This window comes from Engraulis encrasicolus, chromosome 15 (genome assembly GCF_034702125.1).
Source record: "Engraulis encrasicolus isolate BLACKSEA-1 chromosome 15, IST_EnEncr_1.0, whole genome shotgun sequence".
Taxonomy (NCBI): Eukaryota; Metazoa; Chordata; class Actinopteri; order Clupeiformes; family Engraulidae; genus Engraulis; species Engraulis encrasicolus.
The window spans coordinates 6,183,496-6,300,202 of record NC_085871.1 but is presented as its reverse complement, the minus strand read 5'-3'; the positions used below and the strand labels follow the sequence as shown (position 1 = coordinate 6,300,202).

Genomic DNA, 116,707 nt, shown 5'->3' with positions numbered 1-116,707 from the left:
TAATGTGACAACATTGTCACATTAAAAACTTGTTTATTTAACTCGAGAGTTTGCGGCACTTCTCTCCTCCTGGAGGCCTTGGTCGTACCACATGTATCATGATTTACAGCAACATTTAAAAACCCTCTGCAAGAACACTTGATTTGAGGTGAAGATCATGAAGAGGTTTGCAAAGGAAGAGCGGGGTACAATGTCATCAGAGCTTTGCAAAGATAGCACGAGTTCTGAACTTCATACTGCTGCAACAACTACTACACCATGCCACCGATGAAGCAACATGCATACATGTACTGTATTCACATGTGTTGGTGTACCAACTGAGCAACTGCAGCTCACCTTCCAGGCATACACTGAGACCCATCCCTAGACCCAAGCAGCAGTAATGAACAATGGAGTAGAGTGAAGTAGAGTAGAGTACTGTATGGTACAGTAGTGTATAGTTCAGTAGAGTACAGTGCGTTACAATAGGAGACCATGCTGAGCATTGGACTCTATGAACCTGGTAGTCACTGTAGATGGGTTTGTTATTGTCCTGCTACTCTACATGTGCCGATGTCACAATAGCACAGAACCTCATATCACACTGAGTAGTACTCCCTGCACATGCACTGTAAATGTAGAGAGTAGGACCAACTGTGGCATTCACACAGTTACATAACAGCCATGTTACACATACTGTAACAGCACATGGGGCAGTTGTGGCGTAGTGGTTCAGGAGATGGACATCAGATCAGAGGGTTGCAGGTTGAAATCCCACCTGTATACTGACTATACACAAAGAAGATGTACACTTACCTGCTACTTAGGTACACCTTGCTGGGCTGGTACTTGGCTGGGTACTGGGCTGTAGCCTACCCCTTTTGCCATAAGAAGCCATTTAACTGTCTGCAACAATGTTCAAGTAGACTGGGGCATTGTAATGATGCTTGATTGGTACAAAGGGGCCCAACGTGTGCCAAGAAAACATCCCCTGCCGAAATTATATTTTTGTCTTCTGAATGGTCAGTATACAGTCCTCACCAGTTGTATTTGGGTGCACAATGACAATGAGCTTTTTGCACTTTTCTGATGGTTTTGTCCCTCACTCTTCCTTTGCAATATGTTCAACTTCTTCATGATCTTCAAGAGTTATATCACAGAGAGTTTTTACATTTTGCTATAAATCATGACACCTCTGATACAGTCTAGGTCTCCAATACCAGATGCAACAAAGCCCTGCTGCCTGTTCAAACCACTACCCAAGACCGAAGTTGGCCTTTAGGTTTGTAGATGATAGACCTGCTGGTTTTCCTGCAAGAGGGCCTGTCTGGGAACACCAGATGTGTCATTATTGACTAAACAAAACCACTAAATGAAGAGCATCTCAAAAGGACTAGGCATGGACCGTTGCTAGATAGGGCACCAGGCTGCCGCCTCTCTCTCTCTCGCCAATCCTTTCCTGTCACAAAATGAGCCATAAAAGACCAAAAAAAGTGGCCTAGGCCTCTAGAGGACATCTAATTGAAAGTAACAAAGAACTATTTTTCATCAAATTACATTTTAAGTTCAGTACTTTTTTGAACTACTTTACCTTTACTTGAGCAGATTTTGGATGAGTACATCATTTTTACTTACCCCTCGAGTAAGATTTAAACATATCGTGTCAACTTTTGTAGACATATTGTGTCATGTTAAATATGACTTAAAAATGTTCGGTTACTACATGTCAGATCTACATGTATCTTAATTTTACATGTGCTTAGCAGCAGAGATGGGAAAAGAGTTGAAGTTGTACTCAAGTGAGCGTAGGTCTATCTTTCTTAAAGGCCTATTGTATTTCTCACACATTTGCTATGATTTCGGTTGGAAGACTAATATCAAATGGGCCATTATCACATATGTTGCAGATGTTGTATATAACCTCTTGATGTATTGCATCACAACACTGATATTAGGACAAGTAGTCAGGATTCACGTATCATAACACAATGGAATCGCTGAGAAACTGTATCATTGATGCTGGTTGGTAAGGAAAATGCTTTACCTGCGTTGCTAGGCAAATAGGTACAGAAAATATATCATAATATCCCAGAGCTTTCATAATAACTCCAAGCTTTGATATGGTGTCTAATGAGCTATGATGACCAATTGCAGAATGGCCTAGAAGTGTTGCCAGTTTACCACTACATGGAACTGATAGAGTAGTGTGGGGTCATGTACAATGCGGTGTAAAAAAGAAAAGTGGAGTGGAGTCAGATATATTATGGTTACCACTCAAATTCATCTTCAAGGTTGAAACGTCTTGAGGTATTTTGGACATATAATTAAGTTTCAGTCATAACAACAAATTGGCAACCGTTGCTATGCAAATAGGTTACTATGCAAATAGGTACACCAAATACATATCTGTATACTATACAATCCAAGCTTTCATATGATATACAGGGCCGCTGACAGCCTTGGCTGGGCCCGGGACAAAGACATCTGAAAGGACCCCAAATTCAATACATACAATGTAATGAGGATCCAATTCTGGGCCCCGTCTCTCCCTGGGCCCGGGACAAGACATCCCTTTGTCCTCCCCCCCTGTCGGCTTCCCTGATGATATATAACAAGCTATGATAACCAACTGCAGAATGTCTCAAAAAGGCCTTGCCTCTTGACTATACGAGACATTAGCACACAAAAAAACAGCAACAAAAAAGTGGCATGCCTGATACAAGACTGAAAATTACCCCCTACAAATGGGATAACATAGTGAAAGGATACATTTTCAGATTCCTGATACTCGAGACAGTATTTTAGAGTTTAAAATAGGTCTCTCTGATGCTCCCTGATGCCACAGTATGAAAAGACAAGAGATGATATCGGCGAAAATGGAAAAAAATGTGTCTGAGTAAATGTTTGAAGAGCTGCAGGGAGGGCTATACTTAACCAAAATGTTCTCGAAAGGTGTCGGATGAAAGCTCAGAGTCTCCCCTTCGCAACGATACCACACATAACAAAATTAACCATCCCTATATGTCTTAAACAAGGGCCAGTAGAAAGACAGGCACCCATCTTAAAAACCTTAATTTTTGATGGGGGGGGTGTTACTTTAACGGCTGATAACCCTAACTTGGCTGTACTTCCAGAAGGGTTATCATACAAAAATGTTAACTTCAGACATGTATCTTTTCAAAAAATATAAGCAACCTTTGCCCCTCTGAGTGGTACCGACATCTCACCTGGCCCGTGGACTATTGAGATGGATAAGATAACTAAGCGACCGAGTGGGGGACCCAAAGCCCATAGCCTACTTTTGTACGTACCATTTCTGCAATTTTCATCAGAAAACCATGTCCTTCTAGGAGTTTGTCAATTCATATGCTGTGCATGTTGTGAGTTAATTATATGAGGATTGGCCCATCTATATGGGAATTATAATCAAAACATTTGTGCGGCCATGTATGACCCCGAGAGGATTATAATTTCCATCTCTGTTGTAATGTTCAAACTCTAGTTTTTATATTTTGTGTCTTGGGGCAGGCCATGGTCAGCAGACCTACAATATTTATAATATAAACATGTATAATATCAAAACATAATATATTATATAAATAAATGGGGCACCCCTGAGATAGCCAATCAAGCACATTGTGAGGGCATCCAAGTAGCATTTCCTCTATTATTGCATACTGGCTTGTTGATATCTTGGCACAGTGGTCCTAGACACTTGATAAGAATATGAAATGGAAGTCATCCTGATGATCAAAAAGGGAGGAAACAAGTTCACAGTGAAATCAATGCCGTTTCAAGACATTTCATTATGGTTGTACGGCTCAAGCATCAGTTGAATCATCTCTTTTCTCTAATACATATGGAAGACACCTCTTTACAGCTACAATGTCAATTACAAAGAAATTTTGAGTATGCAATCTTATAGTATGTTTGAGACATGGTTTTGTGTCTATGAAAGTTACCATATTTTCTATTTATTTATGCGGATGTAGCCTACGTTTGACTACCTTTTAGCAGAACAATAAAATATTCAAATTCACATTTATTTTGCTTTAGATGAGGGACAAGATTGTCCAAGATGTAAATTAATTTGAATGACCCCCCAAAAATAATGTATATACGTAGTGGTATTTCTATATAAACTCCTTGGGGTCATAAAGGACCCCGCTTGGTCAGATTAGTCGCAAGAACAGTCCAGTCGCTTGAGGGTTAACGAGGGAGAGAAATGTCTCCAACTTAATTGGAATGTGGATTGCAATTAGTCAATAGCCCTGTAGGCCTGTGTAGCCTGTCAGTAGCAGCAGTTCAGTAAAAAAAATATATAACAATTAATTAAAAAGTGCCCACAAGACATCTCATTGTCAATCTTTTAATGAACACAAAAATAAAATACAAAATATTAATCCATTATCACAATCTTTCAGGTTGACAGACAAATGGTGCACAGATCTGATCAGTGGTTTTTTTTTTTAATGTGACAAATTGCACTGCATCTATAATCACAATCACATGACTAACACAACATATTAGTCTCATATACACTATATCCTAAGTAGCCTATTTGCCAGACATTTTAATAACTGGAGATAAAGAATACTTTAATGTAAATGTACAGAAACACTGAAATGGATAACATTAAAAAATACAAGCCCTTCAGGTCTCATTTCCCTTAGGTCATCTGGGGTGCATTTCTCGAAACCATAGTTGCTAACTACATTAGCTACTTTGTTGTTCGCAATGCAATTTCCCATTGGCAACTACTGAAGTTGCTAACTGACTAACAACTACACTTTCAAGAAATGCACCCCAGGTCGCCTATCCAAGACATCACAATGGATGTTGGTGTAAAATCCATAGTCATGTGTCCAGTTTTCCTCTCCTAGCAGTCTGCCACACCGACAGGAGTGTAGCCACCTTTGTAAGTCACAGTCTGAGTCTGCCCCTCCTCTGGAGCAAACATGGCTAACATGTTCTCCTGTTCTTTCCTTGTCCTGGGCAAGTCTTCAGATGGGCGTATCAGCTTCTGAACACGCTGAGGAAAGCAAAACCACACAGCTCATTGAAACATTTGTTATGAACACCAGAGGGAATGAAGAAGACCAAGACCAAGTCCAGGACAGACAGAGTCAAGAAATAAGGCCGAAAAATAAGGCCTAGAATGAGACACTTAAATTTAGTTTTGAATGAACACCAGGGATCAGAGAGCATTTCAGAAAGCATCGCATACCAATGAGCATGCGTGTATTGACCGGAATTGTATTTTAAGCATAATGACCATATTGATGAAAGAGGAATTAAGTTATTCGGAATTAACAATGGAATAAACCACTTTATTCGTAAGTTTAATTCTGCATGACTTTCACTCAGAATTGTGAAGTGTTTGTATGATGTTATCAAAGCAGAATTATTATTCGGAATGAAATTGAGTTCATTTGACGTTAAACGTCACATGTAAATGAGGCCAATGAATTGTGAGCCTCACCTCCCTGAGAGTCCCATCAGTGGTGCTGATTTTGAAGAGCATCCAGAGCGGGATGCAGAGCATGGAGGCCAGACCCAGGAACCAGCCCACCATGTAGCCCCACCACGGGTACACATACTCCTTATTGTACTTCAGTGGAGTGTACTTGATCAAGGAGAACGCAAAAGTGCCCTACAAACAGACACATTGTGTACAAAATATTACTTTTTAAAATGTCAGCATTGAGGTTTGGATAAAGGAAAAATCACAGACATGAAACATACATAAGGTGAAATAAACTAAGCCTGTTCACACCTCAAAGTGACATCACAGACCACAGCATTTCATTTAGAAAACGTATGGTGGCCATTAATAGTAGATACAACAGGAAGTTAAGCAGCGCAGATCAGTACTCACAATGCAGGTAATTGGAGTGAAGTACATCCAACAGTACTTGATGAAGGGTCCTGGCCGGTATCCAATCATGTCCTCAATATTGTCATAGAAACGATCGGCACCTAGAATAGCATAGAGAAGATGTGATAATATCACATAACACAAACATGCAAGGGAAATAAAACGCATTCCACTGCTGTGGGTGAATGGATGGATGTATGGGACTGGATGGACGGATGGACGGATGGACGGATGGATGGATGGATGGATGGATGGATGGATGGATGGATGGATGGATGGATGGATGGATGGATGGATGGATGGATGGGCTGACAGGACAATAGTAAAATGGCCATTACGTTGCACCAGCAGCACCAGCAAAGTGTACCCCCACCAAAGTGGGACTGTGGCTGCGATGGTGAAAATGGATTCTGTCAGCTCCTCTAAACCCAGTGGTGGCTCTCTGACATATGCCATGTAAGGGATTAGCTGGGGGGGAGTTGTTGTATTTTCTTTCATTTATTATTTCATTGACAGACATACAGATATGACAGATGGCCTTAATTATGGACAGAGCCGTTGACTTACCATACACCCAAGCAATGCACACAGACTCAAAGATGGCCATGAAGAGCAGACACATCCCACTGGCAGCATAGTAGTCAAACAGCTGGAACACATACATCCCACCCTGTAGAAGAAATCAAAGAAAAAATAGGTCAGAAGTAACAATTATTTTTAATTGATATTAAAATGGAAATGAAATGTAAATCTAAATTAAATTGGCGTTAAACGTAATATGAACTATCAACAACCCTGTATGACAAGATTAAAGATAGGCAGATGTTTGATGGAATTAACCGTAGGACAATGACAGACCAAAAATTTATAATATGCAATTTGATTATAACACTGTTAATGGAATATTTGGCTTTATTTTATTACCTCCATAACCATGATCAGCCCCACCAAGAAGGAGAGAAACGACAAGCCCAAGAGGAAGAGTTCCCTCCGGTTCTTCTTGCGAAACAGAGCTGGGTACATATCCACGATGGCGGTCACCAGACTCTCCACACACACAAACTGGTGGAAAGACCACAAAGAGTCATAAAAGTATCTTGTCTCGAGGTATTGTTTTATGAAAAGTTTTTGTTTTTTTACCATGAGACCTGACATGGCTTTCCAAAGAGTATAGCTGCCTTCATTCCAGGCGCCATTCCTTCTACACATTGACCAGAACTGACAAAGCATCTTGAATGAGGTCATAACATCTTCCAGCTCAAAGAAGAAGTCTTGTTTCTCCCCGCTAAACTCTTTGGATAACATGACCTGGATTATAGGGGATATTCAGACATACCTGGCTGTCCAGCCCTAGAAAGATAATCATGATGAAGAAGCAGCATGCCCACAGTGTAGAGAACGGCATCATGGTCACAGCACGTGGGTACGCGATGAAGGCAAGCCCAGGACCTGTGGAATACAAAGAGGACGGGAAGGTTTTTAAAACTCACAGCAATTCCACAAATTGCAATATGTATATATTTATTTTCATTAAGACATTCAGTGAGTTGAATAAGAACATTTAAAATTCAGTTCAATGACAACACGGATGAGTAATGACAAATAAAATACAAACCAGATTCTGCAACTTCTGCAATAGGAACATTTTGCTCATAAGACATGAACCCCAAAATGGAGAAAATGGCAAAGCCAGCAATGAAGCTTGTTCCGCTGTTGAGGAAGCACAAGTACAAGCAGTCCCTGCAATACAAGACAGAGGAGAGATAAGATAAGTGTAAGATAAACCAAGTGTAAGATAAGACAATCACAACATTCAGCAAGCCCATGGAGACTCTCATACATTCAGGTCATGTCATCCAAAGAGTCTAGCTGTCAGCAACAATTCTTCTTCTTTGAGTGGTAAAAAGGAGTGAAATGTCTTTCAACCAGGCTGGACTGGTAATCTGGCATACAGGGCATTTTCCAGGTGGGCCAATAGTCCCCCAGGAGCAGATACTGATGTTTGTTTGTTTATTTGTTTTTCTCTTGGCCCACAGTTTAGAGGGGGCAACCCATTGGTCCATCTTCAATATAGACAGTGTGGACTGAGTCAAACAGGACATAGCCCAAAAACGGCGTATATGTGTGAGGGGTTAGTTTAAGCCAGAACTGCCCAGGTGTTTTTTTTTGTTCCCAGTCCAGCCCTGTCTTTCAGAGTCAAAGAAATCAAGTTGCGCTGAAGAATCTGATGAAGAGGTACATTCATTCACCCTTTAACAAGAAGCAGTCATTATGCTTGGAACATAAAAGTTGTTTTGAGTGCTCCAGTCATCTGGCCTCGTCTATTAGAAGTGGACCAGCCTGCATACTTCATTCTATATTCATGGACCGTGGGATTTGGGCTCAAGTGTCCTTCTCAAGCCATTCTTATTGTATTGTTTAGTCAAACGTTCTTTTGGCTCATAAAAAACATTACAACCACCAATGTGTAACCAGCATAATTGTGAGGCGAACCTGTAGCAGTTGCTGTTGTATTTGTTGTAGCTTCCCAGTGCTGTCAGGCATCCAATGCAGATGGCGTAAGAGAAGAAGATCTGGGTGCCGGCATCCATCCATACCTGTGCTGCCAAAAACACAGTGGAGCAGTAGGCAGCCTGGTCAATCATCACACCTCTTCAACTACTATGTAGCTCAAGTTCCCAAACTTTTTCTGATGGGACACCCTTTTGCTTCAAAATACCCCGCCCCCATTCCAAACACCAAGCTCTCTCCATTAATCTTGTTAACATTTAATTTGAAATTCAACAAAACATTTCTAATCATAGAAGTGAATACTCTCACCAATCAAATTATGGAATTTTGGTCAACCTGTGGCCCTTTTTGTGCAAAGTCAGAGAAAACAATTAGAGTACACTGTATCTACACAAGATGTTCACACTGAACGTGTCTTCTATGTTATAGTAAGTAAAAGTGCAGAAACCGTTGCCCAAACTAGTGCTGTGAGAAACTGAACAGTGGCTCCTGTTTAGAGGCAAAGACAGTAGCAACATGCTGCTTGCATGTTGCATAGTGTAAACATTTTGGTTGTATAATAGCTGAACGGAAATAGGGAAATGAAATGTTTCCTTAATCTCTGGTGACATACCAGAACTGCTTGGTGATTTCCTGTATGTACATACATTACAACAACACCCTGAAGCTGTTGCTTCAAGTACAAAATGCTGTCATTCCCTCTCACGCGACTTCCAAAAATCCAAAGGGTGGGGGGTTAAAGCTTAATTTGAGGGGTCATTCAATTATTAATCATAACTGTCAAAGAAACCGTGAATTGCAAACTAGCTTCTTTCACTTCATGCATTGATTAACCCACAGGCACTGTCAGTCCTTTTACAGCAGGCAATGGGGCACTGCACTTTGAAAATGCGGTGCGGAAACACTAAATATTGCGGCAAGGTGTTGCATGCTTTTTATATCGCTTTATTTGCACCATTTAACTCAGATATGAACTCAAAATATTTATACAGTCTGAAATCCCTAAAACCCGTACCCCGAGATTTGTATTTCAATTTGCCATACTCAGAGAAAATGTTGGCTAAAAAGTATGCAAATTAAATGAACAAACATGATCTGCACCACGTTTTTTTTTCTGTCGGCCCTGAGCAACATTTTATAGCACAGTGCATTGATGGCCAGGGCTTAAGTGCATGCCGTGTACCTGCCCTGGAGCCTGGTTTCTGTTCATTGGACAAGGGAACAGATGAGCACTTCTCTGGGTCTAGTTATGACAGTCAGAGACTCAAACAGTCTGTGCACAAATTAGACTTGGGGCAAGTTCTAAACGCCATGCTGCGCTAGAACTACACCATTTGCATATAATCAACATTACACTTTCATGCAGGGAAGTGTCCCATAGTATGTGTTGTGAAACCTACTTGGTCCTCTAAAAAATGTGTTTAGTAGTCTAGCATGTCTGACAGGATACATACAAGGCATTCATAAATTGGATCACGTTTGTGATGAGTTTCCCAAATGCAGTACATTTTTAACTGCATTTAAACAGTCAAAAGTATAGACATTCCATGCCTTTATTTGAGATGATGTCTCAATCCAAATTCTCAGGCTAAGTACCGCTGACCTGACCAGCCTGAGGGGCTGTGCAACCAAATCAGCTCAAAAGAAGCACTGTTTTGCAACACAGCAAGGCGTATTAAACACAGATGGACCAAGAGAACACTGTTTGTTTCTAGTGGAGAACCCTCGGGTGAAGATCAGCACCTGTTGAACTTTTAAATTAGATCTAAGGAACAATGGGTCAAAAAACCCCAGCAAAAGACAAAAAAACACTGCATACCAGTATTTTCTTTATTAATTGAAATGTTTTCATACAATATCCTCTTATGCGTCTTATCAACTGCCCTATTCTGTTGTCTATCTAGTCTATCCACGTATATGTCGTCTTATAGCATAAGCTGCTGTTGTCTCTGCTTAGCTGATGTAGGCCTAGTGCATGCATGCGTACAGTAGAGAGCGTAGGGAAATGCAATTTCACTCTGCCGTGCAATGTTTGTTGTGTGCAATCTGGCGATGTTCCTAAAATGAGCTATGGTTCTACTATACCTGTGGATCTGCCAAACGTCCCAAATCGGGAGTGAGGTAGAATTCAATGCCCCGCATGGCTCCAGGTAACGTGACTCCACGGATTAGAAGGACAATCAGCATGATGTAGGGGAAAGTGGCAGTGAAGTACACCACCTGCAGAAAAGGCCAAGGTTTAGTCTCCTTTGACAGACGTGTAAAATGTTACATGAAAGAAACACAGCAAATCTACAACAGTATAGGCAGATAATGTCACATTAACAGGCCAATGCATCACACTTTGTTGCAATAAGATGATATTATGCTTCACTTTTATATTGAATTTTATATTGACTTGTTTTCATTTGGTGGTGCAATTATGCACTTCTTAAACAACATACACAGATGTAAAATGTTAAATCTCACCTTTCCAGTTGACTTCACTCCTTTCCAAATGCAGAAATAGCACAGGACCCAAGCAACAAGGAGACAGAGAGCTAAATCCCAGTTTACGGACCCCATGTGATCAAGTCCTGGGGATATCCGTAACACCCTTCTCCTGTTGATATGCAAAAATTATTGAATCATAATTTATTTATATTCATAAATTATTGCTTGGGTACAGATCAGGTTAAATAGAATGATTACTTACTCCCAGAATTCAATGACAGGGGAAGTGGCATTTGCTGGTTGTGTTACGTTTTCATTTCGTCTCTGAAACTCCACACAGGTCTCTTGTAAGAAAGTATAATGCATAGTCATCGTATGTTACAGTGACAAATTGCTTATTTTCAAATCAGATCTTGGATTGGCCCACCATATATTGCCAACATGGCCTATTTCCTTTGCCCCTGGAGTATTGAACCAATGACAGACAAATACTATTATACATCAAACACTAGAATAAATGATCTGATTGGTTGTAATTCTGTGCTGCCGTACTGTATAGAAAAGGCACTTGATTTCACAGTTGCCGATAGCTACTTAGCATAATATTCGCTGAAGTTCAGCTACAAACTGTCACTCGATTCACTCAAATCGCCTCTTGTCGCTCAAATCGATTTGTCTCTTATGTCGCCAGCGACTCCATACAAAGTCAATTACTTCCGTTGCTGGTGTCGCTCCAGTTGCGTCTGGTGTATTTGTGCTATAAGACTGAGTGTGTAGGCTACCTGTATTCCAGGTGTTGTTGCAGGAGGCCCAGGGCAGATCCCAGGTGAAGGAAGAGTAGAAGTAGAATATCCCCCAGGCCAACACAATGATGTAGTAGAAGTTCAACAGGCAGACTATCACCTGCGTACCATAACCAAGACCTACGATCGAAACAAAGAGGCATCAAAAGCTGTCAACATAAATGTTACATGACGTTGAGATCCATACGTTTCCAATATAAACGATAAAGGACTTTTTATCCATTTTATTCATTGTGTTGATGTTTTGAGGAATATTTTTTAAGTAAACAAAGATTTTCAAATTTTTCAAATGAGAAATTAGGATGGAGGAATGACTGCTTAAAATACCCTCAAAGAGTGGGCTGATCTTCCTCCAACAGGTGATGCCCCCTTCACTGGTGAACTGACCAAGAGCCGTCTCCAGAAAAAACACTGGAACTCCACAGGTGAAAAGGAATATCAAGTATGGAATCAGGAATGCACCTGAAAAACAACAGAAGAAATGGAATGTCATAACACAATAATACATCATCAAGGCCCATTTCCATTTAAAATGTGGAGAGCATGGTCAAATGATTAGGGAGTTGATTTTCAGATTAGAGGGTTACGGGTTCGAATCCCATCCTCAAGAGTGGAAAAAATGTGAGTGGTCCCCTTACACTTTCATCCATGGCTGAGATGCCCTTGAACACAGAGGCGATTCTAGGGTCAGGTGGGGCCCCAAGTGAAAATGCAAAAGAGTGAATATTTGAACCAAAATCACCACTATTGTAATACAGTATGGGCTGTTATTCACTATCTAGGGGCTTGGGGGCCCCAAGCGGCTGCCTTCCTTGCCTGGTGGCAAGATGTGCCTCTGCTTGAACAAGCCACCTAACCTCATGTTGCTCCAGGGACTGTCACCAATTCCCTGTTATAACTGTACGTGGCTTTGGATAAAAGGCTTAGCTAAGTGTCAGGTGATGCACTGTAGTAGTGTAATGTTAAAATGTACTCATTGTTTCAAATGCCCCTGCAATATATTGGGTCAATGACCAGGCATTAAACATCCTCAAACGGCAACAGCACACCGCACCATGGCCTGAGGAACAACAGCTGTGACACTGCACTGGACACCAAAGTCCAAACAACAGCTGTGCATTTCTTGACTTGAGCATTTTTGAACTTACCCCCCAATGTCTACCAAAGCAGGGAAATCTAAAAGAACACACACGACTTGGGACTAACAACGCCAAGAATCCAACAAAGTTTGTGTCTTTCAAGGTTCTGTATAATAATAAACAAAACCTTAGCAATTAATAAATATGAATGTCTGTAGTGACGTTAATGTGATGCTATGGTGCATTTCTGGTCAGAGAGCTACAGCACAAACCGAAAGTGCTCAGAAACTGTTTCTTTGTCTGTGAAGGTCCCCTTCTAATTACACTATACACTATACACTATACAAAAAAGCACAAAAGACACACACAAAATGCATGGTGTTGCAGAGCGATATCACTCACTACATATGCAATTCACAGAAAACAAAACATCAGTAAAAATCCAGATATTGCAGCCATCCATTTACTGCATGTAAAAAGAGTCACAGTGTATCTGAAGCCTAGATTACACCACATATGCAGACATTTAAAAAAGGGATATGTTTTATTCGTTTACATAAACATGCCATGTGGATTTAAAAAAAATCCCTAAAAATCAATTTATTTGTAAACAAAAGGCCCAAATGTATTGCAATTACAAAAACAATATATTCAAATAGGCTGCACTGTACATGTAAACAGGGTCTAACAGTAAGGCAACAGTGACAGCCCATCAACAGTAGTATTTTATCATGTGTATAATAAAGGGCAAACCTCCTCCGTTCTTGTAACACAGGTAAGGGAAGCGCCACATGTTCCCGAGGCCGATGATAGAGCCAGCCACAGACAGTATGAACTCCATCTTGTTGCTCCACTGGCCCCTCTCCTGGATCTTGTCCTCTGACGGATCAGAGCTGCTCGCCAGGGCCATACTGTTGCTTCCATTTGGGACACCTGCTTTCACTCTGTCCCCTGCACAGGGACCAAAACAGTCAACTTATGTTGTAGTTTGTGCGGCAAACATTAATTGTTTGGCTGCAGAAATACACGTCTTGTGTGTGAAAATACAAACTTCACCAATGCAGTAGTATAGCATATGATGATAATAGCATAATAACATTAAATGAGTTAATTCAACAGTAACGATCAAGTGTCAATCACAAACAAACAAATCCTGGAAATACTGGATAAAATGTGAGCTGTAAAAAATGCATCTGTTATGCGTCTCACTCATTCAATTTAAACATTTTAAAGACTAGTCAAGAATAGTCATGAGCTTATTAATATTTCCCTGTTTCATTAGAACTCCTATAGTGTGTAGTAAGCACTATGGTCTTTTCAAATGACACAATGGGATTTCAAACCATTATGCAAAGAGCGCATTTTGAATGCATTTTGCAAAGAGTGTAAAACAGACCGGTAGGTGGATATGGTCAAAAAATGCAATGCTGTTTGATTTCAGACTTTACTCTTTTGGTCCTGTGATAGTGCAACAGCACATCCTAATGCATTTTAAGAATATTCAAGTCAGCATACAATTGATTATGTATGGAAATTACACTTACCAGCCATTATGCAGTAGCTCTGACTTCAGGTACTGGCAAGACATCAAGTGTGGTGTAGAGATGAAGAATTTTATGTCTCACCCCTGGAGGTGGGGGCTGTCACTCCAAATCAGGCCCAACCTTCAAGAGAGACACCAAGTGTGCTCCCTCCTGTCCTTCCCTGCTGCTTGTGCCCTCATGATGACACACGGATCGACGTCACGGTCGGATGATCAGTCACAAAAGCAATTTCAAAAGCACAGTTCAAAGGTCATTATATCATTTTTTGCAATTGGAATGGCGAATGGGGTAAAGGCCCCCAAAAGTAGCATTGCCAACATTGGGGAAACTTAATTGTTTTCTCCACAGAGGTGGGACGAGACCAAGACTAGAGGCAACAGGAAAGGATGGGAGGAACTAGTCTGAGCTTCACTCATCCCCCCTCCTTCTAGCCACCAGAGCACCGCCTTTCTTTGGGGCAGATGAATAGAATCAGTCATGTGTCAAGGATGGAAATCATGAATGAATCTGAGCGGTGACCGAGGTCACGTTGGTTTCAAGGCACCTCTTTTCCACCGAAACCTCAAACGGCAAAAGAAAGAGGTCGAGAAGTATTGTACAGTTATGTCAAAATATTCTATGTGCATCTTAAAAACAATTGTGTTGTAGACCAGTATGCTGCTGCTTTTGTGTTTATGCACACATTTCAGTTGAGGGTTTTGTTGTATCTAGGTAAAAGCTGGGTGAGGTGTGCATTGTGGCGCTAAGGACCACACTGACTTTCAAGTCATAGAGATTACAGTTAAGGGTATGCACTATGCATGGTGTAAACAACAGCTTTACAATTGACCAGTACCTTGTTTGTATTCTCTTGTCCTGTTTTGTCCTCTGCACGTGAGGGCAAGCGGGAGGGGTGTTCTTGCTTTAGTTTACACCAGTTAATGTCCACCCTCCAGCTGACCTGACACCAAAAGAACATTTTTTTTTTGTATCAAGCCATTGCTACACATGTCTAACTTCATTCCTTCATAACCATTATTTATTCAGGGGAGCTTGACCAAGTTTTAAGCTTTTAAGTTTTTCAGCAACACCTTGATTTTACTAATCATAAAAGTCATTATAATAAAATGAATTTAAAAAGTGCAAAGAGTACTTATATACACACACACACACACACACACACACACACACACACACACACACACACAGTACAGGCAAAAAGTGTGGACTCACCTTCTCATTTATGCACTCTCTTTATTTTCGTGGATTTTCATGCAGGGCATCAAAACTGTGCTTGAACACATGGAGAATTATGTGCTTACCAACAAAGATCATTCTAGCTGTTGTCCAACAGCAATGTCAGCTGTCTATCCACCTGACATCAACATGGCACAACTGATGGCCCCACACATTTCAATAAGCTTATTTAGTCTATTTTCAAATAAAAATGGCCAGTCAGTCATGTCAATCCTAATTGAACATTAAAGTCCTCCAATAACTCACTAGAATTGTAGACCTTGAATTCTGAGGCCTAAAACCTAGTTTATACACTTGCCAATATGAGCATTTAACAGACATTTTCTTGATCTGATATTGAGTCATAGCAAGTTACTTGGAGAGGTCAAACCTGTGTTGGAGGGAATCAGTGGCAGGGTTTTTCACTATTACTTTTACTTTTTGTATCACTGTTTCACCTAGAGAACCAGCTTCTGACCAAGTGACCCATTATCAGATCAAGAAAATCTCTCTTGAACTGCTTGTATCAATTAAAGTTGACTGGACTGACTGGGTATTTTTACTTGAACATAGACAGAAAAATAACCTTGTTGAAACATGTGAGGCCCTCAGTTTTGCTGTGTTGACATCACTGCTTGGCATTTTTTGGTATTTAATTTTTTTAAAATTTTCATTTGTTTGTTACGCACATAATTATACATGTGTTCATTCACAGTTTTGATGCCCTCCTTGAAAATGTACCAAGTTCTGTAAATAGCCACAAAAATAAAGAGAATTAATTAAATGAGAAGGTGAGTCCACACTTTTGGCCTGTACTGCATATATATAAAAAAACAATTCTTCTAAAACAATATATACAGTACATATACATTGAAAATGTGCTTTTAGTCTGGAATGTACAGTGTAATTTTGTACTTACTGGCAATGATGCATACATTCCACCATATGTTTACTACAAAGCTGCCGTAAAAAATAAGTAGCCAGGCAGTTATTCATTATATGTGTACATACAGATTTTGCACATCCCGGAACCCTTTCCACCCCTCTTTAGCCTCTAACGAGTTATTTTTCCCTCCCCAACACGATTTTAAGAAAACAGTAACAACATTCAGATTTTGTCACACAAAAATTAAGACTCCGACAAAAATAGTTCATCTGACTAAGAATATTTTAATAAAGAAGTGAGAAAAAAAAGCCACATCCAATCATTAATTTTCTTAAAACCTATTTACATTATAAATACCTTTACTACATACAATTGTTGTTGCAGTGCCTGCTGTAAAACAGACCCAGACACCCGTCTTGACAAACAGGTGAGAGAGGTGTGTGGTGTGGAGTGGAGTGGAGTGGAGGGGCACATTGTTCTGCTGTAGACAACAAGGAGTCATCATGATCACTACTAGGGGATGTAGACAACTGGTGCTGGAGCTCAGGGTGCCGCTTCCTATTCTGTACACTGCCATGGCACAGCAGACGGGGGACTGTGTGTGCGTGTGTGTGTGAGAGAGAGATACAGCGGGGCACAGACCACAGTACCAACAGGGTCACCACTTGACTCATATTTTAAAAAGAAAGTGTTCAGTTCCAACGTTCTCCATTCTGCTCTATGGTGATTGTTATTGGTAGGCTAAAGGGGACGTGTTCTGCTCAAAGCAAGCAAAACAAACAATAGAGCAGGTATGTTTTTTTTAAAGTCTTGAATAGACAGCCAATATGTACAAAAGTACCAGGGGAAAAAAAATCACATGAAGAAGACAACAAAAGAGTTCACGAGAGTTAACTAAAGGAGAAAAAAATTGGACATCCCGCGTTTTTGACCTGCGATCTGTCTGTCCCATGGCCTCCCCGTTCCCTCGTTCCATCTACCTTTCCCAAGTGTTCCTCCAACCATCTGGGGCCAGAGGCTTGGAGTCCTCCCGTTGCTTGGCTTGTTCCCGTCTTCTCAGGCCTCTCCTTACGAACCACCATGTCCTTCATCCATCCTCAGTGCCTGCCCGCCTGCCTGCCATCCTCCACAGCCTGGAGAAGAAGTCACTACGGACGGATCTCTCAGGCTGGTGGCAGTCTGGGACCCTGGGTGGGGGTCGGTCAGTGGTGGAAGAGGGGGGAGAGCTACGGGGCTATCTTAGCGTGAATCCTCCTCCTCCTCCTCCTCCTCTTCCTCCTAGGTTGTGGGAGAACTTGGTTCGTTTTCATACCCCCCTTCCCCACTAGCTGCTCTGCTGGGGGTCGGGATGAGAGTCCGTGGGACTGGGGACCGAGCAGACGACCGGCGCTGACATCACTACCGTTTCCATGGCCACCTTCAGCATATGTCCACCACTACTGACGCCGCTCATGCCACCGACACTCACGCCGCTGATGCCGGCCGCCTTGCGCTGGCACGCCATGCAGATGTAGTCCTCGGTCTCGGCCATCTCGCACGACACGCCCACGCACACCTGGTGGAACCACTCGTCACAGCCGCCGTCGCACTGCACCCAGTCCACCTGCCACACACACATAACAACAAACAAACATATATTGGTACATATTAAACATGTGGGTGAACACACAAACCCAAAGTAAAAAAAAAAAAAACATTTATCCATCTGCCCATCCATCTATCTAGCTTACTGTGTGTGTGTGTGTGTGTGTGTGTGTGTGTGTGTGTGTGTCTGTGTGTGTGTGTGTGTGTGTGTGTGTGTGTGTGTGTGTGTGTGTGTGTGTGTGTGTGTGTGTGTGTGTGTGTGTGTGTGTGTGTGTGTCTCTTGAGTTAAGGACTTCGACCATCTGACTCCCTACACCAAACAGAAAGACTGCATGACAACAGTGATGAAGGTAAAAAACGTGGAGAAACTGCAATCTTTAGGAAGCTAGCAAGCAGGACTGGTCTATACTGCCGTGCAAAACAAGAACGCAGTAACTCAAAATGGTCGATTTTTTTTTTATATCGGAAATGGGTTTTAAACTACCTCATTTGTCTTGTGTCAAAAAATGGTGGTCCAACACCGTCCCGTTTTGGAGAAAACTCATTTTGAAAGTGCAAAAATGACCAAAAAAAAGTTACTGCCTGTTGTATTTAAAGGTTATGTCGTACAAAACAAAAACGCAGTAAGTCGGCGAGTTACTGCTGCACGTTTCAATGGGACTGGTTTGGGAGTAGACAGTAATACTAGCCAAGAACGCAGTAACTCCTGCAGTAACTCCATTTTGTGGCAGTAATACCAGCCAAGAACGCAGTAACTCTGTTTTTTGTGGCAAAAAGACACATAAATTTTGTTTTTTTGGGTTTTTTTGTGTGCATTAAATTTCTATCCTAAACAAGCATTACCAGGAAGTGTCACCACCAATTTACCGACAACACAGTTGTTGCACCATATGGGAAACTTTGAAGCCTTTTTTCTCAGTTTGCCGCTTTCAGAGTTACTGCGTTCTTAGATTGTAGGGCAGTATACTGGGCTGATATGGTAAAAATATGAAAAAGACTAACAAAGCAACAGGTCCCAGGCACGCAGCAGTATATTGCCAGGAAGAAGGGACTTGATTAAAAAGCATTATTGCCCTGATGAAGACCATATATGTGGTCGAAACATGCTGGTATTTTAATTATGAGTACCCACAATAAAGAAGGCCTTTTTAATGTAGTCCCTTGTTCCTACCCCAAGAGCACCGCTTGGGACTGTTTGTACTACACTTGAGCGCCGGATTGACTCCTCTTTTTGTGGAAGACTATCGTTTATTCTTTTTGAGCAGTCAACACTAAATATCACACATCACATCGGCACTTCCATGGGCATAGAATCCTATGCTTCAGAGAGATTCCGTGAGAAGTCCATGAATCAGGTGATGTTCTTGACAGAAGATGAGTGATGGAACGTGGTAGGTACAGATTAACCAGAGGTTGTCACCAATAATGTTGTGTACTTTGCTGCCGTTCCCGTTAATATGTTATGTGTAACTCTCTTTAAGGTGTTCCAGTGTGTTTTCACATTCAGTTGTTAATTCCAAGTTTCGAAGAAGCACTGCTGACAAGATTTTTCTGTGTCAAGTAGGCCATTGACAAATGTATTTTAGGCAATGCCTTTGCTGGATGTGATATTGAAAGGTTTACATACACCGTAAATTAAATTTACAGTTACAGTTTTGATGTCCTTCGGCCTTTTCTTCAGCATGACAGTCTAGACATCAGGCAGACGTTGCTCAAATGCAAAAAAGCTGTCGTATTTGTATTTGTATTTTATGGAAAGGTACAATTTACTGTAGCCCACCAAATGTGTGTTCTGTAACATAGCATAGTGAGATGTGTTCAGCACTAATGCCCACTCAATAGTTTGTCTAATTAAAAGCATCTCCAGAGAAAAAGACCCTGCCAAGTATTCATTCTGCCCCAATGCAATTCACAGGTCATTTCACAACTGAACTGTTCACCATTAATATCATGATGATGGGGCTATTAACTAATAATACCAAAGCCTGAACAACTGCAAAAACTGACCTGATTGACCTTACGAGAAGAAGAGGTTGAAAAGGGCTACTGAACTCTGGTGACCCCTGTAAAACAGTATTCAGCTCAGCACTGACCAGCATCCACCGGTCCATTCAGCTCTCCTCTCGCATCCTCACTCCAGCAGAGGCACATGGCATGACTCGACAAAAGTGTGTTACATTTGCTGCACTTACACAAGCAACAACTAACGGTGCCTCATTGGACCAGTACTGACGAGAGACTGTAAATGGTTGCTGCATACCATCTAATAGCATGTGAACAAAAATGTGACTTCAAGCTTTCAATTTTGATTTATGTAATTTACACTCAAAAGAAATTACTCAAAATGAAGATTTTGTCTCATTAAAGTGGAGATGCCAATTTGTTTTAAGCTAATGGAAAGCAGTGGACATTTAATGTAAACATTGTGTAAAACATATAATTATAAAGGTAAGAATCTGCATTTTCCTGATAATGGTCACGTGGTAGAGTGCACCACCCGGTGTGAACGAGTTCTGGTTGGCCTGAAATCAACATTTCTAGACTCACCTTGTCTTTGCACGGCCGCTGGCAGTTCTTGGCCGCACAAACCGCGTTCTCGTCGTTGGAGTCCTCCGCTCCGGACCAGTCGTACTTAGAGGGGATGTCCAGGATCTTCTTCTCGCGCTTCTTCTCCAGCCCTTCCTTCATGGCCTCGGCCTTGGCCACCGCCTTCTCCTTCCTCTTCCTCTCCTTCTCCTCTTTGGCCAGCCGCTTGGCCAGCAGCTTCAGCTCGCGGGCCTTGTCCACGTTGAGCTTCAGCTTCTTCTTCTTGGGCTTTCCGCCCAGGCCGTCGGCACCCACGCCGCTCCTCTTCAGCTCCTTGGAAGACTTGGGGGATCGTCCGTCGCCGCCTCCTCCGGCCAGCAGGAGGTGCTGGTGCTGGTGCTGGTGCTGCTCGGCGCGCTCCAGCTTCCTCTTGCGCTTCTTCTCCGCATCCTTCAGCTTCAGCTTCAGAGGCTTCTCCAGCAGGGCATCCTCAGGCTGGTGGGGCAGAGGAAGAAAGAACAATCTATTGTACGAGTCGACGAGAACAATTGAGACATATTTGGGAAAGGAATATGATATGGCAGTACTAATGGTGTGTTCCAGAGCGGCAGAAATTTCCCAATATGGCTCCGGGAGTTAGCTACTTCCCACCCTGACACAACTTCACGCCGACAAAGGTAATGAGCAGTTTTGCAACCATTAACCTGTCCAATTCAATTCCATTTGTTCACAGAATAATTTCTTAGACCAGTGTTAAATAAAATAATTCCATCACTGTGCACTGCCATTGCTTTGTTTTTCAACCTGAGGAAGCCGGCGTACTTCAATTTGGCCCCAGTTTGCAACTTAAACATTCCGCTTCAACAGCCATTCCTATGCATTTCAGCTGATAGGAGGTGAGAAACAGCCCAGCTCATATCAGTCTGGAACACACCAAAAGATCTGACAACTAGGTTGGAGAGACAATAATTAAGACTCAGGGCTGTGATTGACAAAGACCAGAAAAGCAGCAATATAATGCAATGCATGCGAGAGCCTTTTCAGGTTGTTAAATTAGGCCGCCTTGGTATAATGACATGGTAACTGGTTCAGTCCTCACCCTAACCACTCCCTTCCTCCCTCCATTACTGAAGTGCCCTTGAGCAAGGCACCAAACCTCGACATTGCTGCAGGAACTGTAAATAATACCCTTCAATATCTTTAAGTCGTTTTGGATAAAAATGTCAGCTGTAATGTACGGCAAGTGTAATGTACTGACTGACTGATGAGGTCAGTTTAAAATTGCCAGCTCAGATGCAGTGCTGAAAAACCTGGCTTTAGCTAGAGTAATCCAGTACAAAGTTTCTGTTGTATCCATTAACAAAATACGCTCCATTAAGCACAATTTTTTAGCACTTAGCCACAGCACGCGTAAGTCATCACATTGGAGAATCAGACGAATGTCTGTGCATGTAGTAGGAGAATATTTTTTATTTTGGCTTATGCCATTTATTATATCTGAATATCAGCATACTAATCTCAATCTCTGATCTGTCTTCAATCTACAAACCCCAACTCCGATGAAGTTGGGACGTTTGGTAAACAGTGAATAAAATCAAAATGCTATCATTTTCAAAACATTCAATCTATTCATTAGATGGAGAATAGTGAAAAGACAACATATTAAGTGTTAAAACCGAGAAAAAATATTGTTTTGGGGGACATATGTACTCTTTTCTAATTTGATAAATCCAACACGTCTCAAAAGAGTTGGGACGGGGACAATAAATGGCAGCAAATGTCGAGGATGACTAAAAACAAAACAAAAGACAACACTTAACAGTTAAATACATTAACCGATGAGATGATTTTATATAAAAAACAGTGTTAATTCCCATCTTGGACATGATTTCACCAGCTTAAATGGTGGGTGTATTCCTTGTCATGTTTTGCAATGTTTTCCTTTCTGTAGTGCTTACAGTGTGACAGGTCTTGACAAAAAACCCACCATTTTATCACCTGCTGGTCCTTATGATGGAGCCAAACTGTTAAAACATAGCAGAGAATGCAATTTGACCTTACTATGTGGCAGTAATCGAAGATCTCCCTTCAAAATATAATGTATGAGTGGCTTTTCATGCTGTTTAAAACCCATTTATACCATTCAGCACTGTATTTAACTCTACAGATAAGTGAGAACATCTTAACCAATGCACTACTGCATCCGCATGCCATCATGGAGGCTGACTTTTGAAGCTAGCACTAACACAAGTTGGATGGTCCATTTTCACTGTAGCACAGGATGTGCAATGCTCTATTATTGTCAAAAAGAATGGACTTCTACAACTTCTGCTGACTTCTGTAAGCAAAGGACAGTTTCCCATGTCTTCTGGGTCTATTTCAAGTGAGCTCAGGTGCTTAGGAGAATGTTAAACCCCTGTATCATTTTCATGCATTAAGCATTCTTAATATAGTCAATTTTCAATAGCTCTAGCACTCCAGGAATTAGAGTGAGACTACAGCCAATATATATTTCATGATGTCATGAACCTATACAATGATTTTATTAACAAAAATATGTCTTATATACACTCAATCGTGGTAAATCAAAGGCAATTCAAAAATGTATGTAATAACTATGGTAATTATTCCCTTTGCATCTTTAATTCTGAGTGACTCAGCCTCTCTGTGATGATCTTATACCTGGACACCTATATTGTCCGTCAGTACAATTCATTTTGAAATGTTCTTCTTTGTTGTTTTATCTTATTTGGATGTTTACTAAATTTCACTGATCCCCGTCCCAACTCTTTTGAGACGTGTTGGATTTATCAAATTAGAAAAGAGTACATATGTCCCCCAAAACAATATTTTTTCTCGGTTTTAACACTTAATATGTTGTCTTTTCACTATTCTCCATCGAATGAATAGATTGAATGTTTTGAAAATGATAGCATTTTGATTTTATTCACTGTTTACCAAACGTCCCAACTTCATCGGAGTTGGGGTTTGTACAAAGACATCTCTCAGGAAAAACTACCAAAACAGTTAGAAGTGTAAACATGAAACAGAATAGACCCAAAATGGATTGTTATACAACACACAACTTCAATACAGTAGGTTACAAGCATTGTGCAAGCTGACCCAGTTTAATCTAACTGTTACGGTCAGTGTTTTGCTTAGAGACTGACCCAGTCACCAGCTGGCTCTGTGGGGTTTCCCACAGGAAGTTTATTCGGTGGTACATAGCGTTTCTCTGGGGAGGCGTGAGATGACAAAAAAGATCACTAGGAATTTATACATGTTGCTCCATTGAATTGTGTTTGTTTTCAGTTTACCATGCTGGTGTGTCTTGGCTTCATGATTATATCTACATTTCTAAAATGCAATTCTTAAACCCAAGACCACTGATGCAGTGCTCATTGTTATATAACTTTAATGTTCCAATGAAACCCACCATGTCTACACTTCCAAGTTTTATTGGAACAACTTAGGTAAGCTTTATGGTAAACGGTGGCCACCTCAACCACCCAATACAAGAGGAAGAAATATAACTCGGCAGCTGGCTAGTTGGACAGACTAAGAGAGCAGTATGCAAGAACCTGTATATTCTGTATAATATTAAAGCGAAGGCTCATCTACCATCTTGTTGTGGTGACCATTAAACAACCTGTGAGACGGTTAGTAGGTCAGGACACAGGGAAATGTTCGCTGTAGTGACTTGGACAAATAATATGGGGGGCATACTGATAAAGTGGCTCTTAACAGTACAACACTTGGGGAAGAAATGGCACTCAGATCTGGTTAGTTGGTCAGAGTCAGAGAGCAGTATGCAAGACAAACTACAAATTCTGTATTATGCCAGGGGCAATATAATGTTCCAACGCACCAACGCACACCAGAGTTTCTTTCAAAGTCATGGGATACTTGCTGAGGGAGACAACACGCTCCTCCTCCAAACTTCACTGGCATCGGATGACAAGTGTGGAGTGAGTCTGCCTAAAATCTTAGACCATCAGCTTTTTAAACCATGGGAGTTGGTCAATGGGTCAGACTCAGAGAGGAGTTCACCCAGAGAACCCCCCCTTAGCTCCACAACCTGAATTAATGAACTGGGGGGAGGCAGCCATTTAAATACACAACACTGAAGGGAGAAATATTACTCTGAGGGCTGGTTAGTGGGTCAGAGTCGAGAGCCCCGCCCCCCTCCCTCCTGCAGGTGGTTCACAGTTAAGCACTTTAGTTCCACACATAACTGGTCCTGCACTCCGGTCGGCTTGAAAACAGTATCTGAGAGCTGATTCGTGGGTCAGAGTCGAGCCCCTCGCCCCCCCGCTCCGTCTCCTCGCCCCCGTCCCCTTACCTCCATGACCTGCAGGAAGCGCTCCTCGGAGGGCGGATGCGTGGCCTGCAGGATGCGCCAGATGTGCTGGGTCTCGTCCAGGGAGACCTCCAGCAGGTCGCCCACCATCATCAGCTCCTGCAGCTGGGCCTTGGCGGCCGCCGACAGCTCCAGCACCGGGGGCTCCAGGCTGCGCGGCACCAGCGGGGTCTTCCGCGGCTGCTTGCGAGGGGTGGCCGCACCTGCAGCAGGACATCAACAACATTGACGAAACGTTACTGCAGGTAACTGGGCTAAGTCGCCGGCTGGTACACACACAGCTAATGCCCGTAAATTAATTAGGAATTGGTTAATTAATGTACGGCAATGAATATGCTTCTTAGATATAAACTAAAAACAAAAGAAAAATAATTCAATCCATACAATAGAGGCATTGGCTGTGGTTGCTCCACCCTGACTTGTGCTACAACTAAAACATTATTGACCCAAAAGTAACACCATTTGACTGAATTGATATTTTTGAAAATCAATAGGCACAATAAAAAATGGATACACTGAATAATGTAGCTAAGGGAAAATCTACAGTAAATTCAGAACTACTACTATTACAAGCATGTGAACATGAAACTGACATATTAATTACATGCCCCAATTACTTAGTGTGATTTAGCATATTTCAATACTCTCTGAAATCTATTGCATCGTATTTCTATATTCTTTTCCTTTTTTTGCGTACCATCACTGGCCCCACTCCTCCCATCATATTTCCGTGATCTACTTACTCTGAGCACATGACTTGGAGGCGGAGGAGTAGGCGTGCTCGGCGCAGAAGGAGGGCGTGGCCGGCCACATGTGGCTCACCACCTCCTCAGACTTGACGGGGATCTCCTCGTCACAGAACAGGTAGGGCTTCACCTCCCCTGGGTCCTGCACAACACATGATAGAAAGCCAGATTTGGGTCAACGGCGCTTTTTTGGGCTCACGCGTCAGGTGGTACACCCACAGCTAATGCCCATAAATGAATTAGCATGTTAATTGTCGTATCAGCTATAGGTTGTGAACTTCAAAGACGATTTGTGTTACAGCACAGCACAAGACATGACGACACAAACCACAGACATCAACGGCAGACAAACATCACACCACAGATGCACACACACACACACACACACACACACACACACACACACACACACACACACACACACACACACACACACACACACACACACACACACACACACACACACACACACACACACACACACACACACACACACACACACACTGGGAGGTACACTAAGAATATGGTTAAGTGATGAGCCAGTTTTAGTTAACCTAGAGGAAGTGGTAAACCTGCTAGTACAGGAGATATACCTGCTGCAAGCATCGTTCAGATAAGAAAATGGGGACGTTGGACTCTAGCAATGATTTACCTCTAGTCAAGGTTAACTTTACCTGGTCTACTACTGAACCAGCTTCTTGGTATACCTCCTGGTGTTGTGCTACAGTTAACTATTTCGACGGTGCTGATTGGCCTCCATACCTTCATGTCGTAGCCGTAGGTCTCCCGGATGTCCTCATCCGAGTCGGTCTCCTCGTCATCGTAGTCCACTGACGGCCGTGGAGACGTGGCCCTGCTGAAGCCGGCCTGCTGGAACGTCTGGATGTGACCCTGACGAGCGAGAGCCATGACACTAAGAGTTAGGCTAATCCCATTGACCTCCGTGTTGTTACACAGAGATGGCGGCTCATGGAGCCTCTATTACACAGATCGCCATAGACATGGTTCCGAGAAATGACTGATCATCGAACACAGAAAGTGCAGTAAAGGTAAATGTCATTCATTTTCACACCATCTTTGCCTGTTACGTAGTGGCTCTGTGTTGGTCTCTAACGAAAAGAAAGCCGCTGCCTAGAATTATTTGAATCTACATGAATCATTTCACCAATCCACTTCCTGTGTCACAACTCATGACAAGACATCACACACACTACAGCTCAACACTGAAGCACACTAATGGCGTCACTCCAACCAGCAATTCAGCAATTTCAACACTTTTTAGTACCAATATTTTTTATCTTTGTGTATTTATATTTCAACTTATATTTGGCGAAAGGGAGGGAAATAGCACAAGGGGTTGCAATATTTTCTATTTTATGTTCAAAATAGAAACCACGAACGTACAAATAAACGAACCCACACACACAAACTTGAACAATCACATAACCTCCTTGGCAGAGATTTTTTAGGAAAAAAAAAAAACAACAACTTCAGAGATCAAATCTGTGCTGGCTCACCTGCAGGTCTGGGTTGGCGGCCGCCTTTTGCAACTCCGCATTAATAATCTTCTCGGTCTTCTCTCGCGCCGCCTGCTCCACCATGCGCTGGCTGAGCACCGACAGCTTGGCCAGGGCCGAGGACAGCTCGTCGGTGGCTAGCGCCTGCCGCGCCCGGTCCTGCCAGCTCATGGCCCTCTCCGTCAGGCACTGCAGCGCCTCTCCCTCGGGCAGCCGCACCGGCAGCTTCTGCAGCGACACCAGCAGCGACAGGATGGTCTCCAGGCGAGGCCGCCGCGAGCGCTGGCACAGCGGGCACAGGAACTTGGACTCCTTGCTGGCGCTGCTGCTGTGCCAGCCGGAGGAGCCCAGCTTCTTCTGCGAGCTGGTCTTGGGTAACGGCACGCAGGCGCCGTGGAACCAGTCCTTGCAGAGCTCGCACTGCAGCATGAAGCCGCTGGCCGTGCGGCGGCACAGGCAGAACTTGACCTCCTCGATGCGGTCGGCCATGGCCATCTTGGCCAGGTTGGCGGCGCGCAGGGAGTGCATGGCCTCCACCTCCTTCTGCTCCTTGGCCTGGAAGGAAGTGAGGTCACAGGAAGTGAGGTTGGAAACAGTTCGTAGCTCTGACAAACCTAACACTGTTTTAACACAAGAGAATAACATCAAACACCAGACTATACTGTAGATTGTACATAACACTTTAATATTGTGTTATTTGTGATATTTTCTATAAAGATTCTCATTCATTCATTCTTATTCAACACTTCAGCTGTAATCAAGGGCATCATGGTAGTTGAGGCAATCAAAAAAAAAAGTTCCAGTGCCTACAGCTAAGCTATTGAGGAAGATTGAGGTTCACCAATATTGAGGTTCACCTGGAAGGCAGGCACATGGAAATATTGTTTGCAATATTTGTTAGCAATATTCATATGCTAAATTAGCGTCCAGAACGTGTGCACATCCAATAAAACAGGTGCCGGATCAAACAACAAACGCGAGGGAAAAAGAAGAAAAATCCACACATTGTTGCTGCTCACCGATTTCATTAACACAATGTTTTGACCTCACGTGGTCAGGTGTATGGTAGGTGATGAATATCGTAAGGTGACAGCATACACTGTACAAAGACCGCTTAAGGTCAAAACATGCGCATGAGCAGCAACAGCATGTGGATATTTTCCTCTTCTTCAACATTGCTATCCTCTGACCTTGAAGGCGGCCACCACGCTGGCGGGGTCTCGTGCAGCGGCGGCCTCGTCCAGCAGCAGGAGTCCCCCCTCGTCCAGGCCCGCCTCCCCCACCAGGCCCTCCAGCTCCAGCAGCCCGCTGCCTCCGCCGCCACACCGCTCCTTCTCCAGCAGCAGCTCCTTGGCACGCTTACGCTTGCTCTTGCTGTTGCCGTACACGCCGATGTCCACGCGAGGGCTCAGCACCTGCAAATTGCCAGAGGCGGGCGTCAAGTGAGGTGCACAAAATTTAGCCCAGTGCTTCTCAACCTTTTTTTAAAAAGGCCCCTTGGCCTCATCATGAACATCCTCTAAATGCTCCCTTGACCTCATCTTAAGCCTGCCAACGCCCCCCTTAGTATTAATAAACTAAATGGACTAATGGCGCCAAAGGGCAACGAAGCACCGGCCCCTCTCATTTCCATCCTTCTAAACGCAACGCCCCCTGGGGGGGGCTGTAGAGCCCTCATTGAGAAAAAGTAATTTAGCCATTGCTCTATACAATATCAAATGTTTCTACAGAAAAAAGCAGGGGAAAATGATAATATACCAGACCAAAATGATAGGCATCAAGGCATAGGCATAGGCGCTGCTTTGCATCTTCTGACCAAAAGACAAACGGTCTTCATCAGGGCATCAACATAAAGGGTCTATCTGGAGTGCTGACCTGCAGTAAGTTGTATGTGGAGTTCTTCTTGAGGAAGGTGCGTGCGGTCCTCTCCCTCCAGCCTCTGGCCGAGGCCACCTGGGACTCCACCTGGGGCAGGGACTCCAGCCGCACGGGGATGCTGCGGCCGCGACCCAGCAGACTCTCCAGCTGCTCCAGGTAGGCATAGTTGGTGCCATTCTGATCAACAAGACAGCAGACACAAGCGGTTGATACAGACCCATGCTCTTTGCAATAATTTACTCTATTTTTCAGGACATTGCACATTGATGAACATACACTTGTAAATATGCCAAATTGTAGCACAATGGCTAATTTCCATCTGGCTCCATTGGGTGTTTCCACATGAAATCTTTCCATGTGAAAGGCTAAAAAAAACCGCTCATCTTCAAAAAAAAGTAATACTGTGTACTATTACAACTGCTAACAAGGCAAGACAGAAATGCATACGTGCGCCATCCTACTAAATTCATGAAATTCCAAAAGGCACACATTTCAAGGCAACACGCAAATCAACAAAAATACGAATTTTAGAAGAGAATGTCAAAGACGATAACAGTACCTGTATGGCTTCCACTTTGCAAGTCCACTCTTTGGCTTTCAGTAGGGCATCCCTAAGTGCTAACACATTGGGGAGGTATGCAGGAATGTTCTTGGCTTCGTACACAATGCTTTCCAGAGTTACCATGCTGTGGCGAGGTCTGAAAAAAAAAAACATTACATGTTTGAATGATTACAACCTCGACTTGAGATGATGTGGGATGTTTTCTAAGAATAAAACTGAGGAGGATTTACAACAAGGATAAAATACTGTAGTAACCTTTGATACTGGACTTGTAAAAATGTTCACAGAGAACAGAAACAAACAAATAAAAAAAAACCCTGTGACTAAGAATAGGGGGCAGACAGTGTTTCCCTGTTCAGTAGAATTCGAACTCTATGCATCATCCCTCAGCTTGCAAGTGCATCACAGTGGGAGCATTCAGGCCGCACCTAAACACCGATCCGTCCGGTTGTGTTCACGCCACAGATATTAGCGTTCGCGAACCGGAAAGTTGGTTCACAATGCGAACCGCAAAATACTTATTTTTTTCTCTGCGAAACGTGACGACAACGTGGCCGTCAGCAGGTTCATCCGGGTAACACAGTCACGTGCGGAAAAAGTTCTGAGCCCAGTATGAACACAGGCGGTTCGCAAATAAGCACTTTAGTGCAGAACTAGTGCGGGCACCAGCACCGGTTCCCTTCTGGTCGGCCTGAAAACCCTAAGTGGGACAAACATGACTGGAAAGGAGAGGCTGGGTCTGGGCCTGCAGTGCGCTCCAACCTCTACTTTCCAGTGTTTTCCCTGCATGGTGTACACGTTACAACATCTTGTTCTCCCATCTCTCGGACACTGTCACAGAGTACTATACCAAACAATGATGAGTAAATAGAATACAAGTTCATTGAGTGTCACCTGGCCTGTAGGCAGGCGCGTGCCTTGTCCTCCCATCTCTCCGACACGGTGAGGATCTCCTGCAGCTCGGCCATGGCCTTCTCCACGGCGTGGTGCGGCGCCAGCCCCACGCCCGAGTCGATCAGCCTCTTCATGAGCTCCAGGGTGACGCGCTGCGGCTCGGCCAGCGTCAGGCGCACCTCGTCCAGCCAGCGCGCCTGCTGCAGCTCCTGCTTGAGGCGCGGCAGCTCGGGCAGCTCCACGTCCAGCCCGGCGCCCAGGTCCAGCAGGGCCTGCAGCTTGGAGGAGTCGGGGGTCTCGTCGGTCAGCGCCTCCTGCGCTCGCTCGTGGAACTCCTCCACGTTCTCCAGCAACTCCTGATAGAGATGGCAGCAGAGGGAACAGTGATTCATGATATTTGGCTTTTTGTTTTACAAAGTACAGTAGGGATGTCCATTGGCATCAAAACATGACATATCGAATGGACACAAATCACTTCATTTTCACTGGAATTGTATCCTATTTTAAAAAAACACAGCACTCCTTTATTTTCTGGGATCAAGGTATACATCTGCGTTGTGCTCATTCAATCTCCCTGAATGAATGAAAAATGCATTTTCCTCTTGACTCATTATTTTCTATTAATAGTACAGTCTGATTTAAAAATCGGGACAAACTAAGGAAAAGAAAAGTTATAGAGGAAGAAGTATGTTTAAAAGAAAGCCTACATAAAATCGCACCCACAGAGGACAACTGGATTCAACTAACTACTGCCAAAGCAAAATTAAACACTTTAATATCTGAAGAAATTCTTCAGAAAATGAATTTGACTAAACAAAAAGATTATGAATTTGGTAACAAACCAGGGAAACTACTAGCATATCAAATAAAGAAGGAGCAAGCGGAAAAAACCATAAAAGCCATATACAAGTCGGAAAACAAAATAACATACCATCCTCAGGAGATTAATCACACCTTTTTCAACTTTTATAACAATCTTTATAAATCACAACAGGCTCCTTCTGAAGAAAGCTTGGAAGAGTATTTAAGTTTAATTAAATTACCAGAAATTTCTTCTTTAGATAAGCAAATGTTAAACTCTCCATTTACAGAGGAAGAAGTACTGGCTACGATTAATACAATGTCCTTAAACAAAAGTCCAGGACCAGATGGCTTCTCTGTAGATTTCTACAAGGAGTTCTGGCCCGAGATTTGCCCAATCTTCATGGCAATGGTAAATAATTTCTGCGAGGAAAAGACACTTCCTCAGACAATGAACCTTGCGCATATTAGTGTCCTACTTAAAGGTGGTAAAGACCCCTTACAATGCTCTTCTTATCGACCTATAAGTCTTTTGGATCATGACTACAAAAATTATAACTAAACTCTTAGCTAGAAGGCTGGAATCTATCCTACCCACACTTATCAATCCTGACCAGTCAGGCTTCATAAAAGGAAGATATGCAGCTGACAATATAAGACGGACATTAAATATAATAAACTGCTTTAATAATCAGCAAAAGCCCTCTCTGCTTCTATCATTAGATGCAGAAAAAGCATTTGATAGGGTGGAACTTAATTTCCTTTTCTCTGTCCTTGACAAATTTAAATTTGGTTGATAATTTTATAAGTTGGATTAAAAGTATTTATAAGAGCCCTAAAGCAGCAGTTTATCACAAATGGGCAATGTTCAAACTTGTTCTCTCTAACTAGAGGAACCGGCAGGGATGCCCATTGTCACCCTTACTCTTTGCTATAATGATTGAGCCGCTCGCCACACTTATTAGAAGTAATAGTAACATCCGAGGCTATAAGTTGAATACTACGGAACACAAATTGTCACTATTTGCAGATGATATTCTCTTATATATTTCAGATCCGGAGCACTCAGTCCCTCATTTGCTAAGTACAATTAATGAATTTGGTAGATATTCAGGATACAAGATTAATCTTAACAAGTCCAATGCAATGTTTCTACACATGACACCAACTGAAAAAATGCTTGCCTCTAGTGGGTTCAACCCCACTCCAAAAGGTTTTAAGTACCTAGGCATATTCATTACCCCAGAATTGGAGAATTTATTTCAAGAAAACTATACTCCCCTTTCTTCCAAGGTCAGATCAGAACTATCAAGGTGGACTTCACTACCATTATCACTCTTAGGAAGAATAAATTTGATTAAAATGAATGTTCTCCCAAGATTTCTTTTTCTTTTTCAGATGCTTCCTTGCTCGCTCCCAGAAGATTTTTTTCAAGTTGATCAATAACTCTTTTTCTAGATTTATTTGGAGTAATAAAAAACCTCGAGTTAGTCTCTCTACTCTTATGAAGCCAGAAGCCTTGGGAGGCTTGGGATTACCGAACCTTCAATACTACTTTTGGGCTGCTCAAACGAGGAACCTAATCTCATGGATAACAATGAGACAAGAATCGTTGTGGGTGAATATTGAGTCAAAAATAGTTGAACCACTGACTCTTAGCTCCCTCATATTCATAAAACATTTTGAAAAAATTAAGAACATAGGCAAGTGTTTTACTGTCGTTAACACTTTACAAACTTGGAAAAAGTGTAGAAAGAAAATGAGAATATCCTTTGGTACCTCCATTCATTCACCTATATTTCTAAATCCAGACCTTAGATCCCAAGCTGCCTTATCTAATACAAGTCAATGGACTAATCTTGGTATAGTACAATTTAAAGATGTGTTAAATATGGATCTCAAGATTAAATCATTTATGGATTTAAAGTTACAGTTTAAGCTCCCAGATAAGCTATTCTTTAAGTACTTACAACTAAGAAGCCTTATTACAACATTTATTAAAGAAAGACAATTAAGGTTTGAATTAGCAGAAATAGAGGAGTTGCTATTTTCTTCAGAAACTTTAAAAGGGAAAATAAGTATATTTTATAACCTTATGACAAGAGAAGGCCCATCATCATTTGTGGGGCTGAGAAAGATATGGGAGAACGATCTAGGGAAAATATTGGATGATAACACATGGTTAAATATTTGCAATAATATTCATTTCCCTTTCACTAGCAATAAAATCAAAGAAGCAAATTTCAAATTTTTCTACAAAACCTATTTAACCCCTTCAAAAATGCACAAAATATCAAAAGATATCACAGCTGTGTGTCAAAGATGTAATAAGGCCGAAGGGACGTTCATACACATGTTTTGGGATTGTAGCCTGTTAAAAAACTTTTGGGGCTCAATACATTCATTTATTGAAGTAGTCTTGGGTAGACAGTTCGAACCTACCAGGAGTCTATATCTACTTAACGATACAAAGGCCTTAGTCCTAGATCAGTCAAAAAGAAGAATATTCATTTTGATTACTTATTTTGCAAAGAAATGTATACTTTTATTGTGGAAGAATGCATTACCCCCATCTTTCAAGACTTTTGTGGACCAAATATCTTCTTTTTTGCCTTTAGAGAAAATGACATTAGAGAAATATAACAAAGGTTATCTGTTTGATGAGTTCTGGTGCCCTATAATTTCTGGTTTGATAAATATGAGAAGGTAGACTCTAAGCCTTGATATTCCACATTATAAAGAAAAAAAAAAAATAATAACAATACTACTACTAATAATGATAAATCTTATGTTGGTTATTAAATATATGCACATTTTGAGATTGAAAGCAATGCCCTCCATACACATTTCTTTTACCTTTTTTAGTTTTCTTTATAACGTAGCCCTATCTTTTATTTTCTCAATATGTGTGTGTGTGTGTGTGTGTGTGTGTGTGTGTGTGTGTGTGTGTGTGTGTGTGTGTGTGTGTGTGTGTGTGTGTGTGTGTGTGTGTGTGTGTGTGCGCCCGCGCCCGTCCGGGTGTGGGTGTGTGTGGGTGTGTGGGTGTGTACGCGCGCACGTCTGTTGTGTGTGTGTGTGTGTGTGGACATATGAATGTATTTTCTGTTCTATGTAATCTATTCTTCTATTTTTATTTATTTATTTTTACATTTTTGGTTATAATATTTCTAACTTATAATTTATTATATGTATTGGATCATCCCTGGGTGTGTGTGTGGGGGGGTGGGGGGGATGGGGGGACATGGGGAAATAATCAAAAAGGACTGGTAAAGTATATAAAAGACTAAGAAAATGTATTTGCATAGAATGTCCTTTGAAATAAAAAGATTTAGCAAAATAGTACAGTCTGATGGCCATGGGAGTATGCCAGGGACCTGGCTAAGCAGTAATCCAGGTTAAGCTAACCTTGAGGTAGTGGTCAATCATTCAATACAAGAACCTGGAGTCCTTATTCTCTAAATCAGTGTTTCCCAACCAGGGGTACGTGTACCACTAGGGTTACGCGAGCACACTGCAGGGGGTACTTGGGAAAAATGTTATTTTAACAAATGCATGGAGCATAGTCACACTGCAATAGAAAAAGTGATGTAAAACATCATGGAACATGGTACTACTGGCACAACGAAAAGGTTTAGGGGGTACATGACACAAAAAAGGTTGGGAAACACTGCTCTAAATGACGACTGTGGGCTATCTAGTAGCAGATGCAGGTTAACCTAGCCCAGATTCATCTCTTAACCATGTTCTTGGAATGCTCCCCATGGTAGCTCCTGCTGGTGCCGTGAGTGACTGACCTGGACCTGTCGTGCTTGGCTGATGACACAGGGCAGCCGGAAGAGCTGCTCCACAAAGGCCTTCAGCTCCTCCACCGTCAGCTTGCTGCGCGTGCGGCTCACCTCGGGACGCTGCCTGCTTCACACACAAAGGCACAGCGGGAAACATCTTTTAATGGCGTAAGGTTCATAGTGTTAAATCAGCGATGGGCCGCATGGCCCCAGGAGCAGAAATACAGCACATCATAATTAATATTATTCCAGTCAGTCACTAATAAAATACACTGCTGATCCATGATTGTTCAACCATGTAACTATCAAAATCAACTGTAATAACAAAAACGTAATAATAATAAATGGATTCTGAGTCATCCCAAGAGATCGAGCTCAAAGAGAAAGCCCAGCTGCTAACAGCTAAAACTTTGGATAACATGATCGGGATGAATAAGAATCTGTTGCTCACAACTGCTGTGAAGAGTGACTGAACCCTAGAGGACAAAACGGTGCTGATAGTGAGCAGGGCTCCAAATTAACCCCAACCAACCGGCCAAATGCTGGTGAAATATCAGTTTGGCTGGTAGAAAAGACCAACTTACTAGCCACGTTGACCCATTAGTCAGTGTGTTTGGCTAGTGAGATTGACATCTAATACTATTAGCCATTTTGGGTGGTGATGGGGGGGGGGAAGAAGGTTCATTTAGGGCTGTGCTAGTGACCTGTGTTTCTGCTTGTGGCTGAGCAGCAGCTGCGCTACTGAGGAGCAGGTCTCGGCCTCTTTCACCATCTCCCGCAGCTCCCTGAACAGGTTGTTCTCCGGATACTTCCTGTCCTCCGCATCCTCCAGCATCACCTTCAGCTCAATCAGGTCTAAGGCACACACATTACATTACATTGCATTAGGCACACACTTTTATCCCAAACGACTTACAATCAAGGACATACTCATAGCATAGAACACTTGCAGATACAAAGTGCACAGGAAATATACAGACCGATAGGAGCAAATGCCAAATGTTTTTGTAACTACACACAACAGGACTAAAATGTTACTTCAATAGTTAGCCTGAACAATACATGTGTAACAGGAAAACAAATGTACTAGTGTACTAGCCTGAACAATACATGTGTAACAGGAAAACAAATGTACTAGTGCACTAAAAGGTAGAGGTTGTTTTACTAATATATCTCACTACTTTTAGGAAAACAGCCGTTTTCAGTGACCTGCAGGAGCAAACATGGGGTGTCAAATTGCTGCTTCTGAAGGTTGAAAACTGAAAAAAGGCAAAACGAACAAACAACCACAAGATCCATGTATTCGAAGTTACCCTTCTTATTCTTGTGATCGGCTGCCAGTGCCTCAGTCACCCTCTTGGCCCAGGTGTCATACGACTGGGCTCGAGACTTCACACCGTAGAGCATGGAGGGAAATTCCTCCAAGTCGTACCTGAATCTGCACAAGAAAGAGAGGAGAGTCAGCATTGGCTGTCAACTATTTTATATTTTACCAGTGTAGCAAAGATTTCAAGAATGATGTATTTAAATGCATATCATTTTCTATGTATTGTACATGGACCCATTATCTTTTTGAGAAATGTTGAGATGCCAGGGCACATATATTATCAGTTTAACAAACTTTTAAAAACTTCAATAAAGATATATTTTGGGCTTTTACACCTTTACATAGACAGGACAGAGATTGTGACAGGAAACGATTGGAGGTGAGAGAGAAAGATGAGAGAAGGACAGCACATTGACATGCGAGGGAAAATAAAGGCAGGCTGGTGTTTACCGAAGACATTTGTTGGTGAGCGGGCAGTCGCAGAGGTCGGCGGTGTGGTGCAGGCAGACGAGGCGCTCAGGGCTGCAGGAGCAGGTGAGGGCGGACAGGAAGCAGGTGGTCTTACACCGGTGGCACTGCCGCTCGTCGTCAGGCACCAGCTCAAACACCTCCTGCTCCGAGGACAGCACCCCCTGCAGGACACACAACACCATCACACAGAGAAGGCAGAAAATGGGATGTCTGATAGAAGATCCTGACATTCATCAAAGTCATTTTAGTCCAGTGATTCTTGACCTCCCGACCTCATCATAAGCATGCTACCACTCTCTAACTAACTCTCCTGAGGCCTTTATACATTCTCACAGGTAGAACTGACTGAAGAAATCTCCCAGTCAAAGAGGCAAATTTTCCAAGCTGCAAGAAGAAGTACAGTTGCCAACAACTAAACTGACTTCTGAATAACAAGAATCATACGCATTTCAACACCCCAATATTGACCAGATTTCAAAAACAGTCTCACCCATCAAACCTACACCATGTCAATGGTACGGTGTACTGGATACTCAATGACCCTGCTTCACACAAGTGTGCATCAAACGCTGTTTCAAAAAGTAAAGTTTGAGAAGGCCTGCTCTGCTCTTGCAGGACTATTCCTTTGCACTACCATAACTTACCAAACTCTGCAAATACGACCCATACTGTAAAAGCACAGCATGATCTTCAAATGTTGGGGACTTTGGTGCGCCCTACTCCACATGTCAGCTCTGCGGGAGACTCACCATGTCCAGGGCGGCCTGCCGCAGCCGCGTCTCCTCCTCCATGACGTCTCCCAGCTCCCGCACCACGGCGGCCGCCAGCTCCACGTCCAGGCTGTCGGGGTCAGCGGCCATCTTGCAGAGCAGCTCCTCGTGGGAGAAGACGCAGTAGCGATGGAGGCGGCGGTAGTGGGCCACACACTGACGACCCATCGGCAACTGCAAAATAAGAAACGGGTCCCATTAAGATTTCAAATTGAAAATGTATAGGTTGAAGATAGGGACAACATATTTTTATTTAACAGTGAATGTACTGTATATCATTAGGACGTTGAGTAAGTACTAAATAAATGAATTTAAATTGGATCAACACAAAAAAGATGTTTAAACATTGATATTACTGCAGATTTATCAGCCCCCCTATCTAAGGATTCATATACAGAAGGTTGGTCTTAAAAAAAATAATGTGATGATAAATCTGATAATTCATGTAGAAAGTCAAAAGGTGTACTAATTTGGGTTTCTTACAAATAATCTCAATAGCCAAACATACCCAGTCTGCTGTGCAGAAGTTGACAGCCTCAGCAAAGTTGTAGCCTTGATTGAAGCCGCTGTGATACGCCCTCGGGAAGGTCACCACAAACTCTCCAGCACACTGATTGGTTCGGTACACCTATTGGATGGAACAAGTTTCAGTGTTGAAGACAGCAAACGCAGCAGAGCACACATACCATAGTATCAGTGGCATTAGAAGTTAACACCCAGAAATAAGAACGTAAAAAATACTACCTTGTGTTCATTCAAGCCAGTGTACTAATCCTAATTCAGCACTAATCTCTTTAGATAGATGAGGTGCCATCACTGTGAAAGTTACAAACAGTACACATGACCAGACATTTTCTTGTCCATTTCTGAACAAGAAACACAGTCAATGGTCCAGTCCTTCTCAATATGGTGGTTTGTATTCAATATCTTGCTAAAACTCAATTTAGACGTTACTGTGTATCAGGGTATTGAATGGGGGGAAAACCCCTAAAAAGCTGCTTAACCGCAGGGAAATATTGTGCCCTCCACGGGGAGAGGGTGAAAAACCAAGGAACAAAGCTGGAGGAAACGACAGGAGGAACAAATTGAAAGACAAACACAGTTTGGGTACACTCCATTATCCTGACTCTCGTCCTCCACCCATGCTTGTGGCCTTGAACTTTGCTGACGCCCCGCCTCCGTGGAGAAAGCAATCAAGTTTCCCCGCTGTCAGCCTGGGCACAACAACATTTGGGGGAATTTTCCCCATTCAACATCTCGATTGCAAATGAGAAAATGACTTTTAAATTGCGTTTTTTTCTGAGCTATCGAATTAAAACTTTTTGTCGTCAATGACATGTTGTGATGTCATCAGGAGGCTACAAGCACAAAGGAGGACGGGACGGGAATTTGGATAATGGAAAGAACCCAGATGGTCATCATCATCTGGTGGTGACACTCACCGGTACGCCGTGCTCCATGAGGATGTTGGGGTTCATGATGGTGACCAGCTGGTGCAGCAGGTCCGGCTGAGAGTCGAAGAGTTCCGGAGCCAGCTTCTTCATCACTGCCTCAAGCTGCTCCGCCGCGTGAGCGGGAACACCGTACCACGTCTTGGGCTCCCCCCTTTGGAAATACAGGAAACAAGTGGGCAAATGTCAAACAACAGGGCTGATGACACAACACATTGCACCGTACCATCATTTAGGCTCCCTGTAGAGTGGAGTAGAGTGACATAATTAGTCCGAAAGGATACTAAGGTGTCTAGCAGCATATGCATAATACATTGCAAGGGTGATCAAACCTATTGCACACATGCATACAGCACAGGAAGAACGGGTATGGGAGTCTTGTGTGGGTCTTGTGTGGGAGGACTTGTGACACAACATACTGATTTGTTGCGTCCTCTCCAAGTAGGTGTATGTTGTAGTGACTGGCAATGTATCCCATCAGTGCCCAACAATGGAAATGTAGGAACAGACAGCACTTGTTGAAAGAGCTAAAACGCTTCAGAGTCCCGCCTGGACTGTGCAGATCAGGGGCGACGAACGCAGCGAAAGATTCAGCCTTTAATGTTCGATCAGGAGAGTGACCAACTGAAGCTGGTGCTTAGAAAAATCTAGACATTCCATTGGCTCCCTCCCGCTGCTGCCGAACCACGTCATAGGTCATTACATATTTTTCAACTTCTCTTTTGACGCCCTCAAAACTAGAGCCGCTTGCTGTTCCATACAAAGTAAATTACTTCCGCTTTCCGTTTTCCACACCCTCAACCGCCTTTTGTCCATTTCAAGGTTTCCAAAGGAGGACTATGCAAGGACCTCAGCAGTAAGCAACTGTCTGGCTTCTTTGAGCTTGAAAATCACAGAAGACAAATCTGCCTACTCTGAGACAACTCACCAGTGGAGGAAGTTGATGGAGTAGCTCCAGTGGTCCTCGATGTGCCAGCAGAAGGAGGAGAAGCACATGCCCACGTAGAGCCAGGGCACCTTCATGCCAGAGATGTCCACGTTGATGTGCCGCAACACCGACTGCTCCAGCACCGGCATGTTGTTCAGGTTCCAGCCAGAGTTGGCATACTCCTACACAGACAGGACAGGAACATGCTCAAAGATGGAGTTGGAGAAGCTGCAGTTTCTCACAGACTATTTGAAAAAAAGTGTTCAAACAGTGCTTGCTACTCCAATACAGAGGAACACATTTACACCTTGAAGAAAATTCTGAAGACACCGCACACTGCTTACTGTCAGAGCCGAAAAAATGAAGTAACAAAAACAACAGTAAGCAGTGTGTAGTGTCTTCTGAATTTTCTTCATTGTTCACCTTCTCCTGCCTCACGCCTTACGTTTTGTTATTGTTGATACACACAACAGGCACTTTTCCACACACAACCCGATCGTGTTGTGAGGAGCTTTGTGGTAGTGTTCAGCTCAGTCAATTTCCATCACTGTGTTACCCGGAGTGTGGTTGGAGTTACGTTTTTGGCATTGTCACGTTACAGTACTTTAACATTACTTCACGTTCACATAGGCCAACAGCCATCTAATCTATTCTCGGTTCAGAAAGCAGAGCTGTGCCGTGCCGTACTTTGCTAATCGAAAATCAATAAACGGCGGCCAAGTCATGCCGTGTCAAGCTGTGCCTGGTAGAGGACGGCAGTGGAAAATGGCCTAAAATCACCTGTAGTAAATCTCGGTTTGTTTGACCTTCTCAGAACTATTCTATTCATTCCTCAAAGGGATGTCCTTGAAATAATTATATAATGAATGATGTGGTTATGGTAACATGCCGTATTTAAAGAGCACAAGAACAGGCTACAGCAGTGGTTCTCAAACTTTTCCCATCATTCCCCCCTTCGGAGGGTCTGCGTGCTTCCGAGTCCCCCCTGATTTTACGATTGCTGCGCTGCGCAGCAGAATCAAAGGAAAGGTGACTGGTGAGATAAAACAAAGAGGGACGTGTGTTCATTTCCTATGCCACTCAAATTCATGACAATTTATAATATAATGTTGGTGGTGAGGGGTTAAAATGTATTGCTTATTAAAGAGACAGGAAATAATTTCCTTGGGGGAAAAAAACAAACAAATCAAAATCAGATCTCACATGCCCCCCCCTGCAATGCCTCCGCCCAATGGCTTGCGCCCCACTTTGAGAAACACTGGGCTACAGTATGTGGTGTGACCGCATTCCATGTATATATGAGAAACTACATCTACTTGACAAAGCACTACGTAGTAACCTCTTTCAGACTGTGACTTTCAGATTATTCATAAGTAAATGTCAAGCAGAGCACTGTACGGAAGCAGTACATCACATTACATTACACAAACTAAAGCCTAAATATCCCAGCCGTTCTCCTGAACTATATCCAATCAAGGCTTCCCATCTGTACCTCTTCATCTCCCAGTAATCTCCTCTTGCCGTCCCTGATGGGGAAGCCGCTGCCCACGTCTTTGGAGCTGATATCTGCCCCGTACTCCACGATCACGTCCTCCTCGATGCTGCTCACCAGACGCCAGAACTCCTTCTCCACCAGCTCTGTAGGGACCATCTGTGGACCACAAGAAATACTCAAAAATACTTCAACATTGTGCAATGGCAAAACATACAACGTAACCCTAGCTGACGTATGCTTTCATTCAACTGCGGCAGCCGTGGCCTAGAGGTTAAGGATATGGGCTTTAGGATCAGAGGATTGCAGGTTCAAATCCCATCATCTCACTCCATGGCTGAAGTGCAAGGCAACTATCCCCACACAATGATTAGTAACCCCAATACCCTGTGCTTAAAGTAACACTACGTCCATTTGGATAAAAGCATCAGCTTAAGTGTAATATGATGAAAGGTGATGTAACTTTCTTAATAACTGGTCAGTCTGAAGTTTCTCATTCAAAGAGTTTAACTGTAAGCAACTGGACTTCTTTGAGCTTGACGATGTTCATAATCGACAAAGAGCTAAAAGAAGTAAGCAAGTTGCTTACAGCTAAACTATTTGGTCAGTCAATGGTTAATGGACATAAATACCAAGGGCATCATTTAAAACCAACCGGGAATCACTGTTAGACGTATGACTGTTTAACACGGTGTGCTAGACTTGGCAATAAAGGAGGTTAAGTGTGGGCATGGGTGTTCCCACTCACGTGCACTGGCATATTGAAGTAGTCGGACTTGAAGTGGTCTGCCATCTCCCCAAAGCTCTGCAGCGAGTACTCTCGTACGGCTTGCTCAAAGCCAAAGGCCTCCCTTGGTTTACTGCATTCCTGGAAAACAAGTCCAGCAACCCAAAATCTCAATATTGTGGGTTAATCTGGTTTACCTCCTCATTGGGAAACATCAAAACAAAGGAGATGGTTTTTATCAACAGACAATGGGGATCAAGCAAACGCCTGGTGACACATGAGATTTCTAAGTAAATCCAGGGAGACTAATTTAGAGTACCAGTGAATGTCACAGAGGTGATTAAGACAAACCATTGTGTAGTGTGCCACAGAACACTTATTAGTCAAGGCTGGCGTGAGGGGTAGGGCACCATCAGACAGATGTGGCTGTAATCATTCAATATGAAATATGGTTTAAACTTCTTTAACATTTTGAAATCAAGTAGCGTATACAATATTTTGTAAAGCATATGCTTAAATTCCAATCTTAATACAAATTCTTTACAGGAGATCTAGTCAAGGTGTGAGGTGTTAGTCGTCAAGGTTACATGCTAAACTATAAAGTGCTGGGCAAAACCCTGCTGTGGGTGTCTCATTGGTGATTAGGATAACAGACGGACTAGACGGTTTCATCTGTAAATAGGGCGTACCTCTGCCACACACTTGGGGCAGCGCCAGTCTCCCTTGGGGACGTCCTGCAGGGGCGGGATCAGGCAGAAGGTGTGGTAGCTGTCATCGCAGCCGTCACACAGCAGGAGGCGGTCCTCCTCATCGCCCCGCCCACACACCAGGCACAAATACAGATCGATCTGGACGACAGTCAAAATGCATCATCAAATCAGTTCAACTCAGCTCAACACATCACATCACCCTGCAAGGCCCTTGGTGCATTTTTGATAATGCTTACAAATAAACTTGCTTTGACTGCGTGTTAAGGAACAAACATGGTAAGCTTGATAATCTTTCCCATTAACACTATCAAATCAATGTCCCAAAAACCTAGAGAATCTATTCCACATAGACTGTGTCAAAAAAATGTACAAGCATACAAAATGGGCTAGCAAACGATATACATGCAAATAAATGTGCCACCGAGCTAAGTTGAAATGCACCTAACAAACATGCTTCCCTTTCTGGAAATCCTTACGGTAATTAATACATCTTAAAAACTTACGAAGTTGACCTCCAATGTTTCTTTGCGTGGTCGCATCTTAATGGCAAAGGCTTGAGCTTTCATATGGCGCTGCTTCTTGAGGAAAGCATCATCTTTGAAGATAAATAAAAAACACAGCAATTGCATGAAAAATTAAAGTCTCATTTAGTAACCATTATCTTCAGCTAAGGAGAACACATGTTTTAAATCACATTTATTGAAACTAGACCATTTCTGTCCATGCAAACAGCTTTTACCCATGGCAGATTTAAGGCCTTTTTAACTGCTCTGGCATGGTATCTGTTTTTAAAGAGCCACATTTCCAAAAGACAAATAAAGATAACAGGAAGTAATGTGATAATGTATTACTTTTCTCATTCAGATAAGTTCATTTGGATGTTGTCCACCAAGGAAAGAGAGAGGGAGAGAGACTTACCAGCCAAGACTATTTCCAGTGCCCCCATCTTGGGGCTTGTGCCAAAGATCTGAAGGCTTTTTGGCTCCTTGTTTTCTCGCTATCGATATTGTGAAAAATGTGAGAATTTAGGACATTATTAAGTTGTGCTCGTCAGTGCCTCTACATGCAGCAACATTTTTATGTAATTTCACAACAAACTTGTGATTTCTTTTTCACACACCTCAGCTGGCAGGTGCATTGGAGATGACCCATGGGTCGCTCATCAGACATTCTAACCGGGTATAAAAACTCCGCCACACTGACCATTAAGCTTTTTTCTTTAAAACTTTTTTTTAAGTCTTAGAACTTAAACAGGTAGAGCTACTTGTTAAATTGAATTGCCTGATGAAGGTTGAAGACCGACACTTTGTGTATTAAAGAAAAAAGGACAATGTACGGGAGTTTCTCTATTTTGTCTGATGTACCTTCACAACATACCCAGTGTAAGTAGATAATGTTGCAAAATGTTAATATTATAAAAGTTTTCCTTAAGTGAAATTACGCAGACAGGAAAAAAAAAATATGGTTAACAACATAGAATGAAAATGAAATGCCAAAGTAGAAAACATCAAGCTGCAAGGTTCTACATGAATATGAGTCATGAAAAAGAACTAGGAACCCCTGTGGAACAGTTAACACACCCCGAATAGCCACTTAACTCTGTACAGCTGAAAGGAAATAAAAATGCAAAGACCAAAAGGAACTCTGCACTATGAAAGCTTCAGCTCATCAGTGTCACAGTTGGGCCTACACGCTGTGTTGCCAGTGGTTTGCAGCAGACTTTTGCCTGGCAGATTAGTCTGAGTGTTACACAACACAATATGATAATGCTATTACTCCAAATCACGTGCCTACATGACGACCAGAATGATCCCACACAGTCACATGGCAAAATGTGTGCTGCAATTTTCGCACCAATTAATCTGTTCAGCATCAGCATCCAGCAATGCTTTCTTTTTTAACAGTCAGTGGTGATATTGGTCAAAGAGTGGAAGCTGACGTCTTGTGAAATTTGCACTTTCACCATCACTAGGCCAACCTATTTAGAGAAAGTACATCTCAGAAAGTGCCAAAAAAGTACACTTGGTAAACACTTATTCACCACCAAAGCCAAAAGTCACATCTTGCATTGATGGGAAGGTAAATAAAACCATTGGACAAAACTGAAATGTAAAACAATTGGCACAGAAGTTCTCTCTGATTGGCTAATGTTGTGGTTTGCACCCACCTCAGATTTGAGCCGGCGCGAGCGTCTCTCGGATGAGGGCTGGTCCTTGCTCTGCGTCCGGTCGCACAGGCCCTCTTTACTGTCCCTGCACTCTTTCTCCCTCTGTTCCTCCTCCTCCTCCTCTTCCTCCACTCCACCCTCGATGCCCTCGTCCGGCTCCTCTGCCTCTTCTCCTTCCTCATACAGCCTCTGGATACCCTGAGGATTCACAGCAGGTACATGCACAGGGGAAAGTGTACATGTTCAACCTAGCGCATACCAACTCTGGTACTTTACACAGACAAAAAAACTTATGAGGGTAAGATAACCAATTTCAGCATTTGGCAAAGCAGTTAAGTTGGAATTGAAAGGGTATATTCCATTTGTCTTGGGAAACAAGAATTAAGACAGACGGAATCACGCCTTCTAACAAAAATAAAAAAATGAACATTTGTGCTTGCCCTTTCCAAGCAGGCATGTTTGTCATAGATATCTTAACGGGTCTGTGAGAGACAGGCACACATGGCATCTCTTTTGGCTTCAGCACTTATCATACAACACAACTCAATGCACAAAACACAAGCAGCAAAAGGGAACACACAACACACCAATGTGTCACAACACAACATGAAATCCACCACATCCAAGTATCAAACAATTAACAATGTGTGTTAGCGGCGGTTCCATCTAGCGGCTGTTGGTGGTCCTTACCGTGAGCGAGGCCCCGGACTGGAAGAGCTCGTAGGGATAGAGAATCTTCTCGAAGTGGGAGCGGAGCAGGGAGCCGGTGCCCTTGCCCGCGGGGAAGCCCATTCGACTGGCCACCTTAGACCATCGCTTCTCCTTGCACACCGTCTCAAACCCCCCTTCTGCTGAGACGATCTGTAGGAGTCAAACACAAAACACAGAGACACACGCAGCATGTACACACACACAGACACACATAAACAGACACAGACACAGATACACAACCTCATCACATACTGACAATTTTCCAAACAAAATCCATCATCCATCCAGACTACTTTTTTCGGTCTCCTTTTGCATAATGTTATGGTTATGAGACTGTTTGTATGGAGTGTTCTGACCTTGCTAAGCAAATACAAGTCCAGAATCTTCTTCTCCACGTGAGGGAAGCGTAGTCTGCAACCCTGGAGCTCCCAAAACTTGGCAATCTGATCCAAAAAGTTGAGCTTCACCCTGGTGAGTGCCTATAAAGGAGTAATGAGTGGTAATGAAAATCTTTTTAGAAACTACATTTCAACATTCTACATTTCAAGCGTTTCAGCTGTGTGTCAATCGGGGCATCAGAATTTAAAAAAAAAATCTTCTCAAATGTCTGTCCATGGCATTTGAACACTGAAATTTAGTCATTGTTCTATCACCTGTGTTTTTTTAACTGCACTGCATACCTTCAACCAGTAGCCTATACTCTTATCTGTGCGTACCCACACACAGACAGACACACACACAGACACAGACACAGACACACACACAGACACACACACACACACACACACACACACACACACACACACACACACACACACACACACACACACTGCATACAGTTCTAACAAAAAAGGGGGGAAAGGGACAGCATTACCTCAAGTTCATTGAGCCTCTGCACGCGAGGTGTAAAGCGGAAGTTTCGAACATCACAAGCAAAAGGAGGCTGCCAATCCTGAAGAACCACACGAGACTTGCATTATTGTCAACAACATGATGAGCAGATTTATAAGCAATCCATGCATGAAACACAAGCATGCTATGCTGCCAATCCTATTAAGGACATATTCTTACACAGTGTTAGCTACAGAGGCGTTATATCAGAAACATAATAAGCTTGTAACAGCCTTGGCAGATGTTAATGAAAAAAAAAAAACTTGGGTCTGCATTAGGGCTGCCGACGTCTTTTAAACGATAATCAGGCTACACGCCTAACCGCAGCCTGTATTATTTTCATAACAAAGTAATAAAAAGTCATTTAACCTGGCGATTTCGAAAATTCATTTCCAATTCACGTGAGACGCGAACAAAGGCACTTCATGCGTCGGATTCATAATTTGATTCATTTCAATACGGTATGTCAGGTTGCATACAAAGGCCCAATCATCCCGACGACAGGACAGACAGAATTTCGGCATTTGTTGCAGCGATGAAGTTTACATTTCCTGTTATATACAATACAAGTGTTTTTCTTCCACACGTACAACATCTTTATTTCATAACAAGACGATGTCATTCCGGTGGACTTTGAGAATGTTAGGCCGCAGTTACAAATGACGTAGGTCGACATAGCTCATGACTGATCCATAATAACCTACACAAAAATATCCTCTTCGACCTCTGGTGTGTTTTCTTTTGCGTGCATTTGAGATCTGGGTGGGTTATGTTCTAAGGCTATATTAACCTTAAGTATGGAAGTGTTACAAAATTGACATTTTGCCAAACACCTCGCTACAAATTGTAGCCTAAATATTGTTGAATGATTGAATATGTCGGAAGTCTTACCACAGGAGGTCGGATTTTACAGATTCCAGTCTTCTCAGCGATGGGTCGTATTTTGTTTATAAATCCTAAAGGATCTGAAAAATCTTCCCAACTTGGCTCAAAAACTGGACATTCCGGAGGAGGTACAAATTCAGTGTACATGGACATGATGAGGAAGGTTAAAAGGATCTTATCAATCTCACATCAGCGTTAACTTCAATAATGGTCACCGTTGTGGCTGTAGTTTCTGGTAAAAACTAATGATGAAATTCCACGGATTTGCTCATGATTCAGTTTAAAAATGAACTTCCATGACGGTAGTTGCTATTTTTTAAGCAGACTTCCATGATTAGGCCGTCGGGCTGATGAAGAAAAAACACACACACACTGCAGTTCAGGTCATGTCTGCGAAGTCCCACAATGCAGGATGCTTGGCAAGTTCTATCTTTGTCCAAAAAGATTGCAAATAAATGCAAAATTAAGAAAATATGCCCTTTAAAAGTTCTTGTCACTTGTCTTATTTCATCATAAGGAAGCTGCGGGCCGAGCAGTCAACACAACCACTCCCCTGCGCACTACGCTCAGCTAAAAAAAATAGCTAACGTTACCTGAGGCACAGGGCAAGACCGTCACCTTGTCCTGTCGATGCATTAAAAATGGGACGCATTTTATGCAAAGTGCCTGAAAATAGGGCTGTTAACACCATTTGGTTGTTATGATGACAGCGCGCTGAAGAAATTTCTCAACGAGTTTCCATTAGATTCCCAATAGCCCTCGATGTCAGGTCGACTATTGTCAACTACTTAGCAAGGCAGTCTGCTAACATTGCGTTGTTTGCCAGTGCCCGATGTTAGCCTGCGATGAATATACATCCATAAGGATCTCTCTTCATTAAAAGACAAATGGCATGTGGCCCTCTTGTCGATGCCTCTTCAACGTTGTCTGCTACTGGACATAATCCTCCTACACTTCTAGTTTGAGATAGTAAGCAAAAGGTTGCCTTGCCAAAGCAACTAGACTGCCCATTCATTGAAAAGTTCGCAGGAGGGCTAGCTGCGCAAACCAACTGTTTACGTTGGCTAGGTGATGTTAGCGGTCTTGCAGACAAAACATTTCACACTGTGCAAGAAACTCGAAGTGTCGATATATAGGACACCAAAAGTCAGTCCTACGGAGACAATTGCCAGTCCTCAGGGATTTTGTCACGCCTTGATATCGTGTCCTTCGAATAACGTTAGTGAAATGTTGCTAGCAGACTGTGGTCGTTTTGGAGACAGTCCAATCAGAGATAGCTGAAGTTAGGAAACGTCGGATGTCCCGTTGAATTTAGACGAATAGCTTGGCCTGTCCCGTTGATAAATCAAATGTTTAGATTTTCCGTAATGGCGCTAATGTCCCACGTCGTACCAGTGCGATATCGTATCTAGACAGCAGCAAAATAAACAGGCTAGTCAAATTACTTTCCCATCTCCACGGCTATGACCGAATCGGCATTCAGACTGGGACTCCCAACGGAGTTCGCTCCCGGACGTGCGGTCCCCGGTGTTTCTATCACTCCCGGACTTGCGGTCCCCACCCGATTATATTTCACGTATTATCATATACTGCCACATACAAGCAATTTAGGGTTAGGTTTAGGTTTAGGGTTAGGGTTAGGGTTAGGTTTAGGGTTAAGGTTAGGGTTAGGTTTAGGGTTAGGGTTAAGGTTAGGGTTAGAAACAAAAAACTAACATCAACAAGATAACTGGCTCCGTAATATGGCGGTGGTACCGCTAGTCTGGCTAGTGGGAGCGAGATGAAATGGGAGTGTAATGAGATGGGAGCCCCAGTCTGGGAATCGACCGAATCGCAGCCACTCAGATAGCAACCTATTTCTCTTCCGTGGTGAGCGCAAATCTTGACGTTGAGTCCTTGGGTAGTTACAGAAAAATAACTTGCGGATCCTTCCAACGCAATTCTTCACAATTCAAAAACTACATAGAGAAACCGTTAAAAATGCATTTCTTCTTCCATTTCTGAGGCGGCGCATTGATATTGCCAAGTGATGTGTTCCCACAGTGGGGTCAAAGGTAATACTTCCGGAAACAAATGGACACAAAAAATCGGGAAGGGTTTTTGCATAGAGGTCCTGGGTATGCTGGGTGATTATATCTATGACTTGAGCTTTGATTTGAATCTGTTCGAGCAAATCTGTCGCATTCTAATTAATTCAATGGCTCTGTCTCTTTAGTGTAGTTTTTAGTGTGTGTGTACACGCACGCGTTGTTATTATGGTTGTGGTGTGGTGTGGTTATCCAAGTTCTTTGGTTGTGGTAAGCGCAGAGCCACAGACTGTTACTTAAAGATATTTCCATTTTAACGACACAAGAAAAGTGCAAACAAAAGTATCTTGTGGCAAGGGAAGTGTATTTCTAAAAAAATACAGGTATTGGCGTGTCACCCTGGCCTCTATGTGGGGGGTTTATTTTTCGCATTTCTCTGTGTTTATAGTTTGAAGGTTTGGTCTATATCGGCGCCCGTAGCTAGTTACATGTATTTTCCCCAGCTGGGAGAAGTGGGTAAAGGCATAGCCTTTCTACCTATAGCCGTCCCACAGGCTATTCGCCCCATTATACAAAATTTGGCCGCAGTTCAATGGATTTGCATTAGGGGCGCTGTTCAGACAGAGCAGATTGGGGTTCCCCAATTGGGCTGGGGCTAATCGCCCACAATAAGTCCTCCCTAGCAGCTGAAACCTGGACATATTACGGTCGTCTCTGACTGCAAATTAAACATTAAAATTTAAAACACAGTAACATAGGAGTTATATCCGTCTAGTTTCTTACAGCTTCGACATTTGTGAGTCAGTCTTCACTAGCTTCTAGCTAAGGAAATGACGACATCCAATTGGTGAATGGGGAACTAAACCGGATGCTAACGTCGGCGAGACGTAGCCTAGCCACAAGCTAACTGACAAACGTGAGGCCAACAACTCGGCCGATCGTGATGTACGCCACAAATAGACCAATCGACCTCATATTTAGACACTACAATGTTGATTTCTGCCTTCGATTTTCATCAGTTAAGAAATCTAGCGTCGGATTAACACATTTTTAAGGTAGTAAAGCGAGTTGGCGCCATGTTTGTTTTCCAGAAACACCCGGGTAGAGAGCTCACGTGCAGCATTCTGGGTAATTGAGTTTCACATTATTCATGCACAAAATGCGTGTTTTTAAAAAAATGCAATGAGTTTAAAAAATCAAACCAAATGCCATTTGGAAGGGCAATTTACACTTCCTTTAGGAAAACTAAAATGAAAACCGGTGACCTTCCATATCGGACACATCAGTTGCGTCTATTGTGGAGCTTCATAGGACCCCCATTCATTCTGACGGCTCTCCTCTGCTTGAACATCGCCGCCCCGTGGACAGTACCACCCGGAAGAAGCTTCCAGTTTGGCCTCTCCTCTATAAATCCTCTCTGGTAAAGGCCTTTTATGTGTTCTGGGCCGTGATAAGTCATTGGGAAGCCAAGCAAACAGTCATTAACATACTTTGTTTAATACAGAAAAGTATATGCAATGATTATTTGCCGAGCTTCTTTACATTGCTATTTTAAGTCCACACAAAGCAATATGCTGTGGTTTGTAATGCGTGTTGTGTCTCGATAGTTAGCTTGCTGGATAGCATTAGCCACTTTTAGCCTTGGATGCGTTGTGACTGAATGAGTGTGTATTACTGTTTTGTGAGTTAATAAGCCGACAGTACACACGTATGTGTGTTTATACATTCGGTTGATTTGTCTCACCTCATTGGGAAAACCAGAGCGATGGCCACGAAATAGTGGCTTCGTGGAGAGATCACTTACAACCCACGAAATCGGATCCTATACCTCGCCTTCCAACAGCTTCATCTACCTGAGACATTGCTACACCCCGTCATTTGGAATCAATCATGGAAGACGCTGCAGAGAAAGTGGATGCTGATGACATTGTTATTATTGTTGAAAATGAAGCCGAAAGCATACCGGTTCAGGAGGAAAGCGAAAAGGCGCAAAGCACCCACAGTTTGATGGACTGCTGCCCTATCTGCAAGTTAAATTTCCACAGTAGAGAGCCGAAGCTCCTTCCCTGTCTCCACTCTTTCTGTAAGAAATGCCTTCCACCGCCCTCAAGGAACTTCGTGTATCCGAGTCAGATGGCCAACCACCACTTTCAGGAAGATCCATCAAAACCACGTAAGTCGTTGGACATTGTCAGAACATAGCCATCCATGGTGGATTTAGTGACTAATATCTTGTCCATCTCAACTCTCAGGATATGTTTTTCCACAATGCCCCCCCCCCCCCTTCACTTACTCCTGATGTTTATGTGTGTCTTGATGTCTATATGGGCATGAGTTGTAAACTGTCCGAAGAAGGCTTCCTGGTTTGTCCTCCCATAAGTTAAGTGACACAGCCAGCTTTCTGGAATATCCCACACCAGTGTCTGGATATGGTGCTCTTTGGTAGACACTCCTGGAGGTGACCAAAGCAAACTAAACTAGCAACAGAAACTATAGTTTTTGAAAAGTTGCATATACTGTCTTATCCTGCAGATTTACTTTTCTATTGTTGTTTCAATCACATTTCAAGACCGTTTCACTTTCAGGTGTCACACCCACCACATGCACCTTGCTGTTTGTTTACACTTACTTTTTTGTTTTGCTTCATTGGAATTTGTCTTAATTTTTTAGTGGAAACACTACCACACTGTACATGCCCATCTATTAAAGCAGGGGTGGGGAACCTTTTTTCGTTCGGGGGGCCACTTCAAATTCATCTGAGGACCATATGAACACAAACGGTGGTAGATGGACACTCCCAACTGAGATCGCTCCCGGACGTGCAGTCCCAGGTGTTTCTATCACTCCCGGACGTGTAGTCCCACCCGATTATATTTCACGTATTATCATACACTGCCACATACAAGCAATTTAGGGTTAGGGTTAGGTTTTAGAGTTAGGTTTAGGTTTAGGGTTAAGGTTAGGGTTAGGGTTAGAAACAAAAAAGTAACATCAAAAAGATAACTGGCTCCGTTATATGGCGGTGGGACCGATAGTCTGGCTAGTGGGAGCGAGCCGACAGGGGAGCGTCCTGCGTTGGGAGCGTCAATCAGGGAATCGAGGAAGGAGGAAGATGGACACTCCCAACTGAGATCACTCCCGGACGTGTAGCCCCAGGTGGTTCTATCACTCCCAGACGTTCTATCCCACCCGATTATATTTCACGTATGATCATACACTGCCACATACAAGCAATTTAGGGTTAGGTTTAGGGTTAAGGTTAGGGTTAGGGTTAGGTTTAGGGTTAAGGTTAAGGTTAAGGTTAGGGTTAGGTTTAGGGTACGTAACAAAAAACTAACATCAAAAAGATAACTAGCTCCGTTATATGGCGGTGGGCTCGATAGTCTGGCTAGTGGGAGCGTGCCGACCGGGGATTGTCCCGCGTTGGGAGTGACAATCTGGGAATCGGATAAAGCGGCCTCAAGGGCTGCAAGCAGTTCCCCGTCCCTGTATGAAAGGCATTTGCTAACTCTTTAGTTTAACACTGCTTTATTTTGTGAAGAAGAAACAAATATTCTTGCTAATTCAGGGTTTGTTTTTTGTTGTTGTTTTTCCTCTTGTTGCAGTCAATGTGATTCGTTGCCCAGTGTGCCACCAGGAGTGCATGGAAGTGGAAGTTCTGGAGAATTTCTTTGTAAAAGACTCTATGGAGGTGCCAACCAGCACAGTGGAGAAAACAAGTCAGGTGGGTAGCAATTGGTTTAGAAGAAAAGTGTCTGCCAAATGCAATGTAGAGCTAATGGTAGCAATTGCTTAAAGGACCAGTTCAGTCAATTTCAATATGCTGTATTGCTCGCTACCCTTGACTTGTCAGTACCGGGTGATGTCACATTTTTCGGCTAAGCCCTTTCTGAGATATGAGCTATTCTAATGGGGGTAGCGTTTGTTTAAAAAAAAGTAGCATGTGCCTAACATATATGTTAGGACACACATATGCCTACTATATATATATATATATATATATATATATATATATATATATATATATATATATATATATACAGTATATATATATATATATATATATATATACAGTATATATATATATATATGCCTCCAAATATTTTCCCAAAAGGTACCGCTGTTTGCTAGTTGTCTGCTGATGTAGTATAACCTTTCGGATGTTTTTGGGAATAAATAAAAATGTTTTTTGAAATGTAAACAAAGCGCTGCCCCCATTACAATGACCAAGATCTCGGAAAAGGCTGAAGAAGAAAAAAAAAACTTAGGTACTGACAAGTCCAGAGTAGTGTGAGCATTACAACTGCATGTTGAAATTGACTGAACTGGTCCTTTAAGCTTGCTTTAGCTGTATTGCATGCAGTGAAAGGAGAGCGTTTTCAGCCCACCTCGTCCCTGAACATCGTCGTCATATCACATCCCATCGTCTAATTTGCCTTTCTCAGCAGGTGTGTATGAGTTGTGAGGACAACACGCAGGCCACAGGTTATTGTGTGGAGTGCGTGGAGTTTTTATGCGTCACCTGCATCGAAGCTCATCAGCGGGTCAAGTTCACTCGTGACCACACCATTCGACAGAAGGAGGAAATGTCTCCAGGTACTGTACTGTTGCGTGGAGCTCAGAGTCAGACAAATGCCATTCTCAAACTTATGACACAAAGGCAAATATCAAACACGTGCTCCAGTTCCATTCTTTTTAATCAACACAAGTGAAAGTTGTACGTTTGCAAACGTTGAGTTGTGGTAAATAAAAGAATATAACTGGAGCAAGTGTGTGGTCATTCCACTGTGTTTTATTTTTGTGTGTTTTATTTCTTTGCACTGCACTTACTTTTTGGATGTTTGTATCACAACGTCTATACCATTCTCAAATATACAGCCTGTTCAGTGACCGTGGCTATGTTGTGTACTTTTTACATTAAAATAAAGTGTCATTATTGTACATTTCTTTACAGAAGCAGTGGGATTTTCAACTCAGAAGCCTGTCTTCTGTGATATCCACAAACAAGAACCTTTGAAGCTCTTCTGCGAGACGTGTGACCGGCTGACATGCCGGGACTGTCAGCTACTGAAACACAAGGATCACAAGTAAGTTACCCAAGTGTTCTTGCATCTGTTGAAATGTTGTAATGATATTTTTTAATGATGTCGAAATGATTGCGTAACTTGTGTCTCTACATTTTGGTTTCTGCAGCTATCAGTTTCTGTGCATAGCTTGTGTCTCTACATTTTGGTTTCTGCAGTTATCAGTTTCTGTGCATAACTCGTGTCCTCTCCATTTTGTGTTCTGCAGTTATCAGTTTCTGGAGGATGCCTACAGAAATCACAGGGAGCATTTAGAGAACATGACTCGGCAGCTACAGGAGAAAAGGAAAGCCATTGAAGACGTGTCCAATGCCATCAACAGTGGGTCAGTATCAGATATAGTCATATGCATTTTCTAACGAAATGGCCAGGTGACATTACAAAATATCCGTTTGACTTTGCTTCAGAGTCAAAGCTGACTCACTTCCAGAGTAATCCCTGATTCCAAAAAGTCAAGTACATTACTAAATGTGAGCCTTTCAATGTAAAAACATAGTAATTTTCGTTCTGTGGCATACTGAGAAAATGACAGTGACCATGCCAATGGAAAGGTGCAATAATAAAATATAGTCCTGTTCAGTTTCTCAAACAACAACGGAGAGACTATATGCTTCTAAGATATTATGGAATGACATTGTCAATCATGAACTTCAATTGTGAAGGACAAAACCCAGGTGTTTCGAAATATCAAGGATTCTTTCATATCTATTATTTGTCGTTCTCTGTTTGTAGTCTCCATCAAGTTGATGAAAACCGAAAAGCTGTCACCACAGAGATCAAGAAGTCAATATGCAATCTCATCATGGAAATCAATCGAAAAGGGAAAATTTTGGTGAATCAGCTGGAGGTATGTTTTCCGAAAATATAGCATGTTCTATCTAAAATGGGTGGAACTCTGCATTCAATACATTGAGTTTTCACTGATTCTGATGTCTCCTCAATTATCTTGTAAGTCGGCCATCTGGAATGGGGTGGCCTACAAAACTGATTCGGTTCACATAGCCCTAATTGTTATGGAGTATGATCATCGCATAATATTTGGTGGAAATCTATTAAAACTTTGGTGTGCAACCCATTTGAAAGTTATGTTGTGAACAAATGGCTGCTGTATTAAGGTCAGATTAGACTTCAGCAACTGCGAGCGTGAAAAGTCGCGTGGGAGTGGCCACGAACCAACATTGTATTCATGCATCTGCGAGCTCTGCGAGGTCCGAGGTCTCGTCGCGAGCCACATTTGAAATTGCGCGATTAGGCTACTTTCACTACATTGTAAGCACTGCGGTCATTATTAAGCAATGTTGCTTTCTATCCCGGTTAGCTAGGTATTTTCACACAAATTGCAAAGGCAATGCAGTGGTATCATTATTTACCCAGTCTGTTTTCACGAGCAGAAAATGCAAGCATGTAAAGACAGTTGATTCTGCCGATGTGTGTTTACATTCGGTGGAGGAACGGTAGTAAAACCGCAGGCATTGTGCCACGAGTGTTCAACTGATGCATTGTTTGTTACTTATCTTGTAGCTTCGTGTATTTACACACATTTACACACAAGGCATTAATAAAGTTTTTAACAGAATACAGCTCTGCTCTCGCAAACTACTGGCATTGCGCTGCCACAAGAACAGAACAAGGAAGTAGCGAGACAACCAATCATGGTGCCCTTTTGTCTGCGTACTCCGCGTCCGTCCGACGGATAGTTAGAATTTTTTCGAGGCGCTAGACGACGGGCGCAGAGCCTCTGAGAGGGGGGCGTGGACTCGCATAGACAGAAAACGGACGGACGCAGATTCTATGCGAGCGAAGCATAAATCTAGCTTAAGAAGTGTTGACCTCCAAATGTAACCAGTTCTTGTACTTATAGTGATGGCACACAGGATTTGGTCTGAATCTGTCCACCCATTCAAAAGTTATTTCACAAACAAATCTGTTACTGACGCAAAGTCACAGACTTGCATAGAGCTACACAACCACCCACCTCTGGCTTGTTGTGTACCAGTCTGCGGAGCCATGAATACAGGAATACTATCGGTCACACAGTCAGTAGATGGTTAAATGTGTTATGTGATCTCACAGGCTCTCACCAAGGATCATGAGACCTCATTGAAAAAGCAGAAGGAGGACGTATCCTCTCTCTCCAAGCACCTGGACCACGTCATCTCCTTCACCAAGTGGGCCACAGCCATCAACAGCGGCACAGCTCTACTATACTGCAAGAGACTGGTATGCACATACACATACATTTGCATGTTAACCTTTCCTTTTGGGTCTTCCTTTCTCATGTTGGATGAGCGTTCTTGGCCAGCAGGCAGACCAAAGCTCTTGTCTATGCTGAACTTTGAAAGCTACTGTAAGCAACTGTCAGTCATGGGTAAGTGGTCAAGGAGTCAGAATTCCACCCCAAAGGTTGCGGGTGTAACTCCTGAAAAGCCAGGTTGGTGGAGACAGTATTTAACCAATACTCTTCCCCATCCTTCTCCATGACTCAGATACCCTCATGATGGTACTGCCCCGCTGCACTGCTCCCTTGTGGTGTTGTTTCAGGCCGCCTCCTTGCACGGATGAGGCATGCAATGTAGTTTTGTTGTGTGCAGTGAGCACTGTGTGCTCTGGTGTGCGGTCACAACGACTGGGATTTTCCCAGCTGGGCTTTCATTATTAGTATTTGAATGAAGTGAAGTGGTGGAAATGGCTGTATAAAATAGTATGTTGACTTGGTATTAATTCATTCTGCATCACCTCTTTGTAGCCTGATGTTTTGGTATTTGCTGCTCCTGTGTCAGATGTACAGTAGTGCCTCATCATATTGTTAATGTCTTGATGATTATGATGTGTTGGGAACTATTCATCACGTCTCATGTCTTGGTGTTTGCAGATCCTGTGCCAGATCCAGTACCTCATGAGGGCCAAGTGCAATGCCTCCTTTGTTCCCCAGAGCTCGGTGCGCTTCCAGTGTCGATCCAGCTTCTGGGCCTCAAACGTTGACCTTGGTAAATAAGTGTGATCTCCTCAGCAGATAATTTCACTGAGACAGTAAGAAGTCTATCATTTATTATCTCTACCTGTGCACCTGACACGGCTGATCTCAGTATTACCGGTAATTATTTTATTTAGCTGATCTACGTCTATAATGAGCTGAAATGAACTGACCTCAGTAGGGCCCGCTGCCTCCGAAAATGTTTCGATCAAACATGCAGCAGATTTTTCCCTTGTAAAGCAGGGACTGGTGCCTCTGTTGTTTATTCATTCGCCCAATCTTCATTCCAGGCTCGCTGGTGGTGGAGAAATTACCCGTACCTCAGCACAGTGGGATGCAAATGTTCCCCAACCAGCCCAGCCATCCTAATCATCCCAACCATCCCAACCATCCCGGTCCCAGACTCGAAGGCCCTCCTGGTGGTTCCGGCGGAAACTTCCCCGGTGGACTAACCCAGCAGCAGCAGCAGCAGCAGCGTCAGAGCACGCTGGCCCAGCTCCAGATGCAGGTGGAGAAGCTGGCCCAGCACCCCAACCGCGGCCACGTGCCCCCAAACCACTGGTCCTGGTACCACAACGTGCGGATGCAGGGAGGACCTCCGCCCCCGGGGGGACAGCCCAGGCCCCCCATGCAGGGCGGATCGCCCTCCCAGATGCACCCCAACATGCCTCAGCCTCAGCAGGGCCGGAGGTACGCCGCTCCTCCGCCCAACACCAGGAGTCCCACCATGATGCAGAACCCAGGCTTCTCCCAACAGGTTAGTGCCGTTCCCAATTGACTGCGGTCAAAAAAGGGAAATGTTTTTAGTCGACTGCTGCAACTTCACACACCAGTTTGTCAGTCATTGGAGAGTTTGCATGTGATGTTGGTCTTTTTTATTTACTGTGTTTTATTATTTGTTGTGATTCATTTCATAGTTACAGTATATACTGGGTTTATATGGGGAGTCAAAGTGAAAAACATTGTATAATAAAACATTAGGATGTAAGAGTGAAAGTGCATGTATTGAACATGGAGCATAAGACACTCTGTGGTACCTCTCCTCTGACTGCATGTCTCCCCATTAGACTTTGCGAGGGATGATCAACTCCCCGACCTCCTCCAGCTTCCCGCCCAAGCCCATAGACGTGCTCCCAGGCACATCTCGATTCCCCCACAATGCACCTCCTCCTGGCATGGGACAGATGCATCAAGCCTCTCAAGCCCAGATGCATCAGGTGAGTGAGGGTCGTGTTTCCTTCATTACAAACCCCAACTTCATTGAAGTTGGGACACTAGGTAAATCGTGAGCAATAACAAAATAACACTATTCTCCATCTAATGAATGGATTGAATGTTGTGGAATAGTATTCTTTTTTTCATTCACAGTTTACGAAGTGTCCCAATTTCATCAAAGTTGGGGTTTGTATGTAGGTCACATAAAGGCAAAATCTGTGAAATATACTGAACAGTCAAGTCCATCCACCTTTATGTATGAGGGGATGGTGGAGAGTAACAAACAGACTGAACCGTTCATGTGTATGGGCAGCATGTACCAGGCATTTCCTTAGAAATCTTTTATTTTATTTTTTTAACATACTGCCCCGACTGGTGGGAGAGGAAATCAGCAGAGGAACTGTGCATTTAATTACTTAAATGTTTCTGCATTACCTTTGCGATTACCATGGAATATAGTATGCGCCCATTTGTGTCAATAAGCTTCTAGTTTCCATAAGCTCCTTGGAGATACACTTTGTCATCTGGATGGTCATGTCATGTCTCTTTGTTTTTCAGAGAAATGCAATGGAACACTTGAACAGAAGACCTGAGCACGCTGGTCCTCCTGGGCCTTTGACCATGCCCATGGTCAGACCCACGTTCTCCCATAACGTCCAGCCCACAGGCATCGATAGAAATGGTAACGTCCTCCTTTCTTATGTCCTTGCTTGGTACAATTGTATTACACTGACGTAGTTGTAAACAGGCACTTATTGTACCAATGTTTTGAAATCTTGTTGCAGCACAAACTCATCAGAGTTCCATCATGTCCGCAGTGGCCTCCACGGATGGAAAAACAGGGTACGTGAAGACTTTTTTTTTTTTTACTTCATTATGATGATAGTCATGTAACAATGTTGCATCCTGTCATTCAATTTTGTAGTGAACAGATTCACACAAGTAATCACAAGTGAAATACAAGAAACGTCAATAATATAATAGAAAACTTACAATTATGATGCAATACAATTGTGTGCAGATATTGTGCACACAATTGTGATATCCACTGTGACTTGGGAGTGGAATACTTTTTAGTTGATTAAAAAAAATGTATTTGTTAACAGGACTGTTTCCTGGAAGCGGCCTGAGCCCCAGCAGAACGGCCCCTCTTCTGCACCCTCTGCCAAGAGAAGGCGAAGGGCGTCACCTGGGCCCATCATCGTCATCAAGGACGAGCCGGAGGACGACGACGAAGTCAGCTTTGTAAGTCTGGTGGTCTGTTTTGAAAAAGCAAGTGAAATGTCAGTGTTGATGAAAGTACTTTTTATAATGCACAAATGAGGTTTTCAAAAAACATAACATGAGAAACAGAAGTGGCAACATTTAGTGATATTGCCACAGCACTTAACACTTTCCAGTCATCAAGTTCATTCGTTTTTTTTTATTTAGAGGGCATTCACCAAAGTTCCATATTCACCAAAATCTATTTTTTTTAGCCAAGCATTTTTACTTTACTTGGCCTTTATTTTTAAGGACATTTTACAATGCACATTAATGAACATAAGTACCGGTATGCAAATGTACCAGATTATAGCACAATGGCTAATTTCCATCTGGTGTCCAAAATAGGCAGGCTAGATGTTTATCTCTCATTGTGATGGAGTGACCATCACTAGGGTTGTGGGTGTGTTCTGAATAACATGCCAACGAGCCTGGCTCTTTGATGTAGCGGTCAGAGCCCCAGTTTACTACCCCAGAAGGTCTGGGTTCGAGTCCCAGCTGGGCAACTCTACTCCCTTCGCTACACTCAACTATAATTTCTCCCCATGGTCAGGTCCAGTCCAGCGTGAAGGCCAGTCTTCCAGACAGCACGGGCGTGCAGTCCCAGACGCCGCGTCAGGAGGAGTCTCCCCCAAATGAGGAGCAGCAGACACAGACTGAGACGGAGAAGGAGAAGGAGGCGCCGGAGGAGCCTGACGACGACCCCAACGAGGACTGGTGCGCCGTCTGCCAGAACGGCGGAGAGCTGCTCTGCTGTGACAAGTGTCCCAAGGTCTTCCATCTCGGCTGCCACATACCAGCCCTCAAGTCCTCTTCAAGGTATTAGCTCACACTTGACTCTTGATGATTTACCCTTCAAAGTGAGAAACGTGTGCAGAATTTCAACTGCTGCTGGACATGTATCAAAGAGGCTTTGATACATTTTCACAATCTTGACTTAAGGCTCTCACAGCTTGACCCAACATTTGGATTTGAGGAACTGAATTGTTTCGCTTTTTAGCTAAATGTCATCCATTTTATTTTTTTGAAGACGCTGAAGTCTTAAATGTCTTGTTCTGTTATAGTGGCGAGTGGTTTTGTTCGTTTTGCCGAGATCTGTCGACTCCCGAAATGGAATACGACATTGAAGACAAATCCAACACGGTGAAGGAAGAGCCAGGTTCTGAAGCCCTGAGTCCTATTGATAAAAGGGTACAAATGATATTGCCACTTGCATTTCTCACATTTCTATTCAGGTTTGACATACAGTATCATGTATTAAGTAGTGTGTTGTTAACGTTATTTATTGTTGACCATTTTAGAAATGTGAGCGGTTATTGCTGCGTCTCTTTTGCAATGAACTCAGCACGGACTTCCAAGAGCCCGTCTCCCCGTCGGTAAGTTTTTGGAACCTCTGTATCGCCTCTGGGTACATCTCAATACAATCCTCTAGTCATTTCTTCCAGCCTTTACCCGTAACATCATCTTAATCTTAGTGCGATACATTTCTTTTCAATATATAAAAAAAATCAGGCTACTGAATGAGAGAAAAGCCCCATTTAAAAATCTGCTGTGGGTGAGGAATGAGACCAGAGGAACTGTATTAAGACGTATCCTCAGTCTTCTGTCTACCATGATGTGTTCTCTTGATTTAATTCAGTATGAAATCATCTTTTTTCAGACAATGCCAGAATATAGCGCAATCATAAAAACTCCCATGGACCTTTCGGTGGTCAGACGGAAACTGCAGTTGAAGCAGAGCCCCTCTTACAAGAAGCCTGATGACTTTGTTGCCGACATTAGATTGATGTTTAAAAACTGTGCCAAATTTCACAAGGTAAGATATGATTTTTTGGGTGGTCTTTGTCTTTTGCTCGTTTTAAACTTTACGTTAAGAAACCTATTTTTCCATTTGTAGGTTAGAATGTAAAATAAGTGGATAATCTGGTTTCAGAGAGTAAAAATACGTAAAATGCACTCTCACCAATAGGCCTTTTGACATCAGATTTTGAGGCGAAATAAAAGATAAAACGCATCATGTTGTAGCGACACAATGCGTCCGGTTGGTTTTTTATCAACAGGATGATTCTAGCTAAATAACACGACGTCAAAACGGAATGCAGAATGGAACGCACAGATTAGTGGAATAGAATGCATAGTTTATGTGGAAAAAGGGCTACTGTCATGTAATCTCGTTAGGGTGTAGTTGTTTTTTGTTGTTCAGTTAGGAATGTGTCAAATTGCTGGCACTAAAAGTAACCTTGTGGTTTTGTATTGGCAGGAGGACAATGAGATGGCGAGTGTTGGCGTGAACTTGGAGAACTTCTTTGAGGAGCAGCTGAAGCTCCTGTATCCCGAGCAGACGTTTCCTGAGGTGAGGGAAGATGGCGCCTGCTCCGCCTCCGCCTCCTCGGCCCCTGTGGAGGAGCACACGCCTTCAGGGGTGGACGCCGGAGCTCCTGAACATGGAGCACCGCTGGAGGAGGAAAACGAAGCTTCTGTAGAAGAACCTGGAGCACCTGTAGAGGAGCCTGGGGCGCCTGTAGAGGAACCCAAAGCGCCTGTTGAGGAACCTGGAGCGCCTGTAGAAGAGGAACCCGGAGCGCCTATAGAAGAGGAACCCGGAGCGCCTGTAGAAGAGGAACCCGGAGCAACTGTTGAGGAACCCGGAGCACCTGTTGAAGAAGAACATGGTGCTCCTGTTGAAGAAGAACATGGTGCTCCTCTTGAGGAACCTGGAGCACCTCTAGAAGGTGCTCCTGTAGAAGAAGAACACTGTGCTCCTGTAGAATCTGAGAATATTTCAAGTCCCCCTCCACAAACTGCATCATCACCAACCACCTCCAGTGAGCAGGAGAAGGAGAAGGAGGAGGGGGCGGCAGCATCTGTGGCTCCCCCTGAAGCGAGTAAGGAGGAAGAACCTCAAAAGACTGATGGTGCTCAGGCAGACGCGAAGTCTAAGGAAGACGGGGGTTCAAAGGGACAAAGAATGAAGACTCGCCTAAGGAAGACCGGTGGTACAGAGGGACGAGAGTAATTTTGTAAATAATCCTCCTTTTTATGTACAACTGTTGGAAGATCCTTTTCGAAGCAAGGGGACCTCCTGCAAGTAGAGATAGTTTGCGATTTCATATCCTGCAATAATGGTAAATATTTAAAAACGCGCGGCAGAGTGTGTTGTTAAAGAAATCCCAAACTCTTTGTTTTTTATTTGTAGCATGTTTTGTTTGCATTGAGCCTATATCTTTACTGTAGTAAAGAACACATAGACAGGGTAAATTGAGATTTACAAACAGTATTGTCAAAATAAGCGTGTGCTTTCCCTAATCAAACTCGATGAATTGCAAATGTTTACTTGTACAATTTTGTTTGTTTGTTAAAACTTTACAAGCTACATTCATGTATAATTATTATTTATCCCTGAATTTTGTTTATTTTTGTTTATTATTGGTGCGTTTTGTTTATTGTAAAAAGAATATTAATTTCATAAAGCTATTTAAAGCTGAAGCTTCATGTCAACAAGAGTAATGACTATACTCACAGTTAAGAGGGTATATCGGCTGTCAGTTAATTAAGGAATTAAGATTTTTGTGTACAGTGGGAGAATATGTTTTCCTCCACTGTTTTAGATGCTTTCCATTTAAATTGTTATTATTGTTCCTTGAGGACTTAAACGGACTCCAATTTGTTAAGTTTGCTTTTACGTTCCTTCCCCATGTGTATAAACTCTGTGCATGCACTAAGGTGAATTTATTTTTTTTGTGTAAAGACCGTGTAATGATGTAAAATATTGTAGACCCTTTGGTCTGCTTATTTAATTGGCCTGAGATGCTAATGAACTTTCAGTTATTCTTTAATCTGATCTCTTTCATATCTGATCAAGGTTTGGATTAAAAGTAGATGGCAATCTACAACCAACACCTCAATCATTTTAAGAATGCAGTTCTGCTTATTTTCAGATGTCACTACTTTTGAAGTAGTTGATGTGGCAGTTAAGTCTGTATGCGCACATGCATACCACATGGGGCACTGATGCTCTGGAAAGGACACTGGTTTGTCATTGGTTTATGGAAAAGAATGGAACACTCATTGAAACTGGTGGAGACGAATGAGGAAGGAACTATGTGTCTATTTCCCCAAACTTTGCTGTGTATAATGTAACTGTAATCTACATATGAAAATAAAACGTTTTGATATCCCATGCTAAACAGGATACGGTTTGTTTTTGGGTTTATTGGTAGTTTATTATTATTATTATTCCACAATGTTAGTTCAACATTACAACTTTATTTAAATTCCAGATGCCTATTTGAATGGAGCAAATCAGGACTGCCGCTAGACATAACCAGAGTATGCAGACTGCTTAAGCACTTTGCCCCCAAAATTGGGGCCTCTTAAATTGAGATTGTCTAAAAAGAACCATAATGAAAAAAAATCAATTAACATTACAAAATATATATTTATCGGTTAGCAATAGATTATTATTATTGCTATTTAATTATTGGAGGGCTCCTGACCAGTTATTCTCAGGGCCTCAAAAACCTTTGCAGCGGTATTTGAATGGAGCAAAATCTGTTCCTTTTGAAGCATGCCATTGCACTTTGAATCTGTTGATCGTGACCACTTGACCAGCCGTCATTCCCTTTTTCCCTATCTGGAGCAATGTACAGCTCTTGTAGCTGATTGATTCTACATTGGTGTAGTCCTGTTATCACTACCGAAGATAACATCGGTTGTTGGACTGGACACATGATGCTGGCATGTTTAATCCAATCAAGTTTGAGTAGAGTAACCTAACTTGCATTGTCTTTCTCAAAGAAGTAAACACAACTGTGTGAAATAAAGCACACTTTGGAGAGGATAGCCTACAGTAGTCAAACGTGATCGACGACATGGGACCTGGAGGAACCGCACACCTTCAATCACCTCTTCGCACAGCGCGCGCATGGTAATTTGAGGCACTCGTGAAGGCGACCTCGTATGCTCCAGTGGTCTCAACATTTGGTAGAGGGCAGCCCGGAGACAACAACAGCTTACAAAAACAGTGCAATAATGTATCAACGGATTACAGGCCTACTTTTATTGTCAGTGTGCTGTACGCTGGCAGATCCAGGTAAGAACGTCTAATTTTGTTTAAATCAACCCGTGCGTAATAGTCGAGATATTCACATAGGCCTAGCCTGTCTGTCAAAACTATTTTCTTTAGATGCATGCATAGGGAAAGTACCCCAAAGCTCTGTACAGTTGTTGTTGTTGTTTTTATAATTGTCGTTATTTTATACGTTATTCGTGTTTTATTCATTTTAAAACGATGTAGGATTTCGACAACCAAATGCACAGGAGTGCTGTAAAGATGGGAGGGAACGCGCTCGAGATGGACAGGACTGTTCTCTTCTCCCTGTAATATCCGGCTCCGCCAGCTGCAGGTAACACCTGGACTTAGGTCTGCACTTCACACTGGTGCCTAATGAAAAGCTGTTAAGACGCAGCACTAAATACTCCGAAAATTGCAAGCTTTCAGCTGAAGAACATTTTTAGTTGCCCAAGAGATATGTGCAAGAAAGACAAATCATCATATTTTACACATGTGCCATTAACCATGTTTTAACACTATACTTGTGCATGAAATTTTTTTAAAGTAACCATTTTGTCACGAGCATTCAACCAATTAACACAATAACATGTCATGCAATACATATAGACAGTGAGACAGTTCCACCTTTCTGTTGGAGAAAGGATCCTGTCCTCTTCAAGGAGTGCCACGTAGCCTGTTCAGAAGAATAATGTGTGGTATAGATGGTAAGAACCATGCTGTGGAGGGCCTATTTTAAAGGCAGTTGTTAAAATGTTATGGCCTAGTAAATGTTCACGTTATGCCTGGTAGGATTGCCCAGGAGCAGTGTTGCACAGCGGCCATGGAGGACCTGTCTTGCATCCAGGGCATAAACCAGGCCACAGCCAATGAAACCTGTAAGCTGTACCTCTTCACTGGCAATTACATGGACAGGAGAACTGCTAAGGTTTGTGGATTTTTTTTCTGGAATGCTTTAACCCCTTTGCACACAGCCTGTTATAACCTGTCACCAAAATGATGATGTCCACGTCTTAATCTATTGCCTAAGCCTCTCGGTAATGTCGTCGCAATGTTATTGGGATGTTATTGAGTCGTCCCAGCAAAATGTGAACAGGCCTGATCTGCGCAAACAGGCTCCTCAGTTGTGGAATCAGAATCACTTGTTTGTTTGTGCATTTAAAGCATGAAAACTGAGATAGTCGTACAGTAACACAAGTAACTACATGCACATATAGGCTAAATACAGTAGATGGCTGTATACTGTATGAAACTATAGTACTCTGCACAATAGGGAAATTCATATTTATTTGTCGTATCTCATTACGTTCATGTAATTTAACCATTTTTATCCCCTTCAGACATGCTGTGACTGTTGCATGCTGGGTGTGGAGGCCAAACGTGAGGCCTCAAACTGCGACCTGGACATTTCTGTAAACAAGCGCTGTCAGCAGGTAGCTCAGGACTGCTGCAGCAGTGCTGAGGGCCACAGTCTCCCCAGACAAGGTAAACGCTGCTGCCCAAATACAGAAGGTCAAACTACACACATACGGAATACATTGGGGACTTATGACATGCTTGATTTTTACCTGTGACCTCCTGGGAGGTATACTAAGAAACTGGGTCAGTAGTAAACCAGTTTAAGTTCTAATATGAGGAACCTGGAGTCCTCATTTTCTTAACTAAATGATGGCAGTCTGTGTATCTATTAGAAGGTTTTCTACTTGTATAGGTTAACTAAGCCTTGTTTATCACTTAACCATACTGCCCTACAATATCAGAACGCAGTATCTTGAAAATGGTCGAAAATGGGTTTAGACCAGAAATTGGCTTTAAAATACCTTCTTTTTCTTGTGTTAAAATTTTTTGGCCCAACTTGGTCCCGTTTCGGAAAAAAACGCAAAAAACTGATTATACTGCGCTTTTTGGTTTTAGGAGGTTACGTCGTACTAGCCAAGAACGCAGTATAATGCGCGTTATACTGCACTTCTCCATTGACACCGTGGTTTTGGTGTAGACAGTAATACCACAACAGAGCGCAGTATAATGATTTTTCAGCTAAAAAGTAATGAGAATGTTGTTTTTTTGCTTTTTTCTTGTGTGCATAAATTTTCACCATAAAAAAGTATTATATGGAAGTGTCATCACCACTTTACCTCCAACACAGTCGCGTGGCCAGAAAGGAAACTTTACTCAGTTTGCCATTCTGAATTATACTGCGTTCTGAAATTGTAGGGCAGCATAGTATACCCCCTGGATCCCTGCAAGAATATGGATATCACAATATTATTGACCATTTTGATGATTATATATGATTTTATAAGTGCAAAGCTCATACACACACACTATATTTTTGTGTTCTTGAATGCCTGTCAGGGCCATACGGTATCTGCAATGGAAACCCACATAGTATTCAAGTGATCGGGTATCAAGATTCACAGACAATCTTGTCGGTACTATCCTAGAAACAGTGGGGAAACGTTTCCAAGAATTTTGGACTTGGATTTCTAAATTCTCTATGCTTGTGATTTGCTTCTGAACTGTCCACGTAGTAGGCCTGGTGTCACGCTGTATGGCATGAGCCTTCCCATGCAACAGGATTGTACAGGTAGCTGTTAACCTGCTGGGCATTGCTGCCTGTCGCACCTCCTTCGGTGCCCATGGGTCAGCTGCAGGGTCATCAGACAGAAACCACCATTCACCAACGTAGGTGAATGATGAATGACGGATGGTGGCCTTGAGGAACAAATAAAGACTTGTAGCACAAACATTGAACTTTATTGTATCAATAACAGGCAAACATAGGAAATTAACATCCATAAACTACAATACATGTGTTCCATACATTTGATAACATAGAAACTGATGAATACATGTAAATGTAGTGTGTGCAGTGCAGCAGTTGAGGCAGAGGCTTATTGAGGAGTTGTTTGTTGGCTGCTTTGGCGGCAACGATACTGAGTGAGTTTGAGTGTGTGAGGCAGTTGGGCTGGATGACGGGCTCACTTTTTGCATTATGCACGTCTGTGTCAGAAATACGGCTTTTACACGATCTCTGGTCACATTTGACACATACTTAGAGACGGATGGTGAAATAATCAGTCTAAATGTGTTAACATGACATGCCTTTGTGTCTCTCTCAGGAATTGTCAACATTGGAGCAAGACATTCAGAGAATTTGCCAACAAGATCTCCATGTGAAGGTATGCTTCTACTTCATTACTAATTACTTTTCTTTCAAAGCACACTAGAATAGGCCCATCTGTGGCTTAGTCTGCTGGGCATTGGACTGCTACGCGGGCGACTGGGGTTCGATCCATGACCTGGGTCTTTCCCCGATTCTCCCCCGTCTCTCTCTCCCACTCATTTCCTGTCCCACTCTTAACTGTCCTGTCTAAAGAAAGTTGATCCCCCCCATACCCCCCAAAAAAGCACTAGGATAAATACAAATATTAAACAAAATAACATTACAATATGCATTTGTACTAAAGTATGCTGTATATACTGTACATATTGTGCATTTTCCTACAGGGTCCAGGTGCTCTCAGCTGTGTGTTGGAAATGGTGTGTGTGCCTGCCTTGAAGGTTACAGTCTCAGGCCAGATGGATTCAGCTGTGATGGTGAGTTCCAGCAGTACTCTTCTTGGACCATGCACATGCACTTTCACTTCAGGCAAACAAATCATGTTTAAAGGGACAGTGCATCATTGCACATACACAACAGTCCCGAAGTTAACCCATGGCGACAACAGTGAAGATGGCAAATGTGTACAGTCCCATGCACTTTGTGCCTGTTATCTGTGTGTGTAGTCTCTAAATTGATCTCTTCTTCTGTGTGCGTAGATATCTGTAGTTGTCTGTATAGTCTCCTGTTCTAAATACATAGGTTCTTCTCAATTTTTGTTTTCTCCTGGCTGCGCGACCCTGGCTGTGCACAACTCAACCTCTGATTGTTGGAAACCGCTGTCGCTCAAACAATTAGCTCACGTGGTTGGCTGCAAGTGTTTTGCCCCTCGTCACAACACCGTGTTTATAAACAAAACAAAACCATGTATAAATTTCAACAGTATCGCTCTCCTCTCTGCTCTGTGTGCCTGTGTTAGATGTCAGTGAATGTGTGGTAGGTTCTGCCAGCTGCCAGCAGGGGGAGCAGTGTGTCAACACACTGGGCTCCTTCCGCTGCCAGAGGCAGGCCAGCTGTGGGACAGGCTACGAGCCCACAGACTCCAACCTGTGCAAAGGTCCATTGTGTCCATTATCTAATGCGCACAAACCTGCATTCTGAAAGAATTGCATTTACTGACAGAAAAGTTCAAATGGCTGACTGAATTAACAACATTGCTGATTGTGTCTTGAACAAACTTAATCACCAACGTGCATGAGATTACGGAAAGACTAAGAAAAGTCTTTCCAAAGGGTTTTCATTTAGAACACTATCGAAATGTCTGTGAATTGAGAATGAATTTTGAATTTAATCATGATATATTTTATTTATAATTCCACAACCAACCACCCAACCAGTCAATCATGGCCTCAAGATTCCGAGCATGTTTTTCTTTCATTCATTTATTCATTCATTCATGACTATAATAATGGTGTATTTGTACAACCAGACATTGACGAGTGTTTGACTGGGACCCATAACTGTGGCGCTGAGTTCCGGTGTGAGAATAAGCCCGGTTCCTTCGCCTGCCTGCCGCGCTCACTCTGCCATGAGGGCTACATCCAGGATGCGGTGGGAAACTGCATTGGTGAGATTGGACAAATTACAGCAATCTTGCACAGTAATAAAATGCTGATTCAAACTAAATTAGGCAATGGACTGTGACGTTGTCAATTATGCTGTTTGACTGACTTGCATTTGTTTTGTACTATTTCCCTAGAACATTAGTTAAACAAGCCTACAATTTGGGAAAATGTTAAAGTTAAGGTTAAGTATTGAAGTTGGTTCAATGCTTTTTCTGTCTGTTTAACTCTGAGCCAGACATTAATGAATGTCTTATACTGGAGAGCCCCTGTCCGCTGGGTCAGACGTGTGTGAATACTCCGGGCTCCTACAGCTGTGAGAGGCATCATGTGAGCTGCTCCCGTGGATATCACCTCACTGATGATGGCAACCGCTGTTTAGGTAGGCATCTGCTGCTGTGTTCATATGCATTGGGGGGGAGAGGTAGCCTCATTATCATTGACTTTCAAATCTCTTCAAGACTTGGTCTGACCTAGAGGACAACAATTAACGTTTCCCAAACGGCATGGTTGAAGCCTCCCTCGGGTTGCAACTGGTCGAGGCCAGAAAAGGCTGTGCCGAATTATTTTCTTATTCCCAGTAGAACGTCTCTGCTTAAGCAACGTCACTGCCTTGAACCAGCCTCTACCCAGGGTCATTGGAGCTGCTCAAAGTTGATTGATTCCCGGCAAAGTGGATGGAATTTTATTTTTCCAGAGATCAGAAACAATATTTACATTGCTCTTGGCCTGACTAGGTGTTATGGATGGTGTGGCCTGGCTTGGGAAGAGGTGGTGGGGGTTGCGCAATAGGTATGCTTAGTTTCAGGTGGCCTCTATGAATATGCTGTATACTGAATGTACTGTATACTTGTGTGTGTCTGTGTGTGCCTGTGCATGTGTGTTTATAGGTTTGTCTATACATTATTGTGTTTGTGCGTCGTGTAGAACAATAGTGCTTCGTGACTTGGCTCATTGACATACTATGTCATTTCATTCTCAGATGTAGATGAGTGCAAAGGCTCCCAGCCGGCCTGTGATGGCCACGGCTGTGTGAACCTGTTGGGTACTTTCCGCTGTGAGTGCAAACCAGGCTTCATATTCAACAGCATCAACAAGATATGTGAAGGTAGGCAACTTGGCATGACCCATGTCCAAAAAACGTTGATGAATATAAAAATCTGTCTCAAAATGGGGGGGAAATGTTGAAATGTCTTCACAATCAAGTAATAATATTTGCTTTTTATGCATCCCTCTACTCCTGTTGGCCTCTAGATATCAATGAGTGCAGGCATTATCCCGGGCAGCTCTGTGCACACAGGTGTGAGAACACGCCAGGGTCCTACCAATGCAGCTGTAACACGGGATTCACACTGGCTAGCGATGGCAGAAACTGCAATGGTAACGTATATTACATTACATTACATTACACTTCAGTGACACTTTTATTCATGACTTAAAGGTATTTTAAGTACAGGGTATTGGTTATAATCCCTGGAGATGTGTGGGGTTAGGTGCCTTGCTCAAGGGCACCTCAGCCATGCAGTGAGATAGGGAGTGGAAGGGTTGGATTCGAATTGGCAACCCTCTGATCTAAAGCCCATCTCCTTAACGCCAAGGCTGGGCAAAATATATGCACAATATAGAGCATCACAATAGTCATCCCATAAAGTGAACCTAATTATTGTTTGTTTCTCATTCAAAGCTCATTCAAATGCCTGATGAAGATCCAGTGTGATCGAAACGTTGCGTTTTAAATAATAAAGTTTATTTTTGGAGCTTATCGGCAGTGTGCAGACCTACCTTTTTCAACTATCTGATTTTTTTGTCTGGCACCTGCAACAAGTGTTTTTGGATGTGTGCACCCTACCCAAAACTACTGTTTCTCATTCAAACACATTTTATCCCATGAAGTGTATCTAATTATTATTACAACATTCTGTATGCATTTTGTTTTGTCTTTACAAGATTTGAATGAGTGTGAAAGTAACCCCTGCAGCCAGGAGTGTGCCAATGTCTACGGCTCCTACCAATGCTACTGTCAAGCCGGCTACCAGCTGAGTGACATTGACGGTGCAACTTGTGAAGGTAAGACCAATGTGCAGCAAATGGATTTCACTCCTGACATAGTTTTTACACATGCTTTGTAGTGAGGGAGAGTAGAGTTGGCCCACCCAGATTCAAGCCTGGGACTTCTGGGGTACCAAATAGTGTCTTTTAACGCTATATCAAAAGAACCAGACTCAGGGGCGCTGTGGCGCAGCGCGCTAAGCCCCCCACATTTGGGCTTGCATGCCCACGGGGACCCCGGTTCGGGTCATTTCCCGATCCCACCCCGTCTCTCTGTCCCACTTGCTTCCTGTCACCATCTCAGATCTATCAAATAAAGGCATAAAAGCCTCTAAAAATATATTTAAAAAAAAAAAGAACCAGACTCGTTTGCATGAGTCAAAGCACACCCACAACCTGAATGATGGTCACTCCATCACACACACACACACACACACACACACACACACACACACACACACACACACACACACACACACACACACACACACACACACACACACACACACACACACACACACACACAGAGATTCACTGAAAATGCATTGACATCATTTGGACATTCTCTTACAGATGTGGATGAGTGTGCCTTATCTACCGGAGGAAAGGTCTGCTCCTATCAGTGCACAAACACTGAGGGCAGCTATCAATGCTCCTGCCCTGCCACTGGTTACACTTTGGCACCAAACGGCCGGACGTGTCAAGGTACAGCAAAGGCAAATATCACAACAGCAATGTGACACTTAAAAAAATTGATTGAACTCATTTTTTTTAAAAATTGATTGGAAACAATTTTTTTTTTCATTCTTTCTCACATCTTGTTCTCCCTGTCTTTCTCTTGCCCCTTCTCTCTGCTGGTTCACAGACATTGACGAGTGTGCAACTGGATCTCACACTTGCAACAATAAGGAGACCTGCTTCAACATACAAGGCGGATTCCGCTGCCTGTCCTTTGACTGTCCTCCAAACTTTCGACGCATTGCAGACAAGTGAGTGCTACCTTTTGTCTTTCATTATAAAGACATAGTTCATCTAAGCAATGATGCAGACTCTCCATTCAGAAGCTAGAATCGTACCAAGACATTATCCTAACCTTCTTTGTGCTTAATAGAGGCAATTCCACAAATAAACTATGCAACCAGGCCAAAAGGATAGGTGAAATGGAATCAGCTGATTTGTCTGTGAATATTTTCATTCATCCTGGTCATGTTATCCAAACAGTTTAGCTCTAAGCAACTGGATTTCTTTGACCATGAAAAGATTCATTCTTGGTCCAAAATGCGTCATCAGCTCTGGAGAAGTGCATTACTACGATTCCCTATACATCAATCAGAACTGATGAAGCTTCCTAGATGAGATGCCAAACATCTTTCATGCTCAAAGTAGAAGTCCAGTTACTTACGGCTAACTCTTTGGAGAATCAACTGATTTAGTAAATTACTGTAATTAGAGGGAGCAAATACTGTATCTGGTGCTGGATAGTAACGTCTGAACACCAGCCGTCCATCACCTCTGGCATGAGGATGAAATGTGTGTGAAAGTGCTCTGATGGAAATATGACCTTCTGACCTTTCTTGTCACCTCTGCCTCTATCCCGCTCTTCTGGTTTTCCGGGGCTTGTTCGCTTCCCCTTCTCCAGTCGTTGCGAGCTCTTGCCTTGCCGAGGGCAGGGACGCGAGTGCCGATCTCTCCCCTTGAGAATCTCCTTTTACAGCCTCACGTTTCCCACCAACCTCCCGGCGCCTGCCGACGTCTTCCGAATGGGCCCGTCTAACGCCATACCGGAGGACGGCGTCCGCCTTGCCATCGTGGGGGGCAACGAGGAAGGCTACTTCAGCACTCAGAAACAGGGCTACGGAGGGGTGATCACCCTGCAAAGGACGCTGACGCAACCCAGGGATTTCCTGCTCAGCGTCGAAATGCGGCTGACCCGTTTCGGGACCGTCAGTTTTTATCTGGCCAAGATTGCTGTGTTTGTAACGCACGGGCAGCCCGTGCCGCCCATCAGACTGCCATAGCAATGGACCTCCAAGAAATTATTTTGCCGTGTTGTCTTCATGTCAAGGATTCCCAATGTGCTTTTGTAAATAAACATGTTGCCAACAGGATATCAGAAACTACAACTGAGTACCATAGTTTATATATAATATATCACTATACCTGTATGCTTAGGTGTTATTGATTACCTTCTCTACCTGGATGAGGAGATGCATCCAGGATGCTGCACTCCTCCTACATGATCCATCTGGCCTTCCTGCTCTGCTCACACTAAGCCATCCCAGTCCAAACTGTTCTCCGTCCTTGTCCCTCAATCATGGAGGAACCTACCAGAGGCTATAAGACTCAACCTTCAAGAAACTCCCTCAACCTTCCCTCAACCTTCAAGAAACTCCCTCAACCTTCCCTCAATCTTCAAGAAACTCCCTAAACCTTCCCTCAACCTTCAAGAAACTCCCTCAACCTTCCCTCAACCTTCAAGAAACTCCCTCAATCTTCCCTCAACCTTCAAGAAACTAGTGAAGACTGTGACAGTTTTCCTTCGTTAAAAATAACCCTGCTCATACAGTATGCATTAACTTGGCTTGGCCTGCATACTCTGTATTCGTCCACATATTTTGTGCTACTCATTTTGTCCTCAATTGTAAGTTGCCTTGGTTAGAAATGTCTGCTACATGTAATGTAATGTAATGTAATGAAATGTGATGTAATATGCACCTCTAATGTAACGCGATGTAGGAGTCCTTAAGTTGATGAGGACCTTGGAAAATGAGAAAAACAATTAACTGAAACCCCATCTAAAACAGCTCTACTGCAACTGGTTTCTTTTACTGATGCATTCATTGTCACATGCTACATTTGTTTCTTTTTTTCTGGTCATGATTAAAGTTCTCATGTAAAATTTGAATTGCCTTCTCCATGAACACATATTCCACATATTGCATCACATATTCCAATGTCACTCCTGCTTTGCTATCAGAATGTTTTTGTCATTTTGATTTAACACGTGTGTGTGAAACAGAGTGGTAATTAATAATGCTGGATATGGTATCGAGGACAGACCTATTCCAGCCACTGTCTGGAGGATGTCAGAGAAAGAAAGTTGTATGAACTTCTACCCGAAACTGCTCAAAACCCCTAATCACAGTCAATTCAGGTCTAGAATTGGGCTAGAATAAGAATTACTTCCTTTGTGAGAAAAAAAGACAAAGAGACATTAGAAAATAAGAAATAGATCCCTTTTGTGTGGATGTAGGCTCTGGCGTAGCTTATTCCTTAATCTGTGGCTGGAAGGCCTCATGGCTCAGAGGACCTGACCACAGTGTTAGTTTTGGGCGGTAATCAATGCTAAGTTGTACAGAAACTGGATTTCCTGCAGATTTTAAGCCATTTCCGAACGGCTTCTTTAGTTCCGAGAATTGATGGAATATAAACCTCTTGAGGGATACGTGTGTGGAGCTATGACCGGTTCACCACCACTGGTCATGTCACCTACCAAGTTGAGGGCCACATGTCTGTTTGTTGTGGAAAGAAGTGTCTCTCTAAAGTAATCGGGCATATTGATCTTGGTTGATTAATGCTACATGATTATGTTCATCACTGGTTCATCATTAGTTGTCTCATCACATTAGATTTCAGATGTCTTTAGAAGACGGTCATGTTCAATCTGTTGTGGTGCTTGTAAGTCAATGATGGCAATCAAAAATGTGTGGATGTAAAGTGTGAAAATGTTTTTTTTGCTCTGCTTTTTTTTCAGCAGCAATGACATCGGTCTTGACCGCCATCGCTGCCTGAAGTCGTGTCCGCCCCATGACACAGACTGCGTTATGGACACGGTGAAAATCATCTCTCACACAATTATCTCCTTGACTACATATAAAACACTACAGGATCCAGAAGGTAGGGACTGTCTAAAGATCATTGTCATGCTTTTCTCAAATGTGTATCTTAATTTTCTTGTGAATAGATCTGTTTACCTGACTGTCTTGGTTAAATTTTCTGTGTTAATTCAACACTTTGAGTCTCATGTAACACTCATTAACCAGTGTTGGGCAAGTTACTCAAAAATTGTAACGCATTACTGCATTACTACATGTTACTGTCTTTTCAAAAGAATCCCTTACAGTGCAATATTACTATATTCAAAATGTAAGGCATTACACTACTTTTGCATTACTTTAGTTACTTTCACCAAAATAACTGTAGGCCTAAGTATGGATCTGGCAATTTATTACAGTGTAGATAAAGCTCATGAGTCATGCATCTTTTCACCTCCCATCCAGGAGGTGTTTTTGGCAGCATGCAGACTAAAAACTACCAAGTTCAGGAATAGATTCTTTCTGACCCACCACACTGAATACAACTAAAACCCAGGTCATTGCAATGCAATTGTAACTTAAGTTATTTAGCATTGTAACTAAGTAAATATTACAGATTTTTGCCATGTAATGCCTTACATTATTGCATTACAGCAAAAAGTAATGCATTACAGTAATTGATTGCTTTTGTAATGCATTACTGCCCAACACTGTCATTAACATTGCAGAAAGTTACTTAGCTGTCCATAAATGTACAGTATACAGCTCCAGGCCATTTTATTAGAATAGCATGAAAAAGTTGATTTTATTTCCATAATTCCATCAATAATGTTAAACTGTCGTGGATTGTAGATTCATGGCCCAGTTGTTTAACTATTCGAATCATTCATTTTTTTCTTTTTACATATTTTGGTCTTCCAGCTCAAAAAACCCATGAATTGGGGAATTCGCATCATTAGAATATTGTAATAAAATCACAATTATCTTCATCAAAATTCGGTTCACATCAAATCAGTTGAAATGTTGTACTTTCTACATAACATGCAATGTTCAATACTTGGTTAGGACTCTCTCTGTCTTAATCAATGCCATGATGCGTTTAACATTGAAGTTAATGGCAGAAACTGTGCATGGGAGTTATGGAAGCCCAGATATCCTTGATGCTTTGCTGTCAGCTGTTCTTGTTTGTTGACCTGGTGTCCCACACTTCACTCTTCAATATACCCATAGATTTCCATGCTACATTTTGGTGTTAACTCACCAGTTTAATTCTAACTCACCAGAAATAAAACCCCATTCATTTTCAATGGGGTTTCATTTCTGGTGATTTAGAATTAAACTGGTGAGTTAGCGCCAAAATGTGGCATGGAAATGTACGGGTATATTGAAGAGTGAAGTGTGGGACACCAGGTCAACAAATAACAACAGCTGACATCAAAGCATCAAGGATATCTGGGCTTCCATAACTCCCGTGCACAGTTTCTGCCATTGACTTCAATGTTAAACGCATCATAGCCGTTATGAAGACGTAGAGAGTCCTAACCAAGTATTGAACATTGCATGTTATGTAGAAAGTATCACATTTCAACTGATTTGATATGACCCGAATTTTGATGAAGAAAATTGTGATTTTGCGGAAAGCTGTGCAAGAACCATCGTGGCCTGAAAATCCATCAGACCAGGATGAAATGCTTGGAGAAGGAGAAGGAGGTGCAACGCACAGGTCCTGTACCTGGTGAGACGCAGGAGGAGCCTACACTATGAACCGCCGGGCCACCCGGATACATCATCTGCGTCAGGAGCTTCGCACCCTCAAGAGGCAGTACAAAGTCGCTACCGATGAGGAGAAGCAACCCTTAGCAGAATTGAGGAACATCTTGCGCAAGAAGTTAACAACCCTTCGCAGAGCAGAGTGGCATCGGAGACGGGGAAAAGAGCGGGCTAGGAAGCGAGCAGCGTTCATCGCCAATCCCTTTGGCTTTACAAAACAACTGCTGGGGGATAAGCGCAGTGGCCGCTTGGAATGCTCTATAGATCAAGTAAATCGCTTCCTCCAAGACACCGTTAGCGATCCCCTGAGGGACTTGGAACTGGAGCCCAACAAAGCTCTCATTAGTCCAGGCCCCCCGACAGCAGAGTTCAACATGAAGGAGCCTAGCCTGAGGGAAGTTGAAGAGGTTGTCAAAGCGGCCCGCTCGGCATCTGCACCAGGCCCAAGCGGAATTCCTTATCTGGTTTACAAGCGCTGCCCAGAGCTTCGACGGCACCTGTGGAGGGCCCTGAAGGTGGTTTGGAGAAGAGGGAAAGTGGCCGACCAGTGGAGGTGCGCTGAGGGAGTTTGGATCCCCAAAGAGGAGAACTCAACAGACATCACTCAGTTTCGGACCATCTCACTACTGAGCGTTGAAGGGAAGGTGTTTTTCAGCATCATCTCACGAAGGCTGACCGAGTTTCTCCTCAAAAACAACTACATTGATCCATCAGTACAGAAGGGAGGGATCTCCGGCGCACCTGGCTGTCTGGAACATACAGGAGTTGTCACGCAACTGATCAGAGAGGCTCATGAGAACAGAGGCGACCTAGCTGTCTTGTGGCTGGACTTGGCAAACGCCTATGGGTCCATACCACATAAGCTGGTTGAGCTTGCACTTCACGTCCACCATGTTCCCAGTAAAATCAAGGACCTCATTCTGGATTATTACAATAACTTCAGGATGAGGGTCACTTCTGGGTCTGAAACATCTGACTGGCACCGTATAGGGAAAGGGATAATTACAGGCTGCACCATCTCCGTTGTCCTCTTTTCCCTAGCCATGAACATGGTGGTCAAGTCAGCTGAGGTGGAGTGCAGAGGGCCCCTGACCAAGTCAGGCGTGCGATAACCCCTCATCAGAGCCTACATGGATGATCTCACCGTTACAACAACATCAGTCCCAGGGTGCAGGTGGATTCTACAAGGGCTAGAAAGACTCATTGGCTGGGCAAGGATGAGTTTTAAGCCCTCCAAATCAAGGTCCATGGTGCTGAAGAAGGGCAAGGTGATCGACAAGTTCCGTTTTTCCATCTCAGGAACTGTCATCCCAACCATCACGGAACAACCTGTCAAGAGTTTGGGGAAGCTCTTTGACTCCAGCCTGAAAGACTCAGCAGCCATTCAGAAGGCCAGCTTAGAACTTGATTTAAAGCCTGGATCTACCAGCATTCAATCCTGCCCCGCATCCTGTGGCCCTTGCTGATTTATACAGTCCCAATGACAGCAGTTGAGTCCCTAGAAAGGAAGATCAGCGGCTTTCTTCGTAGGTGGCTGGGACTTCCCCGCAGTCTCACCAGCACTGCCCTGTATGGAACAAGCAACACTCTCCAGCTGCCCATCAGTGGCCTCAAAGAAGAGTTCATGGTGGCAGGCACCAGGGAAGCCCTACAGTACCGGGACTCGAAGGACAGCAAGGTTTCAGCAGCCAGCATTGAGGTGAGGACAGGAAGGAAGTGGAGGACTGGGGAAGCATTGGAGCTGGCAGAGTCCCGCCTGAGACAGAAGGCACTAGTGGGAACTGTGGCAACAGGCAGAGCAGGTTTGGGTTACTTCCCAAAGACCCTCGTCAGCCAGACGCATGGGAAGGAAAGACATCACCTGATCCAGGAAGAGGTTAGAGCAGGTGTGGAGGAGGAGCGAGTGAGCCGGGCAGTGGGTTTACGACAGCAAGGAGCATGGACGAGGTGGGAGGGCGCACTACAGCGCAGGATCACCTGGACCAACATTTTACAGCCAGATTTCCAGCGGGTCCGCTTCCTAGTGCAAGCCGTCTACGATGCCCTACCAAGCCCTGCAAACCTCCACGTGNGGGGGGAAAAGTGGAGACTCCCTCTGCCCTTTGTGCTCTGGTAGAGGCTCTTTGGAACACCTCCTCAGCGGCTGCCCGAAGGCCCTGGCAGATGGTCGCTACCGCCGCTGGCGCCATGACCACAGGTGCTCAAGGCAGTCGCAGAGAGCGTAGCTTCAGCCATCTCAGCTCCAGCAAAACCCATCACGCTCCGAAGAAGGCAATATCCTTTGTAAAAGTTGGAGTAAAACCCAGAACACAACAAAAAAGGGCAACTGGCCTCCTCCACACAACATCTGACTGGCAGCTGCAGGTCGACCTGGGCAAGCAGCTAAGGTTCCCCAGCACATTGCAACAACAACCCTCCGCTCAGATATGATCATGACCTCACAGTCCTCAAAACAGCTGATCATACTGGAGTTGACAGTACCCTGGGAGGAAAACATCGAGGAGCCCAACGAGAGGAAGAGGGCCAAGTACCGGGAACTGGTGGAGGAGTGCAGGGAGGGAGGCTGGAGGACATTCTACGAGCCCATGGAGGAAGGCTGCAGGGGATTTGCAGGAAGGTCTCTGTGCAAAGTTCTGAGCCGCCTGGGCATCACAGGAGCAGCAAAGAAGAGGGCCATCAAGTCTGCATGTGAAGCCGGCCACTGAGAAGGCCACCCGATGGCTTTGGATAAGGAGGGCAGATCCATGGGCTGCTACTGGGACGCAAGTCGGGGCCTGATCACCCCCGGCTGGGTCGCCTGGGTGAGGGGGTATGATGTTGCGAGACCCGAAACCCCCAATGATCGCCAGTATATACATCACTGACGATGCGTCCCAGTGCATCCATGAGGTGTTTCTTGAATAGTAATGATGCGAATTCCCCAATTCATGAGTTTTTTGAGCTGGAAGATCAAAATATGTAAAAATAAACAATTGAATGATTGGAATAGTTAAAAACTGGGCCATGAATCTATAATCCATGACAGTTTAACATTATTGATGGAATTATGGAAATAAATCAACTTTTTCATGCTATTCTAATAAAGTGGCCTGGAGCTGTAGCTATGCATCTAGCAGTGAACTCCAGGGCTAAAGATGTTGATTATCTTGCAGAAATCATCCTTCTCAGGACCATGGTGTCCCCAAAGTCATCGTCCCCATACCTGAGTGCACGTGATGTCAACTTCGACATCCTGAAAGGGAATGTAGACAGCTCTTTTGATGTGGTGAAACGCCTTCAGCACAATAAAGTTGTTGGTGAGTGCAAATACACTCTTAAAGGTGTTGTCAGCGATGATATGTTTATGTTTACAATCAATCAATCAAAACTTTTTTCGTTTTCTTTTTCACCTTCATCAGGACAATTGAGAGAGACCGGAAGTGAGTGAGTGAGTGTGTGTGTGTGTGTGTGGGGGGGGGTTGCCAAAGGACCTCGGGTTGGGTTGCCAAAGGACCACGGGTTGGAATCAAACCCAGGTTGCTGGCGTAATCAAAATGTATTCACACTACTTTTCAGAAGTTTGGGGTCACCACACTTTCCCCCCATGATATCTTTCTCTGACGATGTAGCTTATTCCATTTCAATATGAGTTCTGGTTCAAAATCAGTTTATTGTGACATTGTTCTCTGAAATGAATGTATATACAATATAAGCTATTGGTATTGGAAGAAGTAACTGTGGGATGAAATTATGGACAATACATTACAATAAATTACATTTAGCACTATTCAAACAAGCAGCCTTTGCCTCTTTTCCACTGCCATTTTACTGGTAGGCCTACAGCTCAACACAGCGTGACTTGGCTGCCACTTTTTGCTTTACGCTGTGTCTGGCCTATTCGAAAAGCAAAAAAGTGGCGTCCGAGTCGTGCTGTGTCGAGCTGTAGGCTTAAAAACGGCAGTGGAAAAGAGGCACTTGAGTGCCCCCTTTGTCATGCACCCTGTCCTAAAACCTGCTTTCCTTTGATTCCCAGGGGTGGTGCGACTGGTCAAGCCTCTCCAAGGTCCATTGGACACCATCTTGGAAGTAGCAATAAATCATACTATTGGTGGCATTCTCAGTCACACAAACATTGTTCTCATTCACGTCTTCATTTCAGAGTTTCGATTTTAAGTGGTCACAATAGTATTTTCTACAATGCCAATTTGTAATGTGACATCACACCACTGAACATATTAATTTCAAATAAAAATTGAATCCTGATTTGCTCATGAATCATTTTTTCTGAAGTCTCTATGCAAACTGCAGTTGTTAATCTCTGAATGAACAAAACAAAAATGCATTGTAGAGTTGCCACTTTGCCAGCCTGGACATAAGTAGTATATGAAGTATAACATAACTATTGCTACTGTTGATGCTACTACAGCTGTACTACTATGTAACAACAACAGCAGCAGAATGAATTGATGTAGAATAAGCCTACATTATTTAAATGTATGCTACACAATTCAAAAGACTCAATATCAGGGAAAACTTTCATCATTCAGTTGTGGGATGGGGATAAAGACAAACATTTTAAAATCAAACCTATTTTTAACAAACAGTGTAATATACTGTGGAACAGTTCTGATTTCTGATGAGCACGTTCTGGAATTTTTCAAGAATGCGTGCCCATTTTCAACATGCACAGTATGAAAACCTCTTTACAGCATCACTGTTTTTATTAACCATGCGCCCAACCAACCCTCCAGGATACCTAATGGGCAACCAACCATAATTATAAGGTCTGGCTTCCACCGTCTTCCTCTTGGATGTGAAGGCAAGCCAGAATAAATACAAGACACCACAGGGTGAAGAGCCAGGGGCCTAAAATACGCTGTCTCTCGAAGAAAATTCAAAGAGGATCTTTTGGTTTCTGTTTCTGCAGCTGTATCTCTTGTGCCGGCCGCAGCTTGTTTGCAAAAATGAAAATAGAAAATGAACAGGAATGATTGATCTCAAGTCTTTTTTTTTTTTTTTTTAAATAAAGATTGGCTTGTGTTTTCTCTCAGAATTACATCATGCAGTTTGGTGTAGGTTACTGTGGAGCACTGATTTATTTAGCCTTCATATCTATCCAGAGGGAACCTCACTTCACACAATATTAGACTTTTGGTGCGGTTAGTTGTAACTTCTAGCATGCACGAACATGATGAAATCCAAAGGGAAGTGGACTTAAAAGCAAAACCTACACTGGTCAGGCTAGTAAATAATAGTGTATTTACAGTAGGCCTACATTCAATTAGGCTACATTAATTTTGTCATATGCAGCATAATCTTAGGAATAAATTACCGGTGCTAAAATTACACACTGCACCTTTAAGAAAGGCAGCACCTCTCTTCATCAAATTAGGAAAGATGATGGAAATCAGATATTATATTACATGTTCGACTTTGGGGGAGATAGTTCAAAATAGACCATGCATTAGGATTTAAGGCTTAGGGTGTGGCATTGGCATTGTGCCTTATAACCATGGTGGATGGACTAGGGTGTGTAAACTATTAGGTCTAGTAAACCTAGATTTTATGGTAATCTGAAACGGCTACAATAAGGCTGACTGTACACAAATTAAATGTAGGCATAGCGTGCAATTGAATGCAATGCAATTTAATGTAGCCTTAATCCAACACTAGGAGCATTGTCCATCCTCCCAAGCAAGCAAGCTCGTGGTAATGTGGCACAACATCCACAGGGGGCAGACAATCGACAACTCGAGCTACCTCGTGAAGTCAACGGTGACCAGCTGACATCTGAACGGAAGCAAAACAGCAAGGCACACTGGCAAAGATGGCGCAGGCTGGCGAGGGAGGAATGGATGATTTCGCTTTTATCACGGGAGATGCGTTAACCGAAGAGTTCGGTGAAAAGCTCCTAGATTGTCTTAAAAGTTTGACAGTCGCTTTCCGTTCTCCAGACTTCAGGTATTGGCCTAAAACCCATAACAAAAATGTTTGTTTTACATCGCTAACTACATCAGTTAGTGATGCTGGTGGTGTGGGCTGACAGCTGACACAGTTGACAAGTAAGTTACCTCGCCATGCGTGATGTGTACTTTGTTGTAAATGTGCGTTGCTGTAATGTAGACCTACGGTTTTTTGTTGTTGCTATGATCATTTTAGAGCCAGTGCCAAAGAGGATGTCTTGAAAGCACTCAAAACTCTCCTTGAAAAGTCATTCGCTTCCATGAAGAATTTGGATGGAGAGGTTGAGGAGACATCCATGTGCCTTCAGGTGGCTGTTGAATGTTTCCGAAGCCTGCGAAATGCCTGCATCCAGTGTTATAACAACCAGTGTCGGTTAAGGTGGGGATATTAAACCATTATTTCCTCCATTTTGTGAGTTTCAACATATAGGCCTAAGTATTTTTGTGTAGACTATTAAAACATGGCGTAGCCTATATTCGCTGTCTGTCTGACTATCTGTTTCGATGTCATTGTTTTCAAAGGGAACTGGGTTTCGTTGAAACCACTACTGGAATTCTCATTACTGTGCAGAAATGTAAATACGAGGAATCAGACTCCCTTTGCAACGGTGAGTTGTGAATTTGGGTAAAGAAAATGTGCAAGGTCAGCTAATATTAGTCTTTCTGGGACAGTATTATACTGCAGCAATTTAATACTGGTGTCCTTTTTGTCCTGTGGCAGTTCTGCACTGTGGGATCCAGTTTCTTGGTAATTTAGCAGTACAGAACCAGAGCTGTAAAGATGACATTTGGGAGCATGGTTTTCCTCCGCTGTTTTTGTGAGTGCACAATGTTTTCGAACCCCACATCATAATTAGCCTACCATATTATTGAATTATCATAATTACATTTATACATCAAAAGAAAAAAGACTGACTGAATGCTTGCAATTTGGAAAGCTGATCACATATCTTGTGTTGCATTTCAGGGCTCTTTTGGACTCAAGTGATCAGAAAACAGTGGCGTATACTTGCATGGCTCTCCATACCTGCCTTAACGAGGACAAGGTGGAACAGATGACCCAGGAGCAGGACTCCTTTGCAGTGGCCCAGAAGGTGCTAGAACTCTGCAGGACACAGCCAGAATTAGACTGGACGTAAGTCACCTCCAGAGAGCAGTGTTGTATTTAGTCGGAAAGTATATAGTCATAGAAATATGTAGCCCAATAATGCACACCGGTCCAGTGGAATGCTGTAATAGTCATTCAAAAGTTAACTACCATAGTACTACACTATTATGACTTATCACAGGGCCTTCAGTAATGCACTACGGCTTTGTGATTTCCTTTCTGGTGACGGCAAATTCACAACGCCATGTCTTAAGTTAAAATGCAAGAAAAAACTTCTGAGTTTTGTGTGGGTCATTTGTAAATTGATGATTCAGTCAGCAATATGTGTTTTGCAGGATTCTCATTGTAACGGAACACTTCCTCAAGTCCCAGACACTGATTGAGATGATGTTGTCCACCATGAGCCCACAGGAAAGGTAATATCATTTATAGGAGAATAGCTGAGGTCTTTAGATTTCATTTCAGATGACACGACTTTCAACAGACTTTCAAAGTGGCTGTATGAACATTTAATTTCATATTTCATTACTCTGTAATAGAGGCTGTGTATGTGTTGGACATGGGGTTTATCACAGAAAGAGGGGGCACTGAACTTGCACAACACATGACAAACCTCCAAACTTTGCAACTTTGTAATAACTGTTGTAAAGAAAAGATTAATGTCAATACATTTTTTAGTTGGCTCATCTGGGTCAGGCAGTTAGCGGAGATTGGCCTATGACTCACAGTCATTGCGTGATTGTAAACTGACTAGAAATAGAATTTGGTTTTGCCAGAGTATGACGACATTCCCAGGCCACATACTGTAAGCCGCATAATTTGAATACCTTGCAGCACTAATGTGGTCTACCATCTAGAATCAGAAGAAATAACTTTGTTCATTGCATTTTTAATGTGCCGTCCTTTTTTTTCATTCTTCAGCATTGAGTTGAGCACGTTCTTAGTACTTTATTGATTCTGCAATGCAGTGGTTCCCAAACCTGGGGTCGGGACCCCTAGGCGCGTCGCAGGGGTAATGCAGGGGGTCGTGGAGAGACATAACTTTGCATAATAAACGGAAAATCCACAGGTTGACAGCTAGCGTCATGCATAAATTGGTTTGTAACTCAATTCACTTGTATGATTAACAAATCTATTAACTTTTAAAGAGAATTAAATGTAAAATTTAGCAACAATACTAAAAAGTGGGTTTGGAATTTGGGGGTCGGGGGCGTCACAAAAATATTCTTAGGTAAAAAATGGGGTCGTAGCTGGAAAAGTTTGGGAACCGCTGCTCTAATCTGTTCTGCATGAATGACTTTTCCAGGTCGACCCTGCTGGAGCTGATCTCGGCTCACCTCGGCGAGGGTCGCGAGGAGTCGGAGGAGTGCGGAATCCTTCCGGCCACAGCTGAGTTCCTGGCCGGCTCCTTCAAGGACAGCTGCAAATCGGTTCTGTTGCTCGACTCCGGTGACTCCTCAGACGACGAGGTGATAATTCATTTCCACAGGGTGTCCCTTTTCAATGGCACACAGAATATGTCTGCAAAGCAGAAATGCTGCATACACTGGCTCAGACACTTTCATGTTCAATGCTTCACTTCCGCAAAGATGCCCGAGCCGAGAATGATGCATGGATCTTTGCTTAGCTACCTTAATGGCAGCTCTCCTGAGCAAAGCCATGTATATTCAGTATATTAGGAAAAAATAGTTACATGTTTAATATATCTGTGCATTTGACGTGTTTACAGAGCCGTTGTGTAGGACGGTAAGTGATGAAACTGCAACTACGACTGTGAAAAAATATTTGTTAAGATGTACAGTATGGCCATTGGAAACATACCACTGTCTTGTACTTCCTACACACAAGATGATCATTTACACTTCAAGAAGCAAGGGTTTCTTGATGCATTATAATGTAAAACACAATAAATTCTGTTCTCTAGTCTTGTATGAGGCAGAGGAGCTCATCATTCTGGTCCCTAAACACGTGAAGCAGTCAGCAGGACCTGAAGTTCATGAAGCTGGAGTGTCTTTTTGATCTACCATAATTGCATCATGCGTCCCTTCATAAATGAGCTCGAAGGTGTATTTTGGACCAACTGGCCTTTACATGACCACAATCAGCAGATGTGTTCAAGTTTTTATTAACATTGTTGGGTTTTTTTCTCTCCAATTTAGGAGGCAGTCATTGTGATTCGACTATTGGATATTCTCTGTGAGATGAGCTCCGGCCTAAAGGTGTTCAGGAGTCTTCAGGACCACCCAGATCTTCTTGAAACTGCTATTGGTAAATTAGTTTTACCAAATCTTTCATTGTGCACTATGCTGGTGTCACAATGGCTACGTTTACATCAGGGGTGGGGAATCTTTTTCATTCGAAGGGCCACATCAAATTCATCCGAGGGCCGTAAAAGTCCTCCAAGGGCTGTACTATGAACACAAACCAGGATTTTCCCCTTCACTTAAGGCCTATATTGAAGGCAACCACCTTTTAAACAAACACCACCTTCTCTAGGTTCTCTGAATATAACTTAAGTGTATTGCAAATGCATTTTCTAATAGTCCTTTACAAACTATGTCATATTTCATGTGAAGCTGAACAACACCTCGAGACAGAGGTTCCACCCCTTGTTTACATGATGGTTTTAATTCAGAATTATTCATTCATTTAAGTTATTTTCCGTAGAGTTTACACTGCACTTTCATTTAATTCCAAAGAAACGTCTGGTGGATCAGAAAGCATTTCGATTGAACAGAGGACGCACATGCTGGGGGAGCAATATTTGACATGGGGATGTGGTCGTGGACAAGCTCCAGGAGCTTACTGTACTACAGGGACAGCCGGCAATCTTCAGCCCCAATATAGTCACCTCAGCCTGGATCAAACCTTCCCCTATGTCAGTGTTTCCCAACCTTTTTTGTCTCACGTACCCCCAAAACCTCTTAGTTGTGCCATGAGCACCCCCTAATTCATGTTCTTTATTGCTTTCTCTGTCCTTATATGAGTGCTCCATACATTTGTTGTAAAAATAACATTTTCCCAAGAACCCCCTGCAGTATGTTCGCGTACCCCTAGTGGTACATGTACCCCTGGTTGGGAAACACTGCCCTATGTCCCTATGGTCTGGATAATTTGAAACGCTTACCTGGCTAGCTTAAAACATTGAGTGGTCAAATGGTAATGTCGAGTAACTTTTTTGGGCTAAATCAGTTTGTGGTGCATTTTTGCATCAATCTGTGGTAGTCACAACATTTAGAGTCAAGTAGGCTGTTTAAATTAGGCAAAAACTTTCATGTAAAAAGTCGCATGGATGGCCGCCATTGTGTCTCTGCTGGGAGCTGCTGGGTGTGCATCTTTGGATCTTGTGTCATCGCGTACCCAATGTGTGGAACGACCGGAATTGTTTTAAAGCGGAATTGAAGGTTACGTGGCAGAAGAATACGTTTATTCGGAATTGAAAGAGGAATAAACCACCCACTTTATTTGGAATTAAGTTTAATTTTGAATTTCAAAACTTAATTCCGGTTCAGGAAGTGTGAAATTTACTTGATGTTTTTAAAGCGGAAATTTTATTCTAAATTAAATAGAGTTAATTCTGAATTAAATGTCCCATGTAACCAAGGCCAGTGATGGCATGGCACAATGAGGTAACATGGCTTCAGAAGCACAATTACAGGACCACATTAAGGTGCTGTTTCCACGTAGCAGGATATTTTTTTAGCAGGGTATTTTTTTCTCCTGCTTGTATTGGTTTTGCATTGGTTTTGGCCTTCCGTTTCCACGTAGCAGATATTTAGAAATCCAGGTGCAGGAGAAAAAAATAGCAGGAGAAAAAAATATCCTGTTTAGGGGTTTGAAACGCATTTGTTACAATGGAGGATTTTTTTTATCCATTAGACATTTTCAGGTGCAAAACGTACTGCACGTTGGTCATACTAACAAATATTGGTTCATTACGTAGTAAATATTCATTACAAGACCAAATTTGGCAGTAGACAGCGCAGTTCCAATGAGCAGCATAGGTGCAATACCTTCTTTGGCCACCATTCTACACAATGGACCTTTAAAAATCAAGGTTTGCCACTGTGTGTAGGATTTAAGAATATTCCACTGTGTGTAAGAATTAAGAAGTCACTCCCTTTTGGGAGATCAAACATGCATTCCCACATTCTTTTTTTGTGCATTTTTTTCATGCACAGTTAGGCTCTGTGGGTGGTTCTTAACACACTGGCCAGTAGAAGTTTGCACTTTTCTTTTAATGCCCTGTGTTTGGGCTTTCTTTTAGATAGCTGTGAATTAGTCGAGTGTAACAAAAGGGGTGAAGCAAAAGCCACTGTGGTAGAAATCTGGTTTGAGAGGCTCATTCTTCAGACACGTTTGTCAGCACCTTCACTCCCAGGTCACGTCTTCAGCTGGAGACCACTTAAAGCCCACACAGACATGAATGAGTCTTGACTTTTATGCTGTCATCACCTAGTGCTTCTATTCAATTTCATTTTACTCCAGCAACTAGGTCAGGTATCACTGCAAACAGGGATCAAGCCATGACTTCCATTTGTAGCAGTTACATACTTTGTACAGCATGACAACATGGTAGCAAAAAGTACAAGCTTGAAAAAAAGTACAAGCCTAATGTGTAACTAATGAATGCTAATGTTGCGCCTGCGAGAAAACACAGTTTTCACGAAGCAAATTAAAACCAGCTAATACATAAGGCTACTGTATCCCTGCCTCCTAGCTCACATGTATCATTGGCTGTTTAATGTATTTTTTCTTCATTTTTCATCTTGAATGCTGACTTAAACACTTATCAATCTTGTTTTTTTTTCATTGAAACAGTGCTTCTGAAAGAGGTGCATCTCCTGGGAAGGGAGGGCAAGAACGTGTTCAGCTCGGCCCAGAACTTCACTGACATGGGGACAGGGACAGGGGGCGCCTCTTCTCACCCCATCGTCAGCTTCAAGGCCCACCTGGTGCGCCTGATCGGGAACCTGTGCCACCAGAACGCCACTAACCAGAACAAGGTGTGCAGATATGTGGTGTTACTTTTTGAAGTATACATAGTACACAGGTATACAAGGTGTGCAGATATGTGGTGTTACTTTTTTAAGTATACATAGAGGCGTTCATGGGTCATTGAAGGTTTTTGGGTAATGTACTTTAATGAATATGCTTCTTGCATAATCCACTAAAAGAAAAAGAAAAATCCATACAATAGAGGCATTGGCTGTGGTTACTCCACCCTGATGTGTGCTACTACTGAAACGTCATTGACCCTTATGCCTTTATTGATGGGACGGGGACCCTTATGCCTTTATTGATGGGACGGGGACCCTTATGCCTTTATTGATGGGACGGGGACCCTTATGCCTTTATTGATGGGACGGGGACCCTTATGCCTTTATTGATGGGACGGGGAAGATTGACATGAAATTTTAGGGAGGTAGAGGGATGGGGCAAAATTGGGAAATGACCCGGGCTTATTTCAATACATGCCACATAAACACCACTAACTGAAGCAAGATTTACAGACCTGTGTAACGTCTTTAGGTGGAAAACCCGCTTGTCTAAAGCAATTTCTTCAGCTAGATGAGAAAAGCACATATTGCTAACATTACACAAACCAAGCCCTATGAAAAAACTTTGCGTCATCAAATTTGGTACAATGTGTTGACATATTATTTAAAAACATAACATTATTGACTGATCAATAAAGTAAAATAAAATTAAACCACAAAATATCGAAGTAAACAAAAAAACACTCAACTAACCCAAGAATTGATGAAAGAGGTTTTCCTCCGAGTGGCTCCCCAGTTATGTTGCCTCAAAGGTTTACTCTGTAATATATTTAGCTTCTATTTATATATACTTCTATTTATAACTTCTATTTATATTTAGTTTCTTTACATAATTCATGCTGCCCATTCACAATGTTTCCTTTTTCATGAATACCTACCATCAAATTCATTATGATGGGGAAAATTGACATTTGTATACATGAAAAGGTAGATCTTCTCCATAAATAGACATGAATGTCCAGATATGTCCAGAAATAGACATTTTTAGCAGGCAAAACTTACTGTACTTTGGTCATACTGGTAAATATATGTTTATTTTTTAGTAAATATTCATGAAAAGATCAAACTTGTCAATAGGTAGCACAGTCACAATGAGCTGCGTCGTTGCAATACCTACTCTGCAGTAGGGGTCGACCGATACAGGTTTTTAATGGCCGATGCGATACCGATTTTTTTTTTTTTCATCACCCTTGGCCGATACCCGATATCTGGGGCCGATATGGGTAAAAAAAAGGTTTAAAAATGACAAATATTCCAGATCTCAAGTTAAAAATAAACATTCCTTTAACATTATCGAATTGAGGTAGAACTTGTAACATTTAAACACCCACTCTAACAATCAAGTAATGTCTAACAATCAAGTAATAAAAAGTGTCTTGGTGCTTTTAAAAAAAAAACGAATGACATAAAATAATAAATATTGCATATCGGCCAAAACCACATGCGTATCGGCCGATACCAATACACTTAAACTATGCAAATATCGGCCCGATATCAAACCGATATATGTATCGGTCTATCCTTACTATACAGTGCACCTTTTAAGGTCCATACGTGTTTCTGATAAGTATATACAACTGTCTCCTGGTCTTGGGACGTAATGTCCAAACGAAACAGAATGATGTAGTAGACTTTTAAGTCTGTGTTTCAAGAAAAAAAAACATTCAGTTTGCAGTCCAGTGCCCGTCTGGTTCTGTAAAGCCACAACACACCCACATTCTTCAGTGTTTCTTCTCAGGGTGGTTTTTATGAGCTGCCCTGCCAGTTGCTTACATCATGTCAGAGTCGGGTTAGTGGTCTGAAGCTCAAAGCGAAGCCCAAACACACACACACGGGCTCTGAGAACATAAAAGCATAATGTGCTCTGGGAACCAGGCCGGAGAGGCGGACAAGGCAACACCCCCCATTCTAACGTCGACTTGTATGAAGTATTCTTTGCAACTTACTAGTGGTTAGTTAAAGGTTAGTTGCTATTCCTGTCTTCAAACTGTATTGAGATGTTTAACCTATTACGTGTGCATTATTACATCAACGATACTCTATAAGTCTATGTTTTAACATTTTATCACTTGAAACTGCTCACTATATGTAATGTCTGGATGTGTGTATTTGAAAACAGGAAACACAGTCTTCCTACACTATTGGGAATTTTAACATATTATATATGCATTACATTTATGTTTTAAACATGTCCCCATTTTATCATTTAAAAGTGCACTATATAAGTAAAGTCTGGACGTGTTTGCTTTAGATGAAAAGAAGTTTTGTTTCACATATTATGTGTGGAACGTTTTAGACATTCTCAAAGTGGTGTTCAAGGTAAGCCTAGGAGATAAACCTGTCTTTTACGTAAGTGCTCACTTTGCTGTGACTCAAATGCTTCTTATTGGGGTCCGTAGGTTGAGCAGTGATGGAGACCACTGCACCTCCATCATGAATGGAATGGAATAATGCCACATTTGGGATTTTTTTTTTTTTTTAAGTTTTTTTATTCACCTCTTCCATGAGCCCACATGACAAACCTGTTCCTGATTGACCTTGAGTCAACACCTTCACATGTCATTGGCCATGTTGTTTTTTGCTGCATGCGTCCTCCCTTCTTGCCTTGGGGTGAATCGAATTCTCCTGAGTTATAAGTTAAGCGATTGCTGTTTTTCCTCATGTCTATCGCGTCTTTGTGTTGACAGGTCAGAGAGTTGGATGGCATCTCTCTCATTCTGGACAACTGCAGCCTCGACAGCAACAATCCCTGTATCCTTTGTCTGTTTGAAGCCTCAAGTTGGTTTGTGGTGGTGTGGTCTGAAGAAAATCACGTCAAAATTTAAATGAACAGTCTCAAAACAATGAGGAATTTTATAACAAGATGGTGTCTTGAAAACTCTAACCCTACTTTGTTTTGTCTTGTGCGTTACGCTTAACAGATGTAGCCATGGTCATACTTTTTTGGTTCTCCGTTACTGTCTAAAAGAATCCACGGTTAGTGAGACATATTGGCCTTATCAGATTAACCTTGGTGTCGGCTACATAAATATGATTTAAAAACACTACAGCAATTAGGGTTTCTTTAATGGTTTGCAAAATCCTTTCACTTGTAAACTGGCATTGGTATTACTTGGTTCCATCTAATGAAGGCTGAAATAAAATGCCACAATGAAGCTGTTCATTGCCAGTAGACACCAGTAGACAGAACAATAACAACCTTATTACCCAGAATCATTGAGGTACACCAAGCTACCCATGATGCCAAATACCGTACTTCTCTACAGATAACCTGTCTTACTACCAGGACTCTAAATTAACAAGAACACCAACCAACCAGCCAAATGCTGGTGAAATTTCAGTTTGGTTGGTAGAAAAGAAAACTTACTGGACACTTTGACCTATTAGTCAGTGTGTATTTGTCTAGTGAGATTAACATTTGGGAGGGATACAATTAATTTAGGGCTCTGCTTACTACTCAGTAGTGATCATCGATATGGGGAAAAAGACATATCATGATGTGCATTATTTTATATCACGACAGCAATATATATCACGATATGCCACAATTGCGTATGTTTCCAGTTATTCTCTTTATTTTCAACTGTCACACGTGCCTGGCCATCAATGGGAAATTCAGCTCATGCTGCTTCCATCCTTCTAGTGGGTCGATCTGTCTGTCTAGAGATGTTTTATTCTTTTTTTCAGTTACCGGTATATAAACTTGCAGCGTACATAGTGACAATACAAAATGTTATTAAAATGTATTACATTATACAGTATATTAGCTGTAATAATAGATCAAACAAGTTTATCATGATGCAAACAATAGAGGTGAAAGAGCATGATAAACATGTATCTATTGTCCTCGCAATATACAGTGAGTCCAATATGTATTTGATCCCTTGCTGATTTTGCCCGTTTGCCCACTAATTAAGACGTGATCAGTCTATAAATTTATGATAGTATGTATTCAAACATGGAGAGACAGAATATCAAAAAGAAATTCCAGAAAATAACTTAAAATAATATATTTTAATTTGTTTGTATTTAATTTAGGCTAATAAGTATTTGACCCCTCTAGCTAAAGAAGATAAAGTGCTTTGTGGCAAAGCCCTAGTTGTCTAGCACTGAGGTCAGATGCTTCTTTTAGTTGATGACAATGTTTGTGCATATAGTAGAAAATATTTTTGCCCATTTTTCTTTGCAGATTATCTCCAAAACATTAATAGTTTGTGGCTGTAGCTTGGCAAATGGGAGGTTCAGTTCTCTCCATAGAATTACTATAGGGTTAATATTTGGAGACTGTCTAGGCCACTTCACGACTTTAATATGCTTCTTATTGAGCCACTCCTTCGTTGCTTTGACTGTATGTTGTGTATTATTGTCATGATGGGAGATTCAAAAATGGCCCACCCTTCAGTGTAGTGGTGGAGGGAAGGATGTTTGCACTCAGGATTGCACATTACATGTCTCCATCCATCCATTCGTTGACGATGTGAAGTTGTCCTGTGCCTTGGCCAGGCAAACACCCTCAAACCATAATGATACCACTTTCATGCATGATGGTGAGGAGGGTGTTCTTGGGATCATAGACAGCAGTACTCTTTCTCAAAACACATTGAATTGTGTTAATGCCAAACAGCTTGATTTTGGTTTCATCTGACTACAGCACCTCCTTATCATATCCTAAACCAGCCTGATGTCCGTTGGCAAACCTCAGGTGGGACTGCACAGGTTCCTTCTGAAGTAGAGGTACCATGTGTGCACTACAGGATTTTAAACCTCTGTGGCATTAAGTTCTACCAGTAGTTTTCTCAGTGATTTTGGTCACAGTAGCTTTGATATCATTGCCTAGTTCATCCCGTACAGGTCTAGGGTGCTTTCTTTCTGTTCTCATGGTTATCAAATCCCTACAAAAGGTCAAATCTTGTATAGAGCCCCAGACAGGCTGATGGATAGTCATTTCGTATTCCTCACATTTTGGAAGAAATGCATCAACAGCTGGGTCATTAATACCCAGTCTCTTTCTTGTGGCTTTGCAGCCCATTTAATCTTTGTTCATGTCTAAAATCTTGTCCCTGATATCATTTGACCGCTCTTTGGTCTTTCCCATGATGGTGAGGTTGGAGTGTGACTGATTCACTCATACTATGGACTGATTCTGCTGATTAAATATGTCTTTTATGCATGTTAGTATGTACAGGTGTCTTTGATCGGAAGTGCCCATCTGGTCTGTGGGCCCGGAACTGTAATCAGTTGGCAGGGGATCAAATACTTATTTTGCTCGATGAAATGGAAATAAATTAATATATATTCTCTTAAGTTAATTTCTGGATTTTCTTTTTGATATTCTGTCTCTCCATATTAGAATACATATTATCATAACATTTATTGACTGATCATGTCTTTGTTAGTAGGCAAACCAACAAAATCAGCAAGGGATCAAATACATATTGGACTCACTGTATATTGTCATATTGCCCAGCCCCACTACCCATGCTGTAAAGACTTCTGTAGATTTATTGTGTTTTTACATGGGACCCTTTTTAAAAACCTGACAACGTGGTAGAGACTCCCCTCCCCTGCCCTGCTCCCTGCTGGGGTTAGACACTAGACTAGAGAAAGTGTGACCAGTCCCCCGCCCCATTCAACTCCCCCGTGTGGTGTGACGTAGCTTCCTGATGGTTCTGGGGTGTTCAGCCAAACCCAGCCAGTGGAGCCCAGCAGAGTCACGTGGCCTCGGGGCTGCTGAGCCGGTTGGTTGGCTGGCTGGCCAGGGGGTCGCCCGGGTCACGTACAGGGTTAATGGGGAAAGCAAACCAAGCCTGACAGGTGTTCTAGAAAGAGAAACATATGGGGGTGGGCTCAGATAACACACAGTGTAGTCAACTGCTACTGTCTGCAGACAATAACTTGTAGACCCTGACACACAGTCTTAAGCGCACGTAAAATAATGTATACAAATAAATATAAAATATTAACAGCAACACAGCTTATGACCATAGGGCTGTATGTGTAATTGGTCATTTTTTAAGTACATTATTGAGCTATTTAAAACTTGCTATAGCTTGATAATAAGCATATAGCTGCTTTGATGGAATAGTTACTGTTAATATGGTCTTTGTCTCCCAGGAAAGTGTATGTTTTTTGTTTTTTTTTTCCTTCACCATTTTCCCTCCTCTTCAGTCATCTGCCAGTGGGCAGTCTTTGCCATCCGAAACATTCTGGACAACAACATGGAGAACCAGCAGGTGATCCAGTCCCTGAAGAGGCAAGGCGTGGCCGACGACTCCGCCCTGAGGGACATGGGCTTCCGGCTGGAGGAACGGGACGGCAACCTGCTCCTGCGACCCTGCAAGAAGGACCCCAAATAACCCTTGGAGACACAGGTCAAAGGTCACAGTGGTGCCTCAGCTAACGACAGTGTGTCTGTCGCAGGTGCTCTCCTTCCTATTCCCAACTCTAGTTATTCTCCAGTGTAAAGACCTGGACCTACCATAGTGTACTTGGCTGGACTCAAAGCGGTAGTGTAGGTGACTGAAATGGGTCATGTAAGGTCGACTGACGACACGTGTCCTTACATGACCCAGAGACGTATGCTGTTGTTTTGAGTTTGCTAATATCTTCCTACAAGATGACGGCCCTCAAGCTCAAGGCAACTCTTGGTGAAGCTGTTGGCAACAAGACGCATTCTAAAACAAAGCTGACAATCACTTTTTTGTATTATTTATTTATTGCTTTTGGACTGAGGACATTTTGGCCTCGCTCAGGTTGGACACCAAGTGAATGGACACTGACAGTTCATGCTCTGTACCAACAGAGCTTTTAAACTTAAATTTGGCTGGGGATACCTCACTGAAAAGCAGAGATGTGACTGAACTTCCTCAGCTATACCCTTATCACGTGTATTCTTACGTATTGTTTTGGAGTGGTTTGCATTTTCTGCCACATAATGCTAAATTAAGCTGGCAATCTAAAGGTGAATAAAATGAATACTGATCAGACGGTGATGTTCTTGGAGTGCAACAAAAATGTGTTTAACACCAATGTGAATTTACAATAACCTATTTGTTGCTAGGGAACAATCCTAATGATTTTATTGTCAGCAATTGGAATCTACTCGAGCACTAAATGGGCTCAACCCCCGTAAGTCATAGAATCTAAGTCATAAATCAAGGCAATGATGTGTTCTTGCTTCCTAGGGTACCGTCTGACATAATATGCTAGTGCTTCCTTCAGTGCTTACCTTGACATCACTTCCCTCCCACTTCATCACAAAAGAACACAGGAATTAAACTTGACCTACAAATCCAGTGATGTACAGTAATATGAATTTGGATGGATAGACTCTTTCTCATTCACCTTCCATACACTCCAGTTGCTGTAAAGTAGTTTAAAAGCACAAATCTAACAACTAACACGATCTGAAGCGATACATTTGTCAATTGCAACACCTAGCTTCTTCTGTTGTTGTTTTTTTCATGGTGCTTACTAACCACTTTTTTTCCAATTCATACGTATGAATTAATTTATGATCAATTGTCAACACCAGCCAACAGATTTTAAACTTTTTTTCCCCCTGAGTGCCTCCATTGAGTTCTACAATGGTTGCCATGTTGGTCCGCCATTTTGAGACGACAGTCAGTCCCCCAATGGCACCAAGCAGTGGGAAAGTACAGATTTTACATTTCTCATCCCATTGTGTGATATACAACCTCACCCACCACCACTAGACGGGATAAAATCTTACACAGGAAAAGCTTCGACTAACAACTTCCCTGTTGGAAACGAAAACGCTGTATGCCTTCCGACTCCGTTCCCCGACCAGGGACAACAGAGCCTAATGGCGCAAAAGTGAATCAGACCAGAAGCATTAGCTTTGCAGAATCACACCTCCTGCCCCGGCGTGAATAAGCTGAGTCGTCCTGACACCTCCACAATGGGCCGCTTTGCAGACCGGTCCTCCCATTCATCCCTCCCTGTTTGCTCTGCCTCATATTTTTTAATGACAAAATGTTTGGCTGAAACAATCGGGTTTACTTTCGCCCAATCCGCCGTATAGTTCGGGGAGCTTATGTGGTTCCGGTCCCCAGCGTTTCAGACAGCTAACAAAACACGGCCGTTTACTTCTGCACCGGTGGCTGCCTGTAATGCTTTTCACACACAGGAAAAACCAGTAGCGAGCGTTTGGCTGGTAGACCCGAGGTGGAGCCAGGCCGGCAGCGTTCACGCCTCGCTCCAACCATCACATTAGCCGCACATCAGCATTTCCAAATCTGACCCTTGATTGTTATTATGTTTTATTGTTATCATTATAGTTCTCATCATTAACATCGTTACTATACAAGAAACCCCACCCTGTACAACAGTAGTAGTAGTAGTAGTAGTAGTAGTAGTAGTAGTGCTGGATGAGGTTGTGAATGACTTGATCGTCAAAACACCTTGCCTTCAGTTTACACAATAAAAAAACACAAGCCCTTTCAATATTTTATTGTCCAATCATGTACTGTGTTTGTACATAAACAACTCTGACTTTATTGTTAGCAAACCGCTTAGAATTGCTGACCTAGAGTTTTGCAATTTTGCCAAATTAGATTTTTGAAGCTAAGCACAGAAGTTGAATGGATTGATAGTCACTAGATACAACCAGGCAGGAAAGGAAAGCAGGAAATAAAATGATCTCTGAAGTAAGCGCTGAACCTGGGATACTTGGAAAACAATGTTTTACGTACTTTTTTCTCTCTCTGGGACAAAAATAGCAACATACTATGAAATTTGTACGACGAGGATAAGGAAAATAGAAATAATGCATGACATAAAGTGCCATATCTTATACATATAAAAAAATATACTTTTTGAAATTTGCCATAGTTTTATATTTATATAAAACCCCATATAAACAATTCAGAATAAAAAGGATGCCCCCAAAATAGCTTGATGGCCTTTGACCGTGTCAAAAACCCCCCAGCTGTATGGTTAGGCAAATTCCAACAGCTTAGCCATTAAGGGAACTCCCCTGGAAAAGACCATTTAACAAGCAAGGACCAGCGAAGTGGAATTCCATGTCTGGTGCTCATGGGAAAGTTCTATGTTGGGTAGGACCATAACATTGCAATATCCATCCAGTTTCATGTGGCCTCATAGAGACAAAAGTAGGGCTCCAAAACATCACCATACCAACAGAGCTGTAACAGGCTGAAAAAAATATCACTTCACTAACTCGTAAGGTTGTTGATTCTAAGGTGTCTTCTGAAATGTGCTCTAAATACCGTCTCTATTACAACGACATATGCCTATGTGGTTATATGTTTCACTAGTTAGATATTTCACGGTCAGTTGAAAAAAAAAAAATTATGATTCTTGTCTTTGTTCGGCATGTCCAAAAATGTTGCTAAATATCTTCCACTTCATAGCTGGAGTCCAGTTGACTTGAATGGCAAAGTAGCAATGAAATCGTTTCCTTTCAAAGATCAAACTTAAAAAGACCCAGGTCCAGAGCCCATATACCGGTAGGGTTAAGCACCACTACCTATGACATAAATAAATCCTCTTCAGTGTTTTAGAAACAGTGCGACTCGACCACGTAAAATATGTTGCCGTTTTTAGCGACCAGTTACATCTCAAAAATTCATCTCACAATTCATCCATGTGCCCGTGGCATTCAAACGGCTCTAAATAGGCATTCCAGTTTTACATGGGATCTCCTGCATTGCCGATTTGTCCCATCGTTTTTTTTTTTCCTCATTTTTTTTAAGCCAGGGGAGGGAGTAAGATCCAGTTAACGGGTTTCTGATCCATCTTCTCTTGATTTATGTGCTTCACAACACAAGTTCCCCATTAGTGGCCTTTTTGAAATAGTTCAGATAGACAGACAGTTTGAGGGAAGAAATTTTCTAAGAAAATGTTTTGTCCTTTCCCCTAAAAAGAGTCATCTTTTGTGCAAAATAAAGCCATAAAAAAGAGATTGCATCTCCTTCTTCTTTCTACCACCTTCTGCATGGTCATCCTTCTTGTGATGTTTTTTTTGGATGAGCACTGCTGGCTCGGCCCTCCTTCTCCTCCTCTTCCTCCTCTTCCTCATTTGCAGGTGAACACCTCAGTTCTCTCGCTGCAGGTGTTGCACTTGACGAAGCAGCACCACTGGAACTTGCAGTTGCACTGCCAGACTCGCGTGTACTGGTGGGTGTCGTGTCCGCGTCCGCAGCACATTAGGTTGCAGCCGTCCGTGTGCGGCGAGGTGTGGTTGCAGAGGCGCCCCTGGGTGCCCGCACTGCCCGTGGCCGCGTCCTCTTCGCAGTAGTTGGGTGAGCGCTCCAGGTAGACCAGTTCGGAGGCGGGGGGCTTCTGGTAGCCGCGGCCCTGTTTGAGGCGCAGGAAGGAGGGCTGGCGCAGGCGCGTGGCCCTCACCGCCTCCACCTGCACGGCCGAGCTGTAGCGCTCCTTCAGCACGTAGCCGATCTCCCGGAACTTGGGCAGCGTGGTCCAGCACGTCTTGGTGGTACAGGAGCCCGAGACGCCGTGGCACTTGCACTCCAGCTTCATGCACTCCTCCACGACCTGCGGGGCGGCACACAGGTGGGCAAAACAAGTCATGTCACACTGAGCCATGTGGAAAAACAAACTGATAGATCATGACTATCTTTTTTCCCATATGAACTCATTTTCATCATGATTAGAATTGGGCAATATAGTAGTTTCAATCCAAGTTGTGTTTCTGATAAGACAACACATGGTAGTCTACTCGAAAAAGTTTTTAAAAAATTGTGAATTATTAATGCCAATAATAGCAAACCTTGTGATGACCCAAATCAGTAATTAGTAATCCTGCATTTAATCACTTTTTCAAAGTTGTGATTTTTGCCCCATGCACAGGCATTCCAACATAGTGGGTTAGTGTAATGTTGTTACATTCACTACGTTTACATGATGTTTTTAAGTCCGAATTAATAATTCAGTATTCCGTCGAGTTTACGTTGATCTTTCCTTTAATTCCGAATTAAGAGGTGTTTACATGACAGGATTAAACTTTATTCAGAATTAAAGTCAGTTATTCCGAATTAAATGTCTCATGTAAACGTTGCATTGTGTTGGTTTAAAGTAGCCTACAATGTGATGTATAATTTAAAGGCCCCATCAGATATTGGTGTAACAAGGATGCCTTGTGGAGAAATGCTTGTTACCTGTTTTCAGATAAATAGTCTGGTCTTAATCATCCATAACCGAACACCCAACTTTCTATTATTATCTATTACTATTTTTGTTAACTTTATTACCCAACTTATTTGCCCACTTGTTATGAAATTGCTATTAGGCTATGGTAAGACCAGGCTGCTGGGTAACGTTTGGCTACCTGGCTATCACCATTTGGCTCCTCATCACCCCATCACACAAATCAATAGGTTTCTTGTATGCAAACATTTCTGTCTGTGCATGCAGCTGAGGCCACTGATTGGTTGAATACTGCTGTCGCTCATGCGTTCATGTGATTAGCTGCTTTGCATCTTGCCCTTCCTCATGTTTGTAAACAAGAAACCTATCAATATACTTAAGGAAATAAGGGACGGTCTGCCGTTTGACAATCCGAGGCTAATTAGTTAGCACATCGATGCTGACGGAAATCTCTGCAATGCTATGCATATAGAATGATGACATGTCTATGATTATTTCTTCACATTCTGTTGTTATATACAGTGTAGATTTTTTTTTTGCATTCTGCAAGTGAATGCAAAAATTAACTACTGTAGTTAACTATTGTACAAAGAAATACTACTGTCCTACTGACATGTCCTAACCAAAGTACCGGTATATGTAACGCATTGCATACTGTATAGTGTATTGGCATGCTAATTGATTAGCCTCGAACCATCCAGTCTTGCCATAGGGGTAGCCTACAAGTTTGTGTTTGAGGCTTTGATAGAGTATCCACTCATTTCCACGCCCACTAACCCTGCCCATTTCAACGATTTCCGTGCTACCACAGGATTTCTTGTGTTTCCGTTACCTTAGGTTGTTTAGAAAATGCAATTAATGGTTCTTGGTACTTGCGGGAATTAAAAACAGGCCTTTAGTCTGCCCATAGCCCTTCTGAATGATAGCACTAGCAACTGCTACCAAAATAGCAGTGGCACTGTCCGTGTAACCTTGGATAGTAAGGTGGACACAGAGTATCATGCCAACCAAACTGTAATATTCAGTGCTATAAATGTAATACCCGCCAACTGGCCAAATACTGGTGAAAAGGCAGTTTGACTGGTATAGAAGAAGACTTATAGCCAATTTGACTGATAGTGAGCTTATGTGTGGCTAGTACAATGTAACGTCTACTAGCCAAATTGGCTAGTGATGAAAAAAGTTAATTTATAGCCTATGGTAATATATGCCTATAGTTTGAAACGTTCTGTGATGGTGGGCAGCATGCATGTCCTCAGAAACCATCCATGTACCATATGGAGAACTGCAAATGTCACAAATATACATATAGTGCCTTAAGCAACACCGCTTTTGTTTTGACGAGTGGACCTTTATTCTTCAGAAAAGGATATTATTAAATATAGGCATGAACAGACACATTTACAGCCTTGTCGCACCTCACCTACCATGCATCTGTTAACAACAATTGGAGCCAAACCCTACACTTTAGAGATGCATGGCACTAGACAAAATATTTCAGCCTTCAAGTCTGACCATATTCATTTTCCTATTCCCTCCTCATGGATTTCATTTGCGTCTTCATGCTTCTCGACAAGCCACCTGGGCTTCATCACTGGTGCAGTAGTATTAGCATGTGAATGTTTTTAACATTAACATTTTTAGTGTTGCCTCAAAATGTACAAAAGCTCTTTTGGAATAGCTGGAGGCTACGAGCAGCGTTTGCCAGCTATATGTCAAATCCAAGGGGGAAAAATAAGTTACAGCCAGAAGTGCCCTGTAATTTTCTCTACCTTCCTCAAGGCCACATCAATGACCAGAAAAAATGTTTCAAATAACCATTCGTGGATACACTTACACTGGAGTTAAATATGGATATCGGTAGGTTTTTGTGATGGGTCACAGATACATTTTACAGACAGATGACCATTTAACCATTTCCTAGATATTTGTGTACTTTAAGGTGAGATTAAGTCCGACTGAAAGTGGATGATTATCAGTGGCTGTTGACTCTGGTTTACTCTTGCTCATATGTATTGAGGAGTAGCTTCGTTTTCTGGAGAATTCCTCACATCTTGCGAGTTTACTTTGTGATTATCTGTCTTTGACTGACATGACAGCTTTCCATGTGGAAACTGCCTGCCTAGTGTTTTAATTTGATCAGATGATATAACTTTTTTTTTAAGTTTCAACCCACATCCAACCAGAACTAAAATATTTAGCCTTTCTCTATGTTGCAAAATACAAAAATAGAGGTAATTGACACGTTTTAAGACTAATTAGTTAATTAATTAGGTAGTTAACATCCAATAGGACTAATTACCTGATTAGGAACTAATTGAGACGTGAAAGTTGCACCTTCGAGTATGAATCGTACACAAGATTTTAGATTGTTATTCACACGCCCAAATACTTGGTGTATTTCATGTGATGCAGAGCACATTTGCTCACATGAAAATAACTTATTGACCTTTAGGGTCGTAAGCGGTTGACCTCTAGGTTAATAGCCTTATAAGCAAGTAAAGAAGCGAAACGGTAATTAGCCAAAAAATCCAGTTAGTGTTTGTGTCAGCGTCTTTGTCTTACCTTGCGCCCGGCCTCATTGTTGTGGAGGTTCATCAGCCGCCGCGCGTTCTTCTTGATCTCTCGGGCGTCCACGAATCTCCTGGAAAACTCCACTCCATACTTGACGTCAGCCGAACAGCCGCCCCACTTCCAGCCCTCCTCCTGGTCATGGTAGCCCTGCTTCTCACGGTCGCAGCCGCAGTGCGTCAGGTTGCCCTGGCTGCAGGCCGCAGTCACCGCGTGGGCTACCCCCGCAGCCGTGATGGCGTAGGTGAATGCGGCCTCCTTACTGCCTGGGAGGGAGAACGGGGGAGCACGTTGCAAAGTGTTAGGTGTATGAGGGAGAACAGGGGAGCATGTTACAAAGTGTTAGGTGTTTGTTTTTTTCTTTCACTGATGTTGGTGTACATTGTGGACAGGAAAGGCATATGCATGCCAGTACATCTATGAAGATTGTCATTCATCCAGGTCATGTTACCCAAACAGTTAAGCTGTAAGCAACGGGACGTTGTTGAATTTGAAGATACCCACTCTTGGTTAGGATAACTGTTCACTAAATGGCATTTTGGTGCTCACTAGTAAACGAATGGTTATACTTTGCGTATAATTACTTGACATTTGTGTCTTTACTTGTTAACTAGGGAGCACTTTCTTCACTTCATTACGCAATAGCACAGTATTCTCCACATTGCAATTGGGGCAACATTGAACTGGTTAGTGTCAATCAGAGCTTCAAATTTGCTCATTTAGATGTTAACTTCGCTACTTAAATTAATTTGGGCAGCAGATACATATACTACTTACCTTGAAAGCATGTTGTCATCACCATGCTAGCTATCAAGCTATAATATTCATAGATATTTTTGACTCACCAGCAGACAGACATTCCTGGCTTTCAGGAGTTGCATAATGTACACCTACATACAGGGGGTAGACAATATGATGGAAACACCTCTCATTTTAGTGTGGTATGTTTCATGGCTCAAGTGGACCAGCCTGTTGACCAATCTTCATTCATTGCACATTGCATCAGTAACGTGAAGTGTGAAGGTTCAATTAGCAGGGTAAGAGCACAGTTTTGCTCAACATTTTGCAATGTACACAACATTATGGGTGACATGTTCATAAAGGAGAAATTCTTGGTGCGCGTGTAACTGTTGCACCTTTGAGATAGCAAGTCTTTGTGATGTATCAAGAGCCACGGTATCCAAGGTAATGTCTGCATAGCACCAAGAAGGATGAACCACATCCAACAGGATTAACTGTGGCTGCAAGAGGAACCTGTCTGAAAGGGATGTTTGGGTGACCAGCTGTGTGTATTGACTCTGTGGAGGTCTCGATGGACCGTTCTGGCAGGAAAAGGAGAGTTGAGTTGAGTTGCACATTTAATTCTACTGTGATTTGGACAGTTGTGGTTTTATGTTTTTTGGATACAGTCTGGGTTAGCACCCAAACATCCATTTTAGAGAATTCAGACAGCTTCCTCTTGCACCCATAGTTAATCCTGTTGGATGTGGTTCATCCTTTTTGGTGGTATACAGACATTACCTTGGATACCGTGGATCTCAAAAATCACAAAGACTTGCTGTCTCGGTCAAAGATGCAATAGTTGCATGCGAACCAAGAATTTCTCCTTTTTGAACTCTGATATGCCCCCATAATGTTGTGTGCACTGCAAAACTGTGCTCTAACCCTGCCAATTGAACCTTCACGCTTCACCTTACTGGTGCAATGTGCAATGAATGAAGATTGGCAGACAAGCTGGTCCACTTGAGCCATGACACTTCCCACTCTAAAATGACAGGTGTTTCCATTATTTTCTCTTACCCCTGTATTTTGTTGCCTCAGAAAATTGTAGTCCACTAGTTAACAAATGAACAAAAGTGGTAGCTAGCAGGCATTGTGACGAAGACATCAGGTGAAAAAACTGTTCACAAGCGGGGCTTTGAGAAAAAAAGGTTGTCCCCCACTGGTGTAAGGTACAGTATAATAGGACTAAAAAGGCCCTCGTCCATTGTCAGAACACCAGGACCAAAAGCTGACACCTGCTGGTCAGCCTGGTGGCCATTTTAGTGCCATTTGATTCCTATGGAGTTGCCATCATAGAGGTAGAACAAAAAACACTGGCCATTGGCTGGCAGCGCCGGAAAGCACCTTCCCCCGCCGCCATATTGTATAGGTTGCCCTGTGCTTGGCATTCAATGCAAGTCATTGGAGAGCTGTCAAAAACGGCTAAATGCTTTGGAAATATCAAGCGTGTGACTCATTCTACTTGAACAAGATTTCAAATAAATATCCACCTAAATCATATGAATTGATTTTTTTTAATCATAGACATTTAGCCAGATATTTTAAATATTGTCCTTGTCAAGTTCTGTACTTTCACAGAATCGAGTCATTTTTTGAGAGAGGTGAGCCCCTTCACCATTCATTTACATTGACGGCCAAGCACAGGTCTACCCTCAAAAGATGGCTGCCAGGATTGCCATAAAAAGTTGTGCCGTGTCCACTCGAGTGTTTTTGGGCACGTTCGTGATGCCACGTGCTGCACAGATCTGCACTGCGTGCATGCTCACTGTGCACTATGCTGATCTGACCCCCTCACCAGATGAGTATGGGTCTTCCTTGCTTCATGCATCCAAGATGTGTGCATTTCTGGACAGCGTAGTTGTTAGCAGTTAGCAACTTCAGTAGTTGCTAATGGGAAATTGCATTGCAACCAACAAAGTAGCTAACATAGTTAGCAACTACTCTTTCCAGAAATGCACCCCTGAACTACATTCATCTGGCAAAAGTAAGGTTAGTGTTAGGCAGCATGGTACATTTGATTTGACCCTGTATCAGTGGCCTTCTCCCTTTACATAGGCCCACACACCAACTAGTTTTGAACAAATTTGTGTTTATGCTGTGCTAATTGCCCTTGTTGGGGCAGAGTACTGAAATGTGAATGTTGTGTAGTGATTTTTAAGGGGTCTTCAATTCTGTTTTCATCATTCCATTCAAAATTGTGCAATGTTTGATTTCACCTAGGCCTCTTTTAATTGTTTGACTTGATATGTTGTGTATGTTAACAGTACATTTCATTCACTGTGTAGAATTCACATTTCCAAGCAATATGAGTTGTCAGATGATCTGAATTATTTTCATACCATCTAAACCAAAACCATGACAGACACTCAGAATCAACCACACAAAGTCAGCATGGTAACAATTACAATTGGTCATGAAACACAAATCTTTTCCCTGTTTTAAAATGTTCATTGTGTTGCATTTTTGTTTTGTTTAGCACAGCCCACATTTTTTACTGCTAAACAGTATAACTGCCCAAACAGACCACTATGGGTTGTGTTTTATTGTGTTCGCTTATTGTTCATCTCTTTCAGGGTCTTCACAACATCTCTAGGAATGCTGGTCTTCGAAATGGTGAGGAGCACAGCACACATTCAATCTTTATCAAATAAAATCATCAGTTTAAAGTAGACTGCATCATTTATACTGGGACACACCACTGTACCATGAAGAAATAATGGTCCAATATCTGGAGTTTTATGTGAAACTTGTTTGCCCTCGGTCAAAATATGTTGATGAAATGTTTCTCAACAGTTCAACTGTTAATGGGGTTGTGTCATAAGATGGCCGCCATTATTATTGTTGTACATTGCGATCCACCAAACTGACAGCCCTCTGTTCAGGTTTATAGAAGACAGAGACATTGTCAGCAAGATTTGTGGTTCTTTAACCACAAAATCTTTAAAGTTAAAGGATGGGGTTTCACTGCAGGTTATGAGGCTATGAGCTGCTGCACGTTTGCAACGTTGTGTTCTGTTGACGGACTAGTGTTATGGAACCATGCTGCCGAGTTCCAAAAAATCATTTTATGTTATTATATCATTATGATTAGTGGCCTGCTGATGTGCTCTGTTCTTTTTCAAACCTTGGGCCGCCAGCCCGACTTGACATAGTTTGTAGTTAGACTTAATACTTTCGAACCCTTTTTCCTGGCATTTGACTACTACTACAAAGTTGACGTTTCTCTACTTGAAGTCAATTTGTTGTCAAGTATCATGTAGCTGTCTAAACCTTGCATATTTAAGACCATATGACAAGACATAGAAAGGAAGTTGTTCAAGTATTACGGTGGTTCTGCAGTATAACTGTATCCCTGCCTTATGAATTAAATGTGAAGTGATCTACACAGAATACAACTTGGAATATGGTAAAACAAACTCCATGTTAGGACTTGTAATCTTGTGGGATGCTGAGTCATTCAGAGAGAGAAAATGTGTATTGTCCTCAACTGACCAAATGACATCCCAAAACAAATCCTTGTCAGAGTTGGGCAGAAGGGACACACTCCCAAAACCATTCTGACCACAATCAAGGACTTAAAACTGGCTCTCGATTCCTGTAAAGAAAAGTATTTGTATTCATTTTGACAGGGGTGAGTGTGTACACAGTAGGCTCACAACATACACTTAACACAGAATTTGCGCAAATCATAACAAAATGCTTCGGTGTGCTTTACCAACAGCCCAACAGCCCTGTGACACACAGTCTTCAATCCCAGGTACTGATGCTCAACATAATCTCTCAAAAGAGAGAATAATCACAACACTGGCCAGTTATTTTAACCGATCATTATCACTTTTGAAGACTGCTCTAAACTGGTTAAAATCACACACAAAAAGCCCTTCACCTCCAAATGACTAAAACCTTACTCCTCCTGGAAAAGCCCAACATGACATGACATGACCAGCAAAATGCAGAGGGAGCCGACTGACCTACTCTCAGCTCTTGGCCAAACACGGTCCTCTCTCCCAGGGCAGAGCAGTTCCAGCGGCCGTAGCGGAATTGGTATTGGCACTCGTTGATTCCCAGCTGGGCGCCCTCGCCGATGACGATGATGGCATCGGGCCGGCTCTGGCAGATCACTCTCTGGCGGGGGGCTAGGCCGGGAATCTTGTTGCAGATGATGTTGGCGCCCAGCGCCACCACCGAGGAAAGGGCCCTTTGGACACAAACGAACGACACAAGTTGTGTTGCTCAGCAGAAATCAAAATTTAAAAAAGAACACATCGCTCCATCTGTCCTCGCACAATTTTGCCGGTATCTTGTTGCAGATGATGTGTTGGCCTGCAGTGCGACCACCGAGGAAAAGGGCCCCTTGAGTGGAGCGACACCACTATCCCCAAATATGTTGGTCAGCAAAACAGCACACATGCATCTGTCCTTACGCAATACATTTGATCGGTGTTAATTCAACACTTAGACAGCAGGTTCAACAGTATGAGTGTTACATCAGGCTCTTATAGTGTTGAATTAACACTGAAATTGCACTGTGTACAGCTGTGTATCAAAGAGGCTGAGATAATGACTGGGACTGTCAGTAATCTATAGAGCCAGTGGTTCTCTACTGGTATCCTGTGGCTCAGCTATGTGTACAATGCAATGCTGCAAGTCCTCATTAAAAAAAATGAAAAATATTGCTGCAGGAAGCAAAATGTGATGCAATATATTTCAGCATAACATGACTGTGTTGGTTTTGCCTAGTAACGGGAGCCCACACGGCCCGGGCACCCACATGGAAGCAGGACATGGAATTTTGGGTGAAAAAAGCATTCCAAACAAATTATCCCACTAAAGTGTGCTGCTTAAAAAGACACAAGCAATTGTGCAGTGAATTTGTCAAGATATGCCATGCGGTAAGAATGTAAGCGGGCAAAACTATTGACCATTCCAGTTATCACTGTTGCTTGAACCCTTTCCAACTTGTAATTCACACAGTTTTATCAGGTTGAGAGATGTAAACTCAGACTGCAGCTATCTTGTCCAAGGCAGGGGAAATGGTGGTCAGTTCTAGAGATAACACTGAAATGTGCTGATGTTGGTGGTAAGCACAGTGGGCTACTTAAGGATTGGCACATGCACAGGAATGCTGAACCTTCAATGTGTGCAATCATATCTTTTGGTCAAATACTAAAGCATAGAAAATGCCCTAAGATAAATTGCATAGGCCTACTAGACTTCTTGCTGGTGATAGAAATAGTCAACAGTAGCTACAGTCAACCACACTATGGCATCAAAAACGGGTAAAACACCTAAAAGGTGAATCACAATGGATACATTATTTGGAAAATGAGTAGCCTATATCCTAGACTTGAATAATTGCAATAGGCAATAACCTAAGTTACAATAGAAGTAAGGGGAAATCATGCACCTTAACATTTACTATTTGCACATACTGTCTACTAAAACGAGGCGTTACAGAAATCAACGCGTGGTAAGGGTTGTGCGTAAAACCATGTGGCTGGGGCTTTTTCGCAACTTCTCTTGTACAATTGCTGGTCCTACTTAGTTATCAGTGATACTTATCAAAGCCTTCAAAAAAGTATGGTAATTTAAAACCCCATTCTTTAGCCTTGTCTACAACCGTTAAAGTAGCCCACAACGCATTCCATATCGCGCAATTGAAACATACATGAATCCATAGCCTAGGTTTGCAGGCTGTCATTGCACTCCATAAACTGTATAGGACAACAGTGCACACACCAGTCGGCGAGCAACCCTTATTATATCAGTCTCATGCAACTCTTCTGCGTTACAGGTGTTTCATATGTCACGAAGATGCCTACTCACCGCATCCAGTCCCAGCGTACCCACCTGTCGCGCGCAACGGAACAACCCCAAAGCTACTAACTACACATACGTTTCACCGGTTACTTTATACTCAAGTCAGAAAAAGGAAAAATGGGAAGCAAGTTGTGCCAACCTACAGGTAGCTACCGCTGGTGAGGATGAGGAAGATCTGTGGGTAGTAGACTGACAGCAGAGCATTGCGTGAAGAGATGATGAGCATGGTGACATTGAATAAACGGATACGGCACTTTGTGCTTGAAAAATAAATAATTCATTAAAAAACGCAAAGTGCGACTGTAATTCCTTAATCACTCTTCCTAAGAGTGTGAAATAAGCGGAGTATCCTTGCTGGGTTTGTTGCCGTTTGTTGCGGTAGTTTGGAGGAGCGTTGGCGCTATGCAGCTCCAAGCTCCCCGGACCATGCGCTAGCTGCGGGTGCGGAGATAGGATCCGTCATCTCATAGCATGGGGGTAGTTTTAGACTGAGGTCCCCGGGCTGAACTCGTGTGAATCATGAAATGTTTGGATATCACGACTGTGCCCATCGTGTGTCTCCCAGCTCTGTCATTGGCAGAGGGAGAGGGGGCTTCGTGCGCTGTGCAGTCCGCCCACCTTTGTGGTATCGCGCGTAGTAGACAGACAACTGCACAAAAAGTCAGTCTGTGTTTAGTTGGTCACATTTTACATTTGATGATATAAAATGCCTTTTTAGTATTGAATTGGACTGTACAGTGGTGGCCCTAGTGTTACTAGCCTATACCTATCAAGTTATCAGTGTTGATAAACGAGTTTTATCCGTGCGTAACGGCGGTGCACAATTATTTTCACTGTGACATTGATCGATGTAAACTGAATGAAATGACCTAGCTCATACACTAAACGTGGAATGGAAGTGTTACAATCCTCGTGGTAAATGATGCACGCTGTGTCTCTCATCACGTCCCTAGTTGGCACAGGTGTCAGGCTCAGTTCAGCTACAGTAAGTGCTCCATCTGAAATATGCGGTTTTGGGAAGAGATCTGTATAAATAGTGATGCAAGAAACATTGCCATTCCGTTTAGAGCAAAGCCACAAAGGCGTAGAATAGAATATTGCTGGCTGTGTAAATCATTAATGCAGGCTTACAATTAAAACGTGTTACAAGGCTGATCCAGGAGTAGATGGCAGTGAGGTCTGACATTTTCAAATGTATTCAATTTTCACAATGGAAATGGGGTGACTTCAATAGCATTGTAAATTAATAAGTTGAGATTGAGAAATTGATTTACTTTAGTAGTTCCAACTGCGCTTTACTTTTAATGAAAGGAGCACGCAGTTGATTTTAATAGGTTCCTTCCTAGTCAATTACTATCATTTTAGAGGCCCACCCCATGCTCGTTCAATGAGCGCCTCCTATTGGAAATACACGGGACATGGCACGCCGGGATGGAATCTTACCCCCAGTACAACCAGGCAGAATCATATCGTGGACAGAGCCATGTTCAACAGCCAGGGACTCCTGGCTGTTGGGACCCTGTCTAAGACAACAACAACAACAACAAAAACCGTGCACATTGGTCTCATTTGAGAAAAACACCATTTTAGAAACATAAGCCTTTGTTTTATTTCTACATTTCTGAGCAGATTTTTTTTTGGAATTGGAATAAACATTTTGAATGATCTAACAAGCATGCATGAGCTGTTATCCAGTGTGCACAACCAGAGATGAATGAAATCTTATTTTGTGTGTTGCTGTTTGTACCGATGTCAGTATCAGAGGTATTTAAAATTATAAATAGTTCTACTGGATTCACTTTAATATGACATCATTGTTGTTGGTTGTAGACATGGCTTGTTGTACAGAAAAGGCTTGTGAGCGATTATTGGGGGAGAAGAACTTGATTCAGTTTTCCATTTGAGATTAAAGGGTGACTGACTATACTGAATGTTTTACAAGCCAGAATCCAATGCACTGTAAAGTTCTTGGGTAGCCACGTAATACAGATGGACCCACCTGTGGCCGTGTTCACTCGTTGCTAAAGACCACTGTTATGACATACTGAGAGCTTTAAGTGACAGATAAAGACTTTGTTGTTGCAATTTTGGTGATAGTTATGTTAAAGATATTTTTTGTCTTTTTTACTTTATTGAAGATGTTGACAGGAAGCGAGTGGGGAGAGAGAGACGGGGAAGGGCCGGCAAAGGACCCGGGGCCAGCAATCGAACCTGGATTGGCCGCACAGCAGATGAGTGCCCTACCATTGGGCCACGGCAGGGCCGATAGTTATGATATAACAGAGGTTCTGCACAAAGGCGTAGAGTACAGTATCATTTATTGATCCAGAGGGAAATTAAGGTTTCAAGTAGCAAACATACACAAATACAGAAGAGGACACAAATACATCACACACACACACACAACATTGCACATACAGTATATCCACCATACATTCACATACATACATAATATACATACATATATAAATATATAATAGAATACATACATACATAATGTGAACCCTTCTGACCTCCTGAAGTAGTATTAATGCAGATAATATAGCCTATAGACTGTCTTTAAAGGTCCACTGTGTAATATTTTTTGTAGTTAATTTCCAAATTCTATGCTGACCAATCACAAATGTTACCTTTTTCATAAATACCTGCCTCCTCCATCAAATTCCAAGTATTCGTTATGACTGGGAAACTTGCACTTTTCATACATGAAAAGGTGAGCTTCTCCATGTCCGCCATTTTGAATGTCCAGAAATGGCCTAGACATTTTTAGCAGCAAGACATACTTTACTTTGGTCATACTAGTAAATATCGGTCTATTACTTCGTAAATATTAATCAAACGATCAAATTTGGCAATAGCACAGTGTCAATGAGCAGTTAGTTGCAACCCCTACTCTGGCCACCATCATACACAGTGCGCATTTAATACCACTTTGGTCCTGTAAATGAATGAGCGCAATACTATTATTGTTATTATTGTGATGTTCTTTGGGGTAGGCTATAGGTTATCACCTATGTGAAGTAGTGAACACATCACTGGAGAATACATTGGTGAAACCAGATTATGAATTTGTATTTACACGTTCAGATTACATTCCAAACATCGAGGGTTTATTTTATATAGGTAGCCTATTTCCATTTTAGTCTACCTCATTAAGTATGTAGAGAAAGACATGTTTTGCTTCTGACTTACTGCTTACTTGCATGAATAACAGTGTTGCCATTTTCAATATTACCAGCAGGGGGCTCTGCATATCACAATATCACAGTATGAGCCCACTGCCACAAACATTCTCTACTGTCCCATAGCTCCAAAGCTAACATCAGCCCACTCTACACCCCCACCATCTTGTTCACTACTTAAGGCGATCGACTTTTGAAAGAAAGGTAGATTCTAATGATTAATCATCTTTAACTTTTTCATGAACATGAATAAATGCCATGGCCGATTTTTGCTGAGCTTTTCAAACTTATTAGGGAACACCAGTGAACACCCCTAATATAACCACTTGGAAAGATGCAGACAATGTTTAGGGTGGTTTTTTGTCAATGCACATTAACGGCCATTCTAAAAGCCAATTGAGACAAAATCTAAATTGGCAACATAACAGAGATGGAAATGTAAAAAAAAATGGTGTGGACCACTCTATTGCATTGCAGACAACTCAGGAAAGGGGGTGAATGTGCTTTAGTGGACATGTCCTTGAAAACCTTTAACTGTAGGTTAAAAACTCATGCCATCCCGTTGATCCAACTGACCACATTCATATTCTATATGTTTCATTTACACCTGAGGTTAAGTTGAGGTGGGCTATTTGCCCCATGTTAGTTGTATTTTTTTACTTTCACTGATGATAGGACATTATGATGGGGTGGACAGGAAGTGAATTGGAAGGGGTATGCAAATGACCCGGGCCATAATCGAAGCCAGGTCGCCAGCGTAGCAGCCCAGTGCCCTACCGTTATAGCCAGGGCAGGGCCCCATGTGAGAGGTCTTAATATGTCCTCCTTCACATCATGCAGCCTGCATGCTCATCATGTATATCCTTACATAAAGGCGGCATGACTCTTATTTTCATGATCCTACTTTGCCTCACAAAAGTGAGTGCATGGGTTTCAATTAAGGACATTTTTCTTTTTCTTGGCGCTTGGTCCTTTTAGGCAACATGACCTGGATGGATGAGCCCATAGGCCAGTGTTTTTCAGCACTGGGGTTGGGACCGCATTTTGGGGTTGCCTGAAATGTCTGAAAGTGTGTAAAAAAAGAATACTGATAAATCTTACTAATTAATATAACATAACTATTCGATATTCTCTTTGAAACACCATTTACAATCTTAGACTGCCATAAATATCTAAAGGTTTAAAATACCTTACAACTTATTTAGCTCAGTCATATTTTATTTTTTCTTGTGAAAAAAAATGTGCATGGGGTCCCCAGAAATGTGGAATGTCAAAATAGGTCCCATTCCAAAAACAAGTTGGGAACCACTGTCATAGGCCTATAGTGCGTTACTCCCACCTGGGGCAACAGTACAGAAATGTTACGTTGATAGGTACAGTACTACTTCTATTCATGCTGCTCACGCTGACCACTGTGATCTGACCTTTTCTTTTGTAATGTCCTTTAAGAAAATCTACTCATATTAAATGGGCTACAGTTCAACAAGTGCAGCTGCCTTAGTGACACACATCCTGTTAGATAGAGTGTTGAATCATTCTATTTACAAGCAACATACATATATATATATATAGAGAGAGAGAGAGAGAGAGAGAGAGAGAGAGAGAGAGAGAGAGAGAGAGAGAGAGAGAGAGAGAGAGAGAGAGAGAGAGAGAGAGAGAGAGAGAGAGAGAAGAGAGAGAGAGAGAGAGAGAGAGAGAGAGAGAGAGAGAGAGAGAGAGAGAGAGAGAGAGAGCGAGAGAGCGAGAGAGCGAGAGAGCGAGAGAGCGAGAGAGAGCTCTTGTCATTATGTGGTGGCCCATGTGACGAGTGCCCTGTGGGGACAGCAGATGTTGGCTGGTGATGTCATGCCGTGGGGGAGGGGGGAGGCGGCCTGCGGGGAGCCGAGCGAGGACACACAGATGGGGGCGGGGCATAAAGCCTCGTCCTAGAAGGGGAAAGAAAGAATGCTGGGAGTTCCCACTACTGCTGCTCTGTCCTCAACACTCCCACGGACCCATAGCCCTCTCACTCACTACACACAACAAAAAAACTGATTTTAATGCTTTGAAAGACGAAATTTAATCAAATGCTGGGAGTTACCACTTCAGGTCTATGTGTCCTCAACTAACACTCCCACGGATCATAGCTCACTCATTATACACACAAGTTACAAGAACTGTTTTTTTCTTTGTTCATTCTCAGTTGTATGTTGAAAATGAACCACAGGCTACCCACAATAAAATCTTTTTTGTTGACTCTTAATGTTGAATGCGTTACAGCAGTGGCCCTCAACCTTCTGCTGCTGGGAGCCCCTTTTGGACTTATTCTGCATCTTGAATGCTTTACATTCCAATTTTAATCGAATGTGTTACTTCATCCTAGAAGTGGTTAGGAGAGAATGGAGGGAGCTCCCACTTTAGGACTATGTGTCCTCAACACCCCCTCAGGTCATAGATAGATAGATAGATAGATAGATAGATAGATAGATAGATAGATAGATAGATAGATAGATAGATAGATAGATAGATAGATAGATAGATAGATAGATAGATAGATAGATAGATAGATAGCCTTTATTGTCCCCAAAGGGAAATTTGTTTTCAAAACCATCATAACTTGCTACAGCCAGCATGAAGACAAAGTATACAACTCAATACACAATAGAAGTACACAAGGACAAACACAAGGACATCAACCACAATACACACACACACACACACACACACACACACACACACACACACACACACACACACACACACACACACACACACACACACACACACACACACACACACACACACACACACACACACTCCAACACACATGCTGTGTCTGTCTGTCTGAATCACCTTTACACGACATCGATAACCACTTTTTTTGTTTATTCTCGGAAGTTTTGTGTAGTTTCCATGAAGCAAATGCTTTACACACTATTTGCAATGAAATTTACTTACTCTGGATAAACTCATTATTCATTGTAAACTGTTTGTATGTATGTCCTTCTTTGCTATATTTTGTGATAAGTCTTGTTTATCGCTTTCTCATCACAAAGGTCCACAGCAAAGAAACTCATTGGTCATCATGGGATGAATTTATTAGAATGAATATGAGTTTGTCATGCCATATGTAGAAAAAGCAAGAATCGGATGGTTGCAGGTGTAATACACTCTCTGTGAAGATTATGACTCTAAAATGTATTTTGCAAGGGGTCGATATGGAAGGCTACAGCATGTCATATAGGGTCATTGGATTTAATAGTGCTCTGGGTTGCACACCGTCTATAAATCTACTCGTCTACAAGAAATATTTACAGATATTCATAGTACTCATTTAAGAAACATACTTTGAAGGATTCAATCTTGCAGGGCAGTCTTTTTTTCTGGGGGGGGGGGGGGGGGCAAGCAACATAGCTGGAGTGTGATGAGGAAGAGGGACACTTTCTTTCCCCCTCACCCCTCACCCACAATGGACCGAACCAACCCGGGCGGCAGACAAGGTCATGATTTGATTGTAAGGTTGCAATGTTAAACTTTTCCCCTCTGTCCCCTCTGTCTGTCTATCAGTGGCATGAGAAGTCTGATTGTTCTCGGTGGGTATGCCACA

The 116,707-nt window shown here is 42.5% G+C and overlaps 6 protein-coding genes across 11 annotated transcripts; 3 read left to right on the top strand and 3 right to left on the bottom strand.

Annotated features, from left to right (window-relative positions):
* Positions 1 to 4,332: 4,332 nt before the first annotated feature.
* On the bottom strand, positions 4,333 to 14,261 carry LOC134463695 (sodium- and chloride-dependent GABA transporter 2-like). Its single transcript, XM_063216906.1, has 15 exons — positions 14,228 to 14,261; positions 13,437 to 13,634; positions 11,932 to 12,066; positions 11,584 to 11,724; positions 11,064 to 11,145; positions 10,838 to 10,970; positions 10,454 to 10,588; positions 8,351 to 8,454; positions 7,473 to 7,597; positions 7,194 to 7,306; positions 6,782 to 6,919; positions 6,425 to 6,527; positions 5,858 to 5,958; positions 5,462 to 5,632; positions 4,333 to 5,011 (listed from the first exon to the last, which is right to left on the bottom strand). The coding sequence occupies exons 1-15, from the start codon at positions 14,232 to 14,234 to the stop codon at positions 4,859 to 4,861; spliced, it is 1,839 nt and encodes a 612-aa protein (XP_063072976.1). The 5' UTR covers positions 14,235 to 14,261; the 3' UTR covers positions 4,333 to 4,858.
* Positions 14,262 to 16,592: 2,331 nt separating this feature from the next.
* Positions 16,593 to 48,980, bottom strand: kdm5a (lysine demethylase 5A). 2 transcript variants are annotated; one of them, XM_063216895.1, is made up of 28 exons: positions 47,518 to 48,980; positions 46,610 to 46,687; positions 46,092 to 46,214; positions 45,715 to 45,885; positions 45,025 to 45,222; positions 43,776 to 43,854; positions 43,361 to 43,452; positions 42,837 to 42,995; positions 42,169 to 42,288; positions 41,421 to 41,579; positions 39,929 to 40,110; positions 38,992 to 39,154; positions 38,058 to 38,177; positions 37,529 to 37,723; positions 36,759 to 36,940; positions 36,295 to 36,419; positions 35,686 to 35,836; positions 34,991 to 35,105; positions 30,396 to 30,751; positions 29,499 to 29,637; positions 28,937 to 29,116; positions 28,252 to 28,476; positions 27,062 to 27,616; positions 26,307 to 26,435; positions 25,542 to 25,686; positions 24,781 to 25,001; positions 20,460 to 20,933; positions 16,593 to 17,931 (listed from the first exon to the last, which is right to left on the bottom strand). In XM_063216895.1, exons 1-28 carry the CDS (start codon positions 47,662 to 47,664, stop codon positions 17,653 to 17,655), a joined length of 5,262 nt encoding a protein of 1,753 aa, XP_063072965.1. In that variant the 5' UTR covers positions 47,665 to 48,980; the 3' UTR covers positions 16,593 to 17,652. The 2 variants fall into 2 exon arrangements, with proteins under 2 accessions (XP_063072965.1, XP_063072966.1); XM_063216896.1 differs by lacking the exon at positions 42,837 to 42,995.
* Positions 48,981 to 50,964: 1,984 nt separating this feature from the next.
* trim24 (tripartite motif containing 24) lies at positions 50,965 to 64,293 on the top strand. Of its 4 annotated transcripts, none has more exons than XM_063216900.1 (18): positions 50,965 to 51,711; positions 53,144 to 53,262; positions 53,987 to 54,134; positions 54,496 to 54,625; positions 54,831 to 54,947; positions 55,355 to 55,469; positions 56,696 to 56,842; positions 57,495 to 57,609; positions 57,887 to 58,353; positions 58,664 to 58,813; positions 59,370 to 59,493; positions 59,597 to 59,654; positions 59,918 to 60,056; positions 60,628 to 60,893; positions 61,139 to 61,265; positions 61,376 to 61,450; positions 61,735 to 61,890; positions 62,335 to 64,293. In XM_063216900.1, exons 1-18 carry the CDS (start codon positions 51,429 to 51,431, stop codon positions 63,088 to 63,090), a joined length of 3,492 nt encoding a protein of 1,163 aa, XP_063072970.1. In that variant the 5' UTR covers positions 50,965 to 51,428; the 3' UTR covers positions 63,091 to 64,293. The 4 variants fall into 4 exon arrangements, with proteins under 4 accessions (XP_063072970.1, XP_063072968.1, XP_063072969.1 ...); XM_063216898.1 differs by having other exon boundaries at positions 54,493 to 54,625; XM_063216899.1 differs by having other exon boundaries at positions 53,984 to 54,134.
* A 730-nt stretch (positions 64,294 to 65,023) lies between these two features.
* Positions 65,024 to 81,699, top strand: LOC134464801 (fibulin-1-like). The gene is made up of 18 exons (XM_063218145.1): positions 65,024 to 65,166; positions 65,371 to 65,479; positions 65,938 to 66,073; positions 66,486 to 66,630; positions 68,268 to 68,327; positions 68,656 to 68,745; positions 69,228 to 69,365; positions 69,738 to 69,875; positions 70,109 to 70,252; positions 70,853 to 70,978; positions 71,125 to 71,250; positions 71,818 to 71,937; positions 72,493 to 72,624; positions 72,785 to 72,908; positions 73,559 to 73,936; positions 75,674 to 75,816; positions 80,657 to 80,800; positions 81,517 to 81,699. Exons 1-18 carry the CDS (start codon positions 65,034 to 65,036, stop codon positions 81,654 to 81,656), a joined length of 2,526 nt encoding a protein of 841 aa, XP_063074215.1. The 5' UTR covers positions 65,024 to 65,033; the 3' UTR covers positions 81,657 to 81,699.
* A 1,590-nt stretch (positions 81,700 to 83,289) lies between these two features.
* Positions 83,290 to 99,560, top strand: atxn10 (ataxin 10). Of its 2 annotated transcripts, none has more exons than XM_063216892.1 (11): positions 83,290 to 83,444; positions 83,643 to 83,825; positions 83,969 to 84,054; positions 84,168 to 84,264; positions 84,414 to 84,581; positions 84,890 to 84,970; positions 85,861 to 86,023; positions 86,714 to 86,822; positions 89,376 to 89,560; positions 92,302 to 92,365; positions 95,783 to 99,560. In XM_063216892.1, the coding sequence occupies exons 1-11, from the start codon at positions 83,311 to 83,313 to the stop codon at positions 95,968 to 95,970; spliced, it is 1,458 nt and encodes a 485-aa protein (XP_063072962.1). In that variant the 5' UTR covers positions 83,290 to 83,310; the 3' UTR covers positions 95,971 to 99,560. The 2 variants fall into 2 exon arrangements, with proteins under 2 accessions (XP_063072962.1, XP_063072963.1); XM_063216893.1 differs by lacking the exon at positions 83,290 to 83,444 and adding an exon at positions 83,457 to 83,545.
* A 79-nt stretch (positions 99,561 to 99,639) lies between these two features.
* Positions 99,640 to 110,276, bottom strand: wnt7ba (wingless-type MMTV integration site family, member 7Ba). Its single transcript, XM_063216894.1, has 4 exons — positions 110,083 to 110,276; positions 108,091 to 108,317; positions 103,331 to 103,602; positions 99,640 to 100,153 (listed from the first exon to the last, which is right to left on the bottom strand). The coding sequence occupies exons 1-4, from the start codon at positions 110,163 to 110,165 to the stop codon at positions 99,674 to 99,676; spliced, it is 1,062 nt and encodes a 353-aa protein (XP_063072964.1). The 5' UTR covers positions 110,166 to 110,276; the 3' UTR covers positions 99,640 to 99,673.
* Between the last annotated feature and the right edge of the window lie 6,431 nt (positions 110,277 to 116,707).

Coding starts and splice junctions, on each gene's coding strand:
- kdm5a (XM_063216895.1), bottom strand. CDS start 47,664: ATGTCCATGTACACTGAATTTGTACCTCCTCCGGAATGTCCAGTTTTT. Junction 36,420..36,758: donor CTCACCAACAAATGTCTTCG/GTAAACACCAGC, acceptor TTTCTTGTGCAG/ATTCAGGTACGACTTGGAGG. Junction 35,837..36,294: donor CGATCACAAGAATAAGAAGG/GTAACTTCGAAT, acceptor TGTGTGCCTTAG/ACCTGATTGAGCTGAAGGTG.
- atxn10 (XM_063216892.1), top strand. CDS start 83,311: ATGGCGCAGGCTGGCGAGGGAGGAATGGATGATTTCGCTTTTATCACG. Junction 86,024..86,713: donor GTGACTCCTCAGACGACGAG/GTGATAATTCAT, acceptor TCTCCAATTTAG/GAGGCAGTCATTGTGATTCG. Junction 86,823..89,375: donor TCTTCTTGAAACTGCTATTG/GTAAATTAGTTT, acceptor TCATTGAAACAG/TGCTTCTGAAAGAGGTGCAT.
- wnt7ba (XM_063216894.1), bottom strand. CDS start 110,165: ATGCTCATCATCTCTTCACGCAATGCTCTGCTGTCAGTCTACTACCCA. Junction 108,318..110,082: donor CTCACCAGCGGTAGCTACCT/GTAGGTTGGCAC, acceptor TTGTGTCCAAAG/GGCCCTTTCCTCGGTGGTGG. Junction 103,603..108,090: donor TGGCCAAGAGCTGAGAGTAG/GTCAGTCGGCTC, acceptor TCTCCCTCCCAG/GCAGTAAGGAGGCCGCATTC.
- trim24 (XM_063216897.1), top strand. CDS start 51,429: ATGGAAGACGCTGCAGAGAAAGTGGATGCTGATGACATTGTTATTATT. Junction 58,354..58,663: donor ACCCAGGCTTCTCCCAACAG/GTTAGTGCCGTT, acceptor TCTCCCCATTAG/ACTTTGCGAGGGATGATCAA. Junction 60,057..60,627: donor ACGACGACGAAGTCAGCTTT/GTAAGTCTGGTG, acceptor CCCCATGGTCAG/GTCCAGTCCAGCGTGAAGGC.
- LOC134464801 (XM_063218145.1), top strand. CDS start 65,034: ATGCTCCAGTGGTCTCAACATTTGGTAGAGGGCAGCCCGGAGACAACA. Junction 68,746..69,227: donor AGATGGATTCAGCTGTGATG/GTGAGTTCCAGC, acceptor TGCCTGTGTTAG/ATGTCAGTGAATGTGTGGTA. Junction 71,938..72,492: donor TGACGGTGCAACTTGTGAAG/GTAAGACCAATG, acceptor ATTCTCTTACAG/ATGTGGATGAGTGTGCCTTA.
- LOC134463695 (XM_063216906.1), bottom strand. Junction 11,146..11,583: donor CAACAACACCTGGAATACAG/GTAGCCTACACA, acceptor CTTTCTTACAAG/AGACCTGTGTGGAGTTTCAG. Junction 10,589..10,837: donor GAGTGAAGTCAACTGGAAAG/GTGAGATTTAAC, acceptor CCTTTTCTGCAG/GTGGTGTACTTCACTGCCAC.